Raw genomic sequence first — 109,181 nt, 5'->3', positions numbered from 1 at the left:
AAATAAACATATTTCTAACGACAGAGCAGGGGTGCAACAGATGTCAAGTTTCAGGTTGAGCTTTGGAGACAAAGTGTCCTCAGGGCACATTTACACTTTAAAGAATACAAAGTCTGACTGTGGAGGTCGGACAGGTAGTTGCGTATCGTTGCCACATGGGGGCGCTGGCATGCACTGTAACCCTGCTCTGCACTCCACAGCCCTCACCTGGGGCCACGCTGTGTGGCTCACCTGCTCCGCTTCTCTCCGACGGTCGTCGTAATGACCTCGTGAAGAGCTTGAATGGCAGCTGTGTGTTATTAATCACATATTAATCACTGTCACAACCAAACACGCACAAGCATCACTCCACCAGCGTGTCGGTCCGGGACGCCAGCGCACAAGTGTTGAGCTGTTTTTGAAATGTTCTTCCTTGATTCAGTGCTGGGTTTTACACATTTTGAGCCAGTGTTTGTGTTTTTGTGTGTATCTGTGTATGTGCGTGTGTCTATCTGTGTATGTGCGTGTGTGTGTGTCTGTCTGTCTGTCTATGTGTGTGTGTGTGTGTGTCTGTTTGTCTATGTATCTGTGTTTGTGTGTGTGTTTGTGTACCAGAGGGTTAGGGAAACGGCCGGTTGAGAAGCAACTGTTGATAAGATGGGTGAGAAAGGTTAAAAGGTCAGAAGCAACAGCCTGGAGAATGTGAGATGGGATAGGGTCAAGAGGTCAGGTGGTCAGGGCGCCGTAGGTTACTAAGGTAAGAACCTGATGAGTAGACAGGGAGCTGAAAGAGGAAAGAGAGGGGGATGAAGAAGAAGTTGATGGAAGTGTAGTGAGAGAAGATGGATTAGTGAAGGAGGAGCGTATGTCGTCCATCTGGTTTGTAAAGGAGACGACAAAGTGGCTCGGTAGAAGTGTGGAAGGAGAACCCTTGAAGGAGGACATCTCCTCCTTCCCCACCCTGCAGTGGTGATCTAGGAGGCTGGAAAGGATAAAGATTTGTTTGTGGTTAGAAAGATTGAATTTTGGTTCTTCTGTTAAATGATCTTCGTTGTCATCTTTTTCACCCCTCATGAGTTTGCAGGTATGGTTACGGCAGCTCAGTGCGCACTGTGCTCCGGTCCCTTCTGCTCATGAATGTTTCACAGGCCTCTGGTGGCATGCACACGCCACTCATGTGCCTCAGGAGTCAGGTTACTAAAGATGAGATGATATCTTACACAAGCTGATTCAAGCCACCGACTCAGGAGACCACACACAGTTGAATGGGACAATTCCAATGCACTCAATCAAGTGAATTAAATGACCAACTTGTTTTCTCCAAATTCAACACCATTTAAATGTAATCAAATATAACAAATTCATTTCAGTGTGAAAATCAATTCTTAACTCTGTGTTCATTTGACAAAATAATCTAAACTCAAAGCCTATACTTGATTTTATTTTTCACGTGCTTTCAACCACGTGTCACCGTCAGTCCATGGCTTTTGGTGGAAGGAGTTAAGTTAAGTGAACCTTAATGTGGGCGGCTGTAGCTCAGTGGGGTGAGGGGGGTCTTCCTGCAACCCCAAGGTTGCCGGTTCGATCCCCGTTCTCCCCATTAGTTGCAAGTCGAAGTGTCCTTGAGCAAAGCACTGAACCTCCAGTTGCTTACCGTGCGCATCACTCCTTAATAACTAAGGATGGGTTAAATGCAGAGAATACAAGAGAATACATTTCGTTGCATGTGTACCTGTGCAATGACAATAGATTTAATCCAATCCAATGTACCAAATATTTAATGACTAGTTATTCAGATCAACACTCTTTTACTTTGTCAAAAGTATGGTCTAGTTTTATATAGAAATGTGTGACATTAAATGTCATCTTCTTTGAGTAGTCTATTTTTATTTGAGCGCAGTTGTGTTTAAGGCAATAAGTGAGTCAATATCTCAATTCACATGTAGCTTCCTAGTTTTGTTTCTTCACTTTCAAAGTTCCGCCACCGTAATAATGCGCACAGCTCTAGGGTGCGCTTGGTTTAGTCAGCTCTCAAGCGAGGTTTGTGCGGGGCGGACAGATACACATTTGAGCAGACCGATATCTCCTTCTTTCTCGCTTTACAAAAGTGATAACGATGCACAACTGAATACTTATCCAGATATTGTACTGCACAGATGCAGAGCAAATAGTTAAATAAAAAACGCAAACTAACTCCGCGCTCGCGGAGTGTCACGCGCCACAATACACAGGAACCCGTTCTGCACAGCTGAAAGTCAGCATCATCGCCACTCCTCCGGATAGGAAGGCGCATCCCGGATAGCTAGCTGGCTAGCTGTACTCGGCATAACGATGGCAGTTAATCTCAGCAAAAATGGGCCCGCGTTAACAGCCGCGTTCAAAGAGGTGGTCGACGAGAAGTCCAACACCAACTGGTAAGGAGCGGCGGGCTCTTCTCGGCGGCTTTAGGGGCTCCGGGGAGCGGCTTCCCGCTAGCTACAGGGTTGTCGAGCATTACGCCTCAAGTCACGTTAAATTAACGGTCTCCGAGCGATGGACGAACTCCGCCTGGGACTTCACGTCCCTTCGTCCCGCACAGCGGACCCTGCCCTCGTTACGCGGTCCGTCGCGGTGCGGCAGCGAGAGACAGCTTCGTGGGAGTTTTGCTTTCTTCCATGTATTGTCGGTGCGGCGTGTGTGAAGGAGAGCTAACTGAACAGCTAGTAACGTGGTTAACCAGCTAACTAAGTGCACTGACCAACCAGAGAGATAAACACGTAATACATTTTCTAGCGTGTGTGTTCATTTGCACGTTTGTACGATTGTTTCTCATGCCATTGGATGAGTTTGTTGCTGGCTACCTCACCCACTTCCTGGTAAGGTATCAGAAGTTAATAAGGCCAACATGCGAAAGTCAAATCCAGGAACTTCCTCTTCGCGCTAACTGTGCGTGTGCGTGTGTGTGTGTGTGTGTGTTCAGTCTCGTGTGTCTCTTGTCAATATTTGCGACTCTTCCCTCAATTCCAGGCTTTGATTTGGCCAACCTTGTGTAAACTAATTATCATGACAGACCTATCGCATGCATGACAACACAAGCAGGTACGTTCCTGTTTGAGATTCAATTCAATTCAATTCAGTTTATTTGTATAGCCCAATTTCACAAATTACAAATTTGTCTCGGAGTGCTTTACAATCTGTACACATAGACATCCCTGCCCCAAAACCTCACATCGGATCAGGAAAAACTCCCAAATAACCCTTCAGGGGGAAAAAAAGGGAAGAAACCTGGAGGAGAGCAACAGAGGAGGATCCCTCTCCAGGATGGACAGATGCAATAGATGTAATGTGTACAGAAGGACAGATTTAGAGTTAAAATACATTCAATGAATATGACAGAGTGTATGAATAGTTCATAGTAGGCATATTCCACGATGGAGACCTCCACGATCCATCAGGCAGATGGCGGTGGGGAGGAGGAGTGGGCGGAGTCTCAACAGGACAGTGGCGTAGTCATGAGCAGGAATTCCACGACCCAGACGATCCATCAGGCAGATAGGATCTATGTCGTCTCATAGGGTCCGATGACCCCATGAGACGTGAAGTCAAGGACTCCGGGAGAAAGCAGAGTTAGTAGCGTGTGATTGAGAGATGAAAATTCATCCTTAAGGAGAGAAAAAAGGAGATAGGTACTCAGTGCATCCTAAACGTCCCCGGCAGCTATAAGCCTATAGCAGCATATCAAGGGGCTGGACCAGGGCAAACCTGATTCAGCCCTAACTATAAACTCTGTCAAGAGGAAGGTCTTAAGTCTACTCTTAAGCGAGGTGACTGTGTCTGCCTCCCGGACTGAAGGTGGAAGCTGGTTCCATAAAGAGGAGCTTGATAACTAAAGGCTCTGGCTCCCATTCTACTTTTAAGACTCTAGGAACTACAAGTAGTCCCGCATTTAGTGAGCGTAGCTCTCTAGTGGGGCAATATGGTACTATAAGCTCCTTAAGATATGATGGTGCATCACCAATCAAGGCTTTGTAGGTTAAGAAGAATTTTAAAAGTGATTCTTGATTTTACTGGGAGCCAGTGCAGAGCAGCTAGTGCAGGAGTGATGTGATCTCTTTTCTTAGTTTTAGTGAGAACACGAGCTGCAGCATTCTGGATCAACTGGAGGGACCTAAGAGATTAATTAGAGCAGCCTGATAATAAGGAGTTGCAGTAATCCAGTCTCAAGTAAGCAGCGTGAACCAATTTTCTGCATCTTTTGAGACAAGATGTGCCTGATTTTGAAATATTACGTAGATGAAAGAATGCAGTCCTTGAGATTTGCTTTACGTGGGAGTTAAAGGACAAGTCGATCAAAGATAACGCCAAGATTCTTTACAGTGGTGTTGGATGCCAGGGCAATGCCGTCTACAGAATCCACATCACCAGATAATTGATCTCTGAGGTGCTCAGGGCCGATTAAAATTACTTGGTTTTGTCTGAGTTTAACATCAAGAAGTTGCAGGTCATCCATGTTTTATGTCTTTAAGACATGCTTGAATTTTACAGAGTTGGTTGCTCTCCTCTGGTTTTATCGATAGATATAGTTGAGTATCATCTGCATAACAATGAAAGTTTATGGAGTGTTTCCTGATAATATTGCCCAAAGGAAGCATGTATAAGGTAAATAAAATTGGTCCAAGCACGGAACCTTGTGGAACTCCGTGATTAACGTTGGTGGTTATCGGCGTCATCGTTTACAAATACAAACTGAGATCGATCTGATAAGTAGGATTTAAACCAAATTAGTGCCGTGCCTGAAATGCCAATCGACTGCTCCAGTCTCTGTAACAGGATGTCATGGTCAATGGTGTCGAATGCAGCACTAAGGTCTAACAAGACCAGGACAGAGAGGAGTCCTTTATCTGCTGCCATTAAGAGGTCATTTGTAATTTTCACCAGTGCCGTCTCGGTGCTGTGGTGTTTTCTAAATCCTGATTGAAATTTCTCAAATAAACTATTATGATGTAGAAAGTCGCACAACTGATTTGCGACCACTTTCTCAAGGATCTTGGAGAGGAAGGGAGGTTAGAGATCGGTCTGTAGTTAGCCAACACCTCTGGATCCAGAGTGGGCTTCTTCAGGAGAGGTTTAATAACAGCCATCTTGAAGGAGTGTGGTACGTGGACTGTTAGCAGAGACACATTGATAATATCTAATAGAGAGCCGCCAATTAAAGGCAAAAGCGTCTTTAAGCAGCCTCGTCGGGATGGGGTCCAAGAGACAGGTAGGCGGGTTAGAAGTAAAAACCGTTGAAAATAATTGGTCACGGTTGATGGGAGAAAAGCCGTCCAAATATACACCAGGGCATACAGCGGTTTCCAAGGCCATTCCACTTGAGGACAGACTGGCACTGGTTATGGGCAAGAGAATATTAATCTTGTCCTAATAGTTAAAATCTTTTCATTAAAGAAGTTCATAAAGTCATTACCACTGAGGTTTATAGGAATGCTCGGCTCCACAGAGCTGTGACTCTCTGTCAGCCTGGCTACAGTGCTGAAGAGAAACCTGGGGTTGTTTTATTTTTCTATTATTGATGAGTAATAGGCTGCTCTGGCATTACGGAGGGCCTTCTTATATGTTTTAAGACTATCTCGCCAAACTAAGCGGGATTCTTGAGATTAGTTGAGCGCCATATGCGTTCAAGCTTTCGTGACGTTGCTTTAGTTTGCGGGTCTGAGGGTTATACCAGGAGCAAACCTCCTCTTCCTCACTGTCTTCTTCTTCAGAGGGGCTATCGAGTCCCGTGTCATTCTCAAGGAGCCTGTGGCACTGTCAACAAGATGATCAATCTGGGACGGACTAAAGTTAGACCAGGAGTCCTCTGTTATATTGAGACGTGGTATCGAATCAAATACAGAAGGAATCGCTTCTTTAAATTTAGCTACAGCACTGTCAGTTAGACATCTGGTGTAGAAACTTTTGACTAACGGAGTACACTCCGGTAGTATAAATTCAAAAGTTATGAGGTTGTGGTCTGACAGAAGAGGATTCTGTGGGAAGGCGTTCAAATGCTCAATGTCAACGCCATAAGTAAGAACAAGATCAAGCGTGTGGCCAAAGCTGTGAGTGGGTTTCTGTACTCTCTGACAGAAGCCAATCGAGTCCAACAAGGAGATGAATGCAGCACTAAGGCAATCATTATCAACATCCACATGGATATTAAAATCTCCAACAATAATAACTTTATCGGTTTTAAGAACCAAACTTGATATAAATTCTGAGAATTCAGATATAAACTCTGAATATGGACCTGGTGGCGGTACAGAATCACAAATCGAATTGGCTGTAGTGTTTTCCAGGTTGGATGTGAAAGACTAAGAACAAGGCTTTCAAATGAGGTGTAGTGTAATTTTGGTTGAGGATTAATTAATAGGCTCGATTCAAAGATGGCTGCTACTCCACCTCCTCGACCGGTGCCTCGAGGAATGTGAGTATTAATATGACTTGGAGGAGTCGATTCATTCAGGCAGACATATTCTTCATGGCTCAGCCAGGTTTCAGTTAGGCAACATAAATCAATGTGATTATCTGATATTAAATCATTTAGTAACACAGCTTTAGATGACAGAGATCGAATATTTAGGAGACCACATTTAATAGACCTATTTTGTTGCACTGCTGAAATAATGGTGTTAACTTGTATAAGGTTATTGTGTACGACTCCTCTTCTGCTTACTTTTGATTTATTTAATTGAAGTGGCCGTGGGACAGACACAGTCTCTACTCTAGAGTCAAGGGTGGGTAACTGCTCGAATGGAAGAGCAGAGAAGGGTGTTAAACTACAACTCTGCTCCCAGTTCCTGATCTGAACCCTGGGTTGTCATAGATTAAGTCCGGTGATCAACTTGGTCATATTCGCAGAAATGAGGCGCTCCGTCCAGCGTGGGATGAATGCCGTCTCTCCTCATCAGATCAGGTTTTCCCCAGAAAGTCTTCCAGTTGTCTCGTAGCCCACATTATTCGCTGGGCACCACCTCGACAGCCAGCGGTTGAAAGGCGACATTCGGCTATACAATTCGTCTGTCTGCAAATTTGGGAAGGGCCAGAGAAAATGACGGTGTCCGACAACGTCTTGGCATAAGCACACACCGATTCCACATTAATTTTAGTGATTTCCGACCGGCGGGCTCGGCGTCATTACCACCGGCGTGTATTACAATCTGACTGTATCTCCGCTTATCCTTAGCCAGCAGCTTCAAACAAGACTCCACGTCGCCCGCTCTGGCCCCCGGGAGGCACACGACTCTGGTCCGCGGCTTCGCTGTTTTCACGTTCCTGACTATAGAGCTCCCGATAACCAGGGTGTGTTCCTCAGCGGGTGTGTCGCTGAGCAGGGAAAACTGGTTGGAAACGTGAAGTGGTTGGTGCACAGCGGGCTTCTGTGTAGACTTACTACTCCTGGAACAGTTACCCACGATCCCGGCTGATCGGGCACCACGGAGAACAGCTAACAGCTGACTGTAGCTCAGCGCCGACTACGGGAGAGGCGGGCTAACTAGCATAGCTGTCTGAGCTTCGATAGCGGGCCGTGCATCTAACCCACTTAGACCTGCCTCCAACCTAGCAAATAAACTACACTTGTTGCATGTATCGTTATCATTAAGGGAGGCAGGGGGATAACTATACATGAGACACACTGAGCAAGAGGGAGCGGGAGGGAGAGAAGAAGAAGTCATGCTCGCTGTTGAGCTGGCAACCAGAGCTTACCGGAAGAGTGAGATGAGGCCAAACGTCGTAGAACTGAGGCTTGTTCTATCTCAGGAAATAGTATTTGCCATCATAATGGATCACTAGACAATTAGAGCTGCAGCGAAATATTTTCTTCTTCAATCCATCTCCAGATTAATTTCGATTTAAGTTGAATAATTTACAACAAATAAGTCGATACAGACCCAGGATATTTTTGCTTGGAAAAATCGATATGATAATCAACGGCAACAACAGTATTGTATTTACACGACTATACTTCTGTAAAATGTATCCTGTTGGCATAAGGCTTGTGGTCAAGGTTTCATTAAAATGTTTAAAAGGCTGGATCAAACGCTTGTCTGTCTCGGTGTGATCGGTTTAGCTGGTATTTTAATATTCTTAATCCTTTGTTTTTCACAGGGCCTTGTTTACCTACGAGGGAAACAGTAATGACATCCGCCTGGCAGCAAAGGGAGGTGAGTAACTGGGTAGATATTGTTATCAAGGTTTTAGGAGTGCAACAGGATATTCTTAAATGTGTGCAGGAATTTCATTGTCAACATTTCAGTCCTGAAAAAATCAGCACAAAAGGATTGCTTGCCCCGGTTTTCTCACCCCATAATTTGTCCGTAGAAAAATGTCGACAGTTGCACAACCAACCACAATAGCCATTTGATTTTTCCACACTGTTTGTGTATCAGATGGAGGACTGGAGGAGTTGGTTGAAGAGTTAAACAGTGGAAAAATGATGTATGCTTTCTGCCTGGTCCAGGATCCAAATTCTGGCCTGCCTAAATATGTCCTCATCAACTGGGTTTGTGCTACACTTAACTATTGTCCATCTGTTTGTCCTCTTTGAAGTGTCCCTCCTTGAACTTAAAGAGTAACTCTGTGTTTCAGACTGGAGAAGGAGTGAAGGACTCCAGGAAAGGACAATGTGCAAATCATGTCAGCTCCATGGCCAACTTTCTTCGGGTAACATTGCACACTTAAGTCTACATTTACGTTTGTTTACAGAGGAGGTTATATGTATACTAGACTAAACATAGAGGAGACATGGGGGTCAGTGTCCAGCAAACGGCACATGTAATGAATCAAGATAACAACTGTCTGTGTTTCTCTCTTTGTGCACGCATTAAAATGAATGTTTATTTAATGCTGTTGCAGGGGGCCCATGTCACAATAAACGCCAGAGGAGATGAAGACGTGGAGCCCGAGGTGATCAGAGAAAAGGTGGCCAAAGCCTCTGGAGCCAACTACAACTTCCACAAAGAAGCTTCCAACCGCTTCCAGGACAGCGGTCCTCAGGGTCCCGTGGTATGCAGCGCATGCAGTTTCTGCCGTGTGCCCTCCTGTTCGCTTGTGTTTCATGCGAGAAAGATAAGCAGAGGACTAGGCTCCTTAATCTCAAAACATGGAGACATTAGAAATGTTTGTTTCTTTGCTATAGCTATCACACTCACACACACACACACACACACACACACACACAGCTCTGCCACTGGAAACAAGTTTCAACAAACAGACTCTCCAACGGAGAAAACCTGGAAAATGCTGACCGACAAATTCTTTCTTCGCAAAAAAATAGCAACCGTTGGTTCATGTCTGATAGTTATCAAAAGATCAGAACTACTTGCTAGTATGTGTGTATATATATATATATACACACACACACACGTATATATATATGTGTGTGTGTGTATATATGTATATATATATATGTGTGCGTTTATATATATATATATATATCCGAATATTTATTGTGAGATCAGTAAAATAGAAGAAAACCATTTTCATCCAGTTAATAAATAAAGATGAACAAAGAAAATTGATGGATTAGGTTTATGTAATATTTGCTAACGAACCATTCTCTTAGTTGGATTCTGCTGTGTATTTTTATTTTATAATGCAAGATGTCTACACAATGGTATCAAGTCGTCCTTTTCTCCATGTAGGGTTCAGTGTACCAAAAGACCAACGCCATGTCTGAAATCAGAAAGACCAACAAAGACAACTTCTGGGCTCAAGCGGAGGTACGCTCCTGAACTTTAAGCTGCTGCAGACTTCTACTTCATTTCTGAGTCTCTAAAAAATACCTTTAAAAAAACAAAATATTTTTTTAATGTAAGTTAAATATAAATGTCTTTGAGTCCTTGACTCATTTAAATAGCAAGAACTCGAATATTGCAGGAGTTTGCAGTTTTGAAACATTTGACACATTTCCATTTCTTTTAAAAGATTGTATAAAAATCCAAGGCAGGCAGTTTTTATCCTTCACAAACGTAAGTCAGCAAAATAAATCTTGTAACTTGGTCCTTTTGTCTGCAGTTTTTGCTCATCAGCATACCTGTCACAAATACACCCAGGAAGTGGAGCTCATTGCCTCGCACTTTTATTAACCATCAACTATTGCGAAATCAATCTGACGGTGATATTTTTCGAGATGCCAAACCCATCGCTGACCTCTGATCGTCTTTTAGAAAGAAGAGGAGAAACGTCGCCTGGCGGAGCGGAGCAAGGCCGACGACGAGCGCCAGCACCTGGATAAGGAGACGAAGGACAGAGAGGCCAAGGAGGCGGTGCAGAGGGACCAACGGGACAAGGAGAGAGCCTCTCAAATCGACCAGCAGAAGTAGGAGCAGCTGAAGGAAATGCCCGTTCTGAAATATCACCTGTTAAAGGGCTCCGCTTAAAAATGTTTTTCTCGTCTTCTAAATGTTTTTTTTTTTTTCTTAATAGGAAGTACCAGCAGAAGCAGGACGCCGAGCCCAAAGAGCAGGAGAAACGCTCGGTGAGTCTCACAAGAGGAAATGCTTTTCAACTGTGACGTAACCTGACGGATCGGAAGGAGTCAGAGGCTGGAACGAGGATCGGTGTGAAATTTCCGTTTCGCATCGAGTGTTACCCACTTATCTAGCATCATGTTGATGGTTAGAGTGTTGGTCGTGCACACATCCCGTTAAGGCACCACGGCAGCTAATGTCAGCCGTGCCAACATTGATATCGACGTTATCAGGAGGAGCAGCAGGAGGAGGAGCCGGCCCCCCGGAAGAAAGCAGTCAAGAGAGGTGAATCTGTGGAAAAGGCCAATGTGAGTTCCCCGTCCTGAAAGTGCTCTCTTCTGGACAAACTACTTTCCTCCTTATTGCCCAAGTCATGGCAATATTCGTCTTTTGTTTTTCCAATCAAATGTCGACCATTTGAAGCCCAACCTGACGCCTGTTTTCCACTCTTAGCTGCATGAGCTCTACTTTCTCTGTGGCCATTTTTCGGGCAACATCTATCCGTCTGGTTTTTCCCTCCAACACTTCTCACTGCATTATGAATGACCTGCGGCGGTCCAATGCTTATTGCGTGTATTTTGTTGTCCTTGTTTTCCTAGGAGGCGGCTTCTCTCATCTCTCAGCGCGCTATGAACCCCAGAGAGATGTTCAAGCAGCGAGAGAGGGGGATAACTCCCAGCGACTCTGACGTTTCCTCTGCTGCCCCCGACGTCCTCCAGCCAGGTATCAGCACTGCCCTCTCTGACCTCTCATAGATCTCTGTTTGCTTTAAAATGTCACAGCCCTTCCTGCATTACTGCGAGGCTCTCTCGGCCTCACGCTACGCCAGCAGAGAGTTAAAAACTGGTGTTTTTTCTCGGGGAGATTGTCTCCCGACATCTTCTTTCTTCAGAGCTTTAACTTCCCATCAGGCGGCCTAGTTGCCTCACAGTCCTACTTAACGCAGTGTCTCCATCATGGTGTCTGCTCTGCTTCTGTGCCACCAGTCTGCACTATGTTTTCTCTCCGGTCCAGTTTTTGTGCGTGATCTGAGGGTTCCGTGTGTGTCTCTGCTCAGGGCGCCTGCAAAGCCCTTTTCTGTCAAAGCCGGCGTATGAGAGTGAGCGAGCCAGTTCACCTCAGCGCCAAGCGTCTCCTGTGCCAGCAGGCTCCGCCTCTCCTGTCCGAGCCACAGGTGTGAGCTCCCGCACGCACACACACACACACACATTAGTAAATACAAAATACATATTCTACAACTTGGGTGACAGTTCCATACTTCACTTAAAGATCCATTTGTCATTGTTGTTTCTGTGTGTGATCATCCTCTTAATCCATAATCACAAATTGCATCGTGAGTCATGCTTCCATTCAATGCACTTCATGTTTCCTAAGAGACTTTCATGTTATTGTCTTGTTGCTCAAGTGAAACATGCCGACGTGTCTGCGAGGTGCGGCGGCTTCCAGCCTGTGTGGACTTGTGAATGTGTTCTCCCGTCTACATGCATGTCTGTGCTTGTGTTTTGGGCGATCAGAGCCTGATGTGGATGATGGACAGTCCAGGTGTGAGTATGATGAGCAGGATGCGGCCCCCCAGGAGCAATGTGAAGGTGGGACCCATTTCACACGACACCAGCCTCTGGTTTCAAGCATCGGCTTTCCAACCCGCCCATCTGCTTCTCATATATATTGTTTAGTCATTTGTTATAAGCACATATTATTCCCTCCAGCCAAACTGTGGCCGCTGCTGCCACCTGCTGGCGGGCAGGCGGCCCAGACGCCACATACTGATGGCAATCTGTCTTTTCAGAGAAGACACTGGCTGCCACCGCCTCCGTCCAAGAGACGGCTTATGAAGAGCCTCCTCAGGTGACTGTTTACTTACCTTGAGCATGACATTCCTCCGCAGCACCGCGGTAAGGAAACTAACTGATGCGGGTTGAGACGTGTTCGAGACTGTGTCCAAAAGTGTGAAACCTCTCCAGAGCTGTTGGCAACCGAAGCTCAGGGACGAGAGAAAGTGGAGCAACATCCGAGCAACACGCCTCCAACAAAAGCAGCTGTCAAGCAAAATATGCTCGCTGTTTGTGTATCCATAGCAACGACTTCTGTGTGTGCCCACAAGCCTATTTTATTTGATCTTTATTTATTAATACAACAAAGTACTTCAATTGGAATGCCATACTTGATGACCGTTCTATAAAAGTAAGAGCTCACTAAGGTCTGCCGTTGTGATGATACTACTTCCTGTCATCAACTCTTGCTTAACTAAACTCTGCGTTACTTTATTCCATTCCCAGGTAGAGGAGAGTCACTCTTATGAGGCGACTGCTCAGGAGGCACCAGAGGCGACACCAAGCAAAGGCATATGTGCCAGAGCCTTGTACGACTACCAGGCTGGTGAGTTCTTGTTAAAAAAAATTTACGTAAGCGTAAACTGAATAATTCTTAATTAATCTGAAAACTGTCACTAATATTAAAGAGCAATTTACCGGCCTGTTATAGCTTGGATGTTCCCATTCAGCTCCATTGTTGTAGATGTTTCACTTCATGTTTAAATTGAACAAATCGTTGTGTCTGCTGTCAACTTTCTTAGAGAGAAAATGTGCAAGTCTGACTTTTTGTTGTCATAAATTGACCAAGAAAGTTGCATTAAGTGCATCTCTATGGAAGATGTCGGCTGACGTTCACGAGACGCTGCTCTTCTCCTCCAGCTGACGAAACCGAGGTCTCGTTCGATCCCGACAACATCATCACCGGCATCGAGATGATCGACGAGGGCTGGTGGCGGGGCTACAGCCCAGACGGCCACTTTGGAATGTTCCCAGCCAATTACGTGGAGCTCATCTAGCGACCCCCCCACCCCCAGAAGACGTCTGCAGTCAACGGTCAGTCCTCGCACACCAGTGAGCTGATCCGGCTAAAACGGAGTAAACGTCGCTCCACACCACGGACCAACAAACGGATCGGCCAGAAGCTTTAGAAATCGCTCGTCTTTAAGAAAGAAATTATATTAAATTGTTGATGTGAGCAACGGATGGCTTAATTAAGGGATTTGTGAGGACACAGTCCAATGCTCCCCCCCCCCCCCCCCCTAATGACATCTCTTTTCCTATAAATGTGATGCCGTACACAACTAGCCTTTGTCAAGTCTTTAATTCAGTAGTAGCAGCACTTCTAGTTCACATTCCTTACTAAGTGACTTCAGTTCTATTTCAGGTATAATTTCGTCGTTACTTGTAGCAAATGCTCCCGTACGTTTCAGGGAAGAAGAAGAAAAAAAATCAAAGATGGCGGTACCAGCTGCAGTATAATCCTTTGCCTTGTTTTTGCCTTTCTTTACCGGCAGACTGAACTTTCCTTTTTTTTTTTTCTGTGATTGATCCTGTGTGGTTTTCAGACCATGTTTTAGTACTGATGTCGCTGTGGTTAAAGTGAATATTTAAAAAACAAATCAGATTGTGTTTGCTGTGCTTTGGGTCAATTCAGTGGGGAATGCATCAAACCGTTCAGTTCCCTTTTCCACTGACTTTTTATTGTTTTCATTCCTTCGTCATCTGAACCAGATTATTTCAACATATTTAACTTTTCAGGGACAAAGCTAGAGAGAATAAAACAAAGTCAGCATTTTTTTTTCTTTGTGTGGATCTCGCTGGTCTGAGGTTGAATTTGAGTGCATTACACATCTCTAATAAGTAATTTGCGATGTTACGGTGCCATAATGACGGGAAGTGAATGCAGTAAAATGTCAATAAAAAATGTGTATGTTCAGTTTTTATCACAGAACAAAATTATTGCTCTTTTAAGCTTTGAGATTAGACTATAAAAGGAAATATGAATTATGAGTAGGAAAGAGTATCATGTATCCCCTGCATTGTTTGTTTCCCCAGAGTTTATTGTAATGCACAAACATTCTTCATAATAAAATAAATAACCAAAGCCATGTTGTCACATCTTTTCAGGCTCAGCATATCCTAGGCAGCATGCGTTTTAGAAAAGCTTGAAGTATTATAGCTAATTTATAGGGATTTTCAGAGGTCTATCAGGAACTCACACACACACACACACACACACACTCTACAATCAGTTTCCTGGAACGAGGCAACAGCTGGGGAATTAACCTGTAATGCACAGGTTTCATATTCACATGAAAATCATTCTTTTCTTTTGTTGTCTGAATCCTTTATTAATATCTTTGTCAGGCTGAATGACCACACCTGTGTCGTAAAATGTTCCCTGTGCTCAAGACATTTGCCATATATGGATCATCTTTGATCCTTTATGAAAATCACTCTCCTGCTATATATATTACTCAACAAAGCAGCTGAAATGTGCCTTAGGAGTGATTCAGTAAAATGTCATGCATTTTGACCCCCTTAGTCCATTAAATAATTCCCAAATATCCCGAATCACATTCTATTCTCCCTCTCGAATCACTCAATGAATACAATATTAACTCTCACTATTCAAGCCTTACACTTCTGCTTTTAAAGTTTGCCGATCTACTTCTGTTAGTTTGTACTTATCCCTAAAACAAGCGCTGCGTCTTTAGACCCATTTATTCTGGAACAATCTCATTCTGCTAACGGCCGTTTCTCACCATGACTGGAGTCATACGTACCGCTTCAACGTTTGTAGATTGTTCCCAGGAAAGTGACTCACTTCAGACAGGAAATCTCTCGTGTGTTGAATTCACAATATCTTGTCCACACGTTGTCGTTTACATCATTCTGCCCTCATCTCAATTCAATTCAATTCAGTTTATTTGTATAGCCCAATTTCACAAATTACTAATTTGTCTTGGAGTGCTTTACAATCTGTACACAAATAACCCTTCAACCTCGTGTTTATCTCCGTGGAAGTCTGAAATGAATAGTTGGGGCTTTTCTCAGGCTCATAACTGATTTTTCTCTCTCATAACTGATTTTTCTCTGTCTCATAACTGATTTTTCTCTCAGTCTCATAACTGATTTTTTTCTCATCGTTTCTCTTTTGGCTTCAGGAGATCAAATTGATCACAACAGTTCTGCAAAACAGTCACAATTAAATGGTAATAATATACATTTCCTATGATCCCTCGTGTATGACAAACTATAAATGTGTTATTTGTAGTTCAAATATAACCACATTTTTTTATTTTTTTATTCCTGCATTAGATTAGATAGTCTTGCCCCACAAAGTCTCACCGTGTCTGCAGCGGATCTGATATTTAATCTAGATGTAATGTTTTATTCCTCTATGTTATATCTACATCTTGTGTTCATACAGGAGGTGTGGGAACACGAACCGTTTAATATCACGCTCCTTCCATTTGTGCATTTTTCTGAGCAACTCAAAAAGAGAAAATGTGTTTTTTGTCATCAAACCACCAAAAAAATCCCTCTTGAGATTTGGACATGTTTGTAGATATTTAGTTATTTTGACATTTAAATGTTAATCATTTTGAAATGTCATACTCTATCCACAACAGATGGGGGAATAGGGCGGCCCCTTTTTAAATAGATCAAAACATGGGGAAGAGATGTGGATCGTGTGGAGCTTCATCAGTGTTTTTTCACAAGTTCATGTAATTGTATTTATTGAGTGTGGGGCTGACAACACAATCATATTTTAACGTGACGTGAAAGAAATACTAGAGCAACTGTCTTCTTTACTCGAACATGAAATGAAAAGGAAAGTAAATTGACCTTGATGACCATAAGGAACATAACATCTTGACACTCTGACTCCCTCTGACTCGGGGAGTAGAAATATCTGATTGTTTTTTTTACCGCTCGTCTCTATTTGAAAAAGCTGCTTCTGCTGCATTGTCCTGGCATTTTTATTTTTAGCCAATATCTTTTAGGCAATGGCCAGTAGGAACCATTTTAAAGAAGTAGGACCTCACCTCTTCCTTAAAATGTGAGGTCTTTATTCTCTGGAGCTACCAGTCTCAACACTTTAATGTTCCCACATGGGAGCTTTGAGCGTCTGCGTTTACTCAGCTTTATGCTTTAATGACTCAAACTATATGCTTGTGTGTCTCTACTTTAAAGCCTTTTTTACATGCAAAATGTTTCTATTTTGGTGCTTTTAGGTTTGCACAGCAGCAGTTTTATTATTATCATAATGATTATTATAATGATGTACATTAGCAGTAAGTGCTCTGTACGTTCTTATTTGCTTTTATCGTTTGTTTTTATTGTAATTTTTAATGCATAGCTTTTAGGATTTTTTAAATTATGTGTTGTAAAGCGTCTTTGAGTACTATGAAAAGCGCTATAGAAATGTTATGTATTATTCTTATTAAGTGGCTTCCATTTAGAAACAAATAAATAATCTAAAATACATTGTTTTAATGATATATACGTCTGGAAGATGTTATAAATGCACACACTTAAACCTTCATTTGGGCATTACTTGAATGTTTCTTTCACTTCCTTAAATTCAGCTATTTTTAGTGGACTTGAGTCCGGTCTGCACACTGAAGGTGACGAGGCGTAAATCGTTGTATCACAAACTTTGTTGAATTACTATAAAGTCCATAAAAACATGTATGATTATTTGTCTCGTCGTTGATATATTTTTTAAATAATAAAGAAAACACAGTAATGACATTACAGTTTCACGTGCCGCGAACAACATTGGAAGCATAAGACGCTAACGGAAATAAGTAATGAACTACTTCGTTAGCATAGCATCCGTTTCTGTGGAAACTGGAGACAAAGAACAAACATTTGGACACAGATGTTGTTTTTCTCTGAAAATCCGGTGATGAAACGGAGAACAGACGTCGTGAGACTTGAGTGACGAAGAAAATAACTCTGTTTCCCAAACTCGTTTGCTGCAAGGCAAACAACCAATGAAACGGCTCGGAGGAGACAGCTTCCTGTTCTGTGGCGTGAAGTTCAACATGGTGTCACACAACTCCGTCAAGCCAGAGACGAGAAGGCGACTTCTGGACATGGGTGAGAAGGACTTTTATGTTCATTGTAAGGTTTTATGAATGTACTGCAATCAGTTAAATAATGTACAGTTGTAGATATTGATCTTGATGAAAATTAACTCTTTAAACAATATATGTAAAGCTTTACCAGGTCTGTTTATGGAGAAAAATTGTAAACACATTAATTTGTGAAAGAAACCAACTAGTTTGATTTACAAAACCTTAACCGTCTCAGGGATTTATAATCACTTATAATTACTTATCCAAAGGATGGATGGATAGCATATCTGGTGAAAGCAGCTTATCTAATGCAGTTGTTAAATGGCAAAGAAGCAAAACAATAAACATGAATAGCGCATGTCCCAAAGTGGTGGAGAAATGATGCAGTGTAACAAAAGTATTTCCTCAACGCAAGAATGAGAAGTTTGAGTCAATACAGAAAGTGGAATTAAAGGTTAAAGCCACAGCACAGGAAACAAGTGATCTCAAAAGAGAAGCATCTTGGTTTTGCACACAAGTGATATTCTGACTGGGTCGAGGCCGACGAGCTCTGGAGATGACAGTTTGTGAAGATTCATATTTCTTTGCTTGTGGTCTTAAATCCCCTTTTTCCTCATTAAATGCATTAATACGGTGCTAATATTGAGGAAAGCATGAACCATAAGAATAATAATGTACAGTGATTATTAATATCTCATATTCCAGTAGTTTGTGAAGATTCATAGTTTGTGAAGATTCATATTTCTTTGCTTGTGGTCTTAAATCCCCTTTTTCCTCATTAAATGCATGAATACGGTGCTAATATTGAGGAAAGCATGAACCATAAGAATAATAATGTACAGTGATTATTAATATCTCATATTCCAGTAGTTTGTGAAGATTCATATTTCTTTGCTTGTGGTCTTAAATCCCCTTTTTCCTCATTAAATGCATTAATACGGTGCTAATATTGAGGAAAGCATGAACCATAAGAATAATAATGTACAGTGATTATTAATATCTCATATTCCAGTAGTTTGTGAAGATTCATAGTTTGTGAAGATTCATATTTCTTTGCTTGTGGTCTTAAATCCCCTTTTTCCTCATTAAATGCATGAATACGGTGCTAATATTGAGGAAAGCATGAACCATAAGAATAATAATGTACAGTGATTATTAATATCTCATATTCCAGTAGTTTGTGAAGATTCATATTTCTTTGCTTGTGGTCTTAAATCCCCTTTTTCCTCATTAAATGCATTAATTATTAATATCTCATACTCCAGTAACAATAGTAACATGTGCAGGGTTTTTAACAATCACAAGTGCAAGGAACGATTATGTTTTACGTATGTTGCAGTTTATTGATTCAGATCATCTATTGTAGTGCACGTGTTACAATATGATACGCTGCAGCATGCAAGCGGTTATGTTCATGAGCAGCAAGTGGTTTTACAATCTGTAGTTTTATATCAGACTCAGTTGACAATATGTTGTACAATTTTCTAGTTTGTGCACTGATCATCTGAGCATGACGGAAATGACATAAAACGACTACGTTCACGGCAGTTGTGATGTTCGGCTTTAACACTTTTTTTTGGGAAAGATGCTAAAAAGTATCTGTGTTGTCCCCGCTGTGTGTCTCCTGAAGCTCGGGAGCACCGGAGTGACACTTCACAACAAACAGCAGCCAGGGACGAAGAGCAGGGGACCGAGAACCAGGTACCAACTCACTCACTGCTGATTCACGTCAGTTGGCCCTTCTGGAAGCACTCGGGGGTTAACCTTCAGTTACAAATAATTAGTGACGACACACACGACTGTTCCGACTGAGCAGTCTTAGCATTTCCTTTTTTTTGCTTGTCAATTTGAGATTGTGGCAAGAAAAAGTGCCGATTGTGCGAGTACAGTTGTTTGATCTTGATGGCTGATTGCGAAATGAGCGACGAGGAAATATGTGATTGTGTTTTGTATCCTGAGAGGGCCGTGAAACACACGCACATCTCACCTCATGAGACACACCACAATGTTTTCACGGCACATAGAGAAACTGCCGCAGGTCTTCGCGAGCCAGTATTCTGGTAAGTGACACGAGAGGTACAATATGAGAAACACAATGCATGAGATGTTCGTTGAAAGCCTGGTGGTTTCTGCGGCCCGCCGACAGCATCGCTGCAGCACGCCGGAGGATCACACGTTGACTCATTGACACCAACATCGACCCACGCAGTTTTCCAAAAGAAATGTACCTAGTGGAAATCAGCTGAGTGTTTCACAACGATATTCACACTGAGATCTGCAGTGTGTGGCTTTGAGTGCAGACGCTTCCTGTTGGCAACCACGGATGCATAAACCTCAACGTTTTGTGAATCAGATCTGAAAACAGCGACGAAAGTGAGTGAGAACTTTATGCAAGATCCCAAGCAAAATGTTGCAATTTTTTTTTTTATATACTTTATTAGAGAATGTGCACAATATAACGACAGGGATCAGCGAACAAGTATTTTGTGTGTGTGTGTGTGTGTTGTTCTGTTTGCAGTAGTACTGCATAAAGTGACAGGAAGGTAGAGCAAACAGACAACGTAAAGTGAAAAATGAGAAGAAACACAACTAATAAATCAAAAATAAAAAAACAATTGAAAATAAGGAAAAATAATGAATCATAATACGCCCACCCACAAACCCACCCACACCCATGGCCTTTACATTTGTTCAAAAATGTTGCAATTTTAACGTGTTCACCACCTCCTCGTTATTTCAGATGCAGATGGAAATATAATGGTGTCGCATTTTTATCAGCTAATAACAGTTGTGGTAATACAGACAATTAAAATGGGTGTGTCACATATGATTTTTGGACATTTTGAGTAGAAACATAACATCTGCAGTGGGAAAAGCAGGCGATGCAGAAGTGGAAAGTCCGAGCTGTGGAGCGGCTGAACTGTGACTCAGTCGGGTCATCTTGGTTAAAGGCCCGCACCTTCACTATTACTCACTCTGGAGGCCGACTTCTCGGAACCAGGAACCACATAGAGGAACTTTATTCAATATGAAACCACGTCGAGGTGATTTGTTGAACAATGACTGCGGCAGAAATAAAGCCGCTTCTCGGTGCGCTGATTCAAAGTAAGAGACTGACGCTGTCGGCCGTGGCCTCTTTTGACATCCAATCTTTTGAAATTGATGGATACAACGTGCGGTGTGATATTTCACATTTAAATATCGGCATGAAATAACAGAAGCGAAGTCAGCATTTGTGCTTTTGGAATATAATAATTGTTGTGGTAAAAAATGGACAACTACCATGTATTTATACTACGTACTGTATACACGCACCAAAACACATAAAGTTTGAGTTTTTCTTAAGTGATAAATGAAAAGAAAAACACCCAAATTAAATCTTTTAAGCCGTACGACATAATTTTGTTAAAAATACAGACACTGTATCATCTCCATCAACAATTAATCTTCCCAATACTGTAATGTTTTCTACTTCTCTTCTTGAAACCTGTCCAACTGTTGATTTTAACTCTGCATGTCTTCACTGTTTCATTTCTCCTTTCTTACAAACCACAAATAGTGACATTGTCAATTTCTTTCCCTGACTTTCTGGGTAGTCTGGGTTGTAACACTTGACACGTCGAGTTTCCTGGCATCATCACTGTGAATGAAACTAGTTCTGCAGAAATACAGCAAACACACCGACAGCCATTTCTCAGAAATGACAAAGCAGCTTCAATATTCAAAGTTTGTTTACAACACTTGATCACATATATAACATCTTTTGGCTTCACGTTTGTTTTTCTAAGTGACATTTGTGATACCGGCGACTGACAACTCTCCACCAAAAACCCCACAAGTCTGTTGCTTTCCCTCCAGACAGGATGTGTAGCGGTACAACCCTACTTTCAGATTTTGATGTCTCATTTTAACACCTGCATCCCGTAAGATTACGCTGCGTGTCTTCTTTCCCGTCTACTTGATTTTCATGCAAATCATTTGAAATGTTTTCTCCACAGGTTTCTCCCTCTGTCATTGAGATCCTCTATGACTGAAGAAGAAGAAGAAGAAGAACAAGAACAAGAAGAGAGGCCCAAGCTAGTGCAAATGGAAGAGAAGGCGTTTGTATCAGGTCTGCACTCGTTCATGAAGGACAGAGGTACACCTATAGAAAGGATCCCACATCTGGGCTTCAGGCAGAGTGAGTTCATGTTCAATGAGCACATTATTCAGATGGCATTTGAAAGAAAGGGAAGTTCTCATGTGTGTCTCCTTCCCCAGTTAATCTTTGGAGGATCTACAAAGCTGTTGAGAAACTTGGGGGCTATGATTCAGTGAGTATACATTTTTTATTTGAGTATAGTTCATAGTGCTTCAACCAGTGTGTAAGTGAAGGAATCAGCGATAGGTCAGGTGCTGTAACACGGTGGTTTTTACCACACTGGAAGAAATGTCGCTCTGGAGCTGTCGTCGCTGCGTTGTCTTTGATGTCCACGCTGTGAGACGAGATCTGAGCGTGTGGAAACGGTACTAAAGCCGGGGCTGGAAACAGGGTTGACCCTCGTCTCCACCGCCACTGCTCACTTCTAAAAATGAGTGTGTGAAAACCAGCAGACTTGTCAGTTAACTCGATGCCTAAGGAGAGAGATGACTTGGGACAAAACAACGTAAAAACTTTAAATTAAGAGTAAACAATTAGGTATAAGATGAGTTTGAGCTTCAAACCATATCTGATCCACGAGGTTCCTATACCCACACATACTGGATGAAACTGCACACACAAAATAATAAGACAATATATCGTAAATGATGACAAACTAGGCAGACGTTCAGTTTGTAGGGTACCTGGAGTGATACGCCATTGAGTCTCGGCCACTTACTTATTTTCTTACACTTTGTTATTCAACAGGTGACATCAGGGCGTCTTTGGAAGAAAGTGTATGATGAGCTGGGAGGAAGTCCAGGGAGCACCAGCGCTGCTACTTGCACTCGCAGACACTATGAGAAGTGAGCTTCACTTTGTTTTAAACTTACCTGTCAAACCAATCACGATATTAACTGATTCATAACCAGAGTTGTGATTTGTTTAGGCTGGTGCTGCCCTTTGAACGACAAACAAAAGGAGAGGAGGACCGACCTCTGCCTCCAAGCAAACTGCGGAAGCCATATAAAAGAAACGTGGACGGCAAGGTCACCAAGGCTGAGAGGAAGAGGAAGAGGAGTCCGTCGGATAGAGAGATGGACTCAGAGATAGAGGTAACACACGTGATGGAAGAAAAGGTCTCACGGAGAAAGACACCTGTACGACCACGTAAAGTGTCCTAACACTTGACCTGTATCACTTTATAGATACACAGCGAGAGAAGTCCAGAGGCTGCCTGCCGAAGTGAAGCCGTGATGCAACCTCACCCCTGGGCCGCCCCGCCAGACCGCTCTTTGCCAAACCGAGCCACCGCCGGTCTTTGCACTTCTGTCTCTGCCCACCTCGCCCAGGCCCCCACGTCCAGCCCCTGGACTGCTCCTCTCCCGCCTGCTGCCGGAGAGGTCATCTCTCCTCTGGAGAAAAAAAAGCGGATGGCCCAGGCGAGCCTGAACTTGCCACTGAATCCTCCTCACACCGAGGATAACGAAAGGCCCTCCGTCATCCGCCGCTCCCAGTCTCCGGCCCGGGCTTCTTCCAGCCGGAACTGCGACTCCTCCGACAGCTCGCCGCTGCCTTCGTCCCCGTCCTCTTCACGCAGCCCCTCCCCTTACTCTGTTTCATCAGAGGACGGCCCGGAAGGAAATGAAGTTTATCCTGCATCAGGGTCCCCACTTTCCCAAAACTGTACTAGCGCTGTGAAAAATACACCAAGCTGTAGTGAGGAAAGGAAGTGTAGTCAGATACCCAAAGACCCTGCAAGACAGAATAAAGACATCAGCTCCCAATCCGCAGACTCCATTAAAGTCCAGAATAAAGACTCGGACTGGATGCCTCTTCACAAAGGGAGAGGCAAATATTCCAGCCAAACTCTCCAGTCATTCTCCTCTTCCACGGTGAGATCGGATTGGGCTTCAACATCTACCTCTAGTTTCACCAAAGTTATTCCAAAATCTGTGCAGCTTCTGCGGCCCGCTCCTATTCGGCCAGGTTATAAAATCCAGCCGGTCAGGGCGACGCAGCAGGACGAGTCTCTGACTTGTGCGAAGAGGCTGACCAGCATGGCTCCCTGGCTGTATCCGACGGAGAAGAGGGAGAAACCCAGGACAATGCAGCAGAAGGTCCCCCCGACTCAGCACAGCCTGGCCCATCCCACCGCCAGTCTGCCGGTGTCGAGCTGCGACAAACCAGGGAGATACTCTCGACACCAGCCTTTATTACATCCGGTTTTTCTCCCCAACAGAATGAGACTACCTCAATCTCAACTAATATACCGACACGTCCCGATGAGCCCCGGTCACTCTGCTCTCATGGGGTCTGTTGTTTACCCGTATCCCTACGGCCTTCCTCTGATAAATCCCCAAACTGGATACGCCCGACCTGCTATGCATCTCTTTTACCCTCACAAGCTGTGATTCTTGGTATTTTAACTCTAGACTTCAATAACAACAATAATAATAACTAGAACGGGCACTCGGTAGAGCGCATACCTTCGCATATCACAAGATTGGGCATTGAATTATGAACATGTTGGCATTAGTTGCATGCCAATCGGATACAAATTGACCGCGCTATGGTAAAAAGAAGATGTTCACCTTTTCTTGACCTTTGACCCGATCGATCCCGACATCTAATCAAATGGTCCCCGGATAATAACCAATCATCCCACCATTCGGTTTAATACTTTTTGAGTTATGCGAATAACACGCAAACACGCACGCACGCATACAAATAAATACACAGCGATCAAAACATAACCGTCCGCATTTTCAATAAGTGCAGTTTGAGCTGGCTGGCCTCGTTGTCTGTTGCTCATAGTCATTTTGGTAAAGCCCTACTTGTGTTTTTAACACGCTTAACTATGCAACACAGACATATTTAGGTGATGTGGCTTCACAGTCATCCCCCAGTGGTGAACTAGTTACGGTCAGAACGGTGCGACTGTGCTGACCTTCTGCGGTCAAACCAAACTACGCTGAAGGTAAAGGAAGTGATGGCTCGAGATATGGTAATTATATGATCACAGTGAAACAAGTTCAATCTGGATCGAACGGATGCATCATCTCTTTAACAGAACTGTGCTAAATCTACTTATTAAATGTACGTATTTAGTTTTTCTATAGTTTGATTAAATGCTAAACAATAAGCCATGCTTATGCAATGATATATTTGTCTGATTATGCTAAATTCCCAATAGCTGGCCTAAATATAACCGTTTAAATTGATCTAAACCACAGTTGTTGCACATTTGTTCTCACTTCAACAATTTAAATACTTTGTGTTGAAAGCAAAGAAACCTTGTTGTTGAACTGAATTGTGAAGTATGTCGGACATAATGCTACTTCATCAGGACTGTTTGTATCAATGTTTAGACATTTAGATCGTATAAGCAGATCTTATCGTCATGCAAATGTACTGAGACAGAATGATCATTGAAAAATGTCAACAATCAACATTAAAATGTCTAAAAAATGTATAAACAACCTTTGGTCCTCTGTTTTTAATTAAAGGAATGCTTCATCAAAAAATGGCCGATGAGAAGATCGCCTGACACCAGATCAGCCACCATTGACCAATGTAGGCGTAGATTTTGTTGGTCCCTTTGAACCCAGACGGGGCCGGAGACTGTCAAAAGGGACGGCGTAATGTTTACCTGCCTCGCCATTAGAGCCGTGCATATGTAACGGAGTCGACTTCTTCCATGGCCTTTTCATATCTGTTACACATTTAGAGATAGCAGACAGTCTTGACGCCAGCTCTTGCATCAATGCCCTGCCTATGCCGTTTCATGAATAGAAGAGGCCAGGCAGGGTTACCAGGTCTGTGTGACAAAACCAGCCCAATGGCCAATAAAACCAGCCCAAAAACCAGCCCAATATCAGAACTCAAAATATGCCCGTGCCAAACCATATACACTGCTTTTAAAGTCCAACGGCATTGCTATCATTGCCAAATGTATTGTAATATCTACAAAGTAACACCAAATGTTTAGTATGCCAGCATTAAAAGCAGTTCTCCCAAAACAGTTATTTCACCTAGGTCCTAAAATGGCCTTGTGTAATTAGATACAGTATATTATCAAAAATAAAATGTGTGTACGTGCTGATCTGGTGTCAGTTTGGTAGGATTTGGATATAAATAAATTATTTCATTTAAAATATGGATTTTTATTTAAAGATATTCATGTAATTTGCATGCAAAATCGGTCTACCCTCGTGAGAGAACAGACCCTCACGGACAACAAGGCACTAATGTGTGAGGTCGAACGTATCATTATGACCTGAAGTAATGTACAAGAAAACCAGAGGATTTTAAGTGTTGATGAATGTTTGATATTGGATTCAGTTGATGGCTCTTTGAATTTAAGTTATTTGGTAATGGTTTAACTCTTTAATTGTCAAGCTTAACCACGAGGGGCCAGATAAGCACCATACGTGTATATGTAATGGTCATTGGGAAGGAACAAATAAATGTTAAACACTGGAGTCCATCTTTCAAGCGAAGAGCGCCACCTACCGTCCTGGAGTATGTAGTGTACATTATCCATCCATCCATCCATCCATTTTCATCCGCTTATTCCGGGGTCGGGTCGCGACTCAATTAATCCACTCACTAGGGTAATTTCTTGATTTGAATATAGGGTTGACAACCCTCCCCACTCCAGCCTTTTTGCTCTTAATCAGAAGTGTGTGGTCAGCCAGAGTCCCTCGTAGATGGTTGTAACAACACTGGTCATAATCCCAGTGTTTTCCCCCCCAGCACCAAGGAATGAGCACACTTGTTGTGACGTTTGACATGATACTTTATTTGTCGCTCTGCTCTGCCGGTCTTGTCCCTCCATCTCCCTTGCAGCTGAAATAGGAGAGAGAGACAATTACCCTGATTCCTTCCAGCTGAGGCCAATCAGGCATCTTCCCAGCACCTGTCCCCTGAGCCACGCCCCCACACACCTCCACAGCTGAGCGTAATCAAGCTCCAGCCACCACAATGGTCCTCTGATCAGTGGCGGCTGGTGGAATTATTTTTTGTAGAGCCATCCAATCAATTTCAGCAAACACACCAGTAGCCTTTGACTTAATGCAAAAAAAAATTATCAAACACACATTTCTACTTAAATATGTAAAATATGTAGTTAAATATGTAACATTTATTCCAATACTGAAATAATAAGGATATCTTATTCATTCAATTCAGTATATTAATATATATATATATTAATATTCAGTATAATATGATATATAAATACCATCTAATATAAATATACAATATAAATATCATAAATATATTTGTATAATATAAATCACTATATATATATATATAGTGATATATTTATATATATATATATTTAAAAAAATAGAACATGTTAATATATTAAGATGCCCCTATGATCCTTGTTAGGGTCAAAGTGAGCCTGTTTTTATCTACCTACTCATTGTGTTTCTTCACTTCCTGTGTCCATCGTCCAGCATGGTAGCGACGTGCACTTTGCCCAATATGGCTGCTTAATGGAGTTATCCATGTGTGTCCTGGTGTTCTCATGTTTTCTTAAGTCTTCCAACAAGTGCTTCATGTTCCAACAAGTATCCCGGCTCAAAAGGAAAACATTCCAATTCAACAACATCTGCAAAAGTGGCCTCATGTGCATGAAGTAACCTGACCACACATTGACGCTGATGTAGGCCTTCTCCTTGGAGGTAGTAACTCAAAGGCAATGGAGCCGTGGCACTTAATTAATAGTCAGAATGATGGGCCGTATGCTGTGAAGTCTGTCCTGGCCTGGATGTTTAGTGGACCTGCAAAGAATGAGACCACCAAGATGGAGACAGCTCAAGGGGAGCAAGGCCGTGAGACAATGTTTACACGTCAACAATAACACAAGATAAGAACACTTGAATGTTTCTCCGGATTTATCTTTATATTTAGCTTTTGAGAGGACAGAGCAAACCAGATCCCTTTTTATTTATTTATTTGTATTTGCTGTGGTTATCATTTGTTTTTCATTTACGTATATATGTGTTCTATCTGTGGTGAAAAGACGAAAAAGAAAGTGTTAAAAAAAAAGCATAAAAGCATACTGGATAAAAGCTACGTCGTTGAAGTTCCCGAGGAGCAGCTTGACCGTGATGACTGCAGGGTCCCCTACGTTCCTCATCGTGCGGTGTACCATGCGGAGAAAAATAAAATGTGTGTCCTCTTTGACTGCACTGCTTCTTTTCAGGATGTGGTGTTGAACAGACAATTATTGCAAGGACCTGACCTCACCAATACACTCATCGGTGCCTTACTGAGGTTCCCTGAGGATCCAATGGCCACAACGGCGGACATTGAATCGATGGTCCATCAGGTCAGAGTTCCAGAGACAGATGCAGACCTATTGAGATTTCAATTGCGGTCAAAAAGTGAATGGCCACCGAGACCAGATAATGAGAAGCAAGACCTGCAAGAAGATCCAGAGGTCAGGAACATCACTGTGCATGCAATCCGAGCTGAGGAGGGCGCTCACCCTTTGAACACACTGCCTCAGTATTTCTCAAGTTGGGACTGACTGAAGAGAGCAGTTTCATGGATTTTGAGAGCCAAGGAAACTTTAATCGAACAAGCCTGTGTTTTCATGTTTTTCATTCTGCACAGCAATTCAAACAGCAGAAACTAACCTTTTTCTGAAATAAGCGATTAGTCATGTTGCCAATAATCTGAACCATGCTGAAAACATTGCACTGCATTCACCTAAACTTTTCTTCTGGACATGTGGTGGCTGTGGCAATGGTGACTCTGCTTTATATGACAGTAGCTCTCCTGATTATGGTGCGACCCGGTTCACACCCTGCGTGTCTGATGAAGCACAGATAAGCCCAGAGGAACATACAGAGACTGTGCATTCCTGAACGTCAGTAGGCCTACTGATGACAATAACGGAAAATCTTGAGGCAAGAGCAATGAGGTGGGAAACAAAGAGGAAATCAGACTAATGAGATTCTGCTGCAGGCCGCAGCGTTGTTTGAAAGAAGACAGCTGGAACAAAGCAAGCAGTTGATGCTTTTCTGTTAAATACATATGGGTGATTCTGCAGAGGAGAGATGCCACGTTGCTTTGGGGTTTCTTCGTGGGAAAGCGGTTTCCATGTTCTGAATCTTTTTTTCCATGTGTGGGTTTAAATATTCAAAACAAATGACTGTGGTCATCAGCTGAACATATTTTTCATTCATCAAATTATAATTACGTGGAAATGTAATTTGTTGAACAATCATTACACTTTCAAAATAGTGTATATAGTGAATATTACTCTGCTAAAATACATGTAATGTAAAGTAATACACTATATACTCTCGCTATTGGTAGATCAAGTGTACAGCCCTGAATTTAGACTCAGGCAGCGGTATTTTTAGGCTGTTTAAATCAATCTCCTACAGAAGATGACCCCAACGATCATGTTAGAAAGCCTTACTGTCTATAAGGTAAAGCATTCCAAGATATATGCCCATTGTTCTCTTTAAACGTCTATCGACGGTACACACACCACACAGCACGCAAGGAACCTGTCCTTACAGACCTTACGTAGGGAAACACTTAACTTCGCTCGTTCTCGCGAGATTTGTTGCAGTGGCGGGAATAAACAAGCAGTTCCTCCAGTAAATGTCCGCTGCGGTGTAGCTGGTGTTTGTCTCTTCGCGATACTTTTCTAAACTGCCCCGTTAGAGTCGCGTCACATTTAAAACTCCCCTGTAGACTCAGCGTTTCGCTTAAACGCCGCATTTTGTCTGTTCGCTTCGCAAAAGAAAACACACTATGTCGGACGCTTTGTCTGATGACGGCAGCGACGTCAACCACGATGACACCCAGGAGGACGTCATGACCCCGGCCGAGCTGATCGCCAAGCTGGAAGAAGTGAGAGGACGTGATCAACTTCACCCCGGGCTCGTTAGAAGGAGACACAGCGCGTCGCGGACCCTCGTGAGTCCGCCGTGTCCTCACAGCCGTCTCCTCTGTGCCCCTCGCAGGCTTGGCTGAACGAGAAGTTCTCCCCGGAGCTGCTGGAGAACAAGTCTGAGGTGGTGGAGTGTGTGATGGAGCAGCTGAGTCACATGGTAAACTAAGCGGGGTACTTCCGGCTCTGTGGTCTGTTTGTTACCTTCGCATTCAAAATGCGGAAGGTTATGTTTTGATCGCCGTGTATTTGTATGCGTGCGTGCGTGTTATTCGCATAAGTCAAAAAGTATTAAACCTAATCGCATGAAATGTGGTGGGATGATTGGTTATTATCCGGGGACCATTTGATTAGATTTTGGGATCGATCGGGTCAAGGGTCAAGGTCACGAAAAGGTCAACATCTTATTTTTACCATAGCTCGGTCAATTTGTATCCAATTGGCATGCAACTAATACCAAAATGTTCATAATTCAATGCCCAATCTTGTGATATGCGAAGGTATGCGCTCTACCGAGTGCCCGTTCTAGTTTGTTTGTCTGTTTGTGATTTTATCCACATTTGGAAATGTCACAACAGCACTGGGCTGTCAGCATCGATTGTTATGCATTGGTGGAAAAGTAAATGATGTCCTCTTAAGCCCTAAAAAGGAAGTAATACAATGTAAAAAACACAATATGTGCCTCTGTTGTGGTTTGGAAGTATAAAGTGTAACACATTTCATATACTCGAGTACTTTCCCTAAAATGTACATGAAAGTATTTAGTTGCATTCCAGCCTTAATTGTATTCTGTCAATTGTTGACATCATAATTGTCAGGAAATGTTACAAAATAGATCATCAGATGTTAACTCCTCATGGTTTCCTGATCTTTTCCTCCAACAGGAAGCCAATTTGCAGCGGGTGAAGAAAGGCGACACGAAGGCCAGCATCCATCGCATGGAAATAGACCGGATTCGCTTTGTTCTCAGCAGCTACCTGCGCGCCCGTCTGCAGAAGGTCAGTAAGGTCAACAATATAACCGTGCACACTAAAGCTCTCATTTCACTTCGTGCCCTTTGAGATAATCGCATGATCTTTGTGCCACGTATGGTGTAGATTGAAAAGTTTTTCCCGCATGTCCTGGAGAAGGAAAAGTCTCGGGGCGAGGGAGATCCGTCCCTGCTTTCACCTGAAGAGTTTGCGTTCGCCAAAGAGTGAGTATTACCCAGCGAGGTTGGAGCTGTTTGTTTATTCCGAGGTTTTTGTGACACGTGTTCATCTGGCACACAGGTACTATGCCAACACAGAAACCTACCTGAAGGCTATAGCACTAAAGCGCATGCCCCCCAACCTGCAGACAGTGGATATGCTCAAAGCGGGTACAATCTTGCTTTTATTTTCTTCATTTTTACTGTCCTGCTCTCTTTTATATTTGTTACCTTCGCATTGAAAATGCGGAAGGTTATGTTTTGATCGCCATGTATTTATTTATTTATTTGTCTGTGTGTTACTCGCATAACTCAAAAAGTATTAAACCGAATCGCATGAAATTTGGTGGGATGATTGGTTATTATCCGGGGACCATTTGATTAGATTTTGGGATTGATCGGGTCAAAGGTCAAGGTCAAGGTCGTGAAAAGGTCAAAATCTTCTTTTTACCATAGCGCATGCCAAAATGTTCATAATTCAATGCCACATCTTGTGATATGCAAAGGTATGCGCTCTACCGAGTGCCCGTTCTAGTTTAGTCGAGAATGATTTGTGCCTGAACTTCCTGTAGCATGGTGGTACTCGGTCTGACATTTCCATCCCACTAAATCATTGTGTTGTACTCTAATCCCAGTCCCTGAGCCCTGCCTGGACTCCTTTGTGTTTCTACGAGTGAAGGAGAAACAGGAGAACATCTTGGTTGAGCCTGAAACAGACGATCAGAGGTACATTATACGCGTCACTGTTTTTAAGCCCCACTAGGTGGCAGTGTCACCTTTTCACATTCAGTACTATAAAGTTGTTCTGCATAGATACTGAAAAAACTGATATAATCTCCACTCTTTCTCTTCAATCAGAGAGTATGCTGTAGATCTTGAAGAGGGCTCTCAACATCTGATGAGGTATCGAACTATAGCGCCGCTTGTTTCAATTGGAGCCGTGCAGTTAATCTGAACGTCGAGGTAAGTAACGGCGAGTTGGTCTGACTGTCATCGTTCTCAGTGACTCAACACCGCCCTCAACCTCCAGCACTGATATCTGCTAGTTCATTCCTGCAGATCTTACATAAGCAACTGCTTTGCACTGATATCTGGATTTCTTTTTAGCTCTCTGTTTTTATTGCAGTGTTCATTATCACCTGGTAACAAGAAACGTCTCAAGAACCAAAATATGTTGACGATAAGGCAGATTTGTCATTTCACTGAACTACGATTAACACGATGTAACTTTGGTTGTTCCAGGTCCGTCTGTTGGTTTGGATGTTTTGCGCTCCAGGAGGTCAGAACATGAGCAATGGCCTACGTTTGTAACATAAGCGGTACATTAACCGGCAGAGATTACATCTGGATTTGCACTTCATCTTCTTCACTCTGGATTACGGACTAACTCGTGGGACACAAACAAGGACATTTTTTGCACTATATCTTCCAGTCATGTAACTCTTAAATAACACCAAATATAAGTTTGTTTTGTTGGTGCTTGGTGAGGAATGAACCCTCCTCACCACAGCAGCGTTTTGAGTGCTGTGAAGTTATTTTAGGATCTTTTTAATAATGTCACAACTAGTCTGCTCATTGATTCTGTTGTTCCACCCAGATGACTCGCATTGTCAGACTTCCTCCTCTCCGGCTCAGTCACGAGATGCACCCATGGGTGAAATGTCATCCGTTTGCTTGGCGTCATAGTGCATATGGGCATGTTTGAAAAAAACATGGTTTCCTTTGTTCATTATTTCTTAAATGACATTCACACTTATATGAATTACTGTCATAAATAATATTAATCCTGTTAGTTGTCAGATAACTTCTGTGCATCTCTTCATTTGAAGTTTCTTTTGCATGTGTTTTAAAAAGTTTTGCCCTGAAATGACATATGGTGTGAGATGTAATTGTTGAAATGGCATTGTTATGTAAGAGTCTCAAAGGGAGCAATCAGTGCTTCTTGTTTGCCTTCACACAAATTGCCCATATTTCGGAGCTAATAAGGGACGGAGGGAGCGCCAGCTTCAAGAAACTGAACCACTCTGATTGAGCTGATACAGAATCCTGAATATACAGAGATGCATCTGCAATACTTTAATGCTATTCTGTTCTTTTAGACCGTGAAAATGTGGATTTGAGAAAAATAAATGTACTTGTAAATGATTGACGGTTTACAAAAGCATTTTTTTTTATTATTTCTTAAATGCAGTACCCTTCCCCCAACATCATTGCTTTACCCCGTTCATCTGTCTGGTCTTAATTAGTCAACTCTTTACCAGTGCAGCCCCTTCTTACCAAGTCTTCAGTCACCACAGTACCACCGTGTTGTGGTACTGTGGTTTCATGTAACTCAATATGTGCACAAGTACTTGGCTTGATTCCTTAACCCTCCTATTTATTACCTTTGGGGTCAATTTGACCCCATTCAATTTTTAACATCTCTAAAAAAATGATTGACATCATTGTTTTTGCTTCGCATTTCATGACTTTCCTAATTAATTGGGGACAACTGGGTAAACACAAAATTCATATGATGTTATGTTTTCAATGTCCTGTACACAACTTGTACGCATCCGTGTTCTTTGAGGGTCAATTTGACCCAGGATGTTTTTCACCGTGTAAAACACATTAAACTAGAATGGGCACTCGGTAGAGCGCATACCTTCACATATCACAAGATTGGGCATTGAATTATGAACATTTTGGCATTAGTTGCATGCCAATTGGATAAAAATTGACCGTGCTATGGTAAAATGAAGATTTTGGCCTTTTCATGACCTTGACCTTTGACCCGATCGATCCCAAAATCGAATCAAATGGTCCCCGGGTAATAACCAATCATCCCACCAAATTTCATGCGATTCGGTTTAATACTTTTTGTGTTATGCGAGTCACACGCATACAAATAAATAAATAAATACACGGCGATCAAAACATGACCTTCCGCATTTTCAATGCGAAGGTAAACATCAACATTTTACAAACATTGGTTTTGGTTGTGTATTTTTTATTTATTTAAAAGGCTATTTAGGTAGTCAACAAACAAAGTACCTGACACTTAAACTTGCTAAACAATATAAATTCTAATAATTTTCTGGAGGTTATAGGGTAAAAGATATTAGTAGATTTTAAGGTAAAAGGAGGGTTAACAGCTTCCTCAGTTTGGTGACTGAGCATGCTGAGTCATTTTTAAGTCCACTAAGTGTCCTATGGGGTTAGGGTTACTAGGCGTCTGTGTCCACTAACAAGTCTGAGAATAAAGCCTTCGATGACTAGAATAGTTTCCACAATGCAGAGTCGAGGAGGATTACATACAGTACACTGCTATTCAATTGTCTAGTCGAGTTGAGGCAACCGTACCGATGTATCTTCACACCAAAACATTGTATTTTACAATAACCCGAGTTTTTCTTGACAGTCAAATACAGAATAAAAGTGGAAGTTAAATGATCTGAACTCTGCCATAACCGGTTCTGAAACGGCGTTATACAAAACCAGAATGCGTCGCTGATTGGTCAGGAGAGTGGAGAAGGTGGAGTGGACAACATGACACCCGAGCGGAGGTCCAAAAATAGGATCCTGTGCACGATTTTCCGGCCGGCAACGGGAGGACTGAGACTACAGAGTTTGTTAGTAAGATTTCAAATGCATATTTGAGGTTTTTCTGTTGATGTATTGCATCAATGAGTTTTAAATCTTTATCAATATTCCCTATATTGTAATACCACTTTGTTTCCTATTTTCTAGAACTCCAATCACTCAACTCCAGACTACCGGTATGGAGACGTCCAGCAGAAGAACGTAAGCAAACTACATGTGCAGGGATTGTGATGTGGGACGCATTACCAGGCATCACTTCTTCAATTATGACAAAATCAATAGGATTAATTGTATTTATCACATTTTAGTATGACCCTTAATCTTCTTCTGCATTATTTGATGCAATTTAACAGCAGTCTCTATGTTTTGATCGCCGTGTATTTATTAATTTATTTCTATGCGTGTTACTCGCATAACTCAAAAAGTATTAAACCGAATCACATGAAATTTGGTGGGATGATTGGTTATTATCCGGGGACCATTTGATTAGATGTTGGGATTGATCGGGTCAAAGGTCAAGGTCATGAAAAGGTAAAAATCTTCTTTTTACCATAGCACGGTCAATTTCTATCCAATTGGCATGCAACTAATGCCAACATGTTCATAACTCAATGCCCAATCTTGTGATATGCGATGGTATGCGATCTACCGAGTGCCCATTCTAGTTTAATCCCTGTTTTTCTGTCTCCAGCCTGCTGCCCATGGTCGGCCTCAGGTCGATGGCCCAGTCGGCAGGACTTGCGGAGATCGCCGTCCGGCTGTGCTTGAACCAACGTAAACAACTGTGTCCTCATGTGTGGGTTCCCATCCTGAAGCCGCAGCGCCCTTGCATCCGTCCTCCAGTTTCAGATCGGCTATCCTCTGACATCTTAAGCCGAGCCGTTCTGACCCACCCTCTCTCGTCTCCCTTTGATGACTTGTACGACGACGACGACGACGTTTTCCTCCCGATCAAAAACAGACGCGTGGTTTTCGCCGACTCGCGGGGATTGTCTTTAACGGCAGTGCGAGTGTTTTCTGATAAAGATGAGCAGTCTGACCTCGACCTCCTGCCGTCGCTGCGGGGTTTGGGGAGCATGACGGAGGACGGCTACAGCTGCACCGTCAGCACCTGCTGCCCAGGGACACGGCTCATCCTGGGCTTCCCGCAGCCGTCTGCCGATTTCCAGGCCTTTCGCGCCAAGCTGGCGGAGAGCATGGTTCTCCTGGAGAACTGCAGTGTTACGGAACAGGCCCTTCAAGGTACCGTGCGAGTCAAGAACCTGGGTTTCCAGAAGGAAGTGCAATTACGCATCACTTTTGACTCGTGGCTGAGCTCCAGAGACGTGGCCTGTACGTACCTGCAGAAACGCTTCGGAGGGCCTCAGACGGACGTCTTCGAATTCGACATAGCCATTCCGAAAGTGCTAGATGCCAAAAGGAAGATTGAATTCTGTTTACGTTATTTACCAGGAGGCCATAGCGAGCCTTTTTGGGACAATAACAACAGGCAGAATTACAGCATCGCTGTGTGCGTGAGCTCACATCTCTGTTGCGGGCAGAGTCTAGGTGAAAGGGCATGACTTCAGCTCAGAATGATCGAGATGTTTATCAGACGGAAAAAAATAGTGTTGGATAAAGATGAGGTGGATTTTTTTTTTAATTACATTTGAATTAATTTTCATAAATGTTCATGACATCATAGTAAGTGCTTTGTATAAAAAGTCTTTAAAACCGATTTTTGCATTTAATTTTCTTTCCTAGTTTTCTCTCATTCAGTTTATGTTCGGGGAGCCTTTGTTTTTTCTCTCGTCATGTCCTACATTCTGGCCACATGCATTACTGTCGTGCACCAGAGACGGGATCCCTTTCCCTTTAGGCATTTCTGAGAGTTCCATCTAGGTCAAAGGTTATTGGGCAGTGACAAACATACACTGAAGCTAATCTTAGCTCTGCCCCGTTTGCAGAGCAGAGGCTCGCTGTCAGATACTGATTGTAGAGAACTTTGAGATGCACGTTTCCCCCTCTCACTGTCACATTGCAACATATATGTCTGCAGAAGTCTGAGCTACAATTTAAAAATAACTCATAACTCTACAATGACGACTGGAGTTAAAGCTGCAAAGTAGCATCGATATTTCACATTTGGCAATAAGAAATATTTGTTTAAAAAAAAAAAAAGAACATTTGGCAGCATTTTAGTTTTTAGAGAAATCACAAGAAATAATATATTTTGTTATGACCTGTTATGTTTTAAAAGAGACATGCTTCTCGCGTTTGCATGTTCAGGTTGTATCAAACACTAATTTCTTTAAGAGAAACCACATAACATTTTTTTTTATCAATCACATCCTAAGGGAAAAAAATCTAAATTTGAAAGATGGAAAAGACGTTTGTGAAATGACACGCAGACACCAGAAAGCACCGATGACTCAACAAACAAGGAGCAGATATTTTCCTAGCAATCTAAAGCCTATCATGTCTGTAACTCTTTGTTCAGCAGCCATGGATGGACGCTTACTGGTTACCTTCGCATTGAAAATGCGGAAGGTTATGTTTTGATCGCCGTGTATTTATTTATTACCTTCGCATTGAAAATGCCGGAAGGTTATGTATTGATCGCCGTGTATTTATTTATTTATTTATTTATTTGTATGTGTGTTATTCGCAAAACTCAAAAAGTATTGAACCGAATCGCATGAAATTTGGTGGGATGATTGTTTATTATCCGGGGACCAGTTGATGAGATTTTGGGATCGATCGGGTCAAAGGTCAAAGGTCATGAACAGGTCAAAATCTTTCGGAGAACTCAAAAAGTATTGAACCGAATCGCATGAAATTTGGTGGGATGATTGTTTATTATCCGGGAACCAGTTGATTAGATTTTGGGATCGATCGGGTCAAAGGTCAAGGTCAAAGGTCATGAACAGGTCAAAATGTTCTTGAATCGCATGAAATTTGGTGGGATGATTGGTTATTATCCGGGGACCATTTGATTAGATTTTGGGATCAATCGGGTCAAAGGTCAAGGTCAAGGTCATGGAAAGGTCAAACTCTTTTTTTACCATACGATACATTTTTGTCCAATTGGCATGCAACTAATGCCAAAATGTTCATAATTCAATGCCCAATCTTGTGATATGCGAAGGTATGCGCTCTACCGAGTGCCCGTTCTAGTTCCAGCTGTGATGAAGTTCTGCAATACACATTGTAAAAGTCTTCTATTTAATACTCACTAAACTAGTCCATGCAGAAGGGAAGAGGGGTAGCAGCATGCACGCACCCCGCGAGGTGGGCGGGTTCCAATGCGTTGTGACCGACACACGATGGTCTCGAATGTTTTGTCTTGTGCAACACTTGTCTTTCAATATTGCAGACTCTCACACTCCCTGGGCCGTCCTGCATCCCACTCAGCGCCCCACGCTGATGTTGCACACTTTGCAGCTGGGGTCCTTCTTGGCGTTGGCTGTCGTCAGACTCATAAGCTGGTGGTGTCCGCTGATCTGCTCCACGCTGCCCTGATCCAATGCAACCGACTCTGAGAAAAGCACTTCGAGGATGACGTCGCTGGCGTGGTAGTACAGAGGCTCCTCCCCCGGCCTCTGGGGGGCAGTGTATGTCAGGAAGGGGTTGGAGGTCAAGTCCAGCGTAGGGAGACGAGTGCGACAGAAGGTATCTCCCTCCGAGCCGACCGGGGCCAGCACCAGCACCACGTAGTGGTAGGCAGTGTACATGCAGTAGAAGTCTGCAAAGTACAGGGAGGTGTTGGGGTTCAGCAGGTGTCCGGCTGGGATCTGGAAACGCAAGGGGCCGTAAGGAGAGTCTCTGGGAGGGAGGCCCGTATCGAACTCCGTGTTGCAGCTGAAGAAGACTCCATGCAGCTTGCCATTGATGGGAGAACCATGACTCCCACTGATGTCTTTCAGGGCTGGACGCATCAGGCCTCCACATTCCCTCCTGATCCAAAATATGAAGACAAATAAAGGAGTTTTATACTTCACATTTTATACTTTTTTGGGAAAATCCAATACCACTCTGAAAGCTAATATGAAGCTCCAGCGAGCGGCCGACTTAGCTTAGCACAAAGACTGGAAGCTGATAACCCGACTATTCAAACAACAGAATCAGACTAGCAGCATCTATAGCCTACGTTTGTTTAAAGACACGGGGTGGAGCATTAAGGGGGATCTATTCACATAATTGGAAGAGAATATTCTAATACTATGTTTACCTTCGCATTGAAAATGCGGAAGGTTATATTTTGATCGCCGTGTATTTATTTATTCATTTATTTGTATGTGTGTTACTCGCATAACTCAAAAAGTATTAAACCGAATCGCATGAAATTTGGTGGGATGATTGGTTGTTATCCGGGGACTATTTGATTAGATTTTGGGGTCGATCGGGTCAAAGGTCAAGGTCATGAAAAGGTCAACATCTTCTTGAATCGCATGCAATTTGGTGGGATGATTGGTTATTATCCGGGGACCATTTGATTAGATGTCGGGATCGATCGGGTCAAAGGTCAAGGTCAAGGTCATGAAAAGGTCAACATCTTCTTTTTACCATAGCGCGGTCAATTTCTATCCAATTGGCATGCAAATAATGCCACAATGTTCATAATTCAATGCCCAATCTTGTGATATGCGAAGGTATGCGCTCTACCGAGTGCCCGTTCTAGTTTTAGTGTGTAATCACCTGAAACTCAGAATTGTTGAATTTTTCATAAGCTCAGAAAGAGACCTTCATATTTACATAGCGTGCTGCTGCGTTACCATGGTTATGCATTCCCAGGCGCACATTAGTCTTGGAAAGGAAGGAGTTTGCAGACTGGTTTCGGTTGGTTGCAATCTGCATCTCAACGCTTCGCCTTTAATCGTCTCAAAACCAATATGTAAAACAATTGCAGTTTCACAGCGGTTAATGTCTTCACTGGGAGCACTGGCTTAGCAACCTCCTGGAGCCTTGAGGCAACCAGTGAGCTCTAGAGGTGCTTGTGGCAGATTTAGTTACCATTGGAGCGAACAAGCCGTTCCCCCTTTGTTTTCAGCCTTTGAGCTGAGCTAAGCTAAAAAGAAAAAGTGTGCAATAGCTTCTAACTTACCATAAAAAACTTTGGAGTGGTTTAACTGTCGCTGGAATTGCTTTATATACACGATGAAGAGATGAGTATGCAGCACTGACCTGACTTGGTCGAAGTAGTCTGGGTGCTGGTTGCGATAAAACACAGAGAACTTTAGCAGCCTCCCCGCAGCGCCCTTGGCCTTGTCAAGAAGCTGCTGCAAGTGTTCCATGGCGTAGTCTGCAAGATGTATCGTATTACTTTGATTCCCGCTCTCATAATCTATACAATACATTATTAGTGTTACATAGGGTGACCGGGCGTCCTCTTTTCCCCGGACATGTCCTCTTTTTGAGACCTAAAAAATGCGTCCGGCAGGGATTCCAAGAACGTCCGGGATTTTGCTTCGTCGGATATTTGTGTTTCTCTGGGTCTTTCACAAACTAGTTACCCTTACAAGTTTTGGAAATGGTATCTCCCTTACGTTCCACCTTCTTGCGCGAGCTCTGACTGTAGAGAGAACAGTCATTGGTCGGCCGATCTCAGTGTTGCCGGATACACGATAATTATCCTCCAAATACGACCATTTTGAGTCTTTGGTACGATACTTCACCATTGCTATACACTATATACCCCCCCGCCCCCCGCCCGCGACTTAGTGTCCTCTTTTTCACAAACTCAAATCTGGTCACCCTATGTTACAGGCATGTTATGTCATACCCCCGGTACAGAACTCCACCACCTGGCTCCACTCTGAAACCAGGTAGTCGCCGTCCGGCTGCCGGACTGCAGTTTGGACAGCGACGCAGTACAACGTCCGCGGGCTGAGGAACCAGTGGCCCCTCACCGCCATGGGGAGGGGGACCGCCTTGGCCACCAGCTTGGTCGGCACGTCCTGGAGGACACGGAAGAAAGGAATTGAAGTCAGGGACAGGATGCAAGGCCAACGGGCCGCTGTGTGTTTAATTTACATTTCAAAACAAACATGAAAGCTATTGTTTAGTCAGCCATATCCCTCCTGACAGTTTGCCCTGTGAGCATTATATTCCACTTCAAGCCCACGCTGCTGTAACGAAGACACATCTCATCAAATCAGCAGCTTTGTTTTGGCCAAGACCTCTAAGAAGCACAGCTCATTACCTAAGGCTCAGAGGTCCATATATCCATGACAACATCTCTGATGCAAGTTTGTTTTTGCCTGTTAGTGCGTCAGAGAGACTGTCTCGCACTCAGGAACCACTCTCTCAGATCGATCCCTGCCTTGACTTCATAAAAGCACTGAGCTTTTGAATTATCCACTGCATTAATAGGCCATGCTTTTGCTTTTACGAAGACCATAAATGTTTAACTTTAGCTAATGAAGCTCTATTTAGAGACCAAATGTATCAATCTAATGCTAACAACATTATTCATGTGTTGGCCTATAACATGTGTAAACTAGAACGGGCACTCAGTAGAGCGCATACCTTCACATATCACAAGATTGGGCATTGAATTATGAACATTTTGGCATTAGTTGCATGCCAATTGGATGAAAATTGACCGCGCTATGGTAAAAAGAAGATGTTGACCTTTTCATGACCTTGACCTTTGACCCGATTGATCCCAAAATCTAATCAAATGGTCCCCGGATAATAACCAATCATCCCACCAAATTTCATGCGATTCGGTTTAATACTTTTTGAGTTATGCGAGTAACACACATACAAATAAATAAATACACGGCGATCAAAACATAACCTTCCGCATTTTCAATGCGAAGGTAAAAAGATCAAATCTTTCTTTTAGCAATATTGAAACAAGACTAAGAGTCTGTATCCATGCTACCGTTTTGGCTAGGCTGTACTTACTAAATGCTAATATACGCATGTTAAATTGCTCACAATGACAACGCTAACATGCTGAAGGTAAGCAGGTAACATGTTTACTATGTTCAGCACCTTAGTTTAGCATGTAAACATGCTAACATTTGCTAATTAGCTACAACGCAAAGTACAGTTGAAGCAAATGGGATTTCCATTATTTATGTTGACATTTGGTCATTATGAAATTGGCCCGGTGGAACTCGATGAAAAGTGAGAGGGTCGCCTAATCATTATTGTTCATCTGCAGGGGAACATCAATGTCTATTAAAAATGTCCTGGAAATCTATTAAAATTATTTGAATCTGAACCACGCACATAATGTGCCATTCCCTGGGCAATGGTGCTTCCACTGATCAAAATAAATCGGTAAACATACATATCTGTATAACACGTGACAATATGTGTTATACATGCTGGAGATCGTAGCAGCTAAATGCTCTATGTTCACTGCTTGATATGAATAGTACCTGACAAACACGGGAACATTTGTCAGTTTTTGTCCATTTTAAGAGGAAGAAATGAACAAGTGAGTCACCGCGGCCTGAAGCTGTTGACTGCACTCATTTTTCTTATTCGACTGTATTAGAACTGAAAGGGCGCGACCTCTGTTCTCTGTGTCCAGAGTAATGCAGAATATCATACGGCGGTTAAACCAGCTTGACCTCAATAAAATGCATGTTTCCCGGCCTCATTTATGCTCTCTGCTATAATTTAAGCAAAGCATACAGCGAAAGGTGGACTTCTTCACCATCCCGATGTTGAAAGTTGATTGTTGTGCATCTGGAGTTTGAACACAGACGGCATAAACAGACACATCCAGGGAAAGGAGAGGGGAAGGGACAGAGGGTGGGACAGCAGTTTCAGATGATCAGACCCTGTGTTTGAAGCGGTTGGGGTCCCTGCTCTCTTTGCGGCTCAGGTCGATGAAGAAGTGTGTTGCTCTGGCACCGTCCTCGGGGCTCATGTCCCACATGATGCGGAAGGAGTCACAGGTCACATCACAGATCTGGATGTTGCAGGGGGTGGCGAGAGGGGCGTCCATTTCTGTCACTGCCATTAAACCGAGAGGTAAAGGAGGATAATTAGACCAGAGTGCAATCACGGTGACACGCTGCTGGTGAAGGAGGCAACACGCTGGGAGAGATGATGTCATTTAGATCGACAAAGTGGACACCGTGCAGCAGAAACACCACGTCTGAATTGACCTCAGGCAGAATCCAATTCACCCCCTCCCCCCCCTTTCCTCGCCCCCAACTGACATTTCCCATCATTACACAACTCCACACATGCATTTCGTAATCCACCGACAGCAGTCTCCCAGCAACCCGGTGTCTGCAGCCTCCTTCAATCTTCTGATTCTCAGTGAAGGGGGACTCAAACAAAAAACGCTGCTGCGCCCGCCAGCAACAATTTAAACCGAATGTAACTTTTTAAACACCTTTTCCTCCTGGCTGGAGGGCGCCTGTCTTTAAAAAACGGTGCTGTGTGAAGTGAACTGATTGCAGCTCGAGGGAAATCTTGCAGCAGATTTGACACTGTTTTGGAGATTGAAGTACCTATCAGCCACAGGTGATGTATGATCATATTTCCTTTAGTTTCCCATCAGCGATTCGATCCGGACCGCTACACACAGCCTTGAGCGTTGGGCCGGCTGCAATCTATTGGAGAGGCAGTGTCAGTATATGACTAACGGTCACCATCCCTGTCATGAACTGATGGTAAGTCTCTGCAGCATGTGCACAACGGGCATCCCTGTTTGTCTGCATATTGCTTGTAATGCTCCCCCATCTTAAATGGATCATTGCAATCATCTCCTCCTGTGTTGATAATGGATTTAGTAAAAAGCATGCTCTCCTTATTTCTGCAGCATCTCCACACCTGCTTCATTCAACTCACTCCCACTGAGCAAAATGATAAATCACAGATGTGCCTCAAAATAACTGGAGCAATAGTCCAAACAATCACAGCAGCACGCTCTCGTTGTTGCCTGTGTGCTCCTCCATATGCCTGGCGCAGTGTCGTCGTCTGACGGAGGGGTCTGTTAAGGTGTTCTCCAGTCAGTGTGATGGACGGGCTGCAGCAGCTCATTAAACCTGCGAACTGTGAAATGCGCGCGCGCGGTAGCTCGTTCACGCGCAGGCACCGGGAGACAGGGCTGTTGCATCACGCACGTGTGTTTCCACGCATCCATTTTCCAGCTGCCGTTCTCGTTTCTAAACACGGAGTCTGTTTCAGGGATAGAAAGTGGAGCAAGAGGAGATTCTCACAGGACGAGTTGCCAAAGGCCATATGTCTCTGTGTATGTGTGTGTGTGTGTGTGTGTGTGTGTGTGTGTGTGTGTGTGTGTGTGTGTGTGTGTGTGTGTGTGTGTGTGTGTGTGTGTGTGTGTGTGTGTGTGTGTGTGTGTGTGTTCCACTGTGCCATCGCACACACGTGAACACAGTTCAAACGCAGGTTTCCCCACCAGACACACACTCTCTGCTTTATATACAGCCTGTAATCAAATAAATGTGATTAGATCTGCTGCAGAATCATCTTTGATAGCAATTGTTCCAAATCAACCAACTGGGTCTCGTCATTATAGCAGGGACGATCATCATAAATCATAATCATTTGGAAGTGTGTATTTGGGCTGTTAGTGCTGAGTTACATTCCTTTCCTCTAGCTGTTATCTCTGTGATGTAGCATCATGAAAGCAGCTGCTGTGTTGGTGCATATGGAGCAGGGCACAGAAAGCAACTCTGTGCTTCAAAGTCATATTCTCCTCCGAGGAGAACACTTTACACGTTTAGATGTTGCACCAGGGAGGAGAAAAGGCAGAATCTCTCATGCATGTTTTCAACTAAAGAGATTGAAATAGCCAAAGCACAGAAATGCAATATTCAAAGTTCAATTAATACGCGGTTAAACAGAGATAGTGTGCCACTAATACAGTTTGAAACAACAACCCTCTTGCACAATTAAACTAACCATTAATATTTAGGAAAATGAGCATGACATGAAGCAGTAAATCCTGCTGTATGAAATATACTCGCAGTCTGGTGTGAAATGGCATTGGTGGGTTGTAATAAATGTCCAAAGTTGTGAGTAAATGTCATCACACATGCGCATTTGTATCAACGTGTAAATAAAAACTCATGCATTAACATCCCAACTACTGTATTCGTCTGACTTTGCGTCCCAGACTTGAGGAATGCACAAATGAAACGTGCGATAAGGTCGTCTGATCTCCACAGCTTCGTACACTGGGAATAAATATAATAAATCTATCTTCTGAGCACTGCAATCATCGATAAGTAAGCTGATACTCACTCGCTTGAGGCTCGAATTGTTAGATGGTGATGGGAGAAAATTACAGCCAGGTAGAATTCTACTATCTTCTTGCCTCGTCTGCTGCAGTCGACGATATATCCCAGCAGAAAAAAATGAATAGGAGGTGAAACGAACACACAGGCTCCCCTCACAGTCTGTTTCTCTCTCACTCTCCGTTTCACACAAACACTCTAACCTCCCCCATCCATTTCACCCCCCCCCCCCTCCCAGTCTCATTTTGCCCTGGGCTCTTCAGGATGATGTTTACTTCACTCCAAAATGCAGCCACACAAGATTAATTAAACCCTAAACTAATCAAGCCATGAGAATGTTGAAACTGGAGTGTGAGCACTCAGAGAAGTGAGTTAGTCAGCATCATGCTCTCGCCAGCCAGCAATACACCCTGAAGCATTAACTCCACGCACACTAATGTAGGCTGACCACTGGCATACATGTCACCTCTCAGATATGAGACATTATCGACATGGGGGCTGTGAGGGAAAAACATGGATCATTTGTGAACACACTCCACTGGCTGCTGCGCATGCAGAAGAGATTATACTCAGTGCTGTCCTAGTAAATTACACGCAGCTCCATCAAGACCTCCAAAATATACATGTGCCAACTGTTATGCCATATGGACTAACTCCACAGGCCAAACGGAGGCGGGGGATGCCAGTGTGTAAATCCAAAGTAAGCAGATTTCCCTTTATTTTTGGAGGGCTGTTTTTGGTTTAACCTCATGGGGACAACTTCATTCATTCAGAAAGATTAAAGAGACCCATCCCAGATTAAGAGCTATAATCTGCTGCGACAACAATGGATATGGTCGTATAATAAAGACAAATAACAAAAGGATAAACTCATAGTGTGAGTGCAGTCCTTTCACAAACACATACTATTTGAGTTTAAAAAAATGACAAAGATATTTATAATTCCACAGACGGTGCAGTTTTGAAAAGCTTCATTTATTTCCAGCCAGCCAGATAAAAGTGAAACCCTAAGAGTGTAATTAAACTGCAATCATCCATCGTTAGTCATGCCACGACAGTCTGCCACGACCCAAATGACCCTCTGAGCTCCAGAGGTGGGAATAGACGGTTTGTTAAGGGCTGTGTGCTCAGAAGAGAATTCGGCTCCATATATTTCCATAAACCATTTGTAATATCTTTGAAGAGGAAAATAACCTTTGTATTTCAATGATGCCTAAACATGTGGATTTTTGTTAAAGTTTGGTGGATGTATCCATCACTACCCGCCCCCTGTATCAGGACACAAACCCTAATGTCCATGCATTATCAGCAGGACCAGACACACCGGTTTGGAGTGACCTGGAGCATTGAAAAAAAGTCAGAACCACCCTAAAGCCGGGATTAATCTCTCCTTGTTGTTCCTTTGGCCGGCCATCCTCGATCCTAAAAAGACTTGCACTTTACAGACGTACAAGCATAATATTTGCATTTATTTACATCAAATTATGCACACATTTAGTATGCTGGTGTCATATTTATGAGCATAACATGAGCAATTTATTCATCAGGGCTTTGCATTATTGGATTTTCAATTGTGATATATACACAAACTATTCAGTCCATTTGCCAAGATGACCAATATTACGGAATATATAGGTCACACATGACTAATTATGCAAATTATATTGTTATAAAATACAATAATAGTTCAATATATCTACAGTAAATTCTAATGATATTGTGATATGAAACTATATTGTCTTGTAGGAGTAGATATAGCTTCAAGTTTATCTTAAATGCTGCTGCTGATGCTGATGGAGACGAGCAGATTAATGCTTCTTATGTCATCATACGTTTAATGTGTGCTGCCAATAGCACCAATAGTCACACATACATTTGGCCCAAACCAAAAACTTTAATAAAAACCTGCATGGACAACCAGAGAATAACTCATTTACAAAATGGTGTGACTTTAGCTTATGAATACAATGTTGGTGTTAGTCTCAAGTGAGCTCAGACCACTATGAATAAATATTGAACCTATAAAAACACAGATATAGTGAAAATAATAAGCTACTACCCTACTCTGCTCATTCCGCACCAAACTGCAGGACCTTTGCCTCTTTATACTTTATTGTTGGCACTGTGTATGTTATTACTCTACTGTATATTATTATATAATGGCACTGTGTTGTACTGTTTACATTTTTTGCCTGACTTTTAACGGGGCATATGAGCTCTATTCATTCACATTATATTGGCCTAGTATGTAGTCTTTACTACAGTTGCCTATGCGCATATGGCTCGCAGCTGAAGAATAATTCATCTCAAAGCGTGTATTCAGGGCATTAAATAGTGAGCCGTGAGCATCAGTAAAAAAAAAGAAATAAGAAATGATCTAAAACCGTGATCATTATAATAAATATTCATACGATAACTGAATTGTTTTTCAGTTTTACGTTCACGCGGGTTTTCCTGCGCAGACTTGATCCGCGTGAACGCGCAGGGTGATGACACTGCGGAAGTGTCATGGCGCCGTGCATCATGCCGAGTCAGAAGCAGCTCTAGCATAACACAACTTGTAATGACTCTTCTCTCACACCTTAGGACGTGGTTTTGAATTGGGACATCCGAGTAAATCATAACGTAAGTATCCTGGGAAGCATATCGCGTCGAAAGTTACTCTTGACAACGTTTAAAGTGCAATATTACTTGTTGTGTCCTTGTACTCGTGTTGTAACGTGGCCACGTGTTACTGCATTTTTGTCGTGACGTAATATCGTATCATTCAATATTACGTGATACAAAGGTGTTTAAAGTGATCACTGACTTGATTAGTTACAATAGCTGTAAGTTGTTTGTATCGCTAAATTAAATTCTTAACTGTTGTAACAGAGCAGAGGCCCATTTCGGAGAAATAACTTCTTCCTTCGTTCAGAATAACACTAATCAATATAAATGCTGTAAATGAAACTATAATATGATAGGATATTTATTTATTTCCTGAACCGATTTGCCAGCATGTGCAGGTTACTTAAGCAGAGCACTCTTAAGTCAATCTCGTCTATGTTTAACTGTTAAAAATGTGTATTTATTCAATATAGTGCAATTAAATATGCTGCTCAGAAAAAAACACCAATTGCCAGACAAATTAAATGCATTATACTTGCTGTCCATTATTAGTTAAGTAACGGAATACTTGTCATTGCATAATAAGTCAGAATATCTCCGTCTGTTCCTCTATCCACTCTAAAACAATAATTCAGTAAAGAATATCATTCACATCATGTCCACGGTCTTTATTTCTTTTGCCATGCGTCTCCAATCTAGGATGGCTGATTCAAGCTCTGGTGATGCCAGTGCTCAACGTGTGCCGACCCCTGGAGGGAGCGGTGTAGGGGTGCTGATGGGCCGTCGCCCCCCCACTGCCATCTCCACTGGCCGTCTCCCCTCAATGCGGTCAAGAGACCTCACCCTGGGAGGAGTCAAGAAGGTACGGCGCTCTATCTCACTGTTGGGAAGAATCATGGTTCAGGATTCCTTTTTTCCGTTCTTAAGTATTGTTTTTGTATTTTTCTTTTTTTAGAAAACCTTTACACCCAACATTATTGGCAGGAAAGTTAAAGAAGAGTAAGTTCTCAACTGTTCAAAACGAAAAAACAGATGTCTGATAAATAACATGGATTCAATTATCTTGTTGACTGTTGGCCAATAATGTTATTTTGTCACGACAGAACCAAAACAGAAGGCGGGCAGAGGAGAAACAGGAGGGATATAGGCCGAGGTCGGGGTCCGAGAGATAGAGGCAGGGGCCGAGGTCGCCCAGAGGTCATCCAGTCTCACTCTATTTTTGAGCAGGGGCCGGCAGAGTTGATGGTAAAAAAGAAAGGTAAGAGTTCAGCTGGATGACCACTCTGTATACTGCTGTAGTTTGTCTATAATACACATGCTTGATTGTTTCTTGTCTTGGTTGAATTATCTCCCTCTATCATACACAGGTAGTTATGAAAATGAGAGAGAAGCTCCCAGCGTGGGACCTTCACCCATCATCAATATTAAAAAGGAAAAGCGAGAGACGGAGGAAGAAACCAAAGAGATACTTGCCAAGCTAGAGCGAGATACTGTAAGTCCCTTGGTTGTCGTCTTCATAAAAGTTTCTGTGAGGAACTCGATTGGTTATTAAATGGTCTGTTTATTACATTGTGGCAGCAAACATCCAACCAGACAGACACAAAACCGGCGTTACTGCCGCCTTGAACTTGCAGTCTGAGCGCTAGTATCTGAAATACTACAGCTTTTGTCCATAGGGACCACCAAAATCAGTTCCTCTTGGTAGCTTTATTTCATATTTTGCTTGAACTCACCTTTTCTCCATTGCATTCTTTCAGTTTATAGACGACCCCCTCCTGAGGAGTGAGCGAAGGAACTGCCCTGTTCAGCTTCCTCTTGCTGTATCGGGATGGGGATTCACGGGGGAATTTAGTAACGATACTCTTAAAATTGAGAAAGAGGAGGAGGAAGACGAAGAGGAGGATGGTGAATCTATGGAAGATGCAGTGGATAGTAACAAGATAAAACTAGAAGGTATTGTATCTGTGTAGCAATTTCCAAGTCAATATGTAGGTTAGTTTGTGAAAGCAGGACATCAATAATAAGCATGTTGTCCACAAAGCTGCTCTCTCAAAATACACTTTATCTCTCTAAAGTAAAACGGGAGCAAGAGGAAACTGAAGTAAAGAAGTCTGAAGGAGCTTTCAGGCCCCCTCCTCTCCCTGAGCCTGAAGTTCTTCCCGAGCTGCTGCATCGATGGAGTCTGAGTAAAGGCGAGGAGATGTTCTTCATGCAGATGCCCGACACGCTGCCCGGACAGCCTCCAACTCAGGAGCACAGGCCGGTGAAAACGGAGGTGCAGTCGGAGGATGGACAGTCTGTGCTTCTGAAAACAGAATCTCAGGTGAATATAGTTGTCGTCTACATGTAAACACATGATGGTCTTCTGGTAATGTGTGCAAGTCATGTTGTGACTTTCAACAGGAGGAGGAAGCTGAAGACAACCACTGCAATCTGAAAGACCTGCGGGAGGGTCTCGTGGGGAAGCTGCTGGTTCGGAAGTCTGGCCGCGTCCAGCTCATACTCGGACAAGTGACACTTGATGTGTCTCTCGGAACATCGTGCGCCTTTCTTCAGGTGTGATCCCAGTGTTGATGTGTCTCATTGCCATACTGTAGCTTTTTTTAGCGCAACTGGTGTTTTTCAGTGTCTCTTTTACAGGCCAATAATTTCAATTAATAACATTTCTGACATGCTTTTCCCCCCCTTCTAACCCCCCATGTCTTCTCAGGAGTTGGTCTCTATTAATTCGGAGGGAAGAACAGGCAACTTGACTGTATTAGGGAATATCAAACACAAAATTGTTTGCTCCCCAGACTTTGAATCTCTCCTGGAGAGCAATGCTTGAGGCTTGTCAGAGCAATGGAGGACTGAATCTCCTGGAAGAACTTGTGGTAGGTTGGGATGTTGACAAAATGTCCACGTTTGGAACTTGTCATCCATTACAAGTGTAATGGATGTTGAACTTGTTTGTTTTTATAGTAGCTATCATATTATATTGAAATACCCTATCTATAAATATGAAACATAACATAACTGAGGTTTCCCTTATATTGGACTAGGCATGTTAATTCATGATTAGAAGGTTGAATGATGTGCCAAATGTCAGAACTGTTTTCATTTCTCTTATTAGAGATTACTTGACAAGAGTGTACATGGATGTAAATGTGCAAATAAAAAAGTTTTCCAGAATTGGTGTCTCACTCTTTAGTTTAAAGTGTTTGTTCGATCTAATTATAAGCAACTTCATGTACCTCTTGTGACTATGCAACAGATCTTATCTGGGTTTTTTTGCTTTGCTTTCCTATATGTAAGATAGCTATCCTCACTGTGGCCCTTTTGTTTTTACTGATGTAAGCATTGAAGAAGTATTATTTATTGGAAAAAAAACGTGCCTACCCTTAATGCCAGCTGGCCCGCTGGCGTTGAGATTGCAGTCAGACCGGAGAAAATGCGATGTGGTCATCTTCTCAATAAAACATCTTTGATGGGACGTGTGGAGTCTTAGCCAATCAGCGTTACGATGTCGACAGCGTTTGGGGGGTTCGGGTTCGATTGAATGTCAGCCCGCTACATCTACTGCTGTCACGCTGCACGGTGGATCGATACTTACAAGTTATCCGTACGTGAAAAACAATACGATTTAGCGCCGCTCCATGTCATGCTGTCTGCAGGCATTGAGTACAAGGGGGCAGCGCTCACAGAGTGTCGTCAAGACCGTCGTCTTAAAAAAAAGAAAGAAAAGATGCCAGAAGTGAAAAGTTATTTTTCAACATTGATTGCAGACATGAAGGAAAGCCCACTGACACACAGAGACCCGTCTGCTTTCATCAAACAACGTGCATGTGGTGTGGCGACTATAAAAAAGGAAGAAATGTGCACGGGTTCATACACATGTTGCAATTCATTGGTCAACATGTGTATGAACTCTATCAAAAACAGAACTGACGACGCTTTACTCGCACGACTATTTGTGGTTTAATCGCGTTTTCGGTGAGGGGGCGTGGCTTATCTCCGTTGCTCAGTGGAAACAATATTTTCCGCCACGGAATAATTAACCACTATTTCTACGTATTACTTGTGGAAATGCCACACACGTCGTAACATCTAACGCCCTGGTGTCTGGGTTCACAGTCTGGCCACACAGCTCGGTGAATGTCACACCGACTACGTGAATAACTTGCACGTATGCACACTAGTGTACACGTGTAGTTGTAACTGTCCCTGCAGTACATCCTCTCGGCCAGCAGGTGTCGGGGTAGAACAGAGTACGGCGAGCCGAGGGCCGGTCGTTCCTCACACATCGCCAGCAGCGAGCCTCCCGTTTTCTGCCCATGCTGTTCTCCGGGTGGAGTTTGGCTACAGTCCGCAAGACAAAGACAAACGATTCACCAGCGGAGCCTTACTGTACCGGCGCAGGGACGCGAGGACACGACAGGTTAGTTCGCTATTATCCCAATTAAACGACGGCGCGTTACGTCGGACTCGCTTCACTACACGCAGCCAAGCTGTGAAAAAAAACGGTAAACTCGGCACTTCGCGTAACGTTCCGCCCGGACGGTGCTCTCGAGGTCTGGGCTCGAGCTAGCTGGACGAGGTGGCGCACAGTGGTCGGGGTGGGGGCGTTAGCCGGGAGGCCACAAGCTAACCGGAGACGCTAAATGATCCGCGTGGGTGAAGCGGTCTCGAGACCCGCTACTCGCTGCGCTCGCGCTCGTCTGCTAGCTAACTGTCTTTGTTGCTGCTACGTGAGCCCCGTTAACTGCTGGTGGCGACGAGCCGAGCTAACCCAGGGTGGTGTTACTCTCGTTAGCACCATCAGGCCTCTCACGAGGGCTCTGCTTTGTGGCAGATAACAGTAACGACATTGTATTAACTTATCTGGTCCGTGGGATACCTCACAAGTGTCTATTTATTCTCAGAGAAGCCAGAGACTCGCGCCAACTTCGCGTACTGGTATTTAAAATGCATACCGTTCAGAGGATGGAGACGCGTGTGGTACTTGAATGCATCTCGAGACGTGTTCTCGGGTCGCGGGGGACATGTTGCCGTGGGGTGACTCGCCCTGATGGTTTGTTTGTCCGTCTTTGCAGGTCCGTGTTGCTGCGGAGCCCCCGGATCTTCACCGCAAGGGAACCACCTGCTGGGCCCACTTCATTGTTTACATTCCTGTCAGCAACGGGAGGTTTTCGCTAAGAAAGCAAAGGACATCTGTATTCAAAAGGAACCAACTTTATTGCAGCGTCGTTGCTGTTGAAGACTTTACATTCCCTTTCCTGGGATTGAGTTCAACTGAGGTTCAGCTGATTGATGGTGAACATGATGCAATTCGTTGATATTGCCCAAGAGGGCAACGACAAACTGGCCACTTCTACTTGTATTGATTTAATATTCAATTTGAGGAGCTCCATCCCCTAGTTATCTTGATGAAGGCCTTTTTCTGACAAAAGACAAGGGCCACTTGGGGCTAGGAGGTGAAGTGCTGTCGTCCGCTGCCATCTGCTTTGCCCTCTATTTTGAACAGTTTAATAGATTGCATCCCCCCCCCCCCCCCACACCCCCACAACTGGACAAGATGGAGCTCTTTTTCAACCCGTTCGACAACTTGGTGTGTATCCTGCTGGGCATCTCCTTGACCGTGTGGTTCACCCTGCTGTTGGTCTTCATCATCGTGCCGGCCATCTTCGGGCTGTCCTTTGGCATCCGACGTCTTTACATGAAAACCTTATTAAAGCTCTTTGAGGTAAGGCTTGCTGCATCGTGGCTCACTATTTCCTGTTAATTTAAAGAAACGAGGACACGGTTTTAACTGTAGTTTGAGGTTTTGTGTTCATCGTCATTCGATTACTTTTGAAGCTGAGATGGAGCGCAAGCACGGTATACGCATTGAAGTGTGTCTCCAGGTTTAAAACACCCTGTGGTTCAACAAACCATTTATAGTAAAAGTTGTCATATCAGTTCTTAAAGGATGAGCTGTGTTTGCTTTTGCCGTTCGTTCTGTCCGCCCTGAAGGAACATTTACAGTTAAACTGTCATTTCGGCTCTGGAAAGTAGTTACCTGTATACAATGACACTTTTAAGGGATGTAGTTGGTTGAGTAAGAGTAAGTAAAAAATAAAATAATTGCCGGCAGCACATGTGAATTTCAGGACATTGGTCAGCTTCAGGTGTGACGCTTGTCTTTAGCATCCAACCAGTGGCCATCGTATCAGTCAGATACAGATTAACACAACAGCCGCAGGGCCATTCTCCCCATGTTATGTAACTGATGAAACCGTTGGTACAGACTTGTTTGCGCCGACAGCCTGTAATATTACTGACATGCAGTATTTACGTTCTAGAAATGAGTTTGAGTAACCAGTGATGTCGGTAATGCATCAGCTGCATTGTGCAATGAGGCCCAGTTTAAGATTTACCATTAGACTCCAGTTTTACTCCTTCTGGTTTCTCTCGTGTATCTTCACAAGTAAAAGCGGTCGTCACTTACCAGTCTGACCCCTGAGAGAAGGTCTTGTGCCAGAAATAAATGGTCCAGCGGGAGATACAGGAGATGTTCTTAGCTCATGATTGCCGAAACTACCAAGAGACACAGAGAAAAGGTCAACGGACAGATGCAGTAAAGACTGCGAACCTGGAGCAATGTTTTTTGGTTTGTACTATTTGAATGCGTCATTTTTTAATTTATTTTTAATAATGGTTTATAAGGGACAGTGCACATTGATGAAAACATTTCAGTAAATGTGCCAGAGTTAGCCAAGAGGCTATTTTTCATCTGTAGTCCCAGTGATGCTGATGTTACGAACAAACCTAAAAACATAAGATTACAATCGACAGACAAAGCAAATAAAATAAGGGAGAACAATGTTAAAATGGACAGAATAAAAACATGTCAGAGACACAACGTAAAAGCATACAGACTAAATGAAATATATAACTTGCAAACAGTTGAACGACAAGAGAAGACACCCAGGTGGAGTAAACGGCCGACCAGCAAAGTCAAGACATACAGAGTCATCTTGCAAAGGTTTCCATTGCAGGCTTTTTGAATTCAAAAAAAGAATTAGAACAAAGCTAGTCAATGGCTTGATTAGGTGTACAACCAGGATCTCGCATGCAGTGGCATTTTGTTTTTGCAATTTGTTGCTCAACATTAGTTTGTGTTGCCGCGAGCCCATCGCTGTGACAAAGTGCTTCTGCTCACTTAAGCTCAAGTTAATTGTGGTGCAGTCCCTCACCTGTACTGTATGAAACGAGGTAAACACCTTGTTGGCATGCAGCTCTGGAGCCACATGCTATCGTGATGGATTTGCTCTGTTTTGTTCCTGCTCCCTGGGCTCCTCTCTCCAGCCAAAGGATCTTGTCACCTGCAGCTGCTTGTGAATACGATTTAGTATTTCAACTTGTCACGACAAGATTTAAAGGTACCCCAGCTGTAATAGAAAAGCAAAACGAATGGTTGACATGCTAATAATTTGTGTTCTCATTTGATTTGAGTAATTATGACTTATAATGCAAGCATTTGATGCAGCAATTCATCAAATGCAGAAACCACTGCTGTCGGCTTAATGCAATTAGTCTTCAAATCGTCTGCTTGTTTAGACGGTTGGCTGTCGTCGTGTGTCTGAAACATAGTTGCTCACAAAATTGTCCCAAAGTCATAAAAAGTGTGCGTCTACATAAATTTGAAAATAATTTGATTTAGAGATACATGTTTTTAACAGCATGACTTCTGCAAGAAATGTCACTCTTTTTTTTTTTTTGCCAGTGCCTCAAGCAAATTCCAGTGTTTTCAACTTGCCTGGCCGCCTACTATTACCGTGTTTGAGAATACTTACAATCATGCTTTTAACTTTATGACACTATTCTTTTTTGGTGCACTTAAATCTTGGACGTCCCACTGTGCTGTGGTATGAACTATGTTCTGAGAGGGAAACGTATCCAACGGCTCCCAGTCTGGAGTTTCCTGATCTCCCCCTCTCCTCGTCCTACAGCTAGAACACTGTTTCCTTTCCGTGCCTCTCAGTTAGTGATGCACCAACCCGTCCTTTCAGTCCGGGTAACAATACAGAGAGTTGAGCTTTGGATATTGGCAGACGCTGAGTACTGATCAAATACCAGTTACTCATTAATAAGCTGTTTGCCTCACTGTGTACAGAAACTGGGATCAATCTTTTATGTGTAAGGACGGCCACATCAGGCTTGACTTAAACATTGCTTTCCCAACTTAATAAAATCAAATTGAGAACTGGTTCTCAAAGGTAAAATATGTATGTTGCATTTGAAAAAGATCGATATTACCACGAGTAGCTTACAGCGTCAGTTGGTTGCTACATAAACTTGTTACATCGTGGCCGTGTTTCCTTTTCTAAATGTTTTATGTCGTTGTGTTTCAGATTCACAATAAACAACAGTTTGATGTGTGAGCAATTGTGGTTGTTTAATTTGTTAATGAAGAAAGTTGAGCATCCTGAAGATCTGTGTATTCTCACAAACATTTCTGTCTTCATTGTAGTGGGCCACGCTAAGGATAGAGAGAGGAGCGAAAGAAAACAATCACCTCTTGTACAAACCCTACTCGAATGGTAAGTAAGCTAACTGCGCGCATGTTCGATCGGTGCATTTGTTTTAGAGACGAGTATTTCTGACTTCTTTTCTCTCTGAACTGTTCCAGCCATCATTGCCAAGGAGCCCACCTCCTTGGAGGAGGAGATCAAAGAGATCCGGCGGCGCGGCAGCAACAGAGATCTGAACTCGGCCCCCGAGTTTGAGATGTCTGACATCTTCTATTTCGCTCGGCGAGGAGTGGCGAGCATCATGGACGACGAGGTGACCAAGCGGTTCTCTGCTGAGGAGTTGGAGTCCTGGAATCTGCTGACCCGCAGCAACAACAACTTCCACTACATCAGCCTGAGGCTGACCGTCCTCTGGGGGCTGGGCCTGCTGATCCGCTACAGCTTCCTGCTGCCTCTCAGGTATTAGCCGTACCTCCAACACAGACATTGTTACCTTCGCATTGAAAATGCGGAAGGTAATGTTTTGATCGCCGTGTATTTATTTATTTGTATGCGTGTTATTCGCATAACAAAAAAAGTTTTAAACCGAATCGCATGAAATTTCGTGGGATGATTGGTTACTGTCCGGGGACCATTTGATTAGATTGTGGGATTGATCGGGTCAAAGGTCAAGGTCATGAAAAGGTCAAACTTTTCTTGAATCGCATGAAATTTGGTGGGATGATTGGTTATTATCCGGGGACCATTTGATTAGATTTTGGGATCAATCGGGTCAAAGGTCAAGGTCATGGAAAGGTCAAAATCTTCTTTTTACCATAGCACGGTCAATTTTTATCCAATTGGCAACTAATGCCAAAATGTTCATAATTCAATGCCCAATCTTGTGATATGCGAAGCTATGCACTCTACCGAGTGCCCATTCTAGTTTTATATTATATTGGGTAACCTCTGCACACACATTGAGACAAAGCCCATGGATACTTCACACATGTACAAGTAGTTTAGTTTTTTAACTAGATGCCCATTAGCTGACGCCTTAGAGGCCCCTAATCCTCCTGGGGTCCACAGAAAGGACAAAGTGTCACATGCAAAACATGTGAAACAAACAGTTTAAAAATAGTACAAACAGAATAATACAAAATAAAGTACAGTCGAGGACTAGGATGTATATTGTGCAGGACATCAGTATTTTTTACAAAGAAAGATCAGATGACTACAAAAGTGATGGAGAATGCCAAGTGGTTAATGGCCTGAGATTCGCCTTTTTAATTGTTTTTTTGAATGACAAATTCTTGGTTTTGAACCAGTTGTAGTTTATTTATGTCCTTCTTAGCAGCTGCTGACCATATGAATGGACAGTATAGCAGGTGACAAAGACCAAGGACTGTAACACCTGACAAACAATAGAGAACGTTAAATAAGCAAGCGCAAAGCTCTGGTCAAGGCCCCACCCCCCCCCCACCCATACCCATTTGATGCGTCAATGTTGCCACGACTGACAACGACTGGTTGTTGGTCCTACGCCTTTCTTGACCTGTTCTATAGCCGAGCCTGCCATTGACGGGTGAAGCTGTGAGTGACCAGTGAGCATATTCCTTGAGCCAAACACAATACTCTTAGTTCTAGACATGTTCAGGGCTAGTTTGTTCACTTTCACCCAATCAAACACTCTCTCCAGATCCTGATTCAGAATGGTGGTCTGTTCGAAGCATATTTATTCAGTGTTGTCATCTGCATACATTACCATTTTGGCATTAATTGACAAAAAAAAGCAAAGGAGATAAAAAGTAAGAGGGCTAAGCCCCTAACCCCCCTTGTGGAACCTATATATCTACAGTCTAAGTAAAATATATTATGAAGACTTTTGATCTCTCAGAGAGATAATAATGCTGAATCCACAACTTTAAATTTCCGTTATCATGGTCTATTGCATCAAATGCAGTACTTAAGCCAAGCAAGACTGTGCCGACCATTTTTTTATTGTCCGTCTGTATCAGCCAGTCATCACTTAGCTGGGCAAGGGAAGTTGCTGTTGAGTGAAACTGTCTATGCATGCTGAGGAACTAGTAATGAGTTTATACGGGAATACAATAATTCAGCATTTGTTTGAAAACGATTTTCTTTAATAATTTGTTCAAAATGGTGAGTATACTAATTGGACGGCTATTTGCACATGTGAAGGCGGATTTCTTGACCTTTGGTATTGGAACCACCGTCGCCACTTTCCACACCTTTTGGCATACACCGTACATTGAGCATTTGTTGAAGATGTGACAAATTGGAGTAGACATGTGATCAGAAGCGAATCCGTTTACCATCGTGATGCTCTACACCAGCCAGTTTATCATTAGGCAGAGACAACAACATTATCTCCATCAGGGGAAGTATCCTGCACAAAATCAAATTGTCATATTTTATCCGTCATCATAGAATTCTCAATTATTGTGCATGAGGAGGAGCCATTACTTTGTATCAAGTTCTTTCTGATCAACTTTACTCATGAAGTAATTATTAAAGTAATTGGCAATCTCTACTGGTTTAGTGAGGAAAGTAGCATTATTTATTATGTGAGGACCTACCCATTATATCATTAATACTTTCCATATTTGTTTCCCGTCATTCTTTGAGTCATTAATTTAACTTGGTAATACTCTCTCTTTTTCCATCTGCTCAGTTTAGTTACGTGATTTCTTAATTTACAGTATGTTTTCCTATCAGACAGTAAACCAGATGTTTCAGTGGCTATTTTTTCCTCATTCCGGGGCATCATGACTCGAGTGCTTTTAAATCTACTGACCCATGGGGCACATTTTCCCTTAACAGTTGTTATTTTAAATGGCGCATGTTTATCAGAAAATTTCCGTAAATAATTCCGTGAATATACTGAGTGGCCAAATCCTCTTGACACACTATTGACCGTTGGCCTTCTTTACATCCTCCACAAAAGATACTTCTTGGGAAAGTGTGTATGACCTTTCGTGTTATCCTACAGGCTGCTTTCGGGACTTTAGTTTTCCTTGAAGCGCTATTAGGTAAAACAAAAAACCCTTCACAGTTTTCATCCCTAGAGTTATCCAACATTTCACAAATGGAGTCTAAGCATGACATATATTGACATATCTGCACTCCACTCGGTGGCCTATAGCAGCAACCCACAAGTATAGGTTTGGTTTGCGGCAGGTGAACTTGTAGCCACAGTGCCTATCTCACACATCATTAAATCACCTCACACTTTTACTGGAATGTTATTCTGGTCATAAAGAGGCACGCCTCCCCCATATCTGTTCCGGTCTTTCCTGAACAGTGTGTATCCATCAACCGCTAGTTCTGTGTTTTCAAATGAGGGATCTAATTGTGTTTAGTTGCATCATACAACTTAATTCATGGATCTTATTTTTCGAAGCTACAGATGTTTACATGAGCTATCAGCAGGCTGGGATATTAAGATTTCTTCAGCCCATAGAAAAAATACCACTGAGCAATAAAAAGTTAGATGGCAGGAGTATGGCTTAATGACTCTACTCATTCACAGGGTTTGTGGTCTTCTCACCGCGTCGTTGTCTTCTGGGAGGATGTGTTCTCGGTCTGTCATGTGAGAGATGAGCAATCTCCCCCGTCTCACGCGCTGCCCTCATGACTGGCATGAGATCCCTCCTCTTCTGGCCGACAGCCTCCGTAAAGTCCTCGCTGATAAAAATGTTAGTTTCTTTTAGGCGTCTAGCATTCTGAAGAGCAGCTACTTTGTCCTCGTATCGAAGGAACTCGACGACGACCGGTCTGGTCCCGTTCGATGTGTGCACTCCAGCTACAACTCACGGTTGCTCCCAAACTTTAGTATTTTATTTTTTAATCGACGTATCTGAACCTCCACCTCAGCCCATCCTTCGTTTTCAGTTTCTACCAGTCCATCAATAACAAGGTTATTTCTCCTGGATGTTCGGTTGTTTTCTATCGCACACGGCCAGCTGATCCACGCTGGCTGATTTCAGGTCATCCATTTCCTTCTGGGTGCTTTGAATACTCGTTTTGAGATCTTGCAATTCCTTTAACATGTCGTCCGGACGATTGTTCGTCGAATCCATTATCATTTCAACCAAACATTTGAAGCTCTTCTTTTGTTGTTGAATAATCTCCCTGAAAACCTCTTTTTGTTGTAGGAGTACGTGCACCTGAGTTCTAGTAACCATATCGAGCAGTTTTGCCCATCGATCAAGATAAACACCGGTCTAATTATCGCAAAAACCTTATCGGATGTAGAATCACAGACGGCACGAGGACTGTGAGCAGCCGCCGGCTGTAATCGGCAGTTGGTATCCACGAGTGAAGTAGGAGGACATGGCAGGAAGAGTTGGACAAGTACGCCAGTGTCAGTCAGTTCTAGCTCCTCTTACTAAAACTCTGCTCTTGAATCCATTCGCAGCAGATAATGCATGTCCTCCACATCAATGTGTTTTTTGTGTTGAACTAAATTCTGCTTTTGGTTTTGATTAATAAACCGTAATATAATAATAACCTGTAAAGAAAAAAAAACAGTTTAGTTCATCCACCCAATGCAGCGATTCAACATCGTTACACTGGACAGTATCTTTGTCTGCGTCCCGTACAAATCGACCCAGTGAGGCGGTGTGACTCTTGAGTCACAGTTGAATTATGCCAACTGCGCATGGACGTTTGAAGGATAGCCAACAAAAACACAGCCAGAGCGGCCAAAGAGCAATGACCTGTGGTCACAGGAGCCACACGCAATCCCAGCATGCATTCAACAAGAAGTAGGGTCCAGTGCAGGGCTGGCCTACACATTCACAGGCAATTTAGTCTGCATCCTACTTATGGGAATGAATAGATTTGGGCAGACTGCGTGTGGATTGCGTCTACTGAACACAAAAGTTCCACTACGTGTTGGCACACGCAGTGAGTTGGAGAGGGAGTTCCTCATCCAGGGTCACAGGGACAGTAACTCTGTACCAAGTCTGACTGGCTCACTTCCAATTACCAGTGGGGAAAACCAATCAGGCCACCGTGGCACAGACGGACCTCGTTCAAGTCTTCCATTCAGTTTATGGATTTTCTCGTTCTTGTCTCGTTGAATAGGGACATGTCTTACTCATAAGCTCGAAGACATCACCTCCCTAGATTTGTTCTAATCCATGTCCAATGTAATCATCACCTTCTCCAACCTGGATGATTGGTTCATCCAGATTAAGGCAGCCTGTTGGCCGGGTTTATCATCTCCTAATATGCCCTCCTGCAAGTCTGTGTTCCAGGAGGGGTGGCAGAGGAGTGTGAACATGTTGATTTATAACCAGAACCTCGCTCCCTCATGACTTTTACCTGTTGAGTGGTGAGAAGGAGAACTTTTATGTATAAGGCTTGCGTTTAAATGCCAGTAAAATACTAATTAGTTTAAATGTGTGAAACCCAAAAAGTGGAATGCTCCAATCTGTGTTTTACAGAAGTGATGTTGCTTGTTAACATATTCCCCATTATAGAGTTGTCAGGGAAAACCTGGAAACGTCATGGAATTTTAAAATGGTCATTTCCAGGCCTGGAAAAGTCATGGAAAAAAACTTAAATCATAAAAGTTTTGGAAAAGTCATGGAAATTTGTTACAATCACATGTTCATTTACGGCGAGTTTGAAATAATTAATATGTTTTTTTAAAGAAAAACGCTCAAAATATAAGCCGGCGTACGCTCTCAATACGCACAATGTTCTAAATTGTTCATGTTTTACCGAGATTTCAGTTTGGTCATGGACATTTGGTTTAAAGTCATGGAAAAGTCATGGAAAAAAACTTAAATCATAAAAGTTTTGGAAAAGTCATGGAAATTTGTTATAATCACATGTTCATTTACGGCGAGTTTGAAATAATTAATATGTTTTTTAAAGAAAAACGCTCAAAATATAAGCCGGCGTACGCTCTCAATACGCACAATGTTCTAAATTGTTCATGTTTTTACCGAGATTTCAGTTTGGTCATGGACATTCATCGCTCAAAATGTGTAAGAACCCTGAGTTGTGTGTGACCGACCTGTTTGTGTTTCAGGGTGACGCTTGCCTTCACTGGCGTCGGCCTCCTTGTGTTCCTCACATGTGTTATTGGGCTGCTGCCAAATGGAAGGTAAGACGGCCGATGTGTTTTTAAATCATCCAAAATGAATCGATTTGCCGTCTTGCGCTCAAAGTACATCATGCTTTCGTTTGCCCTTTTTTTGCAGGTTAAAAAACTTCCTCAGTCAGAAAGTTCATTTGATGTGCTACAGAATCTGTGTCAGAGCTCTGACTGCCATCATAACCTACCACGACAGGTAAGGGACCTTCGCCCCGACCACTAACTTTAATTGGGTATAAACTCCGATTCAAATGGTCTTCTTCTGACTCCTCGTATGACTGTATTATTTGAACACTGCAGTAGTGGACTTCCTAGAAAACAATCCCCATCAGAAATATTGTGTAAAAGGAAAGATGACGCACATGTGGGAGCAAACACACAGACAGGTGATCTAATCAGGTCGGATCATGACTTGTGGTTATGACGTCAGCGGAAATAATGGACGCAATACAATGAGTCATAGGAGCGAGGCTGGCTTCCTTAAACCATACACAATGACAGTTGGGGGGCTAATAAGCCACAATAATATGCAATGTTTTCCTCCTTACATGGAGGTTCTTTGCCATGTTCCGACAATACCCAGTTCGATGACTCTGTCATCAGCTGATCCGTCTAATAAAGGTTCGCAGGTCAGGTGCTGCTAGTTGATTTGCGCTTCTGTTTAGTTTTTTTAACACTGCTGCTTCAGTGTTTTCCTGCAGTTGCTGAACGTTTTGGTAAATTCCTCTTTTTTTCCTGCCTTTTTTAATAATATGTCTCAAGTTCTCGCTGACATTTTTGTTACCTTCGCATTGAAAATGCGGAAGGTAATGTTTTGATCGCCGTGTATTTATTTATTTATTTATTTGTATGCGTATTATTTAAACCGAATCGCATGAAATTTGGTGGGATGATTGGTTATTATCCGGGGACCATTTGATTAGATTTTGGGATCGATCGGGTCAAAGGTCAAGGTCATGGAAAGGTCAACATCTTCTTTTTGCCATAGCGCGGTCAATTTATATCCAATTGGCATGCAACTAATGCCAAAATGTTCATAATTCAATGCCCAATCTTGTGATATGAGAAGGTATGCGCTCTACCGAGTGCCCATTCTAGTTGTTGTTGTTTTCCTCTTGCGTAATAACTTATCACATGTAGCCACATGTCTAGCATTTAGTTAATGCTCTTCAAAAGCCTTAAAAGTCGGTTACAATAATGTGGCAGAGTCACCGTTGACGATTGACATCACAAACATCCCGTTTAATTTGGACACACCTCTCATACTCGTACTCACATGTTCACTGTTGTGGAAGTAAATACATTTCGCAAACAAACAAAAAGTTGGCTCAATAGTATAAATGTAATCTTGAAATTCGATGTTCTAAAGAATTGAGATTTTGGCAAATCCTATTTCCAGATAAATGTGACACGAGGAGAAATTTTTAAGAGAAAGCATGTTGCAACTCGTAGCTTTCCAAATGACATGAACATGTGAGCTGAAGTTACCTAAGCGACTGTTTTTTTTTTTAGACCTCATACATTTGTAGAAAATAATAACCCCGATCCTGTAAATGTCCCCACTGCACGATCAACATAGGATTATCTTATTTATTAAAAACCCAAGCCACTCAAACACTGCTCATATTCTTCACATGGTCCAGTTCTTCTTCTTTCTCAAATATGATCTGCAGCAATGCCCGTGCTGTGACAGGAAACGGGTCTATGTGATGTTACATAATGACGACTGAGTTCTCTTTGGAGAAGAGAAACCCGGGCGTGTTAGCACGCGGAGTGTCTGCATGAAAGGGAGCGAGCCCGAGGTTAGACCGTCTGCATTCATCCTCATGCAGCAGGCACATGAACCCCGGTGTCTGTACACACAGCTGTGGCACGCTCAGTCCAGCTACACTCATTAGGGATTTTTATAAAACGTTCTATTTTTAACAAAGCAAAACATGCCACAAAAGTACACTACCGTTCAAAAGTTTGGGATCACCCAGACAATTTCGTGTCTTCCATGAAAAATCACACTTTTATTTATCAAATGAATATAAAATGTAGTCAAGACATTGACAAGGTTAGAAATAATGATTAATATTTGAAGTATTAATTTTGTTCTTCAAACTTCAAGCTCAAAGGAAGGCCAGTTGTATAGCTTATATCACCAGCATAACTGTTTTCAGCTGTGCTAACATAATTGCACGGGTTTTCTAATCAGACATTAGTCTTCTAAGGCGATTAGCAAACACAATGTACCATTAGAACACTGGAGTGATAGTTGATGGAAATGGGCCTCTATACACCTATGGAGATATTTCATTAGAAACCAGACGTTTCCACCTAGAATAGTCATTTACCACATTAACAATGTATAGTGTGTATTTTTGATTAATTTAATGTTATCTTTTTTGAAAAAACAGTGCTTTTCTTTGAAAAATAAAGACCTTTCTAAGTGACCCCAAACTTTTGAACGGTAGTGTAAGACATATAATAACACTTCTATTACTAACAGTTTTGTTACAACAACCCACTCGGTTAAACACGGCTGTTCAATGTACCAAAAGTCCACCTTCGTATAAAAGTGTGAAGATACTGGTTTTGCATCCTTCCAGTTCACAGTTCATATCATTTGGCAATCAATAAAAGTATCTGCAGTATATACCTCAGATCCGTGCCACATATAACTTTCGGTATAGAGCCTAACACAAATAACAGTTGATCAAAGGAGACAGACACTCATGTATTTTATGATTTCCTTCTTTAATGCTTTTCCAGAACCCTTTTTATTATTGTTCATTTGTCTCCTATTTTTACCCAGTTTCTCCAACAAAATGCCACACAAGGTTCTTTTTCACACAAATAAATGATCTTCAATTATAATGTATAATTCCAATTCCCACTTGTTCTGGATCTTCTAGGTATTTTTGTGTTTTCAGCCATAAACCTTTTGTATACATGAGTCATTGTTTTTATTTGGAAATATTATGTTCTACTTTACTAATGAGGTGGTCTTTTTTTATTTCATCCGGGTTTTTTTCTGACCAACTCTTTCTTTAGATTAGATGAGATTAGATATTCCTTTATTAGTCCCACAGAGGGGAAATTTCAGGATTACAGCATCGGTCCACATTAGAGCATTAATAAAAGATACAAATAAAACACGATAACAATACTAAATATACAGAGGAAATAAAATATATACACAAGGCAGTGACCAAAGTGAATTTACAGCAGGTTATGACTTAGTTGAAGATACCCATACAATTAATTAGTTGGAAGCGTGAGCTGTTCTTGAAGATGGTCGTTCCCTCAAGTAATTGGTTGATTGCACTCAGACTTCATTTAAGTGTTTATCCTTGTATTACCAGCAGTACTGATGAGGACTACAGCGTTCTTGTTTACTTCAAACACTCGTATGACTGGCATTAAGATGGTTCAGCTGTGTTATGATCAAAGTGCGTGTTGCAGGCTGTGATGTTGTGTTTGAACTCGCAGCGTTAGAATTTAAGAGGAACGGCAGATGAAATAATAAATGGAGCTTGTGTAGAGAGGATGGGCACATGCAGCAGGATGTGGAGGAGGAAGTTGATGCTTTATGTATTTGCCCATCAACTGTAGTTAAGAACAACTGGTGTGGTGTTTGGTGACTGCAGGCTTGACTGAATGTGTTATAACTACATCTGAGATACAGAGCAAAGGAATTTTGTTAGTGAGATTATGAAAATACTCCTAGATTCTTATTTGCACGAGGATTTAGATTTTCCGTGTCATTAATGTGCAGTATTATGAATTAGAAAAGTAATGGACACTTAAAATAATCTGAAATATTGTCCTTTTAACCCTTGTGTTGCCTTCGGGTCATTTTGACCCGATTCGATATTTAACCCTCCTGTCGCCTTCGGGTCATTTTGACCCGATTCAATGTTTAATGTCGGTGTTCTTTCGGGAGTCAACAAACAAACATAAAGTACCTCACACTTAAACTTGGAAAACAGTATTAATTCTAATAATTTTCTGGAGATTTTAATAGCTGGGGTCATATTGACCTCAAGGGTAAAATATGTTAGTAAATATAAAGGTAACAGGAGGGTTAAACATTGAATCGGGTCATATTGACCCGAAGGCGACAGGAGGGGTGAAACATTGAATCGGGTCAAATTGACCCGAAGGCAACACAAGGGTTAATAACAGATTCAAGATATTTTATTGTCACTTGCATGTGACACACTGGGGATACATAGAATCAAAAATATTGTTATCCATAACAATTTATACGACAGACAAGAGACACCATTATGAAGAAGTCTCTACTGGTAAATAAGTAGTGCTCATTCCTTCTGAATGTCTGCACTGAAGACCTGGCGTGTCATAACATGCACTCCTCTCTTCTCTCGGGCTAAAAGTACACAGGTCACACCGTGACAGGAAGTGTTGTTCTCTCTCTTTTTGATAGTGTAACTATCTTTGGAATATGTAGGTTCATGTCCTGCACGCTCTGGGGGTCAAACCCTTTTACATATTTATTATGTTGTAGTAGACCCATATTTTAACGGAGAATATAAAACACTTGCGTAGCTTTGTTCATTGTCATTTTGTGCACTATCGGTGTATTTTGACACCTGCTGACATTGTTGCAGCTCGAGACGCAGCCTAACTGTCTTTCTGTCCAACCGTTCCAGTGAGAATAAACCCAAGAATGGAGGCATCTGTGTCGCCAACCACACTTCACCTATTGACGTCATCATCCTGGCCAGCGATGGCTGCTATGCTATGGTAATGCACGACACGTAACGTCATCACACGGCTGCTCGGCAGGAACCGACAGAAACGTTGACACTCGTCACTTTTTCCGTGGCGGCTGACTGTCGGTCGGAACAGCGTTTGTGTTTGTGTCGTCAGGTTGGGCAAATCCAAGGTGGCTTGATGGGGGTCATTCAGAGGTCCATGGTCAAGGCCTGCCCACACATTTGGTTCGAACGCTCGGAAGTCAAAGACAGACATCTGGTGGCCAAAAGGTAGCATTGCAACCGTCGTTTGTATTACATCTTTAGTTATTACATGTTTACCCCTCAGAATATATATATATATATACAGGACTGTCTCAGAAAATTAGAATATTGTGATAAAGTTCTTTATTTTCTGTAATGCAATTAAAAAAACAAAAATGTCATGCATTCTGGATTCATTACAAATCAACTGAAATATTGCAAGCCTTTTATTCTTTTAATATTGCTGATTATGGCTTACAGCTTAAGAAAACTCTAAAATCCTATCTTATAAAATTTTAATATTTCCTCAGACCAAGTAAAAAAAAGATTTATAACAGCTGAGTGTTTGTCAAGGCTCAGGAAACCCTTGCAGGTGTTTCGAGTTAATTAGACAATTCAAGTGATTTGTTTAATACCCTACTAGTATACTTTTTCATGATATTCTAATATTTAGAGATAGGATATTTGAGTTTTCTTAAGCTGTAAACCATAATCAGCAATAAATCAGAATAAAAGGCTTGCAATATTTCAGTTGATTTGTAATGAATCCAGAATGCATGACGTTTTTGTTTTTTTAATTGCATTACAGAAAATAAAGAACTTCATCACAATATTCTAATTTTCTGAGACAGTCCTGTATATATACACACACACAACATTCAAAAATATATTTTGTATTTGAGTGTCAATCTGTTGGAGTTTTTTTCATATAACTTGTGTAACCAAAATCTCGCTTTTCTAGTTCATGTTGCTAAATTGTTCATATGTGATGTCTAATTCTGTGTCTTCAGAATCTGGAAGACAGTTTTAATGATAACCTACACACACCTTGTATTGCAGATTAAGTGACCATGTGGAAGATAAATCTAAACTGCCTATTCTCATTTTCCCAGAAGGTGAGTTTGTTCAATCGTCATTCAAGCTCCATGCATGAAGACATTTCTGAAAAAGGCCCAGTCTGATGTGTTTGTCTCTGGCTCTTCTACATTCTCAGGTACCTGCATTAACAACACATCAGTTATGATGTTTAAGAAGGGCAGTTTTGAGATTGGTGCCACAGTCTACCCTGTAGCCATTAAGGTGAGTCTTTGTTTGAACCATGAACATTCTTTTTTAACAGTTTGTTAAACATTACACTGGTGTCTATCATTCGTTCTGTTTGATCCTCACAGTATGACCCCCGATTTGGAGACGCCTTCTGGAACAGCAGCAAGTTTGGAATGGTCAGCTACCTTTTGCGTATGATGAGCAGCTGGGCCATCGTCTGCAGTGTGTGGTACCTTCCTCCCATGTCGAGAGAGGTGAGACTCCATTGTTAACTCGAGGCTGCCCGACAAATCATCTGTCTATGATTGATGATCCATAAACATGAACAACGCAATTGTTTATTCAATCCAATGAAAATTGTTTTTTACTTCTTTTTCTATAGTTCATAATAGCCAAGTGTTTTTATTTTTCTCTTATGACCACTTGTTTACCTTTGTTACATTTATTTAAATCTTCTCCACCAGGAGGGTGAGGATGCTTCCCAGTTTGCCAATCGTGTGAAGGCAGCCATCGCCAGGCAAGGCGGACTGGTCGACCTCCTGTGGTAAGAACGCCCATTCAGCTCAATACGATACCACGATACCAACATTATACTTAGGATATGATACCTGCCATAAATGTCACGATACACGATACTTAGGATATGATACCTAAAATAAATGTCACGATACTTAGGATATGATACCAGAATCCGATACAATACCACAAGTACGATACGATACTGGTATATTTATCTATTATGGTAATAAATAAAACATTTACAAATAAATAAACTGAATTGAACATCTGTATGGCTCCCTTTTTTACCAGCTTGTTCCTGCCCAGCTTTTTGAACACCTAACAAATAACATTAATATTAGTATTAGCCTACAGTAAGATATTAATGAAAATATGTCGGCCTTTTTTTGCATATCTGATGAGATGACTACTTATGGAACTCATCATTCCTTTCCTTTGACATTTTTATTTGAAATGTTACTGCAGCCACCAGTTTGCAACAATTTGAAGCTCTTTCAGAATATATGGGATTGCAGGCAACAAGTCACTGCTATTATCTGTTATGGTATTAATCACAATCTTTTCAATATTTTAATTTGGTCTAATATTCTCATCTTATCTCCCCATCAATGACAATTATTAGAAACAGCTTTATATGATAGAGCCTTTTTATCGTTGTATCTAATAAGATTGTTTATGGCTGCATTAATGTTTCAGTGTCTGTTTCCAAGGCCCTGCTTTTGTGCGTGCTGACATACCGCAATTAAATCAATCTGCATTATTGTATTAATGTAGCGTGACTGCTTAGACTGAGCTGTGTATTTTTTGCAGTAATTATGCAGTTTGCTGTTCAGTGTAAGCTTCTGTAAAGTAAACATAAAGTAGTAAAGTAAACACTATAATAGTAGTAGCAGGCACGTGCACAGACATTTTGGGGGGCAGGTGCTCAAACCCAAAAAAAGGGCACCCATCGCCCAAAAAAATTCTGAAACATAATCAGCATTACACTAATTCTGCGGTCCTCGACCTGCGTTTCCTCTTGGCAGGATTAGACGGCTAGCTTACATTTTGCTTATGAATAAATATGAATTATTACATGGCAACGACAGCACAAGAGTTCTGATTGGCTAACGGGTACTCATGTTAAAAAAATAAAAGAAATGCCCCATCAGATATCAAAATACATTTGGAAAGAATTGATGACAGAGAAAGTATGTTTTATTAAATACTGATTAGTGAGGAAACAATTTGTCTCCAGAAAAAGGGGCAGTTTTCTCATCCAGGACTGTAATAATAACTTCATATTTACACTATGTTGATCTGCACTTCACACATTTCATTTTCATTTACACTACACACATACACACACTTTGCATTTTGCACACTCTGTCTATATTTAATATTTTTATATTTAATTTTAAACTGCAGTCATTAGTATTGTATTGTGTATGCATATATGTTGTATATATATATACATATATATTTTATTTTGTATTTTATATTTTACTTTGTATACTTTGCACAGTCATTGTATTATATTTGTTTGTGTGTGTGTATATATAGCTTAAGAAAACTCAAATATCCTATCTCTAAATATTAGAATATCATGAAAAAGTATACTAGTAGGGTATTAAACAAATCACTTGAATTGTCTAATGAACACCAATCACCTGCAAGGGTTTCCTGAGCCTTGACAAACACTCAGCTGTTATAAATCTTTTTTTTTACTTGGTCTGAGGAAATATTAAAATTTTATGAGATAGGATTTTAGAGTTTTTAAGCTGTAAGCCATAATCAGCAATATTAAAAGAATAAAAGCTTGCAATATTTCAGTTGATTTTGAAATGATCAGAATCATGACATTTTTGTTTTTTTATTTGCATTACAGAAAATAAAGAACTTTATCACAATATTCTAATTTTCTGAGACAGTCCTGTATATACATATATGTTTCATTTTATAAACATATATATACACTTCATTTTGTATTTTATATTTTACTTGTATACATCTATATCTTTCACCCCTGTTTTTTATATTTTATATTGTATTCTCGTGTGTTTAGTTTATTGGTGCTGCTACTGTGATGAAAAATTTCCCCTTGGGGATTAATAAAGTATATATCTAGCTATCAAAAGGGCAGGTGCTTGAGCACCACTAGGGGTGTATGTGCCTGAGTAGGAGTAATAATATAAAATGTATTGCCATCTACACTGCATATCATGTCTGTTGCTGTGTCATAACATTTGTAATAATCGCTTAATTGTCGTCACTTTTTTCCAACTCTTTTGTAGGGACGGAGGACTGAAGAGAGGAAAGGTAAAAGATACCTTCAAAGAAGAGCAGCAGAAGCTGTACAGTAAAATGCTGGTGGGCACGCAAGAAGACCGCAGTCGCTCCTGAAGGACCTGTGTGGAGGTGGACTGGACCAGAGACCCACTCGGGCACCTCTGACTCAAAGCAGTCAGCAGTGCTCCCTCGCTATAGGAGCTCTTGGACTGGAAAACATCTCTCTGATGTCAACAGTACTCCATTTGGCTGCCTCGGGCGGGCCTGTTCAGTTTGCGTTCCTTGTTGCGGGTCATTCGGAGTCTGCTCCCCTCTGCTGGAGTTGCTCGACTGAAGCCACGCTTGCATTAGAATGAGAATACGGTGCGCAGGAAAGGACCGGCATCTTCCTTGTAAGCAGTCTTTTGTGGGGAAATGTGTAGTATTATCTATCATTGAGTCACTGTCTTTGTTTGGTAGTTTCAGCTTTTTCATTTAACCGTCATGTTTGTATCACACTGTGTTAAAGTCACAGAGCTGAATATACGTGGGACATCGCAGTTATTTGAGATGAAAACCAGTTTGTTCTCATCCTAAAACCTGTGACTGAGTGGGAGATTTGCATGACTGGGTTGTGCCTGTGATTTGGGGCTCAACGCCAGATTTTGTTACATTACAGATATTTTTATGGGCTTTTTCCAAGAGAAAAAAACTTGTATTTTAAGCTTTGTGTTTTACATTAAGACTTGTATCAAAATAATTTGTCACTGTAGTTGCATTTCAGACGTTCTCTCTATGTTGTTTGTTTCTGTTTCTTCCATGGAAATTCTCACATTGTGAAATTGAAATAGTTCACCCGCACTTACTCGGATGGAGGTTTATGTATTTATGCAGATATTCCTCGATGTTAAAGCAAATAATGAAGCATAACTGAAGGTGAATGGTTTAAAGTGCATTCAGAAAGAATGTAGGGATGCTTTTTATCATCGCCCCATTGCACACAGGTTGTGACTTATGACCATCGCAACGGGTGTCCTGACTAAAATATTGTTACGATAATTAGCTGATGCATAATCCTACTAACACAATCCCTAACAGCCATCATGTTCACAGTTTGCTTCCTGCTCATGCAGATTTATTTGAAGTGAACTCTAAAAGCCATTGTCTCTAGTCCCGCCCTCTCCATCAGTGATCTTCTCCCGCCTGGCAGCCTCTTCAAGGAGAGCTTCTGTACAGTCGTCTGGGCCCCCGTGAGGCTGGAGTTGAGGAGGTGTCCCCCTGAGGCCCTCGTTCCTCGAGTGTACTATTATCAGATGGAGTCATTTGGGTTGTGTTCAATCTGTTCATCAAAATAAATGTTCAAAAATGTGACTCGACCTTTTGACTTGTGTTTTTTTTGTGCTCCTCCCACTGGTCATTATGTTTGTTTCCCTCTAATTCAGGCACTCGGTAAATATACAGCAGCACATGAAGCCAGAAGCCCCTCGACATGCAGGTGGATGTGTAGAATAATTTATATACACTTGAGTAACTTAAAGAGTATTTTAAGGGCAATACATTGTGTAGTATGAAATACTTATTTGATGAAGCATTCAATTCAAATTTAAACATGTCTCACTGCTAAATATTTGACATTGAAGTCCAATGTCCTGCAAATAACACCAAATACTCAATATCTGTTATGCATTGTTTAACATATTTCAGTCAATACTAAGTATCTAATTTAATTGTGAAATATTTTTCTTTCACAAGCAAAAGTTTTCCATAAACATCATTTTTCATTTGGTATTACTATTTTTAGGATTTCTTCCTGCTGCTTTTCTGTGCTATTCTTGTCATTGGCCTCGACTCTGGTACCATTTCCTGGCTGACTTATTGTCCAATGAGCATCAAGCTACTATAATGCAGCCTTGCATGAGGGTTGAAAGCTTTATTATTTATATATATATTGTATATTTTGTACAATGTACTTAGGATTCAGTCCAAATCGTATCTCTTTCCTTGGCTCTATGCTGCTGATTCTTTTTCACCGTCTTTATCCCAAACCCCGGCCTCTCCTCCTGGCTGCAATACACTGCCTATGTCCTTTCAGAGAGGTTTCCCCTTTAACTCTCTTTGTTTCTAAACCGGTGATGGACGTTGCAGCATTCTTTCGCGGCTCTGTCGCAATAGTCTCAAACGGATCTGTTGTCGTTGGAGAGGAAAGCACACAGTGCTCAGGGGAGGAGCTCAAACGGTTGGCTGTGAAAAAGCCTGCCGTGGTTGAACAGCTCACTCGCAGCACTATGGAGAGCCGGTGTGTGGCCCCCCAGCAGGCTGTGCCTTCCCCTGGGCTGGAAGACAGACTGCTGGATGGCACAGATCCACTGACTTCAAATACGACCTTTAAAGCTCCATGCTTCACTGGGTAGAGACGGCTTTTGTAGCTGTGTTGTAACATATTGGGCTGACTTGTGATGACTGGAGGTTGTTCTTATAGAGAACAAGACTAACCTGAAGGTCATGCACGTAAAGCTAAAGTCCCACTGATAAAGCTCTACAGTCTTTGCAATGTGTGCAACATGTCATGTTTCGTCGGTTGTGTTAAGTTTGAGGTTTAAGTCCTGTTTTCCATGTCCGCTTTTATTTTGTAGTATCTGTCCTCTCTCATTTCAGAAACTTTATTTCCTGCCCCGGTGTTTCCTCGTTAGTGTGATTGTCTGCTCCACCCCTGATTGTGTCCACCTGTTCCCCATTTCCTCATGTATTTTAAGCCTGTGTCTCACCTGTGTCTTGTGTCAGATCGTCTTGTCTCTTGTCTGTAGTCTTTTGTCCTGGTTTACTTTTCCTGCATAGTTGTGATTTTGTTTTGTACTTTGTTCAAGTCTTTTTCCAGCATAGCTGTGATTTTCTGTTTCTTTTATAAATCCTTTTGATTGCCCTGAACATTGGAGTCGTGCTTTTGGGTCCTGTTTTTTGAGTCGTGACACAACAGTAATATCAGTGATTACTGATGAGCACACACCAAGACACACATAGATAAGACCCCTCTTGTTATGTAGTTGTGAGGTTGCACAACAGCAAGGAGGGAGAATTAAAGGGAACGCAAACTTCTCAGAAAAATGATATTTCATTGAAAGAAGAGTTTCATGGAGAGGCAATGAATAACTTCCTGTTGAGACTAGAATGTGAGTCATTTGAGTTCAGTTGAATGTCCTCTGCTATTGTTAAAGTATTCTTTATGGCCTTTTATATGATCTTATCTTACGTATTATTATTGCATTAGAACAGTATTCAATGGGGGGTTTATGTTGCGGTTATAACAATTAAGCTGAGTGGACGATTACACGTTGGCTCAGTGGTGATAAAGCTGCTCGCAGTAATGGGCGGAGGCGGAGCACCGGAGTGGAGCCGCTCGCTCCGCGGCCATGCCGGTTTAAGCCCCCTAAGAAGCGACCAGTCCAATTAACGGAGGAGGAGGAGGAGGGAGGAGGAGGAGGAGGGAGGAGGAGGAAGGAGGAGGAAGGAGGAGGAGGAGGAGGGAGGAGGCGCAAAGCCACGCGCGAGGGCTGCTCAACTCACTCGCTGCTCCTCGGCCGGACCATGAGCGCCGCTGCGGCTCCTGCCCCCGACCCGAGACGATGATACGCCAATGATACGCTGGTGCATTATTTAGAGCGGTAGTGCACGCGACTCAGTAAGTCGCGGTAAGGTAAGCCAAAGTCCCCCCGCGAGGCCTGCCGGCACGCGCGTCACTCGGAGACGCCTCGGAGTTCCCTCGAACCCGCGGCGAAGGGGACTCGTCAACATGGAAGCGTTCACGGATGTGCTGCTCGTCACCGCGAACGTCGGGTCACTCTTTGACAACGTGAGTAGACCATTACGACCACACGGCCAGAGGATTGACCCATGCGTAATGCTTCACGACCTCTCGCTTTATGCGCATGTTGCACTCTCGTATCTTATGGTTTCTCAGTCGGCTGCCAGCAGCACGTCCTGAATAGTGTTCGCCCGCGTAATATGATTGAAAGAAAAGCCACACGCTTAAATTGACCTCAGCAACACGATTTACTCGCGGGATGCGACACTTTCGGACCCCACGTGACCGGCCCGCGACCTGAGGAGAGTAGAGACTTCTGCTGTGACGTCAGAGGCCGTGAACTGAAGGCCCGGCGAGGAAAACCTACTGACCCGACATGCAACGTGTTTTCAGTCATTACCTTTTGCAAAGGGGTTTGTTTAACACACTGAAAAGTTATAATAAAAACATAAACAGATTATTTAGAACAATTACCGTTAGTCACTTTTCGTATCTTATTGAACCTGTCTATTTGGTGTAACCCCCCCCCCCCCCCCCCAACAACACATGTACAATCAATCCCTGTTGAAATACAGGGAGGGCCTGTTTACAGTCAGTTTATAGTAGTATTATATATTATACATATATACATATATACCTGTATAATGTAATCTAAATTTGAGTGTATGGCCTAGTCTTGAATGTCTGAATCTTAGAAATAATGTAAACACACTTTTTAAAGGATTAAAAAGATTACACTGTATTTGAACTATTCGAAACAATGCATGTTCTTGTTGGGCCTCTGCTGGGTTCACACACCTTTAGACATTGTAGGGAGGACTCTCACAGTCATCGAAATTTGGCTCCGTTTCCATGTTTCCTGTTTCCAGATCTGGCTCAAATTTAAACATGTCGGATCCCACTGTGAGAGATATGTAAACAGATGAGTATCTTCCCCGGGGGACTTGAACTTTTCTACTAATTTAGGTCCCCTATTTCCATAAACAGTCCTTAATGTTCACCCAGCCTTTGGAGTAAGACCTGAAGCACATCACAGGGTGATTTATATTGCTTTACAGAACTGGGACCAGCCGAGCGTCTTGTCAGAGCGTGATCCGGGGAGACAGTCTGCTACTCTTGCATAAGCAACATTTCAATGGCACACCACGGCAGTATCCTGGATACTTGGACCTGGACGCTTGTGTAATGACTATAGACCCAGATGCATTGAATATATGAATTGTTACACAACGCTTCCCTGTATGCAAATAAATCCATAGGACAAATTATAATAAGAGCATAAGGCATCAGTTGTTGGGACACATTCATGACAAATACACATTTCAGACAATTTCTTTAATTATCCGACAGCTTTAACAAAGCATTAACCTTCTCATCACGCTGGATTCATGTCAGCTCACAGCTTCTTTAAACAGAGCTGCTGGGGAAGCTTGTTTAAGATCGCTCTTGTTCATCGTTCCCGGTCTCAGGGCTACGAGTTCCCCACAGACGTGTTTGTTTGTTTGGTTGGTGGATTGTTTCAGGTTTTCCTCTCGTTTCGAACGTGTTTCTCTGACTCGTGATAAGCATTGCGAGTATAATTGATGTATGAACTTTATCTCTAACACATATATAGATATACAGGACTGTCTCAGAAAATTAGAATATTGTGATGAAGTTCTTTATTTTCTGTAATGCAATTAAAAAAACAAAAATGTCATGCATTCTGGATTCATTACAAATCAACTGAAATATTGCAAGCCTTTTATTTTTTTTTATATTGCTGATTATGGCTTACAGCTTAAGAAAACTCTAAAATCCTATCTCATAAAATTTTAATATTTCCTCAGACCAAGTAAAAAAAAGATTTATAACAGCTGAGTGTTTGTCAAGGCTCAGGAAACCCTTGCAGGTGTTTCGAGTTAATTAGACAATTCAAGTGATTTGTTTAATACCCTACTAGTATACTTTTTCATGATATTCTAATATTTAGAGATAGGATATTTGAGTTTTCTTAAGCTGTAAGCCATAATCAGCAATAAATCAGAATAAAAGGCTTGCAATATTTCAGTTGATTTGTAATGAATCCAGAATGCATGACATTTTTGTTTTTTTAATTGCATTGCAGAAAATAAAGAACTTCATCACAATATTCTAATTTTCTGAGACAGTCCTGTATATACACTACCGTTCAAAAGTTTGGGGTCACTTAGAAATGTCTTTATTTTTCAAAGAAAAGCACTGTTTTTTCAATCAAGATAACATTAATCAGAAATACACACTATACATTGTTAATGTGGTAAATTAATATTCAAGGTGGAAATGTCTGGTTTCTAATGAAATATCTCCATAGGTGTATAGAGGCCCATTTACAGCAACGATCACTCCAGTGTTCTAATGGTACATTGTGTTTGCTAATCACCTTAGAAGACTAATATCTGATTAGAAAACCCTTGTGCAATTATGTTAGCACAGCTGAAAACAGTTATGCTGGTGATATAAGCTATACAACTGGCCTTCCTTTGAGCTTGAAGTTTGTAGAACAAAATTAATACTTCAAATATTAATCATTATTTCTAACCTTGTCAATGTCTTGACTACATTTTCTATTCATTTGATAAATAAAAGTGTTATTTTTCATGGAAGACACGAAATTGTCTGGGTGACCCCAAACTTTTGAACGGGAGTGTATGAAGGAATCAGAGTCAGCGGACAGAGTCAACGGTGTTGTTCATGACTGTGTTAGTGGCTACATTGATGAGAGGAGTCCGTCTGGTTATTATCGCTGAGCTGCGGCTGCCACCCTGCCATGCAAATACACGATGCAAAGCCATTGCTCAGCAGGGATGAATGCAACTGGCGCTGCAGAAGGTTGTCTTTTACTTTGCGACGGGAGCAATTCTGAAGCGGATGTATAAGAAAGGACGAGGACATTCAAATGAGTTTAGGACAAGTTGCTGATGTACTGCTTATGGTCTCAAAAAAGCAAATTTCTGAGAAAATAAAAATAAATTCTGGGATGAATATCAAGAAGCTTTTAACGTCAGAGTCACTGTGAGGTTAACACGTTATTATTTTTACTTAGGCGGAGTTGGGAGGGATTTTCGTCACACCCACTGTGTACTTGGGCTTTAAATGCACATTAAATTCATCACACACACAGACAGACTAACAATGTGTACTTTCCAAGACCAAGCTTTTCACACAATTGATTTAATTAGTCATGAAACATCCATGTAATTATTACACAATAGATATCACAAGTAATATTAATAAATATAAACATTTAAATATATTAAATTCATTATTTAACCTGCTGGAAATTCACTTCGGTCGCTGCCTTGTGTATATATTTATATATATTTATCATTAGTATTGTGCATGCATATATGTTGTATATATACATATATATTTTATTTTATATTTTACTTGTATACTTCTTGTATACATCTATATCTTTCATCCCTGTTTTTAATATTTTGTTTAATATTTAATTTTTTATTCTTGTGTGTTTAGTTTATTGGTGCTGCTACTGTTACGACAAATTTACCCTTGGGGATTAATAAAGTATATATCTCTCTATCTATCTATCATATTGTGTTTCCTCTGTATATTTAGTATTTAGTATTGTTATTGTGTTTTATTTTTATCATTTATATTTCCTAATGCTCTAATGTGCACCCGCTGCTGTGATCCTATAATGTCCCCACTGTGGGACTAATAAAGGAACATCTTATCTCTTATCTTATCTTATTTATCAGTCCAAAGCTTCACAAGGCGTTCTACCTGTGGCTCCAAGCAGGAAACAGTCGGCCCCCATCTTGTTGGACAGGTTGCTCTGTTTAAGGGTTCATCCGCATGCTTTCGTCATCCGTGTTTAACAGTATGTACCCAGCTGTCAAGGGGCCATGAAATATTACACTGACAGTCAGAGAGGATGTGTGGACGCTGGCTAGATTATAACAGGAGCCGCCACTTGAATGAGTCTACATCCTGGAACGCACAAGATAATACCTCCAGACAACCTTTATTGTTTTATTTTTCATCTACTCAGAGTTAATTATAGCTCAGCGTTTCCTTTCTTTGATTGATGACTTCCTGGATTCCTTTTAACCTGCTGTAATGTTAGTCAGACACTATGATAATTATTCGTGTCGGATATTATTATTACATGTAAATGTATTATAACACAAATATACATTCTATGAAACATCATAACAGGCTATTTTTTTTTTGCAGTTGAAGTGTGACCCAATAAGTAAAGCTTCTCTAATCAATATTTTTGTTTTAACAAGGGATAAATGAATATGGGTAAAGTGAAAGGAGGCACTCCGATGAACACGTTGGGCTCCTGGTGGGTTGTCACTCTTGAAGATAATGTTGTGAGGAATAAAACATGCTGGAGACGAACCAGTAGCCATAGATAGTTAACTTTACACTGTCAGCTAAAATGCTTCAGCTTCTTTAACCAGTGTATTTTTACAGTATTGTACTGTATACTGTATTATGTATTAGGGCTGGAATTAGCAGCCAATATATAATAATTTCATTGTCGATTAAGCTGTCTATATTTGATTAATCGATAAGCTATTTCACCTATAAAATATCAGAAAAGTGTGAAAAATACCTATCAGTGTTTTCAATCAACCAAGATGAAGTGCAAAATATAACTTTTTGTCCAAAACTCGAAGATATTCCAAAATATTCACTTTTAAGAAGCAGGAATATTTTTTTCTTTAAAAAAACAACAATTGTATACAAAGATATCCAGTGATGCTCCAGCAGTTTGCAGCTCAGTATATGGATACCGACCCGTTGTGTGCAATAGCTGTTGTTGTAGCCACGTTGCTAACGGAAACGTGAGGATGAACAGACGTGTTCCGAGGAGAAGGAAGTGATGAGTAGCTGTAAATGTGTGCTAATAAATACACAATATCCTCTGGCGCACACATGATGAATACATAACTTGTTTCTAACACTTTAGCCATAACATCTGAACAATGTGATACTATTTCAGTTCTGTGTTTACAGCTCGTTGCCCCCAGGCGCCCAAACAAATCAGTGAATGCAGGTTTAGTATTGGATTTCAGACGAGTTGTTCAAGTAACATCGCCTGCCTTACATTTTTTTCTATTTGTCATTTTATAGGTGGGTGACATTCAAAATGAGTGGTTACAAGAATTGTATAAGGTAAGTTGACATGCATTAATAAATCAATGTTTAATTTAGTATCACCACTCATCCCAGGCAGTGTCTCTCTTACTGGTTGTGGACAGTCTGGTGCAGTTCAGGTAAAAAACAACTCTGTTACAGATGTTTATTTGTAGGCTTCTGGCCCCATTACATTGGGGACATCCCAACACACAGAACCGCTCCATGTTCTTCTGGAAAACGGATCTTTGTATCAACACTGACAACAAAGCCTCACCACACGAGCCCTAATGGATCGTTCCCTTCACTGTTGACCCCCTGAAACCACATGACTCTATTGTCAAACTTGTAGACTACGCCCTGTTTGTGCTGCTTCCTTTCAGACTATCCACAGCCACAAGCCGCAGTTCATCGCCCTGCACTTCCAGGAGGTGGGAGGAAAGGACTACATGGCCAACATGGGCCACGCCCAACACTTCTTCCGGTACGACTTATGTGCCGCTCATTATCCGTGTTGCTCAGTAAAGTCATGTGTGTTGTTCACTGTGTGTTTGCTATAATCACGTCTTTTTGTTTTTTAAAATTTGTCTTGCTGTCAAATAGGGCTACAGCAGTTATTTTTCATTATTGATTTATCTTCCTGGTTATTTTCTCCATTCATTGTTTAATTGTTTAATCTATAGATTATAAAAACAGTGAAAATAGTTAGTTTTTTGGCCACGGAACATTCCAGAACCCAAGGATATTCAGTTTATATTCACGGAAGATGAAGAAAACTAACAAACATTCATATTTCAAAAGCTAGAATCAGTAAAAAAATAAAAACTTAAATCTAATCAATTAATTGACGAACCTCTTCAGCTCAGAGGGAACAACGTGTTTCGCTCCGTTGCTTAATGATCGCTCTGTTGGTTCCAGGAACATTGAGTCCAGTGAGGAAATGAAAGACTTTGACAGGGTCTGCATCTATGTGGACAACCAGTTCCAAGCAGAAGACAGATTCACGGTAAGAAACACACGGACGTCGTAGTCAGAGCAGTTCACATGTGCTCCACCAGGTGGAGCCCTCCTCCATGTTAGTGCTCAGAGGGAGTCGGAGGCTGGTTGCTGGTCAACGCTTTAGAAACGTGTGCATATATGGAGGACTTAAAATGACTTAAGTATAAATAAATAAATAAATAAATGCATGAATGAATACAAGAATAAAGAAATAAATGACACCGGGTGCATTACACTCCTGTGACCAATCATGCTTTAGACAGAGGTTCGGACCGCCCCAGCTCATTTGAATATACGGACACGTAAATGTCACACATAAATAAATGAAGAAATACGTGTGGACACATAAATAGAGACATAAATAAATGAAGAAATACATATATTTAATGATGTCCTGTTGAGTTATAACTTATATTTAGTAATTTCTGTTTTTATTTATTTTTTTATACATTTATTCTTGTATTTATTTATTTCTTTAAACATTTATTTATTCCTATATTTATTCATGCATTTAATTATTTATTTATTTATACTTAAGTCATTTTAAGTCCTCCATATGCATAGGCCTCAGTAGAAAATGTGTAAATACATGTTATAGAATTTTAGCAGAAAAGTAAAGAAAAAAATATATATAACAGACATGAAAAAACGTTGTCGGTGAGATTAGAGTACAATGAAATAAAATCAATAAAACAATCTAATCCCATAACAAAGAACACCAGAGTGTAATAAATTAATATTTTCATTGTTATTATCAGGAAGTTGTTTTTTAGAATGAGTGGCAGAGCTATCATGAGATGTTCTGATCAAACCAAGAATGTCCTCCGTGTTCAATTGTTTTACATTCTTGACGAAGATAAGAGAAGAAAAAAAACTTGAAATATTACACAATCGGAAGTATCAGTGCAGATTCGTGATGTGTGAGAGGATGTTGTTGTTTATGAATTGGGTATCAATCTCAGACGTACCACAGGTCTATGTAAGGGGGGGCATATATCTTAAGGATATAGCATGAAACAATGTTGTAATCGTCGTCTGACGAGTGTGTGTGGGGCTCCGGTCTCGAGGCTCACCCTCAATCACAAAAGCCGATTCTTGCCTCCAACTTTCTTTTCTTTTTTCTTTTTTCTTTTAGTGGCCTCAAGCAACTTTTCAGTCCTTTCTCTGAAATTGAACTTGTGTTATGAGTTCCTCATAACGGGTTCGTCGGTATTAGTTTGTCTGAAATTCGGGAGCAACCGGGGGTTATGAAAAGTGGCTGAGCATTTCATAAACTATTAACCCTTGCTCCTCCCATGTGTTACCCCGACACTGGACGTGTGACAGTAGGGGTCAATGGCTGCATCTGTAGACTGAAGGTGTGTGAACTAAAGAGGAGAAAGTCAATGGCCAGGTGTGGGCGAGACAGGCCAAAGTCAATACATTTAACTCTAGATTAAAACTATTGATCCCAGCCCATTGGTGCACGATAAATAAAGTGTGAGGGGGTTGTTGGAAGACAGCCGGGACTAAGTTTCCCTTGCGCTGGAGTGTTCGCACCCTCCACTGTTTGCCCTGAGAGGTCTGCAGACCCCCCCCCACCCCCACCCCTCCGAATGCCTCATTCTCATTTCGTCGGTGCCACCCGCATTGATTTTCAATTTGTTTCCCCCCGGCTGCGGATCATCAGTTATATGGCCAAGAGAGAGTTTGGGGTGGGGGGGGGGTTCTCCTTTCAGAGGGGCTGCAGGAGTAGAGGGGGCCGACTTGCATGCATTCCCAGTATAAATGGTGTTTTGATAAAAAATCACTTGTAAGTCAATATTTTTTTATTAAACTGTGCACAAACCTGATTGATGAAGATCGGTGTTTGGCAGAGTATGTGGAGGAGAATGTGTATCTGAGTTTGAGTGTGTGTGTGTGTGTGTGTGTGAGAGAGAGAGAGATCCAACATAAACAAGGAGAAATATAGAACAGTTCTCCTGAGCTAATAATCAGAAAAGAGTCATCAAATCCTCCTCCTAAAAATCATAATTTTGATTGTGAACTGAAATTAGAATTTGTCCTACTTGCTTTCCAGAAACGTTATTTTTAGTTAGTTTGAGCTTTAAGCTCCCGACCCCATCAGGCTCCATGACTCAAGCGTAGTTGGACATGTTGGTCACTAATTGCCGCTCGCCGGAGCCGACCACAGAGACACTTCCATTTTATTAAATGAGGATGACTTTGGCACTGATGATAAATGATCTCTTCAGGGAGAGATCTCTCATGCTCCGGCTGGATGTTTGTGAGTGCACAGTGGTCCGTCACGCCCCGAGCCCTCTGAGCGCCGGCTGATTTCTCTTCGGCCCCCACAGTCACAGTGGCAGCGTTGGCAGGCAGCAGGCCTACTGCTTAATACCTTTTAAATTGTTTTAATTTTCTGTCTTTATTGATCTCACAGGGCATGATAAATCAGATCAGTGGAGCAGGCAGTTAGTACATTAAAAATTGTCAGCCCCATGTCAAGGATGATTGGGTGCTGAAGTGTGTGTATGAGTGAGGGTGGGGGGGGGGGGGCGGAGTCTGTGGATGTGTTGTGCAGTTGTGTGTGTGTGTGTGTGTGTTCACTTTGAACGTCTCTATTCTTTAAAATTTCATGTGTCTTCGGGCAGAGTAACAATATATACTGTGGATTGTTCAATACGAGGCTCACATGATGGGGAAATGAACAATTCGATTCATCACCTCAGCCGTCGAGTTGAGAAGATGATGTTTAAGTTTATTTGTGGAAACTAAATGGATCAGAAGGAGCTCACATGTTCCAGTTAAAACTATTAAATACCATAGTTTGATGAAGTTTAATGCTGCAATATTGAAAATGGGAATATGTAAGGCTCGATTCCAGGCACCTTTGTTGGACTCAAGGGATTTTCTTCTGTGTTATGCAGAAAGTGTCTGCAACGACATTAAAAGAGTAGTTCTCACCTTTATTTGGCAGAGTAATCTCATCACATAATTTAACTTCTTTGGTTGTTGTAACGCTTCTGTTCTTTATTCCTGTCCCTCCGCAGGCTTTGGGGAGCTTGTACTTCATACACAAGACACTGAAAAACATCTACCAGTATGATTTTAACGGTAACAACTTTGTTCCCTATTATCTGCCGATGTCGAGTATTGTGTTTACATAATGATATGATATGATATGATATATACCTTTATTCATCCCACAGTGGGGAAATTTAAAAAATCACTGCAGCGGTGCACATCAGAGCATTAATAAAAATAATTATATAACACAAAACTAAATACTAAAAAACTAAAAACTAAATACTAATACTAAATATACAAGGAGAAAACAAAGTAAAGTGCTGAGTAAAGTGTTGAGTTTACCAGGATCTCCAGCAATAATAAGATGTTAATAAGATACTTCCCTGTGTGGAAGTGACTGTGATAATGTTTCTAATGTGCAAGGCGACATCGGGCTTGACTTAAACATGGCTTTCTAAACTTTGTCAGACAAAATGTAATAAATGAAGACACAGATGTAAATGTACAGAAGTGTCATTTATTGAAATAATGGAATCCGATAACAGCCTCTCGTCACCGATACCTGATCCAACTATTTGAGTGAGTATCGAACAAATGATCATTGGTGCATCTCTACTCCTTATGCATGACGTTTACAATGATTTATTCATAATTGTATTATTTGCGAGATAATTCAAAGTCTCAACATAAACCATTCTCCTTGCATCCTGTACTGTTTCCGTAAAGTCTTACACTCTCAATGTAGTGGGAGCGATCTTACATATGATTGGCAAGATTCTTGTAATGTGTTGATCAGGATCTTCAGGACATTTCTATTCGTATGATGAAAGTGCGACGGCCCCCCCTTCCCGGCCACATATTTGCAAAGAACCTGAATTCAAAGTGGAGCCGTTATTTTCCTGCTGCATAGTCCAGTCACGTTAGGCGTGAAAAAGCTCCTCAGAAAAGCTTATGGAAGAACCATAAACATCCCGCAGCTGCCACTCGCCGTGTGGCCCAAGCCGATTGTTGTCCACCAAACAGCGTCTAATGGCTTGCTTATAGATCCCCTCATCACGTACGCCGCTCTGATGAGGTTAACACCAGTTTATTGATTTCTGTTTGCATGTTTTCTCACTCTTTTACATGTCATACCCCCTCCTCCACCCGTCTCTCTCTCTCTCCCACCCACACAGTTAAGGATTTTAAAGCAGTGTCAGGACAAAACAAGCACGTGGGCTCTCTGGACGGGGTCACCACAGTGGAGAAAGAAAAATTCCCAAAGAATTTCTGGCCTGATGTGAGTATGTATGAGTGTGCACATGTATATGTGTGTGTGTGTGAGAGAGAGAGAGAGAGAGAGAGAGAGAGTGTGTGTGTGTGTGTGTGTGGGGAGGGGTACGTGAGGGCCAAAGGGAGATGCCGGGACAAATGAGTCCACGGGGGCAGTCGGGGCTGTCCATGAGACAAATTATGTGAAAGAATCAATAATGATCAGTTTGGCCCTTCAAGGGCCTCCTGCTGTTGAGTGACTCTCTCTCATTTGTCTCTGTTGCAGTTCAAGTGGTCCAGAAAGGGCTTCATGAGGACCCGCTGGATTATACACAACCAGTACGTACTGAGCACGACCCGTACCTTGATTTCATTCCAAAAAGTCAAGGTGGACTCGACTTCGGGGAATTCCAGTTATTGTAAAAAAAACATTTTGGGTAAATAAGGTCTCTTTTGACCAAGCAGGTTGGTTTGCTCTAACAGGTTTGAAAGCCAGTGTGTATCTCTTGTTGGCCCTCGGTACATACATTTATTTAAAAAAAACCTTGTTTAAAACAACAGCTGTCAAAGTTAAAACAGTAAATGAAGAAAAGAAGATCATGAATGATTTATTCGTCGGGTTTTCTTTGTGTTTCCAACCCCAGTGGGCCAGGTATTTAAAAAAAAAAAAAATAGAATTTTCATACCTTAATTTGAGATTTCTTTATTCAAACCAGCTTTTTATTTATATTTCTGCATTAACAGTGGATCACACAGCAGCCTTTAAAGTTTATTTATTAGTTCTGCTGGTCCAACTCACAGTGTGGCTGAGCTCTCACTACATTCAGAAACAACGACTCACTCAGTGGTTCAAACTCACACCGTCAGTTCCCCATCACCAGTTTTTGAGTTGAGTTTATTTCAATCAGCAAAATATAGAACAATCAGAATAAAACAAAAGAAGAAAGTGGCTGACCGAAAGGGTCAACGCTGAAGCTATCTAGCTTATAAGTGCCCTAACCTATGATTTCTCCAAAAAAATAAATTATTTCAAAGAACCATATACACATACACATATATATACATATACATACATACATACATATATACACTACCGTTCAAAAGTTTGGGGTCATCCAGACAATTTCGTGTCTTCCATGAAAACTCACTTTTATTTATCAAATGAATTGAAAATTGAATCGAAAATATAGTCAAGACATCGACAAGGTTAGAAATAATGATTAATATTTGAAGTATTAATTTTGTTCTTCAAACTTCAAGCTCAAAGGAAGGCCAGTTGTATAGCTTATATCACCAGCATAACTGTTTTCAGCTGTGCTAGCATAATTGCACAAGGGTTTTCTAATCAGACATTAGTCTTCTAAGGCGATTAGCAAACACAATGTACCATTAGAACACTGGAGTGATCGTTGATGGAAATGGGCCTCTATACACCTCTGGAGATATTTCATTAGAAACCAGACGTTTCCACCTAGAATAGTCATTTACCACATTAACAATGTATAGTGTGTATTTTTGATTAATGTTATCTTTATTGAAAAAACAGTGCTTTTCTTTGAAAAATAAAGACATTTCTAAGTGACCCCAAACTTTTGAACGGTAGTGTATACATAAAACAAAACAAACAAACCAGAAATTCAAGAACTTGTCCCCATTAGCGTTACTTATGATGCTTCATCAATGCTGTTGCGTCTATACTTCTCCAGAGTCATGTCTTTAAAAATGTTCTTGAATATCACCAGATTTCTACTTTCTTTGATGTCATCAGTTAAAATATTCCACTGTCACCCCACAGACAGATATGCGCATGCTTTTTAGAGTCGTACGAGTCGTATGCGTTGTCGCAACAACTTTGAAATGTCTTCACGTAGTTTGGCGAATAAACCCTCCGAATAAAACGTATCAACTATTTCATGTGCACAGCGGCTGCAGCGTGGCGCCCTGCTGCCGACCCAGAGCGCACACTGAATGGTACTTGACTGCAAACGCATTTCTGCGTAAGAACAGTCGCACTTTTTAAACCATTTGTGCTAAATTAAGCTCAACATGGCTCTGAATTGAAGCAGGATAAATCTGCTGCTACAGCTGTCGTGTTTCCTGGGAACTGTAGTCACTATTTGCTCTGCTAGGTTGCCACCTGTGGCTAATGACACAAAAGGAGCCCACAATCTGTGTGCCACAAGATCATGCTGTGAGTCAACCCAGTCGGCCTTTGTTGGATGCACATTAATTGTTTTCCAGTGACAGCCAAAGAAAAAGAGCGAACCCTCGGCACAATAGGCAAACGTGCTCGCTTGTGGACTCGGCCTTAACACCGGCGCGCTCGCCGATAAGAAAGCTCCTTGTGAGTGACACCCAAAGTTAGAACACACACAGACAGTCACACTCACCGATCAGATGTCAGGCTTTGGTGTTATTATCGCATTGTTTCCTGTTTCCTTCTCCAGCTGCCACATACCCCCCCACATGGTGTCTGTGTGTCTGTCCTTCAGAGGTCTGGACCTGGTCAACGTGCACCTGTTCCACGACGCTTCCAACCTCGTCGCCTGCAACTCCAGTCCGTCCGTTTACTCAGCCAACCGCGAAAACGCTCTCAGATATGTCGTCAACAGGTCAGGCTTCCACCTGCACGCAACTACGAAAAATGAAAAATAGGACTGTAAAATGTGTCAAACACCGAGTCCAAGCCAAATTACAACCATTAGGACTCCTTGCTCGACTGTGATTGGAGTATGTTGTAGCATCCTTGGTTCATGCCGTCATGTAAACACAGGGTTCGTACGGTCATGGAAAACCTGGAAAAGTCATGGAATTTTAAAATGGTAGTTTCCAGGCCTGGAGAAGTCATGGAAAATACTTAAATCGCAAAAGGTTTGGAAAAGTCATGGAAATGTGTTATATTCACATGTTTATTTACGTCGAGTTTAAAATAATTCATATGTTTTTGAAAGGAAGACACTCAAAAAATAAGCCGGCGTACGCCAAGTCCAAACAGGTGGTTTTGCACAAAAGGATAATAGTTTGATTAAAAGAATAAACATTTATATAAGTGTTTCTAAGAATAAACATGTATAAAAAATGTTTATTGTTTTAATCAAACTATTGTCTCTCATTCACTTGTTTCATTTAAGGTATATTGTATGCTTTGTAATTTTCCTTGTTTGAATACTACATTTTCAAAAAATGTTCATGTATACACCGAGATTTCAGTTTGGTCATGGAAATTTGGTTTTAAGTCATGGAAAAGTCCTGGAAATCCATTGGTCAACATGTGTACGAACCCTGTAAACAGGATATTTCAGGAATATACAACAACCATCACCCTTGAATGGAATATTCTCTCACGATCATATGATATTCATGTGAATGTGTGTACACATCTGTGCAATACAGTGCTATTTCCTTCCAGGATATCAGATAGCCGTTACACTCCTCTGCCTTTCATCCTGTTTGGAGATTTCAACTTCCGTCTGGACACACTCAGTCTGGTCCAGGTATAAAACACCTTTTTCTTTCTTTATTTTTTATTTTTACGGAAGCTCAGACGATGAGGATGTGCGTCCGCCCGGCACACTGACATCGACCCGCTTCTTGTTTTTGTGCTTTTCTGTGAGCAGCATCTGTCCATCGTGGCAGACGTGCAGACCGTGAAGAAGGAATGCAGCGATGAAGTGGAGAAGATCATCTGCGAAGAAAAGGACAACGACCACCAGGTGAATCGACCAGTTCTGTGACGACGACGGACCGATTTTGTTTTTCGCTGCTGCGTCCACGTCCACCTGCTTTCATCTCCGCCAACAGGTGCTGCTCCACATTGAGGAGAAGCGGTTTGCCTACCGGCACCAGGCGGTTTTCAGAGAGGACGACGGCAGAGCGGTGAGGACGGCGACCTTTCACCAGGCTGCTTAGCAACTATCTGGCATGTCTTTACACATGTTAGATTAGGGCCTATCAGCAGAATTACAGTCATATGAATGACAGTAGGGTAAATACAAGAAGTCTGAGGTGAACACAACGGCGATATCTTTGACAGTAAACCGGGTTTTCACCCACGCTTAAGTTCCACTCGCTCACATCACGTCGGTTTTTTAATGCGTTGAGATTTCCCTGCAGGGCTAATCAGTAATGGCCTGTTTCCCTCAGCTGTTGAAGTATGACAAAGAAGTCGCAGCCTTTCAAGATGTTATTAAGGAAGAGGACATCATGTTTCCACCGAGGTAACGGAGCGACACGCTGCAACACGCTGTGTGTAAACTCTCCACCTCCGTTGCTATCCCTTCAACACATCTCTCTCTCTCTCTCTCTGACCGCTCGGCTCAGGGTGGAGTTTGGTTTTTACCAACTCATAAACAAAACAGAACTTTCATTTTCATTTCATTTATTTGTAAAGGGACCGTACACATTAACAGGGCTCTCAAGTTTTGAAGACGGGCAAGAGTGACATGTCTATTCCAGGATGCTTTATTTTCATTGGTTGCTGGATTAAATCTTACCCAGATAAAACAGATACGTTTTTTTCTGATTGGCTATTGTGGAGCCCATTTCTTTTTTTTGATTGGCTGATAAGTGGCACCTCACAGCAGAACTCCAGGGGAGCGCTTGATTCCTCCACGGTGAGGGTAGCGCGGCCAGCTCATGTTTGCGCGCTGCGGCACATTAAAACATTAAATAGCCAAGAGTTTTTCCAGCGTGAGAAATACGATGTGTGGCGGGAGTGCGTGACGTAAGACCGAAATGCGTGACTGTCACGCTCAATGCGTGACACTTGAGATCCCTGCATTAATCAACCCATGGGTAAATGTGTTAACGTCAGCTAAGGCTAAATGTCAGCTTTGGTCCCTGTGGCCAGATGTTACAGCCTTCACTAAAGGAGAAAGAGGTTAACACATTAACATAATAAAAAAGCAATAAGCATACAGGTTACGATAAGACACTGGCCTCCTACCAAAATCATTGAAAATAAATAAATTAATAATTAAAAAACAGACATAAAAACAACAATTATTAACACAATCACTGAGGAGGGAGTCACAGTTCATGCTCACACATCTGACTGGTAAAAAGCCAGTTCTTCAGGCCGTGTTTAAAAGAGTAAAACGTTCTGCTAGTGCGTATATTCAGAGGCAGGGCATTCCAGAGCTGTCCTGCTTTTACTGAAAATGCAGACTGACTAAAAGAACTCCTCCTAAATGGGATGACGCAGTCGCCTCTCTCCACAGATCTAGTTTGTCTGCTACTCTGTGTTTTTTGTTTCATAAAATCACCAAGTGGGGGAGGAGCCGTATCATTAAAAACATAAAAAACGAGACACATATTGGCGAGTTTAATGAGGTTATCCCAGTTCAGGAGACTGTATTGAGATCAAATGTTTGTGACCTTTTGGGCGCTAAAGGATGTCCTGTGTTCAGTCAGAGGAGATGCTTATGAGTTGTTTTCTTTACTAATGTTTTTCTTGTTGATGCTTGTTTGTATTTGCATGATTTAGTTTTTTAAGTTTTTTGATGAACAGTATAACTGTAACCTGAATGAAAAATAAAGACACCTAGACCAAATCTCTCTCTCTCTCTCTCTCTCCCTCTCTCTCCCTCTCTCTCTCTCCCTCTCCCTCTCTCCCTCTCTCTCTCCTCTCTCTCTCTCTCTCTCTCTCTCTCCCCCCCCCTCTCTCTCTCTCTCCTCTCTCTCTCTCCTCTCTCTCTCTCTCTCTCTCTTCTCTCTCTCTCTCCCTCTCTCCCCTCTCTCTCCCTCTCTCCTCTCCTCTCTCTCCCCTCCTCTCCTCTCCTCTCTCTCCTCTCTCTCTCTCCTCTCTCTCCTCTCTCTCTCCCTCTCTCTCTCTCTCCCCCTCTCTCTCTCTCTCCCTCTCCCTCTCTCTCTCTCTCTCTCTCAGCTACCCCTACAGTGAGGAGTCCACCAAACCGACCCAGTACATGAACACCCGCTGTCCTGCCTGGTGCGACCGTGTCCTCGTGTCGCACACCGCCCACGAACTCGTCCACAAGGTCAGCCAAAGCTTCCATCGTGGTGTTTCAAACTGAAATGATTCACTTTCTGCAGTTTTAGCCGTCATTTCACACAAAGTGCAGGAGATATTCTCTGATAAAAGGCTTATATATACACAGTTTAATGAAGGAGGGCAACTTCCCAAGCGGTTATTGGTTGTCAGATAAGCCTCAGTGACCGGTGGACCGTTCGACCATTGTTCAAACAATATTTACATTCTCACATGGCTAGCGACTTCATTTTAAGATAAGTGTAATTTATCTTAAATGCTAATCATAGGTTGCATTATTACATCCAAATGAAGCGTCTACATCTTTACATCCCTTATCTTCCTCGGCCTTACGCCCCATAATTACTGCTGCTGCGTCAAGCTTGTCACGGGGAACGTTACAGTGACAGATTTACCTCAACACATTGATTGAATATCGCTGAGACAAAACAGGCGATTTGTAGCCGGTGACCATTGATTTTCAGCTGTAACGCCAATAAAGCTAACAATAGTTTCATGAAACGGCTGAAATTGCAGATTTAAAAAAATATTTCAAGCAAACAAAATTGCGCTAAATGGCTTCATGTATAATATGTTTTCTGTGAGAGTGAGTAAATAAATTTGAAAAACAGTACTGTTCTTGTATTGAAGTGTATTTCTGTTCACCGCTAATATTAAAAGAATGAAAACATAAAATGCAACATCAAACGGGTATTTCACTGAAACTAAACCCTGTTCGGCAAAAGCTGAAATGTGTGCCAGCTACTGGACTTACTTTCATTTACAATCATTACTATCATTTACAATCATTACTATCAGTGTCACTGATAGTAAATTAGATTAGATTCAACTTTATTACAGGAACTAAGACAATAAAATTCAGTTTAGCATCAAACCAGAAGTGCAAAAAGCAGTAAGTGCAGCCTAATGTTAAGAGAATAAACCAGATTAAATATGCAATATTACGGAGTATGAATACACATATATATATATATATATTAGTTTGGAAAGTATTATTAGTCTTAACAGTGTGAATAAATCCGCTAAGCTACATCCAGTATAAACATGGTAGACAGTGCAGGTATAAATATAATATAGTGCAGAGTGTAATGCTGATAGTCAGAGAGGATATTCAGAATACACAGCTTGAGTTATGCACACCGAATGCACTACAGATCCCATATGGCTGAAGTAAATGTTTGGGCCTGGTCGTTATATTATCATGTAGTTCAACATCTAACAACACTCAGCCAAGCAGATGACGGACAACAGCCCAATCTCAACTGAAATAAATTATAGATGTAAGCTTTTAAGTTTAATGCCACATCGTATTTCCTGAGTTACTAAAAGACTATTCCTCTTCTCAGGGCGATGCCGGTGAGAAGAGCGTCGTCTACAACACAGTGGGCCCTAATGTGTGTATGGGAGACCACAAGGTAACGGTTTCAACAACGTGACTCATGTGCAGGCAACACACACAATGGAGAGTAACTCTGGTTTCTCTTGCAGCCGGTTTTCTTGTTCTTCTTACTGAAGACAAATGGCCATTGACTCGGATGCTTGTCAATGGTAAGAGCGTGTGCCAGTGAGTTTGTTTAAACTGTCCAGCACGTCCACGTGTGTGTGTGTGTGTGTGTGTGTGTGTGTGTGTGTGTGTGTGTGTGTGTGTGTGTGTGTGTGTGTGGCGATTCCAGAGGGGAGGATTCAGTGTGTGAGAGCGATCACAGTAATCTGGCTCAGCTCCCCAGGGAGCCATAACCCCGGCTCGCCCATTGGAGTCTGGATATGAACTAAGATGAAGTGCCTGCGGGACACGAGCGCTCCTTTGTAGTCGGACCGCGAGCGATCGGCGCCGTCCACTGATCTATGTCTATCCGATCCTCTCCGCCGTCACTCTGGTGGCGACGCACTAAGTGCATCGCTGGCCCTCTTTTCATTAATTACCATCTGGATCGTCGGCCGGAGAGACATGAATTGCGCCGGACAGCGTATTGGCATTTTTACGGCCATGATTTTTGTTGTCTCGCCGTTTTAATTTGTCTTTTTAGGGAAGGACTGCTTTTTCATGAGTCTCCTTCTTCAGCGGGCTTCAAAATAATGAGTCGATGCGATGAAGGGACTTAGAAGATCCGGCGACCAGCCCACTTTTCCCTTTGCGTTGGACCTTTTGAGACACGGAACAAGTTCATTCCAGAACAGCAGTATTTCTGTGTTTCTCAGGCTATATTTTTAGTAAAGATGTAAGAAGATCTGACATTGCAGTGTAAAACATTATACATCTTAAAGTAACCGCATTAAATAGAGGGGTTAAATAACAGATTAATTTGGTGATCGCATGGGATTGGTTAGCTCCTTGGTTGGGGAGGTGCTTTGAATAACTTTCATTTGGCTCTGGCTTGGTATTAATAATCATATAATGGGGTAGACTCATTTATAATCCCTGTCAGCAAGACACTCTGTCCCACACACTGCACTGTGAATTACTCTGAAAGGAAAGAAGCATGATCTCATTGGTTGAATAGACCCCCAGCACTATTCTCATTCCTGTATTTTTGTTGTGTGTGTGTGTGTGTGTGTGTGTGTCTCTCCACCCACCCAGCAGCAGCAGGTCTGGATTCAGCTCGTACCCGCTGTGAAAAGCCCGTCCTCACATCCCTGGAGTCTCACGTCTGCCTGTCTCACAGCCCAAGTGACACGATCACTGGTTCATCAGCAGCTGGTTTGGATTTCTGGGGCAGTTTTCCAGATTATCTCCTCACTCTCAGATATTAAATCAAGTGACCAGAATGCTCAGCATCACTGAGAATGATCCCAATATTCCTGCCCGCAACCGTGGAGAAAAAGAACTGATGTAAAGACTGAAGTGTGTCACTGTGCGTCCCTTTACATGCAAAACATTGTTACTTTTTCCTGATTACCTTCGCATAAAAAATGCGGAAGGTTATGTTTTGATCGCCGTGTATTTATTTGTATGCGTGTTATTCGCATAACAAAAAAAAGTTTTAAACCGAATCGCATGAAATTTGGTGGAATGATTGGTTATTATCCGGGGGCCATTTGATTAGATTTTGGGATCGATCGGGTCAAAGGTCAAGGTCAAGGTCATGGAAAGGTCAAAATCTTTTTACCATAGCACGGTCAATTTATATCCAATTGGCATGCAACTAATGCCAGAATGTTCATAATTCAATGCCCAATCTTGTGATATGCGAAGGTATGCGCTCTACCGAGTGCCCATTCTAGTTTTAACTGTTTTCTTTCTTCACAATGCCTTTTTCTTACAGGCAGCGTCAGACAACCCACCCCCCCCCCCCTCCCCCACAAATGTACTCATTCCCTATTGGCCCAATATATTTGAGTTGATGTCCTCAGTCAGTCTGAATAGCTTCCACTCAAGAGGTTTTCAATTAGCATTTAAATTCAGAATCCAGTATCATGAAACCGCTGTCGATAACGTTTAGCTCAACATTACGAACAACAATAATATAGAATAATGGAAATAATAAAATAGAGGATCTCTAATATCAAGTGCTGGACCAGTCCCACTGACTATGTGCGTATGCTTTTATTTTACGCCATTTCTAGTTCTGAGATTTTCTTTAAAGTTGGTTGCTAGGGAAACTTTGTTGAGGAAAGCTGTGTAACCAGTTTTACCTGCAATATAAATTTGCCTCAGAGGGCATCACAGTTTGGTCAGATTGTATAGATAAAACACAATTTTTATCTCGCTGACGACGTATTCTACGTACTTGTAGCTACTGCGGCTGTCACATATCTCTTCATTACATCACAACATCCCTTCAAGAATTGATTTTAATAGATGTACAGCATATGATGTCGCAATGACAGTAGACGGCACAACAAGCCAGTAACATTTTAAAAACAACAACAAACAGACAACTATATTCATATCTCACGGCAGCAGCGTGTTCCACCCTGTCCAAGCTGAAGTTCTTCTGCTTATAGTCTTAAGTACGACTGTATGTCAATACAAAGTGCTTTATTCCACAACCTATAACCTATACTTCTCTTTATTTTCATTTAGTCCGTCCTCACTCAGAGAAAGTTTTCTTTGAAAACCAAATTCATTTCCAAATGAATGATACTGTCGGCCTCACGTGATACTCCCTCCTGTACTTTATGAGTGTTGGATGTTTCCAATTGAATTTATTTGTTTTGTTTTGTTAATTCATAGTCTCTACTTCATATGTGTGCTGTGTAATATTTTTGAGTTGTGAATTATTTAGATTTATTTTTTGGATCTGTCATTATTAATGACCAATTTAGAACATTTGAAATCTGTTTGTGATTTGTGATACATTATTATCCCTCAGCTGGAGCCGATCCCAGCTGACATGTATTTTAATGTAAACTTTTTTGTTGTTGTTCTACACATCTTGGTGGAACAGCCCACCCTCGATGCACTTACAAAATACTTTTCATACATAAATTCACAGATATTAAGATGAGGTTTGGACCGTCTGTCATGTGTGTACTCACCATAACGATAACAAACAGTGGTGTGTGAGTGAGTGTGTGTGTGTGAGTGTGTCTGTGTGTGGGTGTGTGTGTGGGGATGCAAGAGTTTTTAAGTAATACCCTTGTAGGAGTTGAGTGTTGGAGTGCACTATGAGGCCAGTATTGCATTCAGATTAACTCTGGTCGAACACTACATTGTCATATTTCATTTTTGTAAATAAAATATTATCCTCATAAATGTCTCACTGGTTATTGGCTTTACCAGAACTGTACATGCAGATATGTTGCAACACGTTTTGAAAATGAAAGCTTTGGCTCTTGGGAATAACCCAGCAGTCGCTCGACAGCATATTTCAGTCACGACTCTTTCGGGAAATACTATTTCAAAGACAAGATCATGCACCTTATTTCCCCTTTTAACCCTTGTGTTGCCTTCGGGTCAATTTGACCCGATTCAATGTTTAACCCTCCTGTTACCTTTATATTTACTAACATATTTTACCCTTGAGGTCAATATGACCCCAGCTATTAAAATCTCCAGAAAATTATTAGAATTAATATTGTTTTCCAAGTTTAAGTGTGAGGTACTTTATGTTTGTTTGTTGACTCCCGAAAGAACACCGACATTAAACATTGAATCGGGTCAAATTGACCCGAAGGCGACAGGAGGGTTAAGCTGATGAACCGGAATGGTTGGGTTATGTATTGCACGCTGGTATTTATCTGTTTCCGAGAAAAGACGCATGGTTCCTGACGAGCATCCTAAAGTCAAACAAACACGACTATTTCCATTATTGCACGTTCTAGTTAGTTATATTGAGATAAAGATTGTGAAATCTCACTCTTGCTGACTTTTTGTCAGCCGGATTTAATAAATATAGCTCAGAGCAATGCAACATGGACATTGACCCCGCACTAAGCAAACTATGCGTCCGTGTTCGGCATCCATTTCCCACCGAAACCAACCAGGAGTGAAGCTGCGCTCATTTTGTGGCAGAAGAAAAATGTCCTTTAAAACCGAGGAGGTGTTGAGGCTGCCCTCTAAAGCTGCAACGAGCGGACTATTTAGGACTTCTTGCTCACAGTGAAAGTCTTCAAACATCGACGAATCGAGAGACTGATTCTATCCTTTATTGCATTTCATGCTTTGGTTGATTCAACGGTCAGATGGCAGCAGGTTGGACGGACAATAAAAAAACATGGACTGCATTCTGAAAATTACCAAATCACAAAGATTATATAATGCTTAATCAATGTTGGTTATTTGTATGTCCGTAGCTCCAATGTGGACTTGAGCATCATTTACATAATTACAAAATTGGCAAAGTGTGATACGAACGGCCCTTTTGTCTTCAACAGGATTGTCTGGCCTGCCGTCTGTACCGTGGGGGGGGGGGGGGTCAAGCCCACTGAGCCTGTATGGGGAATGAGCAGGGCGGCTGCTATTGATTTCATCTTGAAGCGGGTCGTCTTTAATTAAGCCGTATCACGTTGGTAAATCACACAGGATTTAACCTTTGACCTTTGTACCTGTCTTTATCGTTAGCACCTTTTTGCTTGCAGTTTCATTCTTAACTTTCACTTGACGGCAAATAATGAAACTTGAGCCATTGCTCAAGCTGATAAATTATTGTCAAGAATTTATTACACAGCTTTGCAAATACAAAAGCAAGTATACAATAACGAAAGACAAAGCTGCCAACTTGCAGTTATTTTAGTCAACATTTAATTTAAGCATTTTGCTGAATAAAAATCGTAATATATTATATAATAAATAACATCTGGGCTAAAGCCATAAACCCATATTGCCTACAATACCACGATGCCTTTTGAATAAGATTACATTGCAAATAATTCCATTTCAAAAGTAAATTCCCTTCAAATAGGTGCATGTATACTGGGTTAATAATGGTGTTTGCTTGTGGCACTTTATTTAGAAAATTTAAATAAACACAAAATAATAACTTTAGCTGTTCGAAAAAAAAAGAATAAATAAAAAACTTCAGGTTACTCTTTTTTAATTAGTATTATTACCGATAGCATCATGCACAGTTTGTATAATGTTATTTTAATAGATTTTTTACAAAAGGATGTTTATATGATACCCCCCCCACACACACACACACACACACACACACACACACACACACACACACACACACACACGCACACACACACCAGTGTAACATTGAACAGGCCAGAGATACAGTAACATACAAAAGTAAACGTCTCTGTCGCTTCATGTTTACAGCCTGTGTGTCTACATGTGATGATATGAATACAAATGGCCTCTCCTGAACATGCTTGAGTGATTCCACTGCGTATTACAAACGGATGACTTTCATCGCGCCATGCAGGTCTGCGGAGAAGCGCGCGCGCGCGTCGGGTGACATTCCGGGGCAGCGTGTCAGACGTGCGGCCCGAGGCGCAGCACGGAGAAGGCCCGGTGGTGTTTGCGCAGCAGCAGTCGGATCTTATCGTCGTCCGAGTCGGGGTCCAGAGGCTTGTTGTACTCCTCGTCCTCCACCTCGTTCTCCGAGGCCTCGCCGCCCTGCCCCGCCTGCGTGGAGCTCGGCTCCGAGGCGCTCTTCTTCCTCCACTTGGTGCGTCGGTTCTGAAACCACACCTGGATACGCGACAGGGGGGGGGGGGGGGGTCACTGTCTGTGGACGAGGAGGCCCTGGATCCTATTCATAAACATGTTATGGTCGTCCTCAATGAACCATGTATGATGGATGGTATATAAACTCCTTTTACAAATATGTAGTTCAACTTTTGTTCACCTTTGGCCTACACTCTCTCACACACACACACACACACACACACACAGACCATATATATATATATATATATATATATATATATATATATATAAGATAACTTATATATAATATATAATCTCCTTTATATATATATATACTCATTGTGAGGCTGTAACATGGTATTATTTATCTTTACCTTGACTTGAGATTCAGTCATGCCCAGAGAGTAAGCCAGTCTCGCTCTCTCCGGCCCGGCCAAGTACTTTGTCTGCTCGAATGTTTTCTCCAGAGCGAATATCTGATGTCCACTAAATGTTGGTCTGGTGTGTTTCTTCCTGCCTGTCATCTCCCCCAGAGGACCGCTACCTGAACAGATCAGAGGAGGAAACAATACTTAAGAAAAAACATCGAAGTGACATTTACCCACTGAAATACTTTGGGTGCGACATTATTGTTCTCCGCATAGCCGGTAAAAACATAATTATCACATATTTGTGTTCCGACAGTTTCATAATTATTGTTTTTAGTCCATCCTCAAATTAGAAACAATGTGTTTGAATATAGATATAGTATAATAGACATTTCATTTCACCAATAAAAAGTTGTATCATCCACATAATATATATAAAAGGACTTTTTTTAGATGTTTGATGTGACATTACAAATGCACCCTCATCAAGCGCTTTACGTCCTTGTTTTTTTCTTCCTTTTTGATTAAAACCTTAAGAAATTACTTTTAAAATGTACACTTAACATACATCCATTTTTTAAAACATTTGTAATATTATCTTAAATAATCTAAGCATTATTGAGTTTTTAAAACGATACAAACTAAAGATATTCAAATTATTAAATTATACATCCTATTGGATGTTGTATATTATTAATATTTCTGTATCTTTTCTGATTACATTGAATTTGTCATCTTTAGCAAAAAATAAAAAAAATAAAAAAAGACTGGCAACCCAAGAGGACACATCGTGTTGATTCCTCAGAGACCCACACAGGGAAGTGTAAACGTGTCTGTGCTGCAGTACTGACACTCACTGTTGGTGCACTGCTGCCTCCCTCCTCTCCAGTCACAGCCGCTCTCCGCCCAGCAGTTCATGCTGCGACCCTTCATGGGGCACTCGGCGCCAGGCTTGGAGAAGCCGCCCAGGGCGGGGTTGTAGTCCCGGTTATAGTACATGGACGTGCTGGTGACGGAGGGGCTGAACCCCCCCATGGTGGCGTATCCGGACAGCAGGGTGGTGGTGCCCGTGGAGCCCATCCCCAACATGGAGCGGCTCAGGATGTCGCTGATGCCGTGAGGCGTCCCCGCCTGCAGCTGGCTGTTCAGGGCCGGGTTGAGCTTGTAGAAAGAGTTGGGCACCGAGTACTGACACACCGGGGCCTTGAGATCCGAGGGGAATTGGTTCAGGCTGTTGTTAAACAGAAAAGAGCCCTGGATGTTTGGATCCATGGGAAGCACTGTTCCTCTGCCTGCAGGTCTCAGTCACACATCCAACACGATCCCGGCAGGAAAAGACCTCCGAGGGGCCCGCAAGGAGTTCGCTCACCCGCCGCCGATGTCTTGGATCTGGGATCGCGCTCGCCGTCTCCAGATATTCAAATATTTAAGAACACTGATAGCAATTTTAACAAAGTCCCTGGTGTTTGCTTAAATTGCTTCCACATCAGAAAAAGCAGATACACCCTTCACTCTTTTCCTTCACCTCTCCTCAGCCACAGTGTGGTCTGTGATAATCCCATGTCTGACGCCTCAGGCGAGCCCTGCGGTCACCGATGTGTAGCGTTCTCCTGAAGACACATGCCTCCTGCCGGCTCTCTCCTCGGAGGTCATAAATAAGCAGTATCTGGAAATGGAGTGGCACCTTGATAAAGATAGGCCACATTAGAATGCGGCCTGGGATTGGCCTGGGTCTCACAGCTTTCATGCCTCTCTATTGGCTCCTCGCTGGGAGCCAAGCCTTTTATTGGAAGGCAGCAGATTAATAGTGTTTTGAACAGGTGGAGTGGGAACAAGTTGATTTTTTGATGGCCTGCCATGTCTGACCAAGTGTGGTGAAGCAGAGGCAGCTGAGCCTGGAGGAGGAGGAGCAGAAGGAGGAGGGCAGCTCTTTTCCCGGGTTTATTTCTGGAAACACAATATATTGTTATGTTGAACATAACAGAACACAATAACCCAAATGTAACACAATAAACATACAGTATGTACCACTTCAGGTCAGGTGAAACACTATTCTGTTATCGTGTTATCCATGTTTTTTTCCCCTCACATGCAATACTTTGGATGTAATCAGTAAAAGCAAAGATATCTTCAAATATATATAAAATCTAAATCTGAAGCATTGCGACTATCCACCACCATTAAATATGAAGACAGAATTTGAGGTTTTATTGTGCTTGATTACATTTTATTTCCCACCATATTAACGGCAATAATGTTGTGATTCTTTTATTATGTCTTGTTTGAACTCTATTGGCAGAGTTGGTCATACAAATGTTCATAATATATGAGTTACTGTTATGCTTTATGAATTGGGGTGGGTACATTATTTACCTTTTGTAGCAACGTTTAACATATTTTAACTACCAGATGTATAGAGGATATTATTTTCTTATATTATAAGAATATAAATGAGGAGACTCAAACACTTCCGGACGTAATCTCCACATCACATTCATAACTAGAATGGGCACTCAGTAGAGCACATACCTTCGCATATCACAAGATTGGGCATTGAATTATGAACATTTTGGCATTAGTTGCATGCCAATTGGATAAAAATTTACCGTGCTATGGTAAAAATAAGATGTTGACCTTTTCATGACCTTGACATTGACCCTTGACCCGATCGATCCCAAAATCTAATCAAATGGTCCCCGGATAATAACCAATCATCCCACCAGATTTCATGCGATTCGGTTTAATACTTTTTGAGTTATGCGAGTAACACGCATACACATAAATAAACTAGAACGGGCACTCGGTAGAGCGCATACCTTCGCATATCACAAGATTGGGCATTGAATTATGAACATTTTGGCATTAGTTGTATGCCAATTGGATACAAATTGACCGTGCTATGGTAAAAAGAAGATTTTGACCTTTTCATGACCTTGACCTTTGACCCGATTGATCCCAAAATCTAATCAAATGGTCCCCGGATAATAACCAATCATCCCACCGAATTTCATGCGATTCGGTTTAATATTTTTTGTGTTATGCGAGTAACACGCATACAAATAAATAAATAAACTAGAATGGGCACTCCGTAGAGCGCATACCTTCGCATATCACAAGATTGGGCATTGAATTCTGAACATTTTGGCATTAGTTGCATGCCAATTGGACAAAAATGTATCGTGCTATGGTAAAAAAAAGATTGTGACCTGTTCATGACCTTGACCTTGACCTTTGACCCGATCGATCCCAAAATCTAATCAACTGGTCCCCGGATAATAAACAATCATCCCACCAAATTTCATGCGATTCGGTTCAATACTTTTTGAGTTTTGCGAATAACACGCATACAAATAAATCAATAAATAAATAAATAAATACACGGCGATCAAAACATAACCTTCCGGCATTTTCAATGCGAAGGTAATAAATAAATAAATAAATAAATACACGGCGATCAAAACATAACCTTCCGCATTTTCAATGCGAAGGTAATAAATACACGGCGATCAAAACACAACCTTCCGCATTTTCAATGCGAAGGTAACAACGTGTTTCACATATTTATGTGGGCTTGTTAGATGTGGCCTGCAGCGTGGCTCAGCTGACGGGAAGTTGGGAATTTCTGATGCAATGCACGTGATTGTTGGTCATTGTTAGTGGAGAGCTAGTAAGTTTCCAAGAGGGATGACATCACTGATGAGTTCCAGCCACGGCCTCATCCTGACACGTGGTCGTGGCTGCGAACCAATGAGGATGAAGGAAATGACAAGGCGCGTGTCTGCTAGAGGGCGACAAAGTCAAGGTGCGTCCCTCAAATTGGTGTCTAATATGTTGGTGGAATTTTCCATGATTCTTTGAACAATGGGACTTTCCCAGCCACTTTTTCAAAAACACAATCAAGTACAGTAAACTGAAACATTAGAGCAAGTTAAATACAATTTAAAAGGTCCCCTACATGCAGTGACAATATATTATCTGCAACATCAAATACACATTAAGAAAATGACAATCTGGGTTAATTGTGCATTTCCTATGATAATAAACATCTGCTCTACAACAATCACAAAGGTCAAGACATCTCGTTAGTTATATGTTTGTATTTTTGCACTAAAATAGACAGATTTAATCAAATACCAAAACCAAAACAAAGTGTTTGCACTCTGCATGCGTGCTATCAAAGGTACTATCCCTGACTGACTCCTCCTACTCTCACTTTCATCATGAGGCATGTTTGAGTTTTGAAGAGTCACATGCTGTGTTTAAAAAGGCAGCCAACACTTTTACTTCACGACATCCCACCAAGATACAGACGAGAGCATCAGATATAGACGAGAGCATCAAGACACAGACGAGAGCACCAAGATACAGACGAGAGCACCAAGATACAGACGAGAGCACCAAGACACAGACGAGAGCACCAAGATACAGACACAGACGCCAAGTGAAGTCCTGTGAGCCTCTTCAAATGGAGAAAGAGGGAGACAACGGGACCTCTGGTGAGATATTCATTCAGTTTTTTAAATCGTGACTTAATATGCAATTTACAATACCGCTTTACATCTCAATAAGATCCTCTGTTCCAAACACACTTTGTCAAGGTACTTTTTAGAAGTCAGAATTAATATAAAGTCAGTTTTATATGAATTGTATATTATTACTAACACATTTTTTCAAACTCTTTTATGGCACTTTTTGTCTTCTTTCGGATAAAAATATTTTATAGGTTCAGGTTTTTATTTTGTACTTATAAGTGCATCATGAAAACATCCCTATTTTCCATTTTTTTCAAGTCACAACTTCAAGTCCACTTAAGTGTTGATTAATGTTAGAAATCAGATTAGGTGAGTTTTAAAGTAGGAGCACGTTGATAAATGCTGTAAAACAGATGATTAGCAAAGGAGGAAGAGCACTTGAAAAATTCATATGTGGGAATCAAGGATCTCTATCATTTGTTTTAAAATACGCAATAATGGAGAGGAGTAAACTACACGATTTATCGGAAATGCTCAGCGGTGAGTGAAGGGCTTTATATTGCTTCTATGCGTTAATTATTTACTCCTCCTTTGTCCAATTGAACTGGTTTATGATTGGATACAGCGTTTACTTAAAAGCATTCGAAGTGTATGACTCATCTCGCTCTTCAGTGAAAGCACGTGTGTGTTACTTTTGTCACGACTGTTTTTCAATTGTCTCACAATCTCATTCAGAATAAACTTTCCCACTGAAATAAAGTGAATGATTAACTAACATCCTGTTAGACCGTTTGGTCGTAATGTTATCTCCATGATAAAGATGGTGTTAAGAAACCTGGATCCCGCATCAAGAATAATAACCGTGTTTTTGCTCCTCCGCAGTTGTCCGGTCGGAGACGTCACACAGGTGTGGCCGGTCCTGCCTCGGCCCTTTGACCTTCCACCCTGTGGCTGTGGGAGACATGGTCACCTTGAGCCGCGGGGGTCGACTAGCAGAGAGGACGGGGACCACGTTCGAGAACGGCCTGGTGTTCGGCAGCCGCCCGGTAAAGGTCCGGGAGAGGATTCGCCTGAGGGTTGAGAAAGACTCGATCAGATGGCAAGGAGCTCTGCGTGTGGGCTTCACCAACGTGCCGCCCTCGGACCGAGCTCTGCCCCTGCCCAACATGGCCATCCCCAACCTCACTGACGGCCACGGGCACTGGGCTGCCCCAGTGGGCGAATCCCACTGCCCAGCAGGCTCAGAGCTGGAGTTCTGGCTCTCTGGAAGAGGCTCTGTTTTCGTCAGGAGCGCCAACTTCAAGAAGCACCGGCTGCTGACGGGAGTGGATCTCAGCCGCCCGCTGTGGGTCATGATCGACATCTACGGACAGACATGCGCCGTTTCCCTCCTGGGTATGTTTACATAACAATGGTGTGTTGCTTTCTGTGTCACGAGTCGTTCCTGTTCTTGTTTCTTTCACATGTGCGGACAAGGTCAAGTTAGTGTTATTGTTTTTGAAACATGAAATGATGTAATCCTCTTTGCTGCAGGCTCAGAGCAAAGGGAGCTATTTCAGACCAGACGGTCCTGTCCTGCACCTAAACACCTGACCTCACTCGATGCTGACAAACACAACCGTTTGATTCCTGTCTCAAGCCTCCATGGAAACGGGGATGACCGCATCTCATTTGGGACCAAAGACCCAGCAGGTAAGAAAGAGTCCTTTCAACCAGATGTCTCCCAGATGTGTTTTACACATGTTTAACCAGACAGCACCTATCCCGGATGTCTTGTGATTGTGATTCCTTTGATTGCATGGCAGGTAGAGGCAGCGTGAAGGACTGTGTGGTGTGCATGGATAAGCAGGCCAGAGTCACTCTGTCTTGCGGCCACCGGTGTTTATGCACCCAGTGCGCCTCCAGAGTCTTCCGGCAGTTTGGCACCTGCCCGCTGTGCCGATTCAAGATCGGCGCTCCCTCAGTGGACGGTATTTGAGGTGTGTGTCTGCGCTGCTCGGCGGGAAAAGCTGCTGAGTGACGGTGGCAAAGAAAACTCTTTGAGGAGCAACGTAATGTCGCCCCATGGAAGCTGAGCCAGCAGCCTTTAGCAGACGTCATTCAACTCCATCGTCCGTCATAAGCAAATGTTGTACAGCATGTGTGAACTGAGACGTCCTGAGATGTTGAGCTGGTCATATGAGCTGCTAATGTGAACGAATGTTTGAAACTTTACTGCACTTTTAATGTGATTGTTAGATATGGATGAAGGCCAGCGTGTGACTTTTTGGCTGAGACAATCAATGCAAATAATGATTTGCACTCAGTTGAGCATAAAGTGTAATGTACTGTACAGTCACAGGGTATGTTGCCTCCCTGGTGTTGTAAATATGAAATATTCTTTATTTTTGTCAAAAGAAAAATTATAATAATAATTTTTTAAAAATATTATTTGATTGTAAAATTATGATTCAATAAAATGTATGTCTATCACACAATTGTCTATTATATTCTTATTTTCAAAATTGTTATGATATTTATCATACAATGTGTGTGTCTATGTGATACACATTCCTTAATGTTTGGTGTTTATTTGCTTATTGAATTGATACAACTGTTAACTGTTATTCAATGAGATTTTCGTTTAAGAGAAAATCTGATAAAAACAAGTTGACCTTGAGTTTTGTCAAGAATGAACTGTGAAGCTCAAAATAAGAGCATCTTGTCAGATAAGTGCACATTACACAGTTTGCAAAGACTGATTTGGAATTTTTGAAAATGAATTCAAAACAAGCACATGACATAAAACACGCTGTTGAAAGTATACAGTCACTTATTTATTTTTTTAAAGATTTTTTTTTTATTAACAAAAATGTTGCCCCACAGAACATCCACAGTGGAATAGCACCTACAGATTGTTATGTTGAAAACACTACTCTACAAAGGAAAATACACAAATGTATAATCCTGTGGAAATCACCACACAAGGATGATGTTTTTTTTTTTTTTTTTTTACATAATATGAAAACAAAACAAACAAACGAAAAAAGAAAAAAGAAAAAAAACAAGAAAAAAAAACAAGACCAAACAAAACAAAAACATTACACACAACTTTTTCCCCATCCCACCCCTCCCCTTGTATGGCTCTCAGTTTCCTTTCATTTATACATCTACAGTCTCTACACAGTCACTTATTGCTCAGGTTGCATCAGGTGCCTTAACAAAGATTATTAAAATATGATTAAATGAATAAAGAAAACTGATGTCTCCACACCTAAGAATACACTCTTTATATTTAGAATTATTATAATTTGCATAAATCATGCAGCATATCTTCAATAGATTCCTCGAATGTGAAAGTGCAACAAGCTGTCCAAGTTTCATTATTATAGATATAGCTGTAAAATCTTAATCATTAAAAGAAATTACATTTAATTTGTTTGAATTTGACCTTGAGGTTCAAATGCACCTGTTTTTCCTCTGCCTCGTGTTTTCGTTGCCAGCTTTGATCTTCTGCCCTGCCCTCACCTGGCCCTCGTTGGCCCTCGTTAGCCCTCACCTGGCCCTCGTTAGCCCTGCTGTCACCTGACCTCCTCCTCACCTGTTGCTCTCCCTTAATTACTCTGTCTCTTCATAGACCAGCTCCGCTGTGCTGTGTCTTCCTGTCTGTTTGTGGGGCTGTGCCTGCTTCTTCCTTTCTGCCTTTTTGGACTCAACACCTCATCAGTGTTTGAGTCCTTTCCCTGCTGCCCGCTTTCCAAAGTAACAAATTAGCACCATCATCACTAAATGTTTTGTAACTGAGCCAGAGTTCAATCAGAAAGACCACATCCTTCATATTTATGATCCTTCTCAACCAGCTGATTGAGGGAGTTCACTCGTCTGTTCCACCTGTCTGTTGCCACATGATCATGTTCTTGCTGTCACATTTGGAAACTGTGCATTTCTTTGTTGCTGCTAGTTATTATTTTAGTCTCAGATCGACACGATCCTCCTCCACCCCATTCTCCTTCAGTCTGAACTCAACCAGTCTTCCCAGTTGGTGCTTCTGAGTTCATCTGAGGTTCCACTTCATATCACATTCAGATCTTCAGCATTGCTTTTGTCACCCGTTCTCTACCACCATGGTCTGTTTATCTGCAGCTCATGGCATCACTTCCCATTCAAAACATTAATCTCGAAAGATAAAAGTGATGATTTGCGCGATAATGAAACTAGTTTTTTTGTGATCAAATCTTTTATTGGTTTTCGAGATATGCACATGCAAAGGAAAATCTGGACACATTGTCCGTACACAATGGTACTCAGACAAAAACATAAAAATAACAACAACAAAAAAAGGAATATATAAATATGGGTATACATGTAAAAACCTGCATGCATATTGACATATATAAAAAACACATACTTGCAAACCCTAGTTCATACACACACACATACAAAATGTAAATGTACCCCCCTCCCACTGTTGGTGACACCCACCCCCCACCCCCTAATACATCTTCAGCTATTATAAAAGGGAATGTATTATATTATGCTACAATTGTATTACAATTTTATATATTGTTGAATGTTGCTTAAAGCCGTCATAATGAAACTAGTTTACATCTGCAGTCCCTATAATTATTTCACTTATTGGCACAGGACTCATATTTCTTGGGATTTCCTTTTGTTTACTTAACAGATGAATTAATTTACTCTTTAATCACTGCAAGCCAACAGTTAAAGTTAAAAGACTTTAATGTTGGATCTCACCTGTTTGACACAGATTATTTTGCAGATGCAATCATCCCGTGTCTCATGAGATGCACACAAGTTTCAGTCATGGAAATCCCTCCAGATAACATTCAATGTCTAGTGGCCACAAACAATGTCAGAGATTGTTTTGCAGCTTGCTTGTTTTTGTGTGTGACTTGTTTATATTGTTTGACAGATATTATCTGCATGACTGTGAAAAACAAGTGAGAACAATGAGAACTAGTAGCAGAGGTCACGTTTTACACAAATGGAAGCATTCCAAAAATGACATTACTTTGCTTATTGTGTTGGTGGAAATTCTGCGATGCATTTATTATTCAATTCAATATGATGAAATTATGCATTGTTCTGAGACTACTATAATTAATCACAACAGTGCAAATATTCCACTTGTATTATTGATATCGCTTGACAATGTGTCTACGATAAATCTAGATTCATGTCAATTAAGGTTCTTCAGTTTAATTTTGGGGTGAAATCACATTTTGAGTGATTCTGATGATATTTTGTGCTTGATGGCATTTCTTTGACTTTAGCGACATCTGTCTTCATGGTGAAATATAAACTCCACACAGTTCTTGTCCGGCCCACTAGGGGGCAGTGTGCCACTGCCTATTATGTGAATATCCAGTGCAGGAGACCAGATGTTTGGCAAAGTGCATATTTGTGAAAACAGGATATGGATTCTAATGTAGACACACAAATAAACAACATCAGCCAGAAGGAAGGATCCATTCACTTATATTAGATACATTATCAAAAAAATATATAAAAACAAATTGCAACTGATAATTGTTTCTCTCCAAATCTATTTAAAGATTGTTTTTTTCATCTGGACTGTGATTCCCCTGAAAGTAGTTCACATTCATAACTAGAATGGGCACTCGGTAGAGCGCATACCTTCGCATTTCACAAGATTGGGCATTGAATTATGAACATTTTGGCATTAGTTGCATGCCAATTGGATAAAAATGTACCGTGCTATGGTAAAAAGAAGACTTTGACCTTTTCATGACCTTGACCTTTGACCCGATCAATCCCAAAATCTAATCAAATGGTCCCCGGATAATAACCAATCATCCCACCAAATTTCATGCGATTCGGTTTAATACTTTTTGTGTTATGCGAATAACACGCATACAAATAAATAAATAAATAAATACACGGCGATCAAAACATAACCTTCCGCATTTTCAATGCGAAGGTAACAACGTGTTTCACATATTTATGTGGGCTTGTTAGATGTGGCCTGCAGCGTGGCTCAGCTGACAGGAAGTTGGGAATTTCTGATGCAATGCACGTGATTGTTGGTCATTGTTAGTGGAGAGCTAGTAAGTTTCCAAGAGGGATGACATCACTGATGAGTTCCAGCCACGGCCTCATCCTGACACGTGGTCGTGGCTGCGAACCAATGAGGATGAAGGAAACGACAAGGCGCGTGTCTGCTAGAGGGCGACAAAGCCAAGGTGCGTCCCTCAAATTGGTGTTTAATATGTTGGTGGAATTTTCCATGATTCTTTGAACAATGGGACTTTTCCAGCCACTTTTTCAAAAACACAATCAAGTACAGTAAACTGAAACATTAGAGCAAGTTAAATACAATTTAAAAGGTCCCCTACATGCAGTGACAACATATTATCTGCAACATCAAATACACATTAAGAAAATGACAATCTGGGTTAATTGTGCATTTCCTATGATAATAAACATCTGCTCTACAACAATCACAAAGGTCAAGACATCTCGTTAGTTATATGTTTGTATTTTTGCACTAAAATAGACAGATTTAATCAAATACCAAAACCAAAACAAAGTGTTTGCAATCTGCTATCAAAGGTACTATCAAAGGTACTATCGTGCTATCAAAGGTACTATCCCTGACTGACTCCTCCTACTTTCACTTTCATCATGAGGCATGTTTGAGTTTTGAAGAGTCACATGCTGTGTTTAAAAAGGCAGCCAACACTTTTA

At 41.7% G+C, this 109,181-nt stretch overlaps 10 protein-coding genes and 2 long non-coding RNA genes across 27 annotated transcripts; 8 read left to right on the top strand and 4 right to left on the bottom strand.

Annotated features, from left to right (window-relative positions):
• The first annotated feature begins 2,249 nt into the window (after positions 1 to 2,249).
• Positions 2,250 to 14,387, top strand: dbnlb (drebrin-like b). Of its 4 annotated transcripts, XM_056419564.1 has the most exons (15): positions 2,251 to 2,393; positions 8,107 to 8,162; positions 8,388 to 8,500; positions 8,587 to 8,661; positions 8,854 to 9,003; positions 9,642 to 9,719; positions 10,167 to 10,318; positions 10,426 to 10,477; positions 10,703 to 10,777; positions 11,069 to 11,192; positions 11,527 to 11,643; positions 11,984 to 12,058; positions 12,259 to 12,317; positions 12,749 to 12,848; positions 13,163 to 14,387. In XM_056419564.1, exons 1-15 carry the CDS (start codon positions 2,311 to 2,313, stop codon positions 13,297 to 13,299), a joined length of 1,446 nt encoding a protein of 481 aa, XP_056275539.1. In that variant the 5' UTR covers positions 2,251 to 2,310; the 3' UTR covers positions 13,300 to 14,387. The 4 variants fall into 4 exon arrangements, with proteins under 4 accessions (XP_056275540.1, XP_056275542.1, XP_056275541.1 ...); XM_056419565.1 differs by lacking the exon at positions 10,703 to 10,777 and having other exon boundaries at positions 2,250 to 2,393; XM_056419567.1 differs by lacking the exon at positions 11,527 to 11,643 and having other exon boundaries at positions 2,250 to 2,393.
• Positions 14,388 to 17,289: 2,902 nt separating this feature from the next.
• arid5a (AT rich interactive domain 5A (MRF1-like)) lies at positions 17,290 to 24,967 on the top strand. The gene is given in 8 exon segments (XM_056420059.1): positions 17,290 to 17,395; positions 19,004 to 19,074; positions 21,372 to 21,394; positions 21,396 to 21,553; positions 21,634 to 21,686; positions 22,262 to 22,359; positions 22,443 to 22,608; positions 22,702 to 24,967. Coding segments are annotated over 8 exon segments (1,881 nt in total). The 3' UTR covers positions 23,908 to 24,967.
• Positions 24,968 to 26,270: 1,303 nt separating this feature from the next.
• On the bottom strand, positions 26,271 to 28,018 carry LOC130197032 (uncharacterized). Its single transcript, XR_008832360.1, has 3 exons — positions 26,922 to 28,018; positions 26,443 to 26,565; positions 26,271 to 26,344 (listed from the first exon to the last, which is right to left on the bottom strand). It is a non-coding gene; the product is annotated as an uncharacterized LOC130197032 (long non-coding RNA).
• Positions 28,019 to 29,104: 1,086 nt separating this feature from the next.
• gins4 (GINS complex subunit 4 (Sld5 homolog)) lies at positions 29,105 to 32,752 on the top strand. Of its 3 annotated transcripts, none has more exons than XM_056419489.1 (8): positions 29,105 to 29,377; positions 29,491 to 29,577; positions 30,302 to 30,415; positions 30,548 to 30,612; positions 30,689 to 30,777; positions 31,242 to 31,332; positions 31,465 to 31,569; positions 31,849 to 32,752. In XM_056419489.1, exons 1-7 carry the CDS (start codon positions 29,279 to 29,281, stop codon positions 31,559 to 31,561), a joined length of 642 nt encoding a protein of 213 aa, XP_056275464.1. In that variant the 5' UTR covers positions 29,105 to 29,278; the 3' UTR covers positions 31,562 to 31,569; positions 31,849 to 32,752. The 3 variants fall into 3 exon arrangements, with proteins under 3 accessions (XP_056275464.1, XP_056275463.1, XP_056275462.1); XM_056419488.1 differs by having other exon boundaries at positions 30,545 to 30,612; XM_056419487.1 differs by having other exon boundaries at positions 29,107 to 29,377; positions 30,515 to 30,612.
• Positions 32,753 to 32,822: 70 nt separating this feature from the next.
• Positions 32,823 to 35,905, top strand: ppp1r3c2b (protein phosphatase 1 regulatory subunit 3C2, duplicate b). Its single transcript, XM_056419486.1, has 2 exons — positions 32,823 to 34,389; positions 34,880 to 35,905. Exons 1-2 carry the CDS (start codon positions 34,367 to 34,369, stop codon positions 35,748 to 35,750), a joined length of 894 nt encoding a protein of 297 aa, XP_056275461.1. The 5' UTR covers positions 32,823 to 34,366; the 3' UTR covers positions 35,751 to 35,905.
• Positions 35,906 to 35,996: 91 nt separating this feature from the next.
• LOC130197029 (phytanoyl-CoA hydroxylase-interacting protein) lies at positions 35,997 to 44,535 on the bottom strand. 2 transcript variants are annotated; one of them, XM_056419485.1, is made up of 5 exons: positions 44,407 to 44,535; positions 41,969 to 42,144; positions 39,950 to 40,124; positions 39,352 to 39,469; positions 35,997 to 38,124 (listed from the first exon to the last, which is right to left on the bottom strand). In XM_056419485.1, coding segments are annotated over exons 1-5 (1,017 nt in total). In that variant the 5' UTR covers positions 44,408 to 44,535; the 3' UTR covers positions 35,997 to 37,577. The 2 variants fall into 2 exon arrangements, with proteins under 2 accessions (XP_056275460.1, XP_056275459.1); XM_056419484.1 differs by lacking the exon at positions 44,407 to 44,535 and adding an exon at positions 42,651 to 42,817.
• Positions 44,536 to 46,918: 2,383 nt separating this feature from the next.
• On the top strand, positions 46,919 to 50,180 carry polr3d (polymerase (RNA) III (DNA directed) polypeptide D). The gene is made up of 9 exons (XM_056418275.1): positions 46,919 to 47,024; positions 47,709 to 47,871; positions 47,965 to 48,008; positions 48,113 to 48,267; positions 48,377 to 48,501; positions 48,767 to 48,962; positions 49,085 to 49,332; positions 49,413 to 49,565; positions 49,720 to 50,180. The coding sequence occupies exons 2-9, from the start codon at positions 47,710 to 47,712 to the stop codon at positions 49,834 to 49,836; spliced, it is 1,200 nt and encodes a 399-aa protein (XP_056274250.1). The 5' UTR covers positions 46,919 to 47,024; position 47,709; the 3' UTR covers positions 49,837 to 50,180.
• Positions 50,181 to 52,548: 2,368 nt separating this feature from the next.
• On the top strand, positions 52,549 to 71,772 carry LOC130196287 (glycerol-3-phosphate acyltransferase 4-like). Its single transcript, XM_056418274.1, has 12 exons — positions 52,549 to 52,731; positions 55,501 to 55,570; positions 55,660 to 55,960; positions 61,548 to 61,622; positions 61,720 to 61,809; positions 66,275 to 66,368; positions 66,495 to 66,610; positions 67,424 to 67,479; positions 67,578 to 67,663; positions 67,756 to 67,884; positions 68,095 to 68,174; positions 70,423 to 71,772. The coding sequence occupies exons 1-12, from the start codon at positions 52,564 to 52,566 to the stop codon at positions 70,529 to 70,531; spliced, it is 1,374 nt and encodes a 457-aa protein (XP_056274249.1). The 5' UTR covers positions 52,549 to 52,563; the 3' UTR covers positions 70,532 to 71,772.
• LOC130196289 (uncharacterized) lies at positions 52,675 to 55,492 on the bottom strand. 2 transcript variants are annotated; one of them, XR_008832221.1, is made up of 5 exons: positions 54,824 to 55,492; positions 54,224 to 54,418; positions 53,705 to 53,795; positions 53,476 to 53,564; positions 52,675 to 52,763 (listed from the first exon to the last, which is right to left on the bottom strand). It is a non-coding gene; the product is annotated as an uncharacterized LOC130196289 (long non-coding RNA). The 2 variants fall into 2 exon arrangements; XR_008832220.1 differs by having other exon boundaries at positions 53,705 to 54,418.
• Positions 71,773 to 73,930: 2,158 nt separating the features above from the next.
• inpp5l (inositol polyphosphate-5-phosphatase L) lies at positions 73,931 to 95,281 on the top strand. Of its 8 annotated transcripts, none has more exons than XM_056419523.1 (16): positions 73,931 to 74,243; positions 79,323 to 79,364; positions 79,709 to 79,809; positions 80,244 to 80,331; positions 83,357 to 83,420; positions 84,509 to 84,612; positions 84,871 to 84,923; positions 87,032 to 87,196; positions 87,994 to 88,078; positions 88,202 to 88,297; positions 88,386 to 88,460; positions 88,728 to 88,801; positions 90,469 to 90,580; positions 91,938 to 92,006; positions 92,080 to 92,139; positions 93,173 to 93,261. In XM_056419523.1, exons 1-15 carry the CDS (start codon positions 74,184 to 74,186, stop codon positions 92,119 to 92,121), a joined length of 1,230 nt encoding a protein of 409 aa, XP_056275498.1. In that variant the 5' UTR covers positions 73,931 to 74,183; the 3' UTR covers positions 92,122 to 92,139; positions 93,173 to 93,261. The 8 variants fall into 8 exon arrangements, with proteins under 8 accessions (XP_056275498.1, XP_056275499.1, XP_056275501.1 ...); XM_056419524.1 differs by having other exon boundaries at positions 92,080 to 92,155; positions 93,170 to 93,258; XM_056419526.1 differs by having other exon boundaries at positions 87,077 to 87,196; positions 93,170 to 93,255.
• A 1,885-nt stretch (positions 95,282 to 97,166) lies between these two features.
• nkx6.3 (NK6 homeobox 3) lies at positions 97,167 to 99,624 on the bottom strand. Of its 2 annotated transcripts, none has more exons than XM_056419516.1 (3): positions 98,853 to 99,624; positions 98,008 to 98,177; positions 97,167 to 97,675 (listed from the first exon to the last, which is right to left on the bottom strand). In XM_056419516.1, exons 1-3 carry the CDS (start codon positions 99,271 to 99,273, stop codon positions 97,457 to 97,459), a joined length of 810 nt encoding a protein of 269 aa, XP_056275491.1. In that variant the 5' UTR covers positions 99,274 to 99,624; the 3' UTR covers positions 97,167 to 97,456. The 2 variants fall into 2 exon arrangements, with proteins under 2 accessions (XP_056275491.1, XP_056275493.1); XM_056419518.1 differs by having other exon boundaries at positions 98,859 to 99,624.
• A 2,671-nt stretch (positions 99,625 to 102,295) lies between these two features.
• Positions 102,296 to 104,950, top strand: LOC130197106 (E3 ubiquitin-protein ligase NEURL3-like). Its single transcript, XM_056419618.1, has 4 exons — positions 102,296 to 102,497; positions 103,356 to 103,868; positions 104,007 to 104,165; positions 104,279 to 104,950. Exons 1-4 carry the CDS (start codon positions 102,467 to 102,469, stop codon positions 104,449 to 104,451), a joined length of 876 nt encoding a protein of 291 aa, XP_056275593.1. The 5' UTR covers positions 102,296 to 102,466; the 3' UTR covers positions 104,452 to 104,950.
• The last annotated feature ends 4,231 nt before the right edge of the window (positions 104,951 to 109,181 follow it).

This window comes from Pseudoliparis swirei, chromosome 7, assembly GCF_029220125.1.
Source record: "Pseudoliparis swirei isolate HS2019 ecotype Mariana Trench chromosome 7, NWPU_hadal_v1, whole genome shotgun sequence".
Taxonomy (NCBI): Eukaryota; Metazoa; Chordata; class Actinopteri; order Perciformes; family Liparidae; genus Pseudoliparis; species Pseudoliparis swirei.
Note: the sequence above shows the minus strand (reverse complement) of the source record. Positions and strands in the feature narration are given on the sequence as shown.

What these genes read in the sequence shown, in the direction of transcription:
- ppp1r3c2b (XM_056419486.1), top strand. Translation starts at nt 34,367, where the DNA reads ATGGAGACGTCCAGCAGAAGAAC. An exon ending in GAGACGTCCAGCAGAAGAAC is followed by an intron (nt 34,390 to 34,879) that starts GTAAGCAAACTA and finishes TTCTGTCTCCAG; the next exon opens with CCTGCTGCCCATGGTCGGCC.
- gins4 (XM_056419487.1), top strand. Translation starts at nt 29,279, where the DNA reads ATGTCGGACGCTTTGTCTGATGACGGCAGCGACGTCAACCACGATGAC. An exon ending in GAGTTTGCGTTCGCCAAAGA is followed by an intron (nt 30,613 to 30,688) that starts GTGAGTATTACC and finishes TCTGGCACACAG; the next exon opens with GTACTATGCCAACACAGAAA. An exon ending in CCTGAAACAGACGATCAGAG is followed by an intron (nt 31,333 to 31,464) that starts GTACATTATACG and finishes CTCTTCAATCAG; the next exon opens with AGAGTATGCTGTAGATCTTG.
- LOC130196287 (XM_056418274.1), top strand. Translation starts at nt 52,564, where the DNA reads ATGGAGCTCTTTTTCAACCCGTTCGACAACTTGGTGTGTATCCTGCTG. An exon ending in GCGATGGCTGCTATGCTATG is followed by an intron (nt 66,369 to 66,494) that starts GTAATGCACGAC and finishes TTGTGTCGTCAG; the next exon opens with GTTGGGCAAATCCAAGGTGG. An exon ending in GGACTGGTCGACCTCCTGTG is followed by an intron (nt 68,175 to 70,422) that starts GTAAGAACGCCC and finishes ACTCTTTTGTAG; the next exon opens with GGACGGAGGACTGAAGAGAG.
- dbnlb (XM_056419564.1), top strand. Translation starts at nt 2,311, where the DNA reads ATGGCAGTTAATCTCAGCAAAAATGGGCCCGCGTTAACAGCCGCGTTC. An exon ending in TCTCAAATCGACCAGCAGAA is followed by an intron (nt 10,319 to 10,425) that starts GTAGGAGCAGCT and finishes TTTTCTTAATAG; the next exon opens with GAAGTACCAGCAGAAGCAGG. An exon ending in CTCTCCTGTCCGAGCCACAG is followed by an intron (nt 11,644 to 11,983) that starts GTGTGAGCTCCC and finishes TTGGGCGATCAG; the next exon opens with AGCCTGATGTGGATGATGGA.
- nkx6.3 (XM_056419516.1), bottom strand. Translation starts at nt 99,273, where the DNA reads ATGGATCCAAACATCCAGGGCTCTTTTCTGTTTAACAACAGCCTGAAC. An exon ending in GCAGTGCACCAACAGTGAGT is followed by an intron (nt 98,178 to 98,852) that starts GTCAGTACTGCA and finishes TGATCTGTTCAG; the next exon opens with GTAGCGGTCCTCTGGGGGAG. An exon ending in TGACTGAATCTCAAGTCAAG is followed by an intron (nt 97,676 to 98,007) that starts GTAAAGATAAAT and finishes TCGCGTATCCAG; the next exon opens with GTGTGGTTTCAGAACCGACG.
- LOC130197029 (XM_056419484.1), bottom strand. Translation starts at nt 42,678, where the DNA reads ATGATCATACATCACCTGTGGCTGATAG. An exon ending in CCAACCGCTTCAAACACAGG is followed by an intron (nt 40,125 to 41,968) that starts GTCTGATCATCT and finishes CGTGTCCTCCAG; the next exon opens with GACGTGCCGACCAAGCTGGT. An exon ending in GACTACTTCGACCAAGTCAG is followed by an intron (nt 38,125 to 39,351) that starts GTCAGTGCTGCA and finishes ATTTTGGATCAG; the next exon opens with GAGGGAATGTGGAGGCCTGA.
- LOC130197106 (XM_056419618.1), top strand. Translation starts at nt 102,467, where the DNA reads ATGGAGAAAGAGGGAGACAACGGGACCTCTG. An exon ending in GGGAGACAACGGGACCTCTG is followed by an intron (nt 102,498 to 103,355) that starts GTGAGATATTCA and finishes GCTCCTCCGCAG; the next exon opens with TTGTCCGGTCGGAGACGTCA. An exon ending in TGGGACCAAAGACCCAGCAG is followed by an intron (nt 104,166 to 104,278) that starts GTAAGAAAGAGT and finishes ATTGCATGGCAG; the next exon opens with GTAGAGGCAGCGTGAAGGAC.
- polr3d (XM_056418275.1), top strand. Translation starts at nt 47,710, where the DNA reads ATGGCTGATTCAAGCTCTGGTGATGCCAGTGCTCAACGTGTGCCGACC. An exon ending in GTTGATGGTAAAAAAGAAAG is followed by an intron (nt 48,268 to 48,376) that starts GTAAGAGTTCAG and finishes TATCATACACAG; the next exon opens with GTAGTTATGAAAATGAGAGA. An exon ending in TTCTGAAAACAGAATCTCAG is followed by an intron (nt 49,333 to 49,412) that starts GTGAATATAGTT and finishes GACTTTCAACAG; the next exon opens with GAGGAGGAAGCTGAAGACAA.
- inpp5l (XM_056419519.1), top strand. Translation starts at nt 74,184, where the DNA reads ATGGAAGCGTTCACGGATGTGCTGCTCGTCACCGCGAACGTCGGGTCA. An exon ending in AAAAGGACAACGACCACCAG is followed by an intron (nt 88,298 to 88,385) that starts GTGAATCGACCA and finishes CTCCGCCAACAG; the next exon opens with GTGCTGCTCCACATTGAGGA. An exon ending in GAGAGGACGACGGCAGAGCG is followed by an intron (nt 88,461 to 88,727) that starts GTGAGGACGGCG and finishes TGTTTCCCTCAG; the next exon opens with CTGTTGAAGTATGACAAAGA.